The sequence below is a fragment of the Vanellus vanellus genome, assembly GCF_965231255.1.
Source record: "Vanellus vanellus genome assembly, chromosome: 1".
Lineage (NCBI taxonomy): Eukaryota > Metazoa > Chordata > Aves > Charadriiformes > Charadriidae > Vanellus > Vanellus vanellus.
In genome coordinates, this window is record NC_138905.1 from 103,040,793 (window position 1) to 103,162,688 (window position 121,896).

Here is a 121,896-nt window from a genome sequence, read left to right on the forward strand (position 1 = left end):
AGTCTGCGTGTTTCTGTTTCCTTCAGCCTGGCTCCTTTCTGGCCCGCCAGACTAAGTGCCTCTTCATTGTTGGAGCGCATTGGGTACACTCTGAGCTTTCCAGTGTAGTTTCATCCAAAAAGAATTAAGTTTGTGTACTCCCAGCCTGCTTTGCAATGTAAACAAAAGCAGTGTTAGTGAGCATGATCTCTAAAGTACCCTCATGAACTTAAGAGGGAAACAATCCCAAAGTTTTAAAACCATGGAGTTGAAACCAGGTAAAAGAATAGCAAAACTTGGCAAGAGGTCTCCAGATGCCAAGGTTCCTCAGGAATAATTCCAGTGAAATACCTAGTAAAAATACAAGTTTGTAGTAAGGCCCAGTCAGAACCGGGAAAGTTTATTCCACAGACAAAGGATATACCCATTAAACAGAGGTTAAGCCGTAACACTTCCAATTTAGAGGAAATGGCATAATGCAAGTTGTGAAAAATAGGTAGTCATGAGTAAAAAGAGTTATTGGCTGTCAGGCTTGCTGTTCCTGGAATCGTCCGTATTTATGGTTACACAGCTTCAAAGATGTTACTCTGGGAAAGCCCTGCAATGCTTTTTTTGACTTAAAATCTCTCTCTGCAAGTAAATCTCTGTATGTTTTAATCTTATCCACCACCATTTATTAGCATAAACTGAACAGGAAAAAAGGTGTCTAAAAATTGATGTAACAAGTAGCAAATGGAATCAATGAACCAGGAAAGGTATGTTATTTTCAGTGATAACAATATTCCAAGATTTTTTTCATCATTATAATATAAAGGGATTACATGGAAACAACTTGGTCCCAATTTAACATCTTTGTCTGTGACACATAGTTTTGTTGGCCGGTAGTTACATTCTTGCTTTAGAGGAGTAAGGGTGGATAAAGGGTTTCTTCTCAAGGGTAAAATGTTTCTGCTGGGAAAGGTGATGCTTTTTCTCTTGTAATACTCCCTCTCCCCCTGCCTTTTGTTAGGAGATCTTTTACATTCTTAAGGTAGTTTTCAAAGGGAAAGTGTTACTCTATTTTGAGGTGCCTAGAGCCCATGTATAATTGTCTGCGGTTTTTTAAGTCCTCTGCTGAGGTTTGAATTAAGAGCAAGTTAATGTTCTAAAAAAATTTTTGGCAGCGGTTTCAAAGCAGGCTGAATTGATCTATAAACTAATCCAATCTAGTGGTTAGAAAGTATTGCTAGGTATTGCAATTAAGGTTTGAGCCTCACTATTTATTTAATTGGTACCATTATAAAATAAGAACAAAAAATTTTATCTTAGAAAACAATTGCAGAATAGCCCCTTTGGTGCTGAGTTATCAATATTATCATATGTACAAACCTTTCGTTTTGTAGCATAATGGTTTCTGGAAAAGAAAGGACACGTATCCAAAAGCAACTAGTTTAGGTTGTAGGATTATTTTTGAGTACCAAATTTCCTTTTCACCCATTTGATAACTGCTAAAGTACTCCATAGTTCTCTGTCTACTCTGGTATGTCACGCAATGGTTCAAGAAAGGATAAAAAACCCCTTTTGTGGGTAATAAGTGCCATACTTTCCTTGAGGTATCTGTTCTGTCATCATGTCATGTCATTTTAATAAATTAGTCCTTGATTTATGCAGGATACAAAATACCTTCATGCTTTCTTCAAGGCTGTAGCGATGCCTAAGTAGTTAAGTGAATGACAAGTTGATCTGATGTTGGCATCATACTGAATAGGAGCACTTCAATCAGTTCCTAATATACAGACAAGTTTACAGCTTTATTCAGGGAATTAATTTAATGAAGAGATAATGCGAACCTTTCTTTTCAGCAGCAGTTCAGCACACCCTGAACAAAATTTGGAAAAACTGCTACACATCTAATATTTATAAACTACAGTAAGTGCATCCTATAAAATGCTATCTTCCATTGTAGGGAATTATTACTCATATTTTATTGGACTAAAGCTGTACATTACATACAGAAAATATTTCTAAAGAACAACAAAAGGTAAAATGAGTTTCAGGCTTATATACCCATTAGCCTCACGTTTCCTTATGATGATGTTTACTTTGCTGAAAAAGCTTTTCTTCTCTGACTTCAATAACAATAAATGCTTGAGTGAGGAAACGTGAATTATTCAGAATTTTTGTTCCTGAGTATTAAGAGAAATCTTCTTTCCTCTACTACAGGTTCTGTTGTGTTTGGCTTAAAAAAAAAAATATTAATAATAATGCAGGGGGGAGGGTGTCAGTTATGCTGTTCCTTATCCAGCTAACTAGGCATAGTCTGATTAACAGTCACTTGCATTCTTACAAACTTGGGTGATATTTCTTTCTCAACCTTTTTCTGTATGCCGTGCATACTGTTCACTGTTACATGAAGCTTATATGCCAAGAGTTAGACTGTTTTTCTGTTTGTTTTGTAATAAGATTGAAGTATTTTCTGCCTGTTTGGAATAACTTATGGATATAATTTGTATACATAAGAAAAGGTCTCTTTTTTTTTTTTTTATTAATTTCTTTCTGGAAGCCTAAGTGAAGTGGAGAGGAAAATAAGTTGTTCCATGAAAACAGATGGGATTTTGCAACAGTTGCAGCCAAAAGCTTTTATGATTGTTTGGCTCAAATCCGGAAGAATTATGCTTGGTAGAGACTGGTGTATTTATGGTAATTTTTGCATACGGAGTATTTTGCAGTGCATTTCTCCGGACGCTAACAATGGTTCTTCTTTGTGGAATATACTAATACATGTGCTTGCTATGAATGTGGTAAGGGTTTACTTTTTTTTTATATACCTATACTAATTTTCAAACATTTTGAATATTGTGTTATAAAGGGCTCAGATCATTGGGTTAACAAGTATTGTGTTGTGAAATCCAGCAGGATAGACAATGGGGTGGAATTGGTGCATGTCTGAGAGTGTTCCAGAATTCAAAACTGCTTAGTAATCTGCAAACTGAAAAATGTACTTTTATGTACATGTGTGGAAATAAGCCTTTAGAATATCAGTAATTTGATTTGATATTTGAAATTGTGTAGATTTGTACAGAAATATGTATATTTGTTTTTTAACTTCAAATCTGATATTCAAAGGATATTCTAGAGGTAAAAGTGTTAAATGAATTACAGCGTACAAGTTGTCGGTTATGTATTTCATGGATTTCCTTTATTTGCATGTAAGACACCTCTTTTTGAAAGCTCTTGCATTCTTCTGGACACTAAATTATTTGTGCTGCTTTTTACCATACATAAAATGTATGTTAGGAGTTGGATGAAATTACCTGACTGAAGCACTTTGTTTAACCATCATTTTTCTTGTAAAGGTGTTGGTGAATAGATAGATTGGCTTAGCAAGGAAGCATAACCCAGAATAGGATGGCTTTACAGAGACGTCATTTTATGAAATGCAGATTTTCTTGACCTACGGTGAGGGTACGGTGTTTTGCAATGATTAGCATTGGTAAGCGCACGAGTGAGTTTCATCTTTGTATTCGCACAAGTGTGATTTATATGAGGTGCTATCAAAAATGTCTTGAAACCCTTCCAGACAAGCTGTGCTAAACAGCTGAAAGTTATCAATTCTTTTGGAATTAACAGAAAAGGATTTTGGTTCTCCTCTACAGTAGTTAGGTGCATACATACCACTGTAGTATGAGGCTTCTGAATGCTTTTTGCTTCATGCTCAGGTGCAGCAAAAATGTATTTTAAAAGAGGTTCTGTAGGTGTCTTGAACACATTTTACTTGGTTCTTTACAATTAGTTTTCCATTTGAGCACTTCTGCTACTGGGTAAATGTAAATGTCACAAATTATAGTGTGGAAAACAAATAGAAGAGGCCTTCTGAAAAGTTGATTTAAAAATCTTAATTACTACACTGAACTTTGGCCATAGGTGGCACAGTGTATAAATCTTACCCAAAATAATAAGGAACACAGTTCCAGCTCTCAGTAACTGCAGTTAACACCGTGAGTCATTTCCAGCTGTCTTCTCCAGACACGACGGCATTTGAACAATAGCAGCTGACCATGTGGCGCTCTCCTAAACCATTTTCAGTAAATCAAATGGAAGAACTGTTTGTTCACAGTAAAAGGATGAGGATTGCTGGAAGCTGTGCAGTGCATGCTTTACAGCAGAAGGTCATAGCTAGACAGAAAATATATCCTAGAAATCCTTGCTAACATGCTTCATCTGTGTAATAACATATCCAAGACCCAAATCTTCAATTCTGTTTTTCGCCTTCATTTTAGAATAAGCATAGATTAGAGATTTTAAAGTCGTCAGTATTTGTTTCAACATCTGGACAACTAACACTGTCAAAAATGGCTAGGAAACATTACATGTGATGACTCTATTATGTGTATTTATTAATTCATGGTTTCATGCAACCTATTAGAAACCTTGCCATAATATATTATATACTGGGAAGGAAAAAGATAGGTAAAGGACTATCCATTATTAAAATACTATTGCTATTTGTGCCACAGGTACCTGTAGACGTGTTCTGTAAGAGCATGGAAAATGGGATTGCCTATTAAGAGAAAGTAGCCAACACAGACAAAATACTTTTGTAGATAAATGCATTAGACATGTATGAAACAGAAAGCTGAACTATGCTTTTGTTTAGCAGTGCTGTACCTCAAAACATAAGACCATTCCTTATTATAGTGGTCCAACAATGCAAACAGTTTGAGATATTTTTTTTCATTTAATAGTGCTAAAATGTGTTTGCAGGGAAAATGTTCAGTTTGGGGGTTTTAAGACTATGTTTCTCCCCCAATTATGACTTTAATGTACCGGAAAAGTTCTAAAACTGCATGTGAGAGGAGGGCTCTTCATAAACCAGTGCGATGGAAACTTGCTTTCCTTTTTAGTATCCAAACAAAACAAAAGCTTTGACTCAAGATTTTAAAGACCCATAAAAGGGAGGAAATTCAGAAAGCACAATTAAAACTTCACCATCTGCTCACTCTAAAGCAGTAAGGAGAAGGGGGAGGTTTCCCATGTGCATAACCATTATAGTCTGAATTGCAGTAGAAAATAAGTGGATAAGGAACAGGCACAGCACCCTCCCCTCTCTTATTTGAGATCCCGATTCAAGTGGAACTCTGTGCAGGACGAACTACGAAAAAAAAAAAAAAAAAAACAGTATTGAGAGTCTCAGCTTGACGTTTTCCTCTTCTGTGCCATTGTTTCCCTCTGCAACTGTGTTTTAATGGTTTCACACTGCCTTGGGCGATGCAATATTACCGCGTATGGGCCACATGTGAGTACTCTAATCTGAGGCGGAAAGGAACCTCCTTCCCCCATCTGTTTTGGCTTGCATGTGTTGGTGCTGCTGTTAGTGCTGACAGCTGTGTTAATATGCAAAGCCACCTGCCACATGGTAAATACTGCATCTTTGGGTAAAAGCCTGACTTTTGTCCCTTTGTTGAAGGTGTAGATGGCTAAAACTGGGCTACTGGTGGCAACTCTGCTGGCAGTTCCCACTTTATTTTTTTAAATGTGTCAAAATTATTTACTCTAAATTGTGTGGTACTCAATTACTCCAGAGTATGCAAAAAGAAAGGGATTATCTAACCTGGGCCACATTAATTTTTTATATTGATATAGTTTTACTACTTTGATTACAATTTACTTATGTGTCTCCGGTAGAACTGCCATGTGGTATATTTCTGTATTTTCTGCTTTTAGATGCAGTGAAGAAAGCAGAAACAGATTTAAGCACAAAATGTTACTGTTTGGGATTAGCATTTCTGATTAGGTTGGCTCCTTGTTCTTGGACGAGCACAGTCCTGGTAATGCTTCATGCTGCACTGTGGTGCCCCTCCGGGTGCCTCGCTGGTAGAGTGTGGACAGATTTTGGATGCAGCTAGGTGTTTTGACTGCCTCTGTCTCTGTGTGCAAACCACTCACCCATATTAGACTTAACTACATCCTGAGGTGGTTATGAGGATTAATTAGTGCTTAAATCCTTTGAAGATACCGGATGCTTTACAAATGCTAATTATGATATTCAGGTTTGCTACAGCTTAGGGATTAGACTTTACTTAAGCAATAGGTAGGGAAGCTGTGAGATGTACGTGGCAAAGAAGAATTAAAAGTAATAAACAGTCACTGAGAGCCTAAGTCTCCCTGCAGCCTGTTTGTGCAGTCTCATTTAATTGCTTTTAATAAATTGCCACTCGTAATTTGGTTTTGGAGCTTTAATCACTTTTATTTTGAATGTCAGAGGGAGTGTCTCCTCTGTAATTTTCCATAGGGGCTGCTGTTACATTTTTTAGTTTTAACCCTGATTGCCATTTCCCTGAGAATGGGCAACTATGTGTAGGTATTCTCAAAATGTGGTTTCTTTTTTTTTTTTCTCTATACTATTCTGGAATGAAACATTTTGTATTTTAGTGCTAGGTCTGGGGTATCTGTATCACTGAGAGAATTGTCTGCTTCTTGTCTGGACACTGAAAACTCAGCAGGACGTGGTTGTGTAGTAAGTGCTGGTCCCCTGAATAAGGTTTGTGACTGGTAATTATACCATGTGAAAGCTACTTTTTGTAACCTGTGAAACAACCAGCTAGTCCCAACTCAGATTGACCCGTGAAGATTTACGTATATGTCCATTATCCACTGGTGTCTCTGAAAATCCATGAGAGCTATATGAGACCAGAACAACATGAGAGGGAACTGACTGTGCACTTCTCAAAAGATTTTGCTGATAGCTGAGGCAGTAAAATATCCAGTAGTTTATTTCCAGGTTTTCTTATTGCTGATGCTTTGCAGATGCACCTAAAATACCAGTTTTGTATCCACCCCAAGTTGCGGCCATGTCAGGGTGATACTACAGCACAGAGTTAAAGAATACAGAGAGGACTTGGTATAGAGGGGGTGAATCGAGGTGAACAAATGGAGAAGGCTCTTACAGAAAAAAAAAAAAGTGAACAGTGCCACAGGTTGCCCAGAAAGACTGCGGAGTCTCTGTCCTTGGAGATACTCAGAAGACATCGCCCTGAGCAACCTGTTCCAGGAGGCCCCGCTTGAGCAGAGAGGTTAGACCAGGTAACCTTCCAAGGTCCCTTATAACCTCAGCCACTCCGTGATTCTGTGAGATGTCACGATGCAAAAAAGAGCTGATAGAAAGGTGTGAGGTGTAGGCAGTTACAAAGAACAGCAGAGATGCTCATCAAGATGAGAAAGTGTAGTTCTGTAGTTAAAACCCTAACATCAATGTTAGGTTTTTTTACCAGTAATTCACAGTCAGTTTATCATTATGGTTTTGCGTATCACTTCTGCCTATAAAACCAGTATAATACTTGTCACTGGGTTGTTGCAATGGCGAGGTTGTCTCTGTTGGTAGGGATAGCTTGGTGTTAACTCAAGGGAGGCCACAGTCCTCAGAGGGGAAAAAAAAAAAAAATGAAGGTTTCAGTATTAAAACAAACCAACCCCCAAACATTCCTCCTTTCTAGGAATAAGTCTTTTCAAAAGGCAGGAGAACGCCCTTTCTCCAAGTCACTTGTCCTCATCAGCAAGGATGGCCTGAACTTACCCCAAAGTGATGGAGGGAGGCGAGTGGTGAAAAAGCAATGCTGCTGCTGTGTACCTTTATTTGATGCAAATGTTTTACTGTGCTGGCATAACAGGCATATACCTTATGTTGCAGCCAGACAGCACCTGGCCCAGGACAGTGTGAAGTGTTACTGACTTTGCCTTGACAAACACGTGTAGTATCTCAAAGTTGGCACAAGTTAAAAAAACAGAGGCTGGCGTTGGTGTTTGCAGTCTGTCAGGAGGAGTGTACATTCTCAAGGCTGTCTGTCCTTTTCCTTACAGAGTTAATTTTCACTTCTGATCTTTCCTCTTTGTTCACGCTAATCATGCCACATTAACTTAAAAAAAAAAAAAAAAAAAAAACAACCACCAAACAAAAAAAACCCCAACAACACTAAGAACCAACCAAACACCCGTCCTCGGGAGGAGGCGGCAGGCTGCCTGCCATGGTCCTTCCCTCCCTGCTGCCATCGCTTTCCTCCCGCCTCCCTGTGCTCTCTCCAGGGCACAAACTGCCTCAACCGGGGGCGCCTGCAGACGGCGGAGCCAGTCCGTGACCCGTCTGCCGAAGGGAAGGACGCTGCCGGAGCGCGGATCGTGGCGAAACACCTTTTCCTGCCCCAGCCTCTTCCCTCTCTGCCACCGCTTCGGCGACCGCGACGCGCCGGAGCCGGCCTCCCGCCTCCCCGGGCGGCAGCCTTCGTCCTTCACGCTCCTCGGAACCGGACTCGAACCCAGAGCCGCCGCCCCGGCCCGCGCTACGGCCGCCCCGCCGGCGGGAAGGGGCGGGAGGCGGTGGAGCCACGGCTCCGCCCTGAGGGCGGCCGCCGCCCGCCCCCTCCGCCGGCGGAGGAGGGAGGTGTTTGCCGCCGCTGCCTCCCGCGGCCCCGGGGACTCGGTGCCGGACGGCTGCTGGCGGCGCCTCCCGTCCCGTCAGTGTCCCGTCCTGGACGGCGGCGGCGATGTCTGGCGGGGGCAGCCGGCGGCGGGCCGGCTCCTCCTGGCACAGCACCTTTTCCCGCTTCTTCGTCAGGAGTACCCCCGGCGAGGGGGCGCCGGCGGGGCGACCGGCGGGCGCGAACAGGTAAGCGGGGGACCGGACTGGCGCGGTCGGGCGCTCGCTGCCGTCCTCTGCCCCGTCTCACCTGCCCCCGGCTGGGGAGCGTCGTGAGCCGCCGGAGCGGGGGGCGTGGGACCGTGCCGGCCGCCCCGGTGGGTGTTGCGACACCAGCGGGTGAGGGAGGGAGAAGAAGCGGGGTGGGTTCATTGCGGAGGGGGGAAGCGGCGGCTGCCCGGACGTCCCGGTGGTGCGGTGCCGCAAGGCGCCTCGGCGGGTGACGGGGCAGGCGCGGGGTCGGCTCCGGCTCCTGTGAGAGCAGCCCCCCGCGGCGGGAGAGCGGCGGCTCCAGCCGGGGCAGCGTCTTGTCACCGGGAGTTTGAAACCGGGGGCGGGCGGGGGCACGAGCCGGTCCGCTGACATCCAGCGAGCTCGTGTTTTCGGTGGCGGCCTTTTTAATTCAACGTAACCGCCGCACGGTGCGGGGCAGGTCCCCTGCGGGCTTGGCGCTCGCGCGCTGGGGACGTTAAGGGGGTTTTGTTGGCCGTTGGGTGAGCGCCGGCGTCGTTCGGCCCAACGACGGAGTCCTGTGGGCAGCGGGCGCGTGCTGTAAACAGCCGGCCCTGGGGCTGCCGCTCGGCGGCGGGGGCTGCCGGCGGCGGGGGCCGCCGCACCGGCTTGTTCGGCAGGTCGCGGCCCCTTCCTTGGAAACCGAAAGCGGGGGCAGAGCGCGGAGCTCTGTGAGGGGTTTGGGGTGGTTGTTTTTTGTTTGTTTGTTTGGGCTTTTTTTTTTTTTCCTTTTCAATTTTCGCAGTTACAGTTGTCTTTTGGACGGGTGTAAATGAGATGTTAAAGCAATATAAATATTAGTGATGTGTTTAAGTCTCGATGCAAAACTTGTGGTTTATGGAAACCTGGCTATTAATAATTAATTTTTAGTGCAGGGAGACTTTACAAGATGAAAAGTTTTGGAAACTTGTCTATTTGTTCCTCTTCCTTTTTTTTTCTTTTCTTTTTTTTCCTGATGCCTGAATTTTATGTGTATGTAGGAAAGAAGTACAGATAAAGTTTCTTTCTCATGCAGCCTTGTTTTTGGTACTAGTTAATTAGGATGTTTTTGTGGTGAAAAGGTGCCAGCTGGCTAGGCCTCATTTCCTCAGGTGTAGTATTTATTTTTTGCTTTTAACATGTTTTAATCTTTGAGTCATTCTTGATGCTGCATAGTTTTGTGTTTAACCCAGCAGGCAAGTACGTATGGTTTAGTCGGGTAGATAGTGGGTATCACGGTAGTTTTTTCAGTTAAAATCTTTAGGATCTTGCTCTACATATTCTCAGCAATCATGAAAAATAGCAGAGCATATTGCTGTCTTATACTCACCATCTTAAGTGGTCTCACAAATGCACCATGAAGACTTTTATCTTTGTGGGGGGGGTTGTTTTACTTGTAAACATTTGAGGCACCAATATATCAGCAAAGATCCACCGGCCTTTCATGAGCATGAAACGTTGCTTTTTATTTCCTAGGGGAAAACAAACAAACAAACAAACAAACAAATTAAACAACCCAGGAGCAAGGCTGGTGAATCAAGGGCATCTTTACAGTTGCAGGAGCAGCGTGGCTATTATGTCTGGCAGTAGTGGTTAAGATATGGGAGAAGCAAAAAGCTTGGATCTGGCTGAGGACCTGGAGAGGCAATAGGAGAGGTTTCATTGGACTCCTCCTTGCCAGCTGCCTACAGCTGTGGTTCGGACTAAACAAAAAAGCATAGCGGTCACCTTGGTAAGGAGGAGGGTGATGCTAGTTCAGTGGTTTGCGCATTAAATAGCCTATCTGTAGGTAGCACTCCTGGTAGACCTGCTCCACTTAACTTGGGGCTGGAGTCTATTATCTTTATCTAAATCGCAGTTTCATTTCCTGCAGCCAAGAGCCATTCCTTTATTAGGAAGCTGGAATAATCCACATAGATATGAAAAGGCTTGGGCCTCTTTGCCTGGTTCTTGAACTCCTTGCACAGTTAGCTGGAGGGTGGTAGCTGTGATTACTCTCTGGAGTGGAAGCGAGCAAAAACCCTCCTGCTCTGAGGAGTCCAATTTGGTATGTTAAGGAGCTTTTTTTGTTGTGCTGGGTTGTGGTGTGTGGTGCGTTAGTCAGGAATGTTGATGTTCTTGTATTTGGTTTCCACTGGTAGCCTTCTTCGCGGATTAGCATAATTGCATACATTAAAGAGCGCTGGGTTAGGATGAGTGCCACAGGTTTGCTCATCATGTTTATTTAGTGAGCTTTGCTATGTAGAAAAATGGATCGCCAAACAAAGCATGTGTGTGGGGAGGGGGAACCAAGACTGCTCTGCTTTGTATATATATTGTTAAGGTGTGGAGTGCATGAGGTGAGGGTAATACTTCTTTTGTGAAGTGTTATGAGAAGTGTATACACCAGGATGGTTAATTTCCCATTCAAATTATCAGTATGATTCAAATTATCAGTATGTATTGGAACCAGATCAAATTTGAAATATATAGAAAGAAACTTTTGTATGGAGATATGTTGCCTAGCATTGGCTTTCAAAAATGCAGAACACCTAAGTAAAGGGGGCAGGAGAGGGAGCAGTATGTTATACAGGTCCAAGTATATCCCCAGTGTATCTGCGTTAACCTCTGGAGACACGCATCATGCTTAGTGCCTGTGCAGAACATAAGGGTTTCCTAAATTTTACAAATGTGCAGAAATGAGCCTGCATGTGTCCAAAAGCAATTTTCCCATCTGCTCTCCCAAGTTAGGGAACAGTGGCTGGATGGAAGCTCCCGGCTTTCCTTCCCCCACCCCCACAGCTGCCCCTCAGTTTGGCAGGGTATGGAGCTCATGTCCTCTCTTGCTCCAGGCACCCTGTTCAGATTTAGCTTTAAAAAAACAAAAAACAACCCGCAAACGTACTATTGCCCTGGTTTAAAATAGGAGGAAGGGGAGGGGGAAATTACACTGTTTGTTAATCAGTGTTTTAGACTCTTCCAAGAACCTCGTTTGACAAAGAGCTTATGTTAATAACTTGCCCTTCCAGCAATTTGTAGCTCAGATGAACATGAGAATTGCTGGAGGCTTGCTTGCTTGTGGAAAAAAATAACCCATGCAGGGTTGCAAGTTTTGTGGTGGCAAATAGCACAGCACATGTGTTAAGGGCTTATTTGGCTTTTACATAAAATGTAGACAAACGTGAGGTAACTCCCACCAAGCACTTGCCTGCGTTTGTGTATTCTACATAGTTGGGGCTGCTTTGAACAAGGGTTTCGGTGCATTTCATCCCAGTTCTTTATCATCAATTTCCATCGAAGGCAGTCATTATGCTCTACTCAGCTATTCACTAGTTTCAATAATACAAAATTGATTATTTGTTACCGCAGTGTTTGTCCTGGAGCAGCCTAAATCCCAGGGTGAAAAAAATCCCATTGAATTTTCACTATTCTAATGGGAGTCTGATTTTTTATTTTTTTTTTTAATACATGTTTCTTTAGTCCATCTGAATGAAGATACAGCTTTTACAGTGTAAGTCAATCCACTGCGGATTCTTTCAGAAATATGCAGCTTCTGTGGCTGAGCGGTTGTTTTGTTGCAAATAAATGTGACCTTTCAGGTCACATTAGAAGCTGCCAAGGAGGTGTGACACTCTTCACTAATCACTTTAACTCAGAGCTACCCCCAAAGTCTAGTTTAAACTATGGATATATTTTATTTGTTATTTTGTATATTGTTCAGCAGGTTCATTTCAGGTTTATCTTTTTCCCTCTTAAGGGCTGTGGGTTGGCCGGTCAAATAACTACCAGTGCAAGTGGGCCTTTGTTGGGTTTGTCCAGATATTTCTTCTGCGTCGCTGAAGTGTACCAGAGACATCAAACAGGGAAGAGCAACCTTTTATTTGGTTTTAGAGGGCTTTTTTTTTTTTTTTTCAGGCTGATATTATTGTTCCATTCATTCATTAATTTCTAACTAAGAGCTTTCAGAGATGGAAGAACTTTGTTTATTCTGCCCGAGGAGAGATTAGAGAGTCTCTTTCTTCCTCTAGGCCTGCCAGTCATTGTTCCTGTTTACAAAGAACATGTATTTTTGTCATTGTAAAAACTCTGCATTTGGGGACTGCTGGGAATTGATTGAAAGGGGAGTAATACATTTTAAACTTATTGCCTGTGAAGCTACTACCTCCTGGCTGGTTCTGATTCAGGTACCATTAGCATCTTTGAAGAAAACCATTGTTTGCTGGAAAAGTCAATCTCTGCTTTCTAATAAAGAAACTTTTTCCTTCAAAAGGCAGAGCAGGATTTTTGTTGTTGTTGTTAAATTTTAATTTATTTGTGAGTGTACATCAGGGGTGACAGTTTGTGGAACCAGCAAGCGGAATACTCCAACCACAGAGAAGAATTCAAATTAGACTTATCTAAGCAAGATGCATTATGAAAACTTTCAGTTCACTTGTGAATTTGCATGAGTTCTTTTGTTTCTTTTTGCTTCCTACATTTTTCTATTAGGACTTTTATTGCAGGATAATTCAAAATAGTAGCAAAGGCCTGGATTCAGCAGGGTACCAAAGTGGTTGTTATAATTAAATAGGTAAATAGTTCTGTGCACTCTAGTGGGACTACTTGTTTGATGAGAATTAGGCGCATACCTAGATGTCTTATGGGGCTCAGACCAGAAGGAGCAAGCCCAGCAGTTGTCCATGTATGTGTGAGACATTTCGTAAAGGAAATGTTACTAGAGTATTAAATATAATAGCAGTGCTTCTTGGAAGAAACAAAGCAACATATTCTTTTTCCCACTAGTTTAAATGTTAACAGCATAGTCACCTTTCCAGTTATTGGCATAAGTGCTAGAGTTAATACAAAAATAATTCCAAAACCAGCTATGAGTCTTTGTTTTTAAGGAACAGTTCTGCTAAGATGAAAACTCCCTGGTCTTGTCCTCTGGTGAGCAAAAGGCTCACAGGTGAAGAAAAAAAAAAAAGGGCAAAATTTAGAAACATGTTACTGTGGGGATTGTATTTCTGATTACTGAAATTTCTTAAAAGGATGGAAACCCAACTACTGCTTTTATTTTAGGATTTCACACAATTCTACAATTCAGTTAGTATAATCTTCCAGACAGTAGCACAGCACGATGTTGTTTAGGCTTTCCGGGGTTTATTCATACATCTGTTTTTCTGGTATTTTAATTTCTAAAATAATTTTTATAGATTCGAACCAAGTTTACAGCATCACTTTTGTGAACTTTTAAGGTCAGAAACGTGGATTTCCGTAGTCATTTCACTTTCTCATGTCGATTTTGCAACTCTTAATTTTGTTGTGTTCATGTGATTTTATGACATGCCTTTTTTGAAATGGAGTCTTGGTTTTCTGAGTGTTTCAGTGTATCTCAAATTGCTAAAATATTTTACTGAAGGCACTATGTTTGCTTCAGCAGTTTGGACGTCTTGGCGCCTAACTGTATGAACACTGTGTGGATCTTCACTTTACCTATGGACAGTGTTGTGTAGGGAAAAAAGTAGGAGGAGGTATTTCTCGTGAGCACACAAAGAGCAAATGCAGAAAGAATTCCTGTGACAACAGACCTTTTTTTACTCATCAGTTACATGCTACAAATTTAGCCATCAAATTTATTTTGGTTGAGTGGAAAATGCATGCTTTCAACACAAAAGAGGGAACTTTGATAGTGACTGGAAAGTATAGGATACTTCCCAATGTATATTCTGTGAGTAAAAAAAAAGGGACTACTGGAGATGTATATTCTGGTGTTGAACTCATACCCTTGTGTGCCTCTACCAAGAGTCTCCTGATCCTGCCTAAGTAGAAGAGCTCGCTGCACTTTACTGGTGACAACAGGCTCTCTTGCTAGTTTTTTCCTGGGTGCTTTTCTTAATGACATCTTTTTGAAAAAAATCTGTTATGCTCTGTTTATCAGGAGGACAGCAGTTTCTGCTGCTTTAAAGCTTTCCTGGATTATTTTTTTTAATATCTCCTATTTTCATACCATTTGTAAGTACCATCGTTGATCCCCAACCCTGCAAACATGCCATTTGAAAACAGTTGTATAATGAGCTTTGTATTCTATTCTCTATTAATTCAATAATTTTAACTCTAATAAATTTAAATAGTTTATAAATCTGTTTCTGATATTATACCAAGTTTATGTGCTAGTGGCCAGTAGCATGTTTATTTCATAAGAATGTTGGAAACTTTAACTGATCAGACTGGCAAATACAGAGCAGATTCTACATTAACGTTGGTTACTATGCTTGACAGATGCCAGAAGAAAAACCTTGATGTAATCGGGTATAATCCTACTGCCCAATATCGAACTAGGCTCTACTCAGAAACATTTATATTTCTTTTTTCTAGCCTTTGTACGGCTGTTCAATTCTCTCACATGTAAAACAGATTAAGTTATTCAGCAAGGGTGATCACAGGCCATCATACTTATTTCACTTAGTCCTAGCCTTTAAACTTAAAGGTACATGTTCAGTGTGAAAACATGGTTTGGTTCTTTACATTTTTCATGTAAATTTTCATTGTAAAATGTGGCATATCTGTGATTTTATAACATCTTTATTTTTCATAATATTTTGAGTTGCATTTTGAAAGAGGATTAAAAAAATCTCTGTGTTTTATACTAACACGCTCCATGTAGCTCACATAGTCAATGTGACACAGCACTGCTAATGCAGAACATGAGGCTGACCCAGCTTTGCTACACAAGCAACGAATAGTATGTAAATAAGCAGCATAAACAGGTCTGAGAGGAAAATTTGTTTCAGTTAAAACAATCTAAATTGCTTAATGCTGTCTGTAATGAAACAAGTTTCGAAGTGGAATAGTTTAATTGAATGTAATACATCTTGTGCTATTCCGACACTTAAATTAATCAGCTGATTGTAACACTTCTCTTGCCTAAGTTCCGGCCTCCTCTTCCTCCTGGTCCGTTTTCTCCTTCCTTACCTTTCTCTGCTTTCTGTTCCTTTTCCTCCACTTCCTTTCTTGTTTTAAATGAAATAGCAGCTTTGCTTTCCTTTGACACTCTAATTTCAAATTCTCTAACTTGTTTTTATAATTCCCATTTATCTTAATGTCTGTACTGCTCCTCCCCTATGTGTGTGGCCTAAGCTTAAGCATGGAAGTAGGAGCCAGAAACTTCACATACAAATTTCTGCACAAACGCTCCCTCTCTCTTTATGACAAGCCCCAACAGCCTTGCCAGAGACTAGGGGAAGACTTTGTCACTGCTGTTACCATTTGATTTCCCAGGAACGGGGTTAGCCTTGGGAATCTTGCTGAGAAGTTGGATAAAATTTTTCATTTTGCAGCTTTTAAAAAAGGAGCAGTATTCTATTTTGAGAGGGAGGGGAACAGAGGAAAGAGCTCTTTATTTCTTACTATTTTTTGTTAAAATGCTAGCATCTTTATTTTCTATTAAAATACTAATGTATTTTAACTGTCATGTGATACAAAAGGCAGTTTTTAAGAATCTTTATTGATTTCCTGACAAATTTAAGACACACATTGTTGCCACTGGGCTTTACAGTAACATTTTCCTTTCAATTCTTTTAACAAATGTTTAGAGTACCCTTGCTCGTGTCATTCAATATACATCCCAACAGTTTGACTTTTGATAAATTGTCTGACTTCTCTTTGTAGATCAGGTTCTGGTAGTTCTGGCTGCACAGCGCACAAATGGCTTCACAAGTGTGATGTTAGTATCAAGTGTTGGTATTACACTTTTAAGTCTATTGTATTTCGTTAGATTAAAGGGGAGGGATTTACAAGTTGATTTACCAAGGCTTCCAGGTGACCTGAGAAGTTAATAAACATAATGTTGATCCTAACATCACTGGAGGATGGAAATTCTCAAACATGGTTTTGTTTATGAGATTACAGCTTCACTTGACAAACTGCTGAAATAGTATCCTAAGACTCTTTGAGGCATCTGACTTGGTGTTGATGCTCCATTTTAAATATTTGCAAGTGTAATGGCAGTGGGCTGAGAACATACAGAGGGATACGGGTGTGAAAAATTTTCTGCTTGATCTATTTGAAGAAAATTAAAAGGACATATTTTTGAATCAATTTCTTTGGTATCTTCACAAATAATTTGTAAGATGACAAAATTGTAGCATGTGAAGTTCGTAGAAAACTTCGGTGAGAAGTATGGGAATCACCATGCAGATGACAACTTTAAAAGCAGACTGAGTTGCCACGGTTGACAATCAGCTGAACGTGAGCTGCCAAAGCAAAGCTTGGCGAGAAAACATGGTTCTGGGATGTATAAATAGCAAAGTACATATATTCTGTGGGTGAACTTTGGTTACTAGAGTACTGAGTCTAGTTGTGGTGTCCACAATTGATTATGAAAAAGACACCGACAAAGTAAAAAGGGCTCTGAGAATAGCTCCAGAACAATTTGGTGTCTGGAAAACCTCCCTCACACAATAAAATTAAGTAGCTTAATAACGTTGAGTTTGTCTAAGGGAAGGTTTTGAACTGACGGGGTTACAGGTTGAGGAATGACTCTGCCTCAAGGTATGTGAGATTTAAGTACTTTGTATCATAGAAGACCTGTGACTTGAAGAGGATATTTGAACCTGAGGCCTTTGTCCCACATAGATGTAGGTTGATCCCGTAGCTGAGAGATGACGCTTGACAAATCAGACTAGTGAGCCTAATTTTAAGTAGTAAATTTAGTAGTAGTTTACATGGGAAAGTCTTTTTTTACCAGTGTGGTAGATTTACCATTGCTTGATAGTTTTTAATCAAAACTCATATCCTTTGATCAGGTGTTAAAGGCTTGACACAGGTCTCCCTTGGTGAAATTTCACAGTTAGGTTATGCAGGAGGCCAACTTCATTAATCATAAGGGTCTGTATGGCAAGTAAGGTAACTGGTATATATAGAAAAATATTACTCAAAAGGTCTGGATTTTTAGCAGTTGTCTTTTTAATTACCACTTGGAAGCCAGAACAGAGAAGAAACCAATACTAGCTAACCTGTGGCTCTTTGCAGATGTATAATAAAAGATTCATAACTCTACTGACCTGTGGATGTGGTTTGAGAAATGTGCTGAAACTTCATGGAGATTTTGGTCTTCAACATCTATATTTGATAGTATTATTGGACTCATGGTTTTCCACTCATTCATATTCTTCAGGGAGGCTCTCACAGAGATGGATTTTAAAGTACTAGGGGATGAGATCCTTCTTAGCAATCTTTCTGTTCCTCGGTTGAAATATCCTTCTGGAAGGTCACCACTGAATGTGTAACTGTGTTAGCACTAAGTAAAATTGGAAAGAAGTCATGACATGAAAACCAAATGAAGTGTTACTTCCCAGAGAAGAGCATTAGTTTTGTTCAGAGAGAGATAAAAGGCATGGCTCAGGGACTGGCATTACACCCCAGACCGCTGAAATAAACTAGCAAGAAAGGAAACCTAAAAATGGCATTAGCCCAAGCGAGAACTCCAGCAGAGAGTGAATTGTATCAACAGTCTCAAAAAAACACATCATCTTGAGGAAAACTGTTTAGAAAATATTGGGAAGGAGATGTCGCAAGTGATGTTGTGAAACCTGGATAGATAGATGTACATATAGATCAGGCTTAGTTTATTAGCATTATGTTACTAAAGCCAGATGTAGAAGCTTTTTGCCTCTTGGCACCCTGGAGTATGTTTTAGGTTAGACATTGCTTATTCTCTTACCATTAAAGATCATCACATTAAATGGCTAAATGTTTTTTGTATTAATCTGAATAGAAGACCAGTTAGAAACAAATAATGGTTAGCCTAATGAGGTAGCAAAGAGGGTTTGACTATTTAGGGAATCATCTGTCCCTGAACAGAGAGAAAGAGAGATGGCAAAATGATAGAGCACTTGCCTATCTGACAATGTCCAGACTGCACGAGGAGTAAATGCTGGAGCTGCTGCATTGGAAGAGACTTTTCTTCTAAGCAGTGGGAGAAGGAGGGGGGGCTCAACATCCAGAAGTGCTCTCGCAGTGCTATCTGAGTTGAGCTTTAGCCAGCTGTCCCTGTTCCCTTAAGAGACTGCCGATTAATTTTCCCCTCCCCAAACAGCAGTCATCAGCCCGTACCTTCTCCTTGTAAAAGGAACCTAAAATGTCACAGTGCTATTTTCAGTTTGGTGAGCTCTGCGTCTGGTCAGTCTCATCAAAACTTGCATGTTTGTGCTTTATTGCACTTGCATGGTGCCTGTAGCTTATTTTTTGTTTTATCTGAAACAACACATTCACAATCTGCTGTGTGCATACCATGGGTGGAGTAGATTAATAAAGGAAGTAGGGGATGGGCTTTTAATTTGCAAGTTCCGAGGGATTGTTATGAAGGACGAAGATGGAGGAAGCAGACTTCTTGCACCATACGGAGATGCCATGAGGGCCTTTTGAAGATGGGATTGTTTGTAATTGTTTTGTTCTGTTTTTAGAGGCAGTTGGAAAAGATCTCACAAACCATGTACTTAAATTTGTTCCATTAAATTGTGTTTTTACTGTAATCCCTCATGAGTATTAACTAAGATGAGTTTGAGTGCTTCTGCTTATATGTGTCTACTTTTTGTGTGAGCAACAATGCAGAATATAAACAATCTCTAACCTCTCTTGCATAAGTGTAATGATTAAAAACTTGGACCACAAATCTGTTTCTGATTCAGACACCACCTGTCCAAGTATTACAGGAAGGTCAAAACAGATTTTCAGCAGCAGAGGAAGAGAAAGCGTTAGAAAATCACATAAAGAAAGGTTTCTGCAGAAGATACAGAATGGGATCTTTTGCAGCTTGAGTTTAATCTTGATTATTTAAAGAATGGGAGTGATGCTAATCAGGTTAGGCATGCTGGCAAGACAGTAGGGAAGAGCAGCAAGACAGTCGAGGAGAAGAGATCCCTCTACTTTTGCTGAAGATTAACCCATCCATGTTGGATCCACTAATATGTAAGAGAAAAGGGAGTGCCTGGCAGAAATAGCAGCAGGAAGGCAGTAAATTACGTATTTGAAAAGTAGTTGAGAGGCTTGATTACTAGTCTTAATTTTGACAGTATCTTTATTACTCCGAGCATTATTTACTATTTCCATGTTAGGTTTTTTTAATCCATAAAATGAAAGTAATATCTGCCCAAATATGTAAACAATGCGACAATTTGTAAATGACTCTCTGTATGGTTAAGAAGTTGATGGAACCAAGTTGGCAGGGCAGAGGTGTTTTCTGTATTCTTGCGGTTGTGCTTTGCTTTTTCACTTAAAAACAAGTACAAAGTAGATTCAAAACTTGGGTTAGTAGAGTCCTATTCCTGAGTATATAATGTAACAATAGTAGTTTGTGAAGCATGGAGTTGAAGACTCGTGAGATTCATCTTCCTACTCTAGCAAGTGCTGAAATGTTCTCTGAGAACTGGCTGATCTAGCAAACTCATGTGGGTGGTTAAGCACAAGCCTCACTTTAAGTGTTTAGGCTGTAGAAGGTAATCTTGACTTTTTGGGAAAAACAAAACGATTTTATCCTAAACAATCCAGGAGGCCTGTTTCCAGCAAAGCGAGCTTTTGTGCTGTAAACTTCATTTGTTCAGCCTGAGCCGTTTGGTTTTAGTCAAAGATCCATCTAAAACTGGGCCCTGGCTAAGAATAGAAGAGGTTCACAAAAAGTAACTTCTTCAGTGGTGAAGTGAGCTGCAGTGGTGCGTGCTTGCTTGTTCCTGCCTGTTGAGTGGCATTCATTGCCCCTTCATTTGTGCTGGTACAAATCACTGCACTGTAAACTGGATCACGGGCTGATTTTTCCAGATGGAAACTTCTGCTCCTCCCTTCATTTTATCCAAGACCACGGCCCTACTGAGAGCCCTGCTCGGCTGAGTTAAGGGTGGGAAGAGATAGATGAGGTTGAGGAGGAAGGCGTGGAAATTTCTAAGCTGGTTCTGCTGACAAAGTCAGCATGTTGAGGAACTACACCCTAAAGCAAAAGGTTCAGGAATGTAGAAACACTAGAATATAAACCATGAAAGGGTGTGGGGAATTGCTTCCAGGTTTAGGTTTATTTTATGCTGGAAAGTAAAGTTTTGATACTTCTTTTTTTTTTTAACTTGTTGATTTTAAGATGCTTATCTGCTGAATTGCATTCTTTCAGTTTTGGTGTATACACTATGGAATTTTATGTCATAGCCTGGCTAGTTAGAAGAAGGTAATACAGGTATATATTTCAAATACAAACAAGAAGTAGAAAAGTGAAAAAAGTTTTGGGAAAAATCATAATGTTGAAGGGAAGAATGTAAGCAAAACAAAGTGATAAAAGAATAGGACGCTGGTGATCTGTGCTGGCGATGCTTAATTAAAGCAGGGATTTCATTTGTGGCCTACAGACCGGTTCCATAAAGAGTGATATCCTGAAGCCAGGAAGAACGTCTGGTGGAGATCAACCTCGTTATTCTGCTTTTAAGTACAGGGAATTCCTGTTCATGTCAAGTGTATCAGCATCAGGAAAAGCTATGCTGATCTGAGAAGGGTGTTCTTTTTAAAAAAAAAACCTAGGAGGGAGAAAATAGGTTACGTACTGAGAAGTGCTTTTATTAGTGTGCAAGACTGCCCAGAAGTGATTGTGACATCTCCTTCATGAAACACATTAACAACAGAAGAAATTAATAGGATAGAATATTAATTCATCTGCTCTGTCTTACAGGGAGGTAAAGAATAGCCAAGACTTTGTCTGATGCTCTCCCTGAAAAAGCATCTTTGTGTTTATGAATGCATTATGAAAGATTACCTGAGGTGATCTGAAAGTACAGGGTTTTCAACTTGAAGAGGATCTATAAAAGAGAGGAAGGAACCTTTCTTTTGATGTATCTTAAGAGATCTGAAAAACTCAATTGTAGGAGAGTTCTGTTTTTTTTGTTCAGGGAGTGTTGTCTCTGAGCAGCTGAGAGGGCAACTAACATTTAGTTGGAATAGCTTTTGTATTTTGTGTGTATATGAATGTATCTTTAACTACAGTACTTAATCCACAATAGGAATAAGACCTTTCTTTTCAGAAATCTTACTGAAACATGCTTACCTGTGGTTAACAGTAGCAGTAGAAGTACCAGTACATGTAAATCCTTTCTCCAAATCCTGGCAGAATTTCACCAAAATGCAAATAATTATTTTGGGGTTTTTTATTTAAACAGCTTTCAATTCATCGCTTCATACAAATTCAGAAATAAGGGCTTGTGCAATTGTCAATAGCAAAGCTAAATTTCTAAAATTGATGAAGAACAGGTTTTGAATTAATTATTGCTTCATTGCAATACTGAGCATTTCTCACATGATATATTGGTACAAAGTTATTTTTCTTCAGCTTATGATATGCAGTGCAGGAAGTGATGTCTCTCATTAACATCCTTTAATGTATTCCTTTATATATTTTTGCTTTTAAGTTGCATGTAGCATAAAGGTTTTGATTAAAATGTTTTCTGCTGGATTGTGCTTAAGGATTGTTTTAAGAATCAGGGAGGTGAGGTTGGGGGGGTGGAGTGGGTGGGATGGTTCCCTTCATTCCAAAGATGGGCTCTGAAGAAAATTTTGACCAAAGTAAACTGGCAATAAGGACATACACGACTTTGGACTTCTGACTTTTAAAATGGAACAGCGGGTGTTGCCTTGGTAATAACATGCCTGTTGTCCCTTTTCTAAAATTTCTTCTGAATTTGCCTGCAAACTCCCATTAGGTATGTTCAGTGAAGGTCTGTTAAATGTGGTAGCTGTGATTTGTGATGATTCCATCTGCCCTGAGTATGCTCCACTTGATCACAGTCCTCAGTATAAGGACTGGGGGTACCTTCTAGCTGCCAGGTGTGCCAGATAGTGCTATGGCAATGAATACTGCTGTAGTAGATGATTGATCAACTATAGTATCATTTTCCCGGGAGAAAATAGTTAATATGCACGGAAAGATTGGGGTTTGTTTTCAGCTGGAAGAGCTGAAGTGCTGTGTGCCATTTCTGAATGCTTGAGTTTTAAAACCTCTTCAGCTTTTTGGGGCATGGCTTTTTCAGTTGCAATATGTGCAGAATATGGGCTATGGTTTGGAAAATACATTCTTTTGGCCTTTTAAGTTAATACTGTCATGTTTAAGTTGAATGATACTGTTGACTCTCAGGTAAACTTGAATAACGTGAGTTCTCAGTGTTACAAAATATCTTTGTTTTTCAGTTCTGAAAACAAAGGGAGTGAAGCCGTAAATTTAAAGAGCAACCAAAAGGAAAGCACAACTCTGCCTGCGCTTTTGAAGGTATGTTTTTTATTTACTAGTATTTAATTGAGCTAAAGCCTGCCACCTCTGCTTGTGACCACTTGATAGTGTTTTGAAGTTGGATATATTCCTGCACTGCAATATAGCACCTGCTTGCCATGTTCTGGATTAGGGTCCATTATGACAGGCTAATATACACTCAGAAGACAGAAAAACTGTCTGTGCTTCACATTCTTAAAACAAAATTCATGTCTTTGCTTACGTTAAAGTCTTTACTTACATTAAAGAAGTGGGAGTCTAGCGCTAATTCTACATGCAGTTAGCCAGTGAAGAAGGAAGCTAGTATTTTTATCAAACAATGGTTTCAGGCATTCCTCTAAAGCACCGTTTCTATATAATTTATGAATATCTAACCACCAAGAGTCTGCCTGCCTGAAGGTCTGCTGGTTGCCAACCAAAGCACTGTAAGATCTTTCTGCTGAAATTCCTATGCATGTTGGCTGTTCTTCATCAGTGTTACCCATGTTAATCATGCTTGTCTTGTCTTGTAAGTGTTTTACTGTTAAAAAAAGAATATACTTCTCTGTGATCAGGGCTTTCTCCTATGTCACTTGACACAAAGTGGTGGTTGCCTATGAAGTTGTGTTTAGATTTAATCAATTATTATGAATAATTATTTACAGGACAGGGCCTGGTGATAACAGCCATCTTTGCTGCTGTCACATCATGCCCTGCACAGAGCCATTTCGGTGATTCATTCTCTAAGCACTTTTGCCTTTTTTTTTTTTTGTTGTTCTTTTTCTTGTAGTTTTAGTTTAATGCAGATAATATTGTGGCTACTTCCCCAAAAGGGCCTTAACTAGTCTGCCAGATATATTTGGGGATGCAGCAGGCTTCTTAACACACTAAATCTGAGATTTCTATGTTGTGTTGCATTTATTGAGCACTAAGGGTGTGTGGAGAAGGATGTGGTCTTCAGTCAGTGGCCTACAGTCTCTGTGTAGTTGCATCTTCATTACCTAGAGACAGTTTGGGCTTTGCCAAAGGTCAAGAGATGTTGCAATTGCCTCTACAAAGACCTGGTTCAGTCCAACAGAGTTATTAGCTCAAGAAAATTCCATGTTGAATGTAGTTTATCCACATCAAGGTGGGAAACAATACGGTGATGTTTGTTCAGAAGCCCTGTGGATTTCAAGCCAACTCTGTCAATTATGAGCTCCTGGAAAATGCCGCTGAATGAATGTCATTCTGTTGCCATAAATCATGGACTACTTATTTTATGCCTTGAAATGCAGGCAGAAAGGATTCTGATAAACCAGAGGGGATTCTACTATAATAAAAGCAAATTTTCTCCACTTTAAAAAAATATCCTTTATTTCTATGTTAGATCAGTGAAAAATTCTGAAGAAGACTTTCCTTCTGAAGAATGTTTTGACTGAGGAAGGGGAATCATTTAGCACAGGACTTCAACACCAGGAATTGCTTAAAGGAAAGTATGAAGAGGGCTAGGTCTCAAGGAACAAGCAGGATGCGTAGGTGGGGCAAAGAGAGCATAGCTGGTTTAAGTTACCTAAGAGTGTTTATTTCTTGCCAAAAACTAAATCTCATTTATTTTTTAATTTTAAAAAGCCCAGATTCAGAATCTTTCCTGCTGAATCTAAATTTGTTGCAATAAAGTCTGCTACTCAGAACTTGTGTTTTTGTAAGACTGTGCTAAAAGTTGGTGCCAATACTAGTGCTGTAGTTTTGTTCCAAATATCTGATCTGTTTTCTTTGTCTTGCCATAACTTTTTATTTAATTATATTGTCTTTGATGTTTAGAAGTCTAAAGTGTTACAGTGTGCATTATGTTATCTTTGAAATAATACCTGATGTTTGTATAGGCTTTCTTATAAAGGTACAGTTTTCATATTACTAGAATGTGCTGGCTGTTCAACTGTACTGAGAGTTTTCTATCTAACTTACTTCCGTCTTTCTTAAGCTAACCAAAAATCTTCTGATACACTTGAACAGTTTCATATACGTAGTAAGGAGTACTTTTAGCACTGTAATTTTATATCTTATGTGCACTGAAATCACAACTAGATAGTAAAAACTGATTTGATTCAGAGGAGGTGGAGAAAGTATTTATTTTCTACTGCTGCCCCTCCCCCCTCTTTTTTTTTGTGAAAAAAATCTTTTTCTTTCTTTTCTCCTACTGCTGCTCCCTTCAACATACACTGGCATTTTGATAACACCACACTGTCCAGTGCCTGACATTGGCCAAATTAAGCTGTCTTCTGCAAATGTCACTAGAATGCAGTTGGAGAGAATGGACACTGTCTCATTTGAAAGAGATAATGTATAGTATTGAAAGACATTTCAGTTTTATTCATTGAGTCATCAAGGTTACTATAGGCTGCAAAAAAATAACATTTTGTTGTTATGGAAAGTGTACTTTGTGTGTCTAAATCTATGGATCTACATGGATCAGGTTTGGGCAGATTTCCATACGTGTCCATGTCTCTGAACCATGGTTCTATCTAGTCATTTCAGGTGGATGGTGACTAAAAGTTGAAACCATCCTGTGTGTCTGTCTGTCACCAAGTTAATGTTTCTGATATACTTACATGTAGACTTACTTACATGCTGTGATTTTGTATATTCACTGGCTGTCTCAGCAGGAGGCCAGGGGCAAAATAGCGGGGGGCCTGTAAGTCTCTGATTTAGCAGCAAAGGTCGGACATCTAAATTATAGCCGACTGGGTGAGTGGAGCTGGGAAACGTGCTGAGCGACCATAGCTCTTTGGCTCTTCTGATCACTTTAGTTACCAGTTTTGTACTTTACCCCTGCTATTTTTTTCTCTGTAATGAAATACATAGCTCAGAGGGACGAAGAGATATTTTAATACATCATGAAAATATGAAGCCTAATCTTTCTGTGCCGAGGTGAATTTATCAATCATCATTTGATCACTTTTGAGAAAATATTACTGAAATATATTTGCGATGTCTACTAATTCATTGCCAGAAAGTACACCACCACCCACCGCTATTTATTTACAGATTTTGTTTTGCTTCTGTTTCTTTGAATTAGAGCTCTAAACAGTGCTCTTTCTGAGTAAATGCTCCATTTCAGGGATCTGATTGTTGAACAGATGGTTGTGTGGATGTAAACAGTTCTTGAACTTCATGTTTAGTGTTCTAAGTACCTGCATTACATAGTGTCCAGTACATGTTAGTATATCATTAACCTCATTTTTAGTGCTACATGGACTTTGTTTTTAAAAGAAATATTGCAACAGTGCTTCCTGCAAAAGTGTGTTTCACATACTTTTGCTTTTGGTAATGCCTTTAAAACAGAGGTTTACAACTGGGATGTAGGTATTAGTTGGATTGTGTGGAACAGCTACCACATAAGCTCACACCGCTACTGTAGCGAGCCACATGCTGGAGAATGTCATGTTAGTATAGTTTTGAAGAAATCACACGATGCTCTTGTTGGATGTGCTTGTGCCACAGGTCTAACCTGGCTCCTTACTCATATTACCATACTGTAGTAGTAGCAGCAGTGGTAAGCGCTTGGAGTAATTTCAGTAGTAGTGAATGGCTTAGGTCCAAGGCTTACCCTGTCTGAGGTTCTCATCCAACTGAAGGCTTTGCTGTGGCAATGTAGGCAAATTCACTTGCCTGCCAGTCATCCCCAGATGTCCTTCCTGAAGCGGTGCAAGGGGTAAATAGCATGCTATCATAGAATGGTAGAATCATATCATAGAAGGTTTGGGATGGAAGGGACCTTTAAAGATCGTCTAGTTCCAACCCTCCTGCCATGGGCAAGAACAGCTTCCACCAGACTAGGTTGCTCAAAGCCTGCTCCAACCTGGCCTTGAACACCTCCAGGGATGGGGCATCCACAACTTCCCTGGGCAACCTGTTCCACTGTCTCACCACCCTCACACTAAAGAATTTCTTCCTGATACCTAATCTGAACCTACCCTCTTTTAGTTTAAAGCTGTTATCCCCTCATTCTATCACTACATGCCCTTGTAAAAAGTCCCTCCCCAGCTTTCATGTAGGCCTCCTGTAGGTACTGGAAGGCTGCTATAAGGTCTCCCTGAGCCTTCTCTTCTCCAGGCTGAACAACCCCAACTCTCTCAGCCTGTCTGAATAGGAGAGGTGCTCCAGCCCTCTGATCATCTTCGTGGCCCTTGCTCCAACAGGTCCATGTCCTTCTTATGTTGGGGGCTCCAGAGCTGGATGCAGTACGCCAGGTGGGTTCTCATGAGAGCAGAGCAGAGGGGCAGAATCACTTCTGTCAACCTGCTGGCCATGCCTCTTTTGATGCAGCCCAGGATGTGGTTGGCTTTCTGGGCTGCAAATGCATGTTGCTGTCTCATGTTGAGCTTCTCATCAGCCAACATCTCCAAGTCTTTCTTCTCAGGGCTGCTCTCAATCCATTCTCTGCCCAGCCTGTATTTGTGCTTGGGATTGCACTGACCCAGGTGCAGGACTTCGCACTTGGCCTTGTTGAACTTCATGAAGTTCACACAAGCCTACCTCTCCAGCCTGTCCAGGTCCCTCTGGATGGCATCCCTTCCCTCCAGTGTGTCGACTGTTCACACAGCTTGCTGTTGTTGGCAAACTTGCTGAGGGTGCACTCAATCCCACTGTCCTTGTTGCCAACAAAGATGTTAAACAGCACCAGACCCAATACAGTCCCCTGAGGAATGCCACTTGTTACTGGTCTCCACTTGGACATCAAACCATTGACCGCAGCTCTTCAAGTGCAGCCATCCAGCCAATTCCTTATCCACCAAGTGCTCCATCCATCAAATCCATGTCTCTCCAATTTAGAAACTAGGATGTTTTGTGGGACAGTGTCAAATGCTTTTCCCAAGTCCAGGTAGATGATGTCAGTTGCTCTTCCCTTATCCACCAATGCTGTAACGCTGTCGTAAAAGGCTACCAAATGTCAGGCACGATTTGCCCTTAGTGAAGCCATGTAGGCTGTCACCAATCACCTCCTTACTTTCCATGTGCCTTAGCAATTTTTCCAGGAGGATCTGCTCCATGATCTTGCCAAGCACAGAGGTCAGACTGGCCTGTAGTTCTCTGGGTTTTCCTTTTTGCCCTTTTTGTAATCAGGGGTTATGTTTCCCCTTTTCTAGTCAGCGGGAAGTTCACTGGACTGCCATGACTTCTCAAATATGATGGATAGTGGCTTAGCAACTTCATCTGCCAGTTCCTTCAGGACCCGCAGATGCATCTCATCAGGTCCCATGGACTTGTCCACCTTCAGGTTCCTTAGATGGTCTCAAACCTGATCTTCTACAGTGGGTGGTTTTTCATTCTCCCAGTCCCTACCTTTGCCTTCTGCGACTTGGGCGGTGTGGCTAGAGCACATGCCGGTGAATATCGAGGCAAAAAAAAGTTGTTGATTACTTCAGCTTTCTCTGTATCCCACGTGACCAGGTCTCCTGTTTCTTTCTGGAGTGCCCACATTTTCTCTAGTCTTCCTTTTATCACTGATGTACCTGTAGAAACCTTTCCTGTTGCCCTTGATGTCCCTGTCCAGATTTAATTCTATCTGGGCTTTAGCTTTCCTAACCTGATTCCTGGCTGCTCCGGCAATTTCTCTGTATTCTCCCCAGGCTACCTGTCCTTGCTTCCACCCTCTGTAGGCTTCTTTCTTGTGTTTGAGTTTGTCCAAGAGCTCCTTGTTCATCATGCAGGCCTCCTGGTGTTTTTGCTTGACTTCCTCTTTGCTGGGATGCATCAATCCTGATTTTGGAGGAGGTGATCCTTGAATATTAACCAGCTTTCTTGGGATCTTGAACTCCGTTCTCCCATAAATGATTAGGAAGGAATTCTTAAGTATCTCAGCACAGGAACTATTATGTGAGCTCTGTCAGTCAAATGCAAAATTTTGAAAAAGTATGTACAAATACAATATACCAAATGTATAACTTAGACTTCAGTATTTCAGTAATATTAAATATTTTATAATTTGACCCATGGGCTCAAGCCTGGGTTCTAGTCACCTAGATTAACCAGAGGCAGTCTCAACCTTCATAGAAAACGCAGGGGCAGAAAGTACTGCAAAGATTATGTAGTCCACTCCTCTGCCTCAAGGTGAGATCTTTGTATCTATGTCATACCTGATAAAAGTTTGTCTAACTTGTTCTCAAAGACCTCCAGGGATGGAGATCTCTAAGATCTCTGCAACTTCACCAGACAACTGTTCTACTGATTTCATAAACCTTATAATTAGAAACTATTTTTCTTAACATCCCATCTAAATCTTTCTTGCTACAAATTAAACCTGTTGCTAATTGTCCTCTGACTAGTATTCCTGTATACTGTGAACATGGAGAAGAGATTATTCTGTAGCCCTGCTTTCTCACATGAATTTCATTTCAAGGTAACATAAAGACGACTGTATTTAAATGGTAGACATGGTATTAAAATTTGGCAAGGACTGCAATTATGTGATAAGATGGAACTAGATTCTTTCTGGAGTTGCAACAAATAGGACAAGTCAACGGGTGCTGGTTAGAATATGGGAAATTCCAGTCACCTATAAGAATATTATTATTTTTTTTTCTTCTTTTCTCCCCTTTACCGTAAGGGTGGTCAGCTACTGGAACAGGTTGCCCAAGGCAGTTGCAGAATCTTTATCCCTGGAAATACTCAAAATGCAGCTGGATGAAGCTCTGCTCTAACTGGAGCTGCTTTGAACAGGAGCTTAGACTACGTGACATCCCCTGCCACATTCCTTGAAAGGCTGAGGCCTAATTTGTTCTGCAATTCTCTGTCACATCATTTTTCATCTGATGTATGAATTCACATAAGTTTTTAAAAAAAGTCCCATGAACTTGCTGAATATATGTAGCTGTTTTTATTGAATGTCTGTAATTCTGAATTTATAATTAGTTTTAAGTTCTACAAACAGCTAGAAATCAGAATTAATCCCTGTGTCTTAGTTAATTGCATACTTTTCCATATATCATGGGTTTTTTCTCATATTGTCATGGTTTTATTTTATATTGTCTTTATTTCATATGTGTGTTATCTAAGTAATGTCTGCTCAGCCTGTGTGTGAATGCCTGCTGAATGTCTGTGTGTTAGACCTAGTAATTAGAAATCAGAGAGAGGGATTGTGTCTTCTGGGAGTCAAAAGAGGGACTGTTGCTGCCAACTATGATTTTTTTAAAAAACCTGAGAGTTACTTAGAAAAACTATTGCTGTTGCTGTCCACAACAACGAATGAAAGACAAAACCAAAATCTTTTTGGAGTTTGCATAATCAAGATTTCTCTTGTGGAAACTGGAAGCAGATCTTTTTCTCTTTGGCAGTGATGTAGACTTTTGTTGAAATGGAATTTTATACGCAAGTATGTGACACCTTCTGGTTTCCCCGGACACTTTGTTAAATTAATTTGTCCTATCTAAAATCCTGGTAAATTCCTTTGTCATACTAAAGATTTTTTTAGAAAGGATGATCATGAAATGTGCTTCCCTCTCTACTTCTTTATGTCTTCAAAGAAGGCATCTTGAGCAGGGAACTTCATTTCAGGATAGGTGGAAAAAAAATGGGCTTAAGCCTCGCTCAGTTTAGCACAGAAAACTGCCAAGGAGACAAGTGAGAAGCAGAAGTGTGGTGCCAGATGCTATAGTCTACAAATAAAATATAAGTACGGGTGAAAATTGCACTATGTCACGCCATTCCCACTGTACTGCCTGCTTGTGCACACCTTCTGCACTGAAAAGGTGAATTTCACCTTTATTTTTAAATTTATTTTCAAATGTCAGGAAATCGTCAAGTAAAAGAGAATAAAATAAAAATTATTACACATTTGTGAAAACATTTTCACTGAAAGACAATGGAAGTGTAATACTGGGAGGTCTTTAATCAGAGCTTTAGAATAATTTCAGGAGAAAATTCAAAAGGGAGAAATTTTGAAGTAGCTCTGCAAATGATGTAAACGGAATTTTTTAAATTATAAAGTTCACTTTTTCTTTCTAGGGACTTTCGCTGAGTTTACAATTCCCTGTAAAGGTGACCTCGCCGAAACTTAATTTCAAATTGTACCTCCTTTTTCTCTACTTTTTAATTTGAAGTGTTCACCCTTACCACCTTGTTTTTTGTTCTTTTCTCAGGGAAAGTGAGTCTAGATACTTCCCTAGATTTTAGGAGAACACTAGAGTTTCAGAGAATGTTTGTTTCCTCTTTTTTTTTTCCCCTCATCTGACAAGTTAAATCTATGTTAAGGACTCCTTGATGTTTCAAGAATTCAAACGGATATACTAATTTTTAAGATTTCGGTGCTGAACTTTCAACAGAGGCAGTTGTCTTTCCAGATGTTAAATAGTCATTGAATTTAAATAGGTTTATTTTTAAAAATGCAAACCTAATACACTTACACTTACACTAAAAGTCCCTTCTTGTTTTTTAACTTTTACTCCTGATTATGAAGATGCTGTGATTTCATTAGGTTTCTGGTTACTCTTGTCTTCCGGGGTTGTCATGACCTGATTTCTTCATGTCAAAACAAGCAGAGAAAGGAGCATGTGGAAGGAAGACTTCGCAGTATAAAAAAGCGAAAGTATTCAGAGGTTCAAAGCATCAGTTATTTGTAGAGATACAAAACTCAGTTTTAGCTTAAATCCCCCCCAAACCCCAAAGCTTTGTTAATCTTTAGGTTTTTGCTTTTTCTAATTATTTAAAAGGTATTATTTAGTTAGGACTAAACAGTTTTTGACAGTGGTGGAAATCCTTTGCGTCATCTCCATCACCACTCTAATTATTGGCGTAAATAAGAAAAATCCACTTTGTGTGTTAAATCCCTTTTTCTCATGAACACTAGCAACAGTGGACTTTCAGGAGTTCTCTGCTTATTGTGTATTTCACTGTCTGATAGTACTTTTTCCAGAATTTTTCTTAATACAAGCTAATATTCTTAAACAAGTCTTGTTCCTAATCTGTGTCTCACTGAGTCTGGTTCTTTTCCATTAGGTTTCCGTATGTATTGCCTACTGTTGGTTGGAGAATGCTTAACTTCTTTTCCTCACAGTAGCTGAAAAAACTAGAGCTTATTTCATGTGTGGTTTTAATGTACCTCAGTGTGTTCCATTCATTGCAAACAAGTGGGAGATAACACCAAAGATGCTTTAGCCTCCCAGAGAAGGGAAATCTGCTGAAAAATGTGCAGTAGTGACTCATTGTGGGGATATACTAGTCTGCCAGCAACTCAAGCTATTTCACTGTGGATTTTTTTTTAGCATATTGCTGTTCAAATTGACCAAGATGCTCTAATTGTTAAATGAAATACAACCATCTTAGCTATGCTGAAAGGTCAAAGCTAAGGCTAGGAACATGGTTTATTTTCCAGTAATAGAGGTGGCAGTGCCTAAACATGCTACTTTGTGCACCAAACACTTTAATCTGAAACTCTTAAACTATTTCTATACGCTATCAAACAGAAATTCTGGAGCAGTGCTGTGACCATTTCTTTGATGAGTAAATTGAGATGTTGGGGTTAAATGGCTTGTTGAAGGTCCCTGGGGTCAGTCAGTGATAATCCTAAAATCCTTATGGCTGGCCGTTTTCTCTCACAACTGCAGGTGAGATGGGGCGGTTAAAGTGCATGAGCGTATCCGTGCAATATGCAGAATGTCTTCCATCAGCAGCTCCCAGTGCAGCAGGACAGATGGTCAGTGAGAGGTCTCCACGTGGCTGTCTGGAGTTTCTGCTTTGTAATGAGCATTTGTTCATTGGGGGTGCAATCCGAAATGTCTGGCTGTTGTGGCTGGAAGCTAATTCTTTGTTCATGGAGATCTGTGTTTTAATGCTGTTAATGTTTTCATTTCATTCACTCGTTAGGGCAATAAAAGAGATTGTATTCTTGGCAGACAGACGTAACCCCTGCTGAATGAGAACCTCTGGCAATTTGAACTTCTGCCACTCAACTGCTGAGAGACTGCGGCTACCAGGGCGGCTGTTCCCAGCTGGTACAAGGCAAACCTGGCAAAGCAATCCCTCTTCAGGGTGCTGTTGCACCGCTGGAGCTGCACTTTGGGGAGGCTGTTCACACTGGTAGGAAACCCTGTGCCTGACTGTGTAGGTGCAATTAGGCTTTGAGCGTGTGTCTGTGCTACAGTCAGGAGTGGATTACAGCCTGGAAAACATACCTAGTCTACCATTGAATAAATTAGCTCAGATAAGAATCACACCTGAGACATAGCATCATGAGCTTGTCTTCTGACTCCTGGCTGCCAAGCTTCTCTGCAGCGGTTGCTCCAGCAAGGTGAGACTGCGCTACCTGACTGTGCAGTAGATACAGCTTCATTTATCGCTGCAGTCTCTTCAGTCACCTGATTTAAGTCGTAATCTTGTTTCACGCTCAGTTGAGCTTCCCCTCTGCACCAGCCTCATTGCATGTAAGGTCACACGACCATAGGATAATTCAGGTTGTAGGGACCCCAGGATGTCATTTAGCCCAACCTCCTCCTTAAAGCACGCTTAGCGATAAGGTCAGACCAGGTTACTGAGGGCATCCCCAGTGAAACTTTGAGTAACGAGCTGCTAAAGGAATAAAAGCTAATTAAAGCTTTATGAAGCATGTCACAAACAGGAAAGCTCATGGAGAGTGGGAAAGGGGAGGCAAGGGGGAGACTGGTGACAGTCCATATACAAAAGGAGCAGATAGACAGCACTACAGCAGGAAAATTTTTTTCCTTGCATCAGCAAGGATCTCAAAGGAGATCTGGCAGGTAGGTTTTCATCCAAAAACTATTGTTTCCGTGGTAAGCCTGAGAAACTGTTCAAACTGCTGTGACACTGGAAGAAGATTTTTATTTTATTTTTTTTAGCTGATGACATGAAGTATAATATGAGAGTCACCAGTATTCTTCCAGTGTTGTGACTATCAAACTGCTCAAGCATAATTGCAACACAGATGCAACTGCTGTCAAGGTCAGCTAAAGGCTCTGACTGTTGAAAACTGGTGGGATATACCAAGGAAGGGATTTCTTTGGGTATGCCCTATGCCCTTGCCTTTTTTCCCTGAGAGTTTGCTGGGAGCTTCTGTCAGAGAGGAGCTCGGAGAGAAGCGTGGGAAATAGTAAGTGAAAGTTATCATGGTGTTGCCTCGTGGAATTGCCATCATACTGCTGTGTTTGTCAGGCGCTTGTGCCTGAAGGAAGGCTCCTGCTGTGTTAAAGGCTTACTGGCTTTACAGATCATGTGCTTTCCTCTGTGTAATTTAAATATGCCATTACCTTAAAATACAAACTTCAAAATGTGTAGCAGGAATGGTTTTGTTTGTATAATGGCTAAACCGTGGTTCAAGCTTTGAATTGAGATTTTATGGGCAAATGATAAAACACCGATAGCTCATGCTGTCTTTTATAGCAAAGGCAAAGAGGAGCAGGAGGAATAATATATGGAGAGTAGGATTGATTATATTGAAGGGAAGAAAGAAGGATTTGCATAGTTTCTCTGTTGGGACTTAATATCCATGTATAACTCGATGTAAGCACAGTGTAAATGTTCTCCAGGGCGTTTTTTATGCAAGACACTACTACGTTATGGTTAAAGGTATGGCAGGGCCCTTTCATATCAAAACTTCCTGTTCTTTTGATTTACCAAAAGTTAAGGAAAGGAAGATTAAAGAGGAAGGATTTAGTCTAAATAGATTACTGTTTCTGGAAACAGAGACTACAAAACATCTTTTCATGCGGGACATGAATTATGCTTACAAAGAAGCAGCGCACAGTCTTTACAAGCGTTATGTCTCAGAGCTGCTAGGGGAGGAATTTCACATGTAGAGATTTAGCCATATATGAAGTATCAGTTCCTAATAGGAAAAAACCCCACTGGTTCCTGAATGCAAATGACTTTTAAAAAAACCAGAAGAACCAACCACAACAAAACAACAAAAACCCATAATACTAAACTGTTGACAAGTTTTGAATGTAATATTTTCTTTTATAGTGTATACATTTAGCTGTTAACTTCATAGCTATTATAGTAATGAATATAAATGGTTATGGCCCATAATGGTTACATCTGCGGAGAAAATAGTAAGTGCATTTCCTGCACTGAGATACTCTTTTAAATCCCACAAATTTGTGTGAATGATGCTAATCACAGAACAAGGGAGAAATGCCTTCCCTCACTTAGATCAAAAACTGGTATTGAAGAATGCTGAGGTATTAATCAAAGTGAAGGAAGAAACTATGACAGTAGAACTTTGAAGTTGACTACAGTGAATCATGTGTATTATCAAATTTTGGAAATTTATTTTTTTCTTATTTCTGTTTTGTATTTCTTTATGCAAAGTACTTAGTTCCTATGAGATTAAGTATTCAAGAGATGCATCCCAGGTTTGCATGTTACTTGCATAGTTTTTCTAGTACTGAAGATAGCAGCCAGCACTATAGTACATATGTACGGTTGTCGTCTTTTCCAGGGGTGGGTTTGGGTAGAGTTGACTTGTAAAGTAGTAAATCCCTGAACAGTGCAGGGGTCACTACTACCCCTTGTGACGCATCAGCTATTGATTAGTGCAGTATGTGGGGAAGCAGGTGGGATTTGTCACAAGTTTACTTAAAAGTTTGATGTGGTTGTTTAAGTGTCTTGCTTGTATGAAGAAAATAGAGATTATATGGATTTCTCAAGGGCAAATTAGTGCCATTCAATTTCTAGCCTTGCATAATTCTGTCTTCAACATACACATCTGATCACTTAATATTAAGCAATTGCATCTACTCTGTGTATGAAAAAGGTGGAAAAATGTTGCTTGAAGATTAAAGACCACTGCTACAATATCACTAAGTATAACTTGCCAGTTTTTAAGAAGTTGCTGTTCCCCAGGGATTAAATTGTGTTTATTAAAACAGTTTTTTCATTATTAACATGATTCTAGATGGGCTATTAACAAATAAGCCTACTTGCTTATTTTAGGTTACTTGAAGCAAATATATCTTCAAGTTGAAATAGGATTTGTGACCTAATGAAGAGAGTAGCTTTTTGCTGAGATTGGATGGGTAGGTGTTACCCAATTTGAAACAATTACTCTTATCCAAAGTTGTTGTTGACACAATTAAGATTAGCATAGGACTTTTTGTTCATGTTTTCCTTTCCTACTCCTGTTAAGCAGAATAGATTTCATCTAAGAAAAGCTGGGGTAACTTTATTCTGTTTTAATACACTGTGTTGAAACACATTAAAATGACAAGGATTGTACTGTAAAGATTCAGCACCAATTGCATATGGCACCCACTATGAAAGGTGAGGATGAGGGGAAGGTGCTCCCCAGAAAATTTTAGTCCAGGGAAAAAGCGTTTGCAGATTGTGAAGCTGAAAATGTGGTTACATGTCGTGTTTGTGAAGCCTACCAGTGAAGCTGCACGATCTTTTTGGGCAGATCGTCTTGGCATAAGCTTGGGCAGCGGTTCTTGGATCTGTAACAGCAGCTAACACCAAGGAAATTCAAGGGCATAAATTGGTGAGGAACAGAGCTTGTTTTGCCCCTGGAGGCAGATGCTCAGCCGAGTTGAAGGGAAAAATGAACAGGTGGTTTAAATGAGGTGAAGCCCTGCCTTAGTACGAATTATTTTCAGTTAGCTGATAGAGCTGACCGGCAGTTCAGAGGGTCATGGATGTGCAGGGGTAGTGGTGTGTAGGACTTTGGTTGTATGGAAGTCTGAAGTTTAAGCATAGTAGACTATGGAGCTGTGTGAGACTACAAATAGATTTGGAAATACAGCTGGGCAGTTAATTGCCTGTGGAGTTGAAGGAAAGCCAGCTAGAGGGTGCAGCTTGGGGTTGCTAAAGATAGCGGGTGGGATTAATCTCTGGCACGTGAGTTGAGTTCGTTTTATCCAAATTCTGTTCTTGATTCTCATGGTTCTTTTACAAGTGCAAATTACCTTATGTTTTAAGGCTGTGGCATTTTTGTGTTTTGCTATAGCGTTCTTGAGTATATTTGCAAGCCAAAAACTGTTCTATCTCACAAGTGCATATAGATTTGTTAGTGAAGCTGTGCTTTTTGAGCAGATTAAAGTCTGAATTGCGAAAAATTGTTCCTTGCTTCTTCCTTGTTTTTTTTTCCTGCCAGTTGAAGCAATTGTTCTCTATCTGTCCTTCTGTATTTTACTTCCACAGCAGCTGCTTTGTGAATCTTCTAGCCTATGTAGTCATTTTGTCTTTTTGTAGAATAGACCTTTTTAGTTCAAAAAGAGAAGAAGAGAGCATAGGGCTTTGATTTTAAGATGAACCTTTAAACAACAGATCTTCTGAAAGGAATACAATGCATAGGAGCAAATTAAAATTAAGGAATTTAGGAATGTGGGAAAATGACAGGAAACATCTTCTTTATGTGCTTCTCCTATTTATCTTAGGTTTGTCAAAATGAAGAGAAGAACCATTCCACAGAAGAGCTTAGCAAGTCTGAAATCCAGGAGGAGCTGAAAAAGGCTAATAGTCTTCCTAGTTTGACTCCTGGAATCAAAACAGCAGATAAAGACAAGCAACCTCGAGAAGGTTTTTTTCATTTTCTTGGAAGCTTTTTTAATATTGCAACAAAATCTTCTTTGGTAGAATCTAAACCCTCCACCTTCCAAGATGAACCCAGCAGATGTGAAAAGGATTTACAGAACACAAATACCCTTCCGGAGGACATGCAGCCAAAGCGTCGGAGAATTGAAGAGCCTCTCTGTTCTACAGCTAGAATAAAAGAGGATTCTGTAAATAAAGATGATGCCATCTTAAATAATATTGGGAAAGATATCTCACAGGATCTGCAAGGAGGCTGGAAACGATCTGCAGATACACAAAAGTAAGTTTTATAATTTAGTAATAAATATCTTAATGTTTGTGTGCATGTGTGTACACAGAATTACCTTGACTAAGTTCTGCTGACTGTATGACAAATGACTGTCATTTCTAAGGATGGTTGGCTAGTCCCTGACTCGACTTCGTGCAAGACTTTAGTAGCAACTACCTGAAATAACTTTAAAGAAGTTTTTCTAGAAGTCTCCTGACTATGGATAGATCCAGTGTAGACTAAGTGTTTATGGGAGGTTAAAGATGTTGTATTTAGAAATACAATTAGTATTGTAGATCTGCTTTAAAGAAAAAAAAAGTGTAAAGAGCTTATTTCCATCCATATTGTGGACTAAATAAAGGTTTGAATGTCCTTTTTATATCTCACTAGTTCAGTGGTTTTACTTCTGCAAGTAATGTTTCCTTGTTTTTAAATTATCTTTCCTGGTTTATTTGACTTGGTGATTTTTGCTTATGTGTTTTGTTTCCCCTTGTTCTTTGGGGTTTTCCTGTAATGTAAAGAAAGTTATATAAAATACTTAATGAGCCTAAAAATGGAACATCCTTAACAATCCTGTAATGTTTCCAAAAAAGATCTCCAAAAAAATGGTGCCAGGGGCACCAATGTGTGTTTGAGAGTAGAGAAGCAAAAACACTGGCTGTGGTCCACACCATATATTATCTTTCTGACTGTGGCATAAACATAAGTAATAGTATTCCAAAAACATTTGTAGCTGTTATGTTGAATATTTGACTATATGTGGGCCAGTACAACATAGTTTTGGAGTTAGATGTGTATGTATGCATGTGGTACCTGTCCAGTTTTTGATAGGTGTGTAGAGCACTGACTTGTCCACTGGCAATGAATCTGTACATAACGTTTACTCAGATTCTCAATACTGCCCAGGATATTTATTTCAAATTTAAGATGAAAGTAATGATTTTGGGTAACCAGTAATTATATTGCAGTGCTCCTGCTTGTATTAGAGTGGGCCGATGGACTGAGAAAAAACACCTTTTTTTTTTCTTCTAAGTTTTAAAACTAATTTGAGTTATGCTCAGTATATTTATCTGTGTCATGTGGAGTGTTTCACCTCCATGTAGGAGGTCAGAGATTCCCAAAGTAGCCACTTAATGAATTTCATCTCCAGCACTCTGTCCTTATTTATTATTCAGTAAACTAATGATTTTAGGTGTCTGTCATTCACCATTATAGTATAAATGTAATTGCTGAACAGGATATGAATAGATTATGTGATACCCGTTCAGGTGAACTTAAGACTGTATTTCCACCACCAAAATACAATACTGTTTGTAACTAATAATAATAATAATGGTTGTATTCTCATGAGTACTCTGGTTTGGTGTGTGATGTGGTCAACTGGTTTTTATTACAGAGTCTTACCATAGTAGCACACATCGACTGACACTTTTTCCAAACTGCACGTTGCAGCCTAGCACCACCACTTTATTTACCATGATAGAGAAGAAAATTTCTCCTCCCCTTAGTTGTTACCTGGAGAGGCCCAGGAGCATTATGTTATTCAGTCTAGTTCCTGAACAAACTGTATTTCTTAAAACCTGTTGGACAGGCTGGCTTGCTCAATCAGTCTCTTGCTGCTATTTCTGTAGTGTGCTCTGCAAACCGGCAGGTAAGTCATATGCCATTGTGCCAGGGGCTATGCAGGGATAGAAGAAAAGCCACTCCTTGCCTCAAAGAGAGCTTAGTCAAAAAAGACAGTAGACATTAATAAATCTTTTTCACTTTTTACTTTGTTTCGTGTAGTTTCTTCCATATTGTATCTCAGCATACTTTCTGCTGTACTTTCTGCAATGTTTGCTCTTTTTCTTGTTCTCTCCACCCACAGCTACTGATTGTATTACTCAGTTTGCAGTAGTAGTCTGTCGTACATGCAGGTTTTTTTTTTCCTTACTCTCTTCCCCAACCAAGTCAGTGCTCTTATATGCTGTACTCCTCTAACTTATCTTGAGTCTCTCCTGTCTATTCAGACAAATATGAATCTTGGAGATTCAACTGAAGGCCCAATATGTGGTGAAATAAACATGGCATTCCGTGCCTGCTGTGAGTGAGAGGCAGCCTTGGGCAGCCCATACAAAGTCAGTCTTTCTCTTTTTTTTCGCTCCAGTCCCGTGGCTGGTGCACATCTTTCCTTCCAGGTAGAAACCTCTGACTGCTGCTGGCTTTTCAAAGTAGGACTTTCCCATTTCATTGATGCCTATGGGCCTGTAAATAGGAGCGGTGGAAGTGACAATGTCTTGGGATTTTCTTTTTTTTGCTGCCCTGCTCATTTTATACTGCTGCATTTGAGTAGGCCTTGAGCAGTAAATGGATAAGGTGCTGGGCAGTCTGTATGCACAATTCAGAGGATCGGATGGTCTCAGTCTTCATTTGCTTCTTGTGAATTCTTCTTCAGAACAACGTGGATTAATATGTTTGGCATTAATAGAAGCTTACAGAGTTTGGAAGGTGTGGGTATTAACTCACTGAAGTGACCTCCTTGCTCTGGGCAAATATTTTAAAGTTATTTTGGATTTCTTGAAATCAGATTTGCAGTTGGCATTTTCACTTCACCATATTTTGACATTGTCCTATATTGTTGGATAACCTATGCAAATGGGTGTAGATTTTTCTCAGTATAGTTTACTTGTCTCATGGTCAGGCAAGCATATAAAGATGTGTGTTGCTAGTTTGGAGGTAGGGGTAAGTTGGTCTATATGCAGAATTAAGTTTTTCCATGGAAAATTACTTTTTTAAATGGAAGAAAATTTGTGGGGTTTTTGTTGTAGGTGCTGTAAAATCAGGCAAACACTAAACCAGTCATTTTCCTTTTGAGCACATTCTCAATAGTACAGTGTACATTCCTCCCTTTTTGGCTCAGGATGCACACAAGTTAGACAATCTCTGTGTAACTTTTGTGTATATTTTTCTCTGCCTGACTACCCAATGTGAACTGTGTTTCTGGAACAATTAGTAAAGAGAAATTGAAATGACAATGCGGAAGCAGAAGTTTGCACTGTTTACCTTTTAAAAAGTTTGAATCTAGGATACCTCTTTTTTCTCTCATGGAAGTAATTATGCCAGGTTGGTTCTCTTTTTGTTTATAAAAGTTTAAAGGATATAGAGCAGTTTTTTTCTCTTGAGTACTAGCTAGCTTCCTTACTAAATATACTAACTGGTATACATTTAGCATAATTAGACTGTAAAAGTGTCCTGATTGCTAAGGATTGGCTAGATAGTTTTGTAGAAAGTACTAAGTAGTTGGAAGTGGATGCTAAAAGCACGTGAATAATGATAGGGAGGGGATGTAACACAAAGGAACAGGAAGGTCTGTGGATACCATGAAGGGAAGGAATGGTGTGAATGTGGTCTTCTGCTAATTTCTTGAAGATTGGGTCCCAAGAGACAGATGAGACATGCTAGTGATCCATATAAATTCAAAGGTACTATTGATCACATTGATTGTTGTGTTGAACTGTAATTTTAGCATTTAATGTACAGGCAAATTGAAGCTGAGGGCTTTACAAATCCTTAAGACCACACTGTTTCCATCGTCATAAGGAACATTTAAATGACTGTTAATTCTAAACTACTGTTAAATATTAAATTAGAGTTTATCTGTGGTTAGGGAGGAGGTTGCAATGATAAGTGAAAGAGGGACAGTTGTTAGATTGCATGATCCCCATTAGAGTTGTTTAAAAAAAAAAAAAAACAAGCAACCTTTCAGAACTAAAATACCTACCAAATAGTCTCAGATGCCTCTACTCAGACAACTCCATTAACCTCATATCCTTAAAGCAATATTTTGGAAAATACAAGGAAATCAGACTGCTCTGACCTGTAGACTGAGGTTAGTTTTGCCCTCAGTGGAAGGCCTGCCACTTGGTAAAGACTCAAGTTTCCAGGCCTTGAGCCAAAAAAAGAGGAATTCATGAGCTCAGTCTGTGGAGTACATGTTTGTGAGGGACAAAATGTGTAGGTCACATTATTCCTCCATCACGCTGACTGGTTAGCTCAGAGGTAATTGTACCTTAAGGATTCCTGCTCCCTTTAATCCAGACAGTGGCCAGTGATAAAAGAGGAGCACAGAGGACAAAACCATGATAAATTTGGCAAAGTCTCTTGACAACAATTACTGTGGACAGTAACATAATAATTGCAGCACTGAAGATGGGTGAGGAGAGTTGAGTTGGCTAAGTCTCCAGTTATTGCATCCCTTTAACTGATTAAATAAACCCTAAAAATAAAACCATGGAACAGTGGTGATGCGCTTCACCTAATTTCTCACTGCTGTAAGTCTACATGAGAGAGATCAAGATTTCATAAAGGAGGTGACAAATATGAAACATGGGTTTGCCCCCATTATCTTTCTTATAATGTAAAATTCTTTAACTTACACATATATTGCCTTTCACTAGCAAGCAACGATTTAGCTTCAAAATTGAAGCTGTTTCTCTGAGACTCCTGAGAATGGACTTCCTGCAGTGCATACCTGCCATCTTCTCCAGAATACCAGTCATGATAATAGGCAATACTCTCTCCAGGTGACTAAGAACGTAACTCTATTTTCCTTCCCCCACACACCCCAGGAAAAAAAAAAATAAATTACCCAGATCTGTTCTATTGGCTGTTTGCCATTTGCCTATCTTCTAGTAGATTTTTTTAAAATTTTTGTAACATCCAATAACAATAAGTGGATGTTGGGTATAGGGATGTGCAAAACAATAGCACTTGTGAAACTGCACAGCTTGTTCTGGAGTTCAGCAAGAAGACTTATTACATTGCTGAACACGGGTGATTAGATGAAATCAAAGTTGTACCCACTGTAAATGTTTTGATTATAAAATCCTGACCACTGGTTAAGATGCTAAGACCCCAATTCAATAAAATATTTAAGGTCCTGACTTTTCCCTACTGTTATGAACCTTGTGGACTTGGAAGTGAGAAAGAGCTTCCAACCCCACAACTGCAAGGATTTTCTAACTGTAGGTAGAAGAGGAGAGGGGGTGATTTCAAAAGCAAGTGCTCAAAACAGTATGCTTTTACACTTTGCACCCTACCAGGAGCCAAATCCACATAATCATTTAGCGAGAGCATTGCAAGCTATTTCATTCAGAAAGGGAGGTAGCCTTGAGGAGAGACAAATTTCAGACTGTTTACGTTGTTGGGTTTTGTGAGGGGTTGTTTTTTTTTCTTTATTTTAAAGTCTACTAAACCTGTTGCTATACATCTAATTTCATAGTATTTCCTATCTTAGTACTGTCAAAAATCCTGTCCTTTTGTTTTGCTCTGTTAGGAATACATCTGATAAAATCCATCAGGTCTACATAATTCTGGTTAACATGTCTGTTTTGGAGCTTGTCATTCATCTTTGTGTTACTATTCAGATGCAGGCTTGTGGTGATACAGAAACATAGCTCTTAATTTGTCTGATGGATTGTGTATTGTGGTTTTGATTCAGTCAGTAGCGGCAGCATTCATCTTTTGCTATAGATGCCTTTGGCAGACAATCAAGAGTAAATGAACAGAAATTAAATTACTTAATTCCAAGCGATGGTCTCGCTAGGTAGTTCCGGAGAAATAATGTAGAAGAATGGGGAATCTGCTGCTGCATTTGCTGAAATCAAATCCACCTTCTGGTCAGAGCTGCATCCTTCTCTGTAATTGCCTACCCAGGACCTATTTTACATATGGGACATGAACATTTAAAACCATAAGCATAAACACAGCATGGCAGTGTCCATCCATCTTTGAAAGCATCTGTTGCATGATGACAGTAAGAGGAAAACAAGAGCACTGTGTTGATTACTTTATTATAATAATACCTGTATATTCCTATTGTACAGACAAATATATATAGTTATATAATAATATACAGCCTGTCAGAGATAGACAGCTGCTTCCCATGTAGTGAGAGGTTGCCTTGATGGTGGATCTGTGGAACACCAGGACAGCTGTGGACCCTGGGTGGTCTTGCCAGCATGCGCCCTGCATGCCTGCAAGCACTGCTGTTCGGACCTAGAGCGGTTATTTTTGGGTTTAATTCAGTGATGCGCTTTGCTACACAGGCACTTGAAGCAGCACAAGGAGGAGCAAGGGGCAGAGGTATGCATCTTGGAGTGGGGAAATGGGGAGGCAGGAGAGGGACATAGTAATTCATCTTCTGATAGCTTTCTGACTTCTGCCTTCAAAAACCGACTGTGGAAATGCATAGTTGTTCAGTTGCAGGTGCTCAGATGGACAGGGAGTCATTGCTGAGAGTGACCTGTAACCACTTGAGGGAGGGATATAAACTATGTGGGTAGCTCCACCTTTCTAGGATAGCCAAATGTGGCCCAAAATTGATGTGGATGGCTGTAGTGGGGAAGGATCAGGATCATCCTGCCCCTGATTCCCTTGGTGAACTGTGGAGGGAGGCCTCCAGCAGTGATGTACGCAAACTCCCATGGAAGGATTTAGTGTTAGGTCACTAAAGAGGAGGGCTTCATTATTCTTAAATCTTTTAGTCCAGACACATCTCTATGCATACCTTGGTTTGAACAAGCTACCATTTAACACTACTCACAGACTTTCAAATTTTAATGAGACTGCAAGCCTCTGTGGGTCACCTGAGACCTTGTCAAGATGGGTGCTATGCTGAAATTTAGTGACCCATTCCGACAGTGGGGTGGGTGAATTGCAGGGCTCCACTGTAGGAGAAAGGCAGGCCCAGACCTGCCTGCCAGAGAAGGGTACCTGCCCAGAGCTGGGACGTGGGCCAAAGGAAAGGTTCTTGTTGGCACCAAAGCAAAGATTTCTGTGTTTCTGAAGGATGAAAGCTTCGTAGTTTAAGAGTAATTCATAACAGATGCATGTTGCAAAATTGAGCCAAATTAATTAAGCTGGAAATTAATTCACTGGGTTGTTTTTTCCACTGAACTTTTTAAATGGGGTTTTTAAACTGTTTTCTTAGAAACAGCATTTTACAGTGTGATTTTTGAACTTAAGGAGCTACTGGGCCTTTACTTGTCAATAACAGCTAAATCCTCACACCTTTATCTCTACTGTTGTTGGGGTGGCAAGTAGCATCAGAGAGAGGGTATCGCTAGGTTCCTGCTTTAAGTAGGCAGGTGGGCTGCTAGAACACCACATAGTCACCTTTGGTTGCCTCTTCAGAGCACACACAGCGCCTGTGTAATGCTCACAGGCAGGTCCCAGTCTAATCTCCTGCTGATATATCTGTTTAACTCCCCCTAGCATCAGTGTTTATGAAAGGGATAGTAATCTCCTTGTTTCTGGCATCCCGAAGTACAACCCTTCTGTTTCCTTAACGCATCTGAAGCTACACTCTTGCTTGAGAGTAGACGGATGTCCTAGCTTTAATTCTTTGTTACATATGAGGAGAGGCCAAGAGGAGTGGCTTTCTTCAGCCTTAAGAAGAGAAGGCTAAGGGGAGACCTTACTGCTGTCCTCAGCTCTCTCCTGGTGGCCTTAGATGAGATGGAGGCAGACTCCCCTCAGAGACATGCGTTGTTGGGATGAGAGACAACAGGAACATGGGATATTGGGAAACATGTCTTCACCTTGAGGGTGGTCATACCCTGGGGCATGTGCATGGGGCTCCTGTCCCAAAGGCCCCTCCTCAGAGGTGCTTGGAAGTGGTAGGACAAGGTCCCAAGCACCTCAATTAGTTGACCCAGCCTGGAGCAGCGGCTGAACTGGACAATCTCCCACAGTCCTTTCCAGCCTATATTACAGCTCTGTGCCTGAAGGGGAGGCAGTCTCTCACAAGATAACTTTATGCGATCCAGCTTCTGAATGCGATTTGCTTTTCATTGGGATTTGCAGCATCTTGTAAACACTCCTTGCACATCAGCATGAGGCAGCACATGCCGAACTGCTGCAGAAGCAGCACAGGCCATGCTTGTCCATGCTGCCTGGAAGAGGCAGGTCAAAGACATTTGAGCACCTGAATATCTTGACTGTGACAGAGGGCAAGGGAGGGGGAGCTGGCTGACCTACGTGGGGTGCAGGGGGTGAGGGTGGCAGGTAGGTGTCCATGGATCCTTCCCACAGGTTCACGGCAGAAAGGTTGGCTGCTGTTGGGTACTGGGGAAGCATGGCAGTGGAGACCTGGGAGTGATCCCAAGCCCTTCATGCTGGTCTTGGTCATGCAGCTGTCGATGTTTTGGGTCAGCCTCGATCTGTGCTTTCTTCCTTCATGCTGAAAGCTTAGGATTGCTTTCCAAGATGTGGAAGATAATCAAGTAGTATCATGAAGGGCAAGGGGAAGGAAAGGCATTCCTTCCAAGGTCACAGAGACTACATTTGGTTTTATTAAAATTGTTAGTGACTCTTAATTGTCCTTATGGAACATTAGCTTTGAAATTTCCTGCAGAATCAACTGCGTGCAGATCACTTAGTTCAACCAAACTTTTGACCTTTTGAAATATACATTGTGAAGTCCCACGACACTAGGTATTTCAAACTTCAGATTAAATCATGAAGCTATCCCCTCTGGCTAAAAAAATCATTTTCTTTCATCTAAGTTGTATATGGCAACTTTTCAGTTAGCCCACAGTGTCTTTTTTTAAGTAAAGCTTTTATTTTTTCCATTTATGAAGATCTGACATGAGTGTAGAAACCAGCTGGCTGGCTAAGTTGGATTCCACCAGAAGGTTTTTCAAAGTGACTTTAAGACTGTTTTTTCCAGACAAAGGACCATAACATAATTTAAAAAAAGATGCCACTTAAGTATACAGTAGGAAAAAAGCTAAGTGGAAAAAATTAAAACAAACAATAGCGTAATTTTATAATAGTCAGGGAGGGGTAGATGGGAACCACAAGAGAGACACTGATTTAGATCAGTGGTTTTCAGCCTGTAGCCTGCAGATCTCTCTGCTCTGGGATCTACTTCTGAAGGGTCTATGAGAGGAGATAAGGGGAAACATGCACATATATGCTTGAAAAAGCAGCAGACTGCTGGGCTGGGGAGAAAATATCTGGAAGAGTGAGGTATGAGGGGAAAAAATGGCCATTGCATGTCTGGGGAGAGCCAAGTGTTGCATGCTGCAGAAACAGGCCAGCCAGCAGTGTGCTTATGCTCCAGTACTGCTGAGCCTGAGCTAGTGAGCCCAGAGCTAAGCAGGGTTGCTGGTTGTAAGGGCTTTCTAGTGCAGATGTCATGCTGTGCAAATGAAGCTGGGCTGCCTGGGGATCTGAGGTGCTGTACCAATGTAGTGGTGTATCAAGCTGTATGATCTTCCTCCATCTTTTTGAAAATAGTCTAGGGTTGTCTGCTTCCTACATTATTGTATGGTACAAATGTGAAGATTGGGGGGGGGGGGGGGGTCACCATCTCAATGACACACACTTGAAAAAGATGCAAACGTCTTTATGGATGCACTGAGATGAGACATTCGAAGCAGTAGGTTTCCTCCTGCTTCAGGGTTTCAAAACCAATAAGATTATTTTATAACTAATGCCACTTTTTGGGGAAGTTACACAAGTCGTCTGTCATATGAGACTCTCCTCCCTTGAACTTTTTATTTCTCTTTCAGAATAGAAAAAATCTCTACAAGCACCTACTTTTGACAAATTTAACGTAACTCATGTTGACATTCTCTCTTGTTGCTGTCAAACGGTCTTTTGTGAAACTGAATTAAGGCTTTATAGGGAGTTGAATAGCTTCCTGTGAAGAAGGGAAAGAAGAAATCTCCCAGTATTTGAAATATATGACAGAATACACACTGGGTTCTGTGTATAATCAGGCTTTCATCTGTATTATCATAGGAGTTAAAAAAAAAAAAGAAATGGCAGAGTTTTTAAGGTAAGTTCTGAACTGACATACTCTTTTGGTGATCAGAAATGAATTGTTACTATAAATGTCTATGAAACAAGTCTCTAGTGACACTTTCAAAAGATTTTCTGTGACACAGCCAGCTCCTAAATGTGTTTCATAAGACTTACAGCTGAATTGCTGCAGCCGCATAGGAACTTGGCTTTTCATTTTTTCAATGTTTTGCTGTTGCATGCGAGCGTTCAGATTGGACACACTGCTATGTGCTCTAAAAGTAAATGCATTAGGAGTAAAAGGTCTGTTGGCAATTTTTTTTAATATGCTGAGCAGCAAATTCTTCATCAAAGGTTAGAGATCTGGAAGTTGCCATGTCTGTGGAGGAGAGGTTGGTTCCCTCTTAAAATAGCATCCACTGCAGAAACTCTTGGTAGAGGCAAGTCTGCAGGAAAGCAGAGCTGTGTGTTATGAGACGCTGGCAGAAGCTAACTACTGGATGAGCTCTACAGCTGAAGCGGTGCTTCAGTTAGTCAGGATTGGGTTTGTGTACAGAGCTGTGTAGGGCAGATTGCTGAGTCTTTCTCAGACTTCATATTGATCAATCAGAGCATAAAATTCCCTCAGAAGACAAATGGAGAGCCCAAAGAATTGGGAGAAATGATAAAGGCACGACATAGCCAAAGCAAAATTTCTGAGTATGTTTGTTTTGCCTGACTGTGTGTTATAAATGGTATAACTTTTTGTTGGGTTCTGTGGCTCAAATCAATATGAATATCGGACCCCGTCATGCTGGGTTCTCCTTGTCATCCCTGTGTAGGCAGTATTCTGTAAAATTACTTTATTCATCCTATTTCTGGATGCTTTGGATTTGGCCACTTCCAGCCACTGGGTTAGCAGACATAGGGTCAGACTGGATAAGAGTTGAAAGGCTTTGTTCTTAGTTTAGGTGGGGGCTGAGGCAGAACGGAATTTAAGCACAATCTGAGCATCTGCTTTGTCCTAAGGTGAATAATGGAAATGACGGGCAGTGACAATATGAATGCGACCGATTTATGTGAGAATTCTTTAACCAACAAAAAAGGGGGAAGGATAGAAGTGTTAGAGAGAAAGGTGAGTATCTGTGATATCTGTTAGTTTGAAGAAGGGAGAAAACCTGCCTTTTCAGGAAATTGAAAGTGACTGCCTCTGAATTTATCCTTAGTATATCAGAAAGAGCAGTGATGGATGAGGATCACAGTTTTTCCATGGTGATTCTTTTGTTAGTTTTTGCATTCACTTTTTTTTTGCTAATAAATTTAAAACTGATGAATGGCTAGATCTACCAAGTCCTTGTCACATTTCTAGGCTTCTCATTTTGGTATTTCTTCCAGCATTCAAGCAGTCTTCATTCTTACCTGATCTCCATTCACTCTCTTTCCTTACTACCCTGTGGTTCAGAAAGCATTTCCTGTTGTATGCTTTCTTTTTTCCACATTTTGCTTCTCCTAGTTCTGTTCCTTAACAATGTATTGAGATCTTGAGTAAAACTTTAAATTTCAATTCAATACTTTAATGAACATTAGTATAGTAATTGTTTTTCAGTTTTAAAGTATACGTCTCCTTCAGTGTATAACATCTTCATAAAAGTATGCTTATTTCTGTCACTGCAAGTGTTGATTTGTACTGGCATTTGTAAATAGTAATTCCATTCTCTAGTAGAAAGCAAATGATAGAAGTTATTTATAGCAACATCTACTTTTTGCTTATAGTTTAAGTTGACTTTTTCAGTAAAAGGTAGTGTATGTATCATTTGTCGCACAAACCCATATTTAGGAAGAGCAGAAAAAGGACAATAGTGTTGCATGCAATCTACAGTTTGTACTAACCTGTGGAGAACAGTACTGTACATCATCTACAGTTTGTGTTAACCTTTATTATCACACGAGCTATTTAGATAGTCATTTTTTGTTCTGATAATGATGATCCTTGTTACAGGCAGAGGCAACGGAAGCCAGAAGCACCTGCAGTCACTTATGCAACATACCGAGGTTCTGCAAGGATTAGGCAGCTACTGAAGAATCAATCAGAAATGGCTGAAAAAGGAGAAGAAAGTACTGAGAACAGAAATGGTTCAATGGTAAAAGAAAATGGACAAATCCAAACAACTGTCTCTCCAAAATCAGGACACTTAATAAAAGAAAATGGAGAAGATGAGGGAAAACATAATGAAAATGATGTCATAGTAAATTCTTCTGCAGTTAAAATGGAAACGAAAAAGTCTGGTGAAGCTCAGCATTGCCTGGGTAGCAGTAAACATGAAATAACTTCAAAGACCACAACTTCCTCTACTGAATCATCTCATGAGATAGACTTAAAACATAAACCTACTCTAGCTGCAACAAAAGTTAAAAGGACGTGTTCACTAGATTCATTACTGTCATCTAGTAGTAGAAACAATGAGATCCTAACCAATTCCACTTCCCGGATTAACAGTTCCTTTCACATGAGTTCTATAAGTGATTTGGTTGGAAAAGAAGTTGGACTGCTGGGAGAAACCCAGTTTCAGGCAGACGAAAATGCCACTTCTAACTTTGATAAAAAAAATCATTGTCATAAAGCAGCTCATAAGGAGTCCTCAAAAGAAATGCAGGACGATTGTTTACATTCACCCAAATCAAAAAATAAGACAGTTACTGAAGAACTACAGGTGAGTAAGGAAGAATATTGCTCTAATCATCAAATGGGTAGTCACTTGGAGCTAACATCGGATGTCCAGATGCTTCATTCCAGTACTGCTACATTTCAGCAGCAAGCAGATCAGCATACAGCTAGTGCAAATAAAGATAGTGATCCAAGAAAAAGTGAAACACAGAAAACTGTGGCAGCTGTAGAAAAAGAGCAAAATCCACAGAACTTTCGTGATACTGCTTCGCTTAGCATGGAGTCCAGAGGAGAAAAATGCATAGCCGGAGGTAATCTAACTGCTTCAGTGTCATCTATTAATAATGATGAAGATATAGTCACGGGCAAGGAGACTTGTAATGAAGAATTGAGTGAGTTAGGGAAAGCAGTGCACATACAAAATGATCACCAGTTAATCCTTGTGGAGAATTCTAAGGATACTGCCACAAAACAGACTGGTTTACCTTGTCTAGAAACTGAGGGTGTGGAAACAATGAAGGTTTTATCTGAGGTTGCAGTGGAAAACCTTGCCAATGTATCTTCATGCATGCATGCATGTGAGAGTGTGAAATCTAACTTCGATGAGCTGACAGCACCTCTCTCTGTTACTGATGAGTCTTCTTTTGAAACTGGAGACTGTTGCTCAGCTTCTGTTCATCCTAGTTGCGAGACCAAAAATAAAACTATAGGGAAAAGAGAAGTCAGTTTAAAAGATGTGCGAGAGACTGTTTCTCATCCTGATCTCGAATGTGAGAAGAGCAAATCCTTCGAGCCTGTAGAGATGAGACTTTCGGAAAGCTCAGTTCCTGTCCACAACTGTGGTCCTGTTTCCTTTGAAACTGTTCAAGACATTCCTGCCAAGGCATTAGTTATACTCACAGAACATAATACAGCAAAGCCTGCACCTTGCCGTTTAACCAGCATTGAGAGGACAGATGATCCTACTCCTGCTGTTTCTGAAATCGACATGGCTGGTATGACTGAGGTTGCTCATGCTCCTTCTGAGCGTAAGGATTGCATCTCTGAACTTCCCTCTCTTATTTCTAAGTCACAAGAAAACATTCTGGAGGCTTCTTATTGTGCATTGAGATATGGAGAAAGACCTTTGACCAACCATTCTGCTTTCATCTGTGAAAAAGATGTTGATGTTGACATAATTTCTGAATCTCCACCTGTTTCTGAAGATAGGTGTGTTAATTTTTCTTCCAAGAAGGGAAACCGTAATAAGTCTAGGATATCACCCACAGTACTTGATTCTTCATCTGACAAACAAGGAAAAATGCCTCCTTCTGCCCCTAACTCTGAAAATGGCCAGGTTGCTAGATGGTCTGCTGCTTCTGAAGAGGACCGCTTTATTTTTCCAGGTTCTGAGTTTAGGAGAATAATCTCTGAGGACAGAATGACCAAGATGCCACTTTGCTTAGAAGACCCAAGAGCTTCATGCTTGTCTGGTTCTCTGGAACCTGTGCTTACTCCAGCTCTACACTCTGGTGCTGAAGTAGATGGGGGGGCTGTTTGCATCCCCAGACCCTCTTCACCTATTCTGAGATCCAGAGAAGCCTCCAACCTTTCCATTTCTGACTTGGAAACATTGGGTGGTGCTCAGGGAAACAGTTACTCCTCCAGACACAGAGCTGGGGCAAAGGAGGCCTCTTCGGCACAACAGGCTGACAGCAGTATCTTGGCAGAGGCAATGCCATCACCCATCTGTCCTTTGAAATCTTTGGAAATGGCATCCGAGTCAGCCTGTATTGAGAGCGTGTGCAGAAATGCTGTGGGACAGGTGAATCTTGGTAACCATGCTTCTGCTATCCCAGAAGCTCCTTCTGTGGCAGGTGATCAAACGGCTGCTGCACCTGCAGAGTCAAATGAGCTCTGTTCTGAGGAAGTATGGGAAGATACTAATGTGAAGGGACTAGAACGTGCTAAATTCCAAGATGCTGCTGTTTTGTTTAAAAAAGCTGAGGAAATAGTGGACTCGGTTTTACACTTGGCTATAGAAGAAATAATAGCAAAACAAGCCATTGGTATCTGCCAGCTTTGTGGGAGCAAGGATGGTTTAATAAATACAGATACTCTAAATGATCAGAAAGCTGGAACCGTACAGCTGAAAGCAGAAGAAATACAGTCAGTTGTGCAGTCATTAAAACATTTTAATGAGAGCAGCAGAGGCAGCTCATCTTCATATACAGAAAATGAAACAGTGGATACAAATAATCAAGATGAAAAGATACTATCTTACATCCCTGATAAAATTGACCTACATAGTGCGCTAGCACTAAAAGCAAAAGAAATAATTGATGAAGTCATTAACTCAGCCAAACAAAAACTGGCATCCAGTCAGTGGCAAGGCAGTGAGAGTAAAAGGCCTTCTGAAAAGGTTGAGCCTGAACCTAAGGCTGAAATCCCAAATGTTTTAAACCTGGGTGTGAAGTTACCTACCAAAACACAGGAACCAACGGAGAAGGCAGAAACTCAGAGTATAGCTGTAAACTGTGAAAAGGCAGATTGCTCAGGTCTTCTGTTACTTCCAAATAGTATGGAAAATGGTATAGATTGGCCCCAAAGGGGTGAAAAGATACCAAATAATGCATTTACATGTCAAACAAATGGGTTTCTACCTACTGGTAGTTCAGCAAGGCCAGAATCAGATCTTATGATGCCAGCCAAAGAAAGAGACAGTAAAAAGGTGTGTGAACATCTGGCTGCAGCAGAGTTGTGTGGCAAAGCTGGAGTATCAGCAAGTAGTGGAAAATCTGATGGGTCTTTACATTTAATACATAGAGATGCTACTGTGACTGAAGACATCCTTCTGTCATTGCAGTTAAAAGGTTCATGCAATAATACAGATATGCCAGCGTGCACATTGCTGCCGACTGTAAATGTTAATTTGTCATCTCTTATGCCTGATGAAGAATGTATCAGCACGCAGAGCGAATCCAAAGACAAAAGCAGTCCTTGGGGTTCTCTGAAAAGCAATGCAGAGGACAGCTCATATGAACACTGCAGAAGAGAGGCTGCAGAGGAAGTACCTGCCCAAGGAAAAGCAACCTTAGAAGACCCAAAGGCAGTGGAGAGTAAAGAGGAACTAGAAGAAGGGGCAAGTGAGATAACAGAAGTTAATACTGGATTAAATACACCGTTCTCTGTACCAGAACTGTCTGTTATTCGAGAGGGCAGTGAAGGGAAAAACTGCTTCAATGCAGTTTTTGCCCAAAATAATGAGAATCCAAAGCAGGTACAAATGAAGGATCACGACATGAAGAGAAATGGTCAGCTTGAAGAAAATGGTCTGGACTGTAGCGATGACATGAAGGAACCAACGGATCTTTTGGCCATTTCTCCACTAATTGAACAGTGGGAAAACAATTCTTTTACTATAATTTATGAAGGTACCCTTCAAACTGAGAACAAAGCGGTCTCAACTGATGATATGCAAACTGGTTCGCTTTCTTCTTCTGTTCTGCCTTTGCATAATGTAGATCATCTAATGTGTGAAACAGCAAAGAATAAACACGAGCCAGCCTGTCTTTATGAGAAGGATAACAAGTTGAATGAAGCAACAGATAGCCATAGCTCCGAGTCATTTCTGAACGTGGAGGCCAAGCGCTGTAGAGTATATCCTTTCTCTTTGTCTCCAATATATGAAGACGACAGCTCCCAAGAAGACTTACTTTCCACGGATGTGTCACCAGAAGGCCATCCTAGTGGAATATCTAAAGATAATACTGACCACGCTTCTGTGCTATCCCTTCTCCAGTCTGTTTCTGAGCGTTTACAGTTTACTACTCAGTTCAGTAAAGAGGATGAGGAGGAGGAAGAACCATCATATGAAGAAAATATGCCTGATGTTGAGAGAGAAGAAGAATGTCTTTCCAGTCAGTGGAGAGGGAATTCAAAAACAACCCTTGAATCAAATGACCAAACTAGACCTTTGTTTCCTGAACAATCACCTCTTCTTTCAAAAGAACAACTTGACTCTGAGGAGCAACCAGAGCTGTTTCCAGATGCAGCTTCTCCCAGTCAAACACCTTGTAAGCCAGTTTCACAGAAAGCTGATGCTCCTCTAAAGCATCCTCCTCCAAGTGTGTACTACCAGTATTTGAAATCTGCCAGCAATTGCTCCTCTGAGAAGGGGACCAGGTTTGGAAGCATTCTCCAGGATATGTTGCAACCAAAGATACATTGGTCTCAAGACAACACCATGCCAAAACTGGGAGAATTGTCAGTGGTAAGATGTTATGTCATGTCATATTAATAATCAAAGTCATTAGCCCAGATTCAAAATTGCTGTCTCCCTATTCTCCTGGCTTCCTTTTTAACATTAGTTCTTTGATCTTAATCAGCCTAATTACTTTCATTTATGATAATAGTTTAAAAAAAAAAGTCTTCTGATAAAATAATTTAAAAACCATAGTATTCTTGGTTCAGCACACAGATGAAACTGACTTAATTGTAAAACAGAAGATGTGAACAGAAAAAATAATAGGAAAATATACATAATAGCAAGTCTGTATAATAGCAAAACACAGACTTGTCCATGTTATGGACACTTCAACCTGAAGATGGTAGAATTACCTCTTGTATGAAAATTGTTCTTTCATTTCTTCTACTTCTGAGATTAGTAGAGTTGTATTGTCCAAAAAATATAAATACCTGCTTACTGGGCTATTTGATTGTTTCATCACAGTATCTTCTACAAATTGTAGCTCAGTTAGCAAGCAAGCAATATAGCTGCTTCTGTAGATTAGCATTTCTTTTTTAGTTTATTTAAAGCAATGGCAGATGAGGGTATGGAAACAGTTCTTCCAATATTTAGAAATCGAAAAGGCCACATAGACCAAATGTGTAACTAAAGAATGAAGTCTTCCATGATGTTGGGAGTATTTCAGTCTGTGTTAGAGGTCTGGTTTGGTTTTGCCACTGTTAAAACATGCACTTTATTGTTTGATGGGAAAGGGTAATACATTTCCAGAGGTTGTAACCTTCATAATAGTTCCTCCTTTCTAGCACTTGCTGCTTTCTGCTGATTGTCTGATTCCCTTAAACTATTTGCACCAACTGCTAGTTGACAGTTGCGTACGTATAAGGAATAGTGGACCCAGAATAATCTGTCTATGCTTTGTGCTACTGTTGTAGATGTTAATGGTTGTTTTCCATGTCCTTTTAATTTCAGAACCTTGTTGACAGGGCAAGTCTCAAATACAACCCAAGACCAGGAAAGGTAAGCAGAATTTGTGTCACAGATCAATATGATACATGGAATATTTGGTTATACCAAAATTTTGAAAGAAAAACATCTGAAGTTGTTAGTCTAGTTTTCTGTATTTTAATGGTGCATGTACTTGCAGATGCTAATAATGAGATAATATTATTAAAAATCCTGCCACTGGTAATTTTACTGTATTTCTGTCAGCAGAACCAGCGTTTAGTTCAGTAGAGTGAAGAAAATGTGTAGCTGTCAGGTGGGTGGGCACAAAATTCCAAGGAAAAAATAAATGTCTACATTGTATGTTGAAATGGGACCTCATTCGTATGTTGTTTCAGATTATTATTTATGATCTTTACGGCAACAAAAGTAAACAAGAAGTTCATTCTGATGTGCTGGATACTACGTCCTGGATCTTTCCCATTGGAGCATTACTTAGGATAATTAGAGGATGGTAAGAAATCCAGGTCATATTTAAATAAAGTCTTTCCAAAAGACTATATATGTGTTTCTCCTCTATTTTCATTTCTTTTATTTATGACACACATCTGATCTGCAAGTGTGTCTTTTTCTTTCTTTATAATTAGACTGATATCAATGAAAAAAAGCTTGAAAAAAGGCTTCAAATGCAGTACAAAAAAAAAATATATTGTTTCTCCTGGGAACTAGCATCAAACAGGAAGTTTCTAATAGAACCACAAGTAAGTTTAGACTCCTTGCCTAAAGTGCTGAGACAGTACAGCCATAATCATCACTAGAAGCTGGTGTATGCCAGAGAATTATTTTTTTTTTATAGTTCAGTTTCATTATACAGTAGCTGTTGCAAAAGGACCGTAGAATGAACAAGCTCAGCTGCTGTTTGTAATGTAACATTTAGAAGAATGGGGATGCAGAAGGATATACAACTACTTTTAAGGTAGATTTTGCAAGTGTTTCTCGGTTTGCTTTGGGAAGCTGGGGCTGGGACCATGTCAGTTGTTGCACTGGAATTTAGGTGGTGGTGCTTACAGTGAATGTTTCTGACTGTTAGCCGTAGTAAAAATGCATGTCACATTTACACGCTTTTGAGGCAGCCTTGTTTGGTTTTGCACACATTTCTTCCATGTCCTAAGAAATACTGAATGCCGTTATTAGTATGTATGTGTTTTATGCCTTGCATAGCATCTGCCTGAATAGGACATGTTTTGATGTGTCAATTAATATATTTGTTCTGGTAAAATAAGGCTTTTTATTTACATTGTGTTTTAGCTGTATTTTTAGACAGTTAATATTTTAAGTTATGTTAGGCTACATCCTGGAGGAGAGCTGTGTATTTTACTTTTAAAGCACAGAAGTACAAGCCCCGTATTTATCTAAAGTGAATGAGATTACTGAGGGACAGTATAAGAAAGGTCTGATAGTTGGCTTGATAAGAAGAGCTCCTTACTGAGCTTTCCAGCAAACGTGCTGTATAAGGACAATCTTACTTAACAGCAGCAACTCAGTTCATTATATCATTATTGCAGTTGGATTTTTTATGAGAAACCAAAGTTCCAGGGTCGGAAATATGTACTAGAAGAAGGAGAGACTGTGCTGGATCACCTTTGGGATCTCCCAGGCATGAAACATCGTCGAAGAAACCTCACAGTTGGTTCAATCAAACATGTAACAAAGGTATAGACTTTGTGAATAATATACTCACATACATAATTAATGTCTGTTGGCAATAGTGCTGTATTACTAGCAGTGGACAATGTGTGTATGCTGTGTTTCTGATTTTATTCAAATTTGCTATGAATCACATTTTTTCACCTTTGAAATAAATTCCAGGGCTTTTGCTGCGCTAAATTTCTCTTTCTTCCTGAAAGTAATGAGCAGATGTATTGTCTGTCTTTGTCACCACGTTTACCTGACACAGTGACTCCCCTCCTTTTAGATGTTTACCTGTCAAGTTAATTGAAATTAAATGGAGTCAATTCATATTTTCTAAAGAAGTGTTTGTCTTAAGCGTAAACTATCTATTGTGTCTGTATGGCTTCTGTTTCAGAAGGTAGTAGTTGGGTTTCCAATCCCGCTTGTACAGCGTAGCCTCCAAAAAGTACTGTCCCTCCCTCTACAGCTTTGTGCTATCTGTAGGGGTTCCATGTGGACAAGGGTTACACCTCAGCATCTGACTCTGCATGCAGCCAGAAGCTAAAAAGGCGTTTTGTTGAAAAGAGTAATCAAATGCCTAAAACTAAATATAATGCATCCATTGTTATGCAGTGAATGAAGAATATATTTACCAGATCGTGTGATTTAAGAAGACTTAGTGCTCTTGTTGTTCAGCATAACATTCCAGTTATTCACAGGGCAATGGCCCTTTACTGGGAGTGAATCATCATTTGTATTGCAATGTGTAAATTTCAGAAAAAGCGGTGTTACTTTGTTCTCTGCTGGTATAGAGGTCATTTTAAAATTGATAAACTTTTTGTCGTCAGTACAGGGACATAATGTCATAACAATTAGAAATACCTTTTCATTGTCTTGTTAAGACTTAACAATAAATAAATAAATTCAAAAGAGGCTGGCTGAGGACATGAATAATGACATTAACGTTTATTTGAGCTAAAGAAATTAAAATCATTTGACCAGTGTGGAATATCAATATTGATCAATAATGTGGAAGGCAGCCAAATAAAGAAATACTACAATAACATGTGGTACTATGGTCTGAAGCCAAGGGAAGCTGGGTGTGTCTTGGGTATCAAAGAAAACCCTTGGATAGGAAAGACACTGTGGTTAGCTTCACGCTTGATAAAAATCTTTTTAATACAGCTAAACAGGTTCGAGCATTGTTCTTGTTCCAGTATGTGGTTCATTTGTATGGAACACAGATGGAAAGCTTTGTTACAGTACACAAGTAATCAGCACTGTTTCTCGTGTAACTTAAACCTCTAGTGGGTGAGGTTGGTTGGGAGGCCTTTTGCTGTTAGCCCATAGCATCATATGGAGCTTGTGTGGGTGTGGAACTAACTAGGCTGGGTTTTGTCCTCTAAACCTTGATCGGTGAAAGCATCCCTTTTTTTTAGGTTGTACTTCAGCTGTTTTGGAACTACTTTTAGAAGATAGTTTGCCAAAGTGCTACTTTTGTGTGTGTGTGTGTGTGTGTGTGTGTGTGTGTGTGTAAAAAATACAGACATTGTTTTTAATTGACAAATAGATGTTTCTTTTTCAGGCAGCTTGTGTGTATGTGATTTGCAGGATCACATGTTTTACTGTCATTCTCTTTTTCATAGGCTGGGTAGCTCAGTGGCTTTTCTCCTGCCTAGTTTGGTCATACTGGCTGTGTGTCCAGGCTGTCTGGCTTGTTTTCTGATTCTTCAACTGGCTTTTTATGGTGCTTGTTTAGTGGCTGCTCAGATGCCTTGAGTTAGCAGATTTGAAAATTGGCTAAATATTTGAGAAGAAAACTGCTTGCCAAGAAGAGAAAAACAGATGTTTACTAAAGAAACTGTAGGAGGTACATTTAATATTATTTTTATTTTTTACTGGCAGATGTTAGTTTGCTGAGAAACAGTCTGCCAGTAGCTTTGTCCTCTGATTTGGCTTCAAGCCGCCACAAAAAGCAAAGGTTCTGTTAGCTTTGTGGTTAGCCTGTGGCTTGACTTACTGTGGATACACATTAGATCTATCCACGTGTGTTTAATTTGAAGGAACTTAGGAGGGGAAAAAAGATCCCAAAGGAACAGATCATGCAACTAGTAAAACTGGTAAAATGAAGACCTATTTGAAGTAATGGGCAGTCTGAATTCCACTAAGGCAAGTCAACATGAGCCTAAGCTAGCAAAATCTGTCTGCACACGCAGATTCAATGCATCTCCCGCAGCACAATCTGTTTAGCCAAATCAGTTCTGTGGTCTACTGCAAATGCATATATTGATATTATTGAATTGGAGAGCTTTTTCTGTTTCTGGAAGCCCCAAAAGTGTGTTAAATGTTACTTTCCCAAAAACAAGAGCTGAGAAGAGTTACTGATGTTCCCATTCTGGAGTAATCCTGTAAACCACTATATTGCAAAGTGACAAGAGATCTGTAACAGCAGTTTATGATCTCTGTCTGCAAGATGGTTAGGCAGGGAATAACTGGATTCTTTGTGGACTCTCCTTAAGCAAAGCTCTTTGTAATGGGAACGTTCACAGTATTACATGAAGGGTGTGTCTCTTTTGTTTGTGTGGTTTGCTAGGTGAAAAGTTACTAATTCAGGCCAGGACTACTTTGTCAGATACCATAGGAGGACACCTAGCAGCTTCAGATAGTCTCATTTGCTAGTTGGTATTTACTGGACAGTAATCATTAATTTCCTTAATGTTATTTTATTTTACTGCCAGCCCTGTTGAGTTCTGTAGTTTGGTTTGGTGATGATGGGTAGTAGCAAGAGTGGTACAGAGCAGCAGAACTGGGAGAAAATTATGAATGGATAAAAAAGGCCAGAGGACCAACAGAGAGTAGGATTTAAAATAAGAAAGGGTGCAGAAGCTGATATGTCCTAAGGACAAATTGCATATCAAAAGTAAGATGTGTGTCTAGACTGTATTAGCAATTGTGTGAATACCAGAACTAATTAGACCTGGTTTTCAAGAGACTCTTCTCTCATCATTGTTTTGGCATTTAGCTTAAGAAGCCAGAGGTAAGTCATTCTTTGTCCTGTTGTTATTATAAAAGGCTGCCTCATTTAGATAGGCTATTTTGATCACTTCAGTCACCACAGCTTACAGCTCCAAGGAGAAAACCTAACAGTGCTGAAATTATTTGGCCCTGCCAGTGCTTTTAGGTCTGTAACCCTAGATCAGAAGAAGGGTAAACAGCTAAGACCACCTTGAGGGGGTTGAAGGCTCTGGAACTCTCACTTACAGTGGAGCTCTTGGTCAGACTAGAAAAATGTCAGAGAACCCACTGAAGAGTAATATTTAATGCTAAGGTCTTGAGGGTCATCTTAACCCTCTTCAGAAGAAGCCTTAACCTTTCTGCTGAGGGGCGTGTTGCTGTTTTGCAAGTGTCTTCTCTGTGAGCTAGCGAGAGTCTTCCCTGTGCTTTTGAAAACATCTCTGCTCCCAAAAGACCATGAGGGAAGAAGCACGGGCACTCCAGGATAACTGTGTGGAGGTAGGAGGAGAGAACTGCAGAGTAAAGGAAGACAGAGTGAGATGCCTGGAGGCTGTGACCTACCTAAGTATTTGCTGGTTGTGTGTTATCATTGGAAATGAATATCATCTGTTTGCTGTGCTTTTTATTCTGTTTTTGCCTGACATGTCAGTAGGATAATGAATATGGCATGAGTCTTGACTGCTTGTGATGGGGCTGGTGGGGCTGGGGTTGTATAGGGAGGAGACTTTCCAGTTTTGGATCTGGCCTGAAACACTGAGGTAATAGTTTTGCATGGTAGTAGTTTTGCATGTGGGTATCTTATTTGAAAATCTTGACGCCTTGCAAATGAAAGGGCTTTGGACTGAAGGATCTAGTTCTCAACCTGAATGCTATCGTAGTTGTGTGGTTTTCATTTTGTTTCTAAAGATGGTGGCTTTATTAGCAATGTTAAAGAAGCCTCTGAAAGTAATGATGCCTATTAAATATGCTCAGGCAAATATGAACATGCTAGGGCAAATATTTACAGCTGAAGTTTACATGCTTAAATTAGAGAAATTAATAGCATAGTACTTGAGTGTACATCTGCAAACACAGTGTTCACCTCATACAATAATACTAAATTTTACCCTTTTCTGCAGTCTGAATTTATATATGTAAATTGAACTCAATATTTAAGTCAAAACCTATATTTGTGATTTTAAATAGAAGTGCTTAGAAAATATAACGTACTTCTTGCTCAAACATGTTGTTACCTTTAAAAGTAGATATTTGATTTGCTGTTGACACAGGCCTCAGTTTACTATGGGACACTTTATGAAAGGACTTTATGAACTTAATCTGGTACACACAAAAATGCCATCGCAATGAGAAGAGGTTTTTTTATGACTGTCAAAATCTGGCTGGAGGGAGATGGTGATAAGTAGGAGAGATTTTATTATGAGTGCTTGTGCTTTACCTGTCCTTTGAGAACTGCTACATTCTTCATCTATTGAGGGTGGAGCCTGCCTCGTGAGCTTCAGAGTCAGGAAAGCAAACTTGAAAAGAGAATACAGACTGGCTTTTTCCAATCTTCAAATGGAAAAAAAAAAAACCACCTCCTACTGAATTAAAATTAAACATACTCCGTCTCATATTCTGTCTGAGCCCACAGGCAAAGATACTTTATTTTGCCATTGTCTGGTCTTGTGAGTACTGTGTTTCAGAATTTATCTGAAATCATTAAGAGTCTAGCATCATTGTTTGTGGAATTCTTATAGGTGCAACTTCTGATTTTCCATATCAAGCTTTATTGTTTGATTCACAGATTTCAGCTTTCTCATGTATCAGGTATTATTAGGAAAAAACCTGAACGTCAAATATTTCTTAATTGTGATTTAATAAGATATATATATATACACATGAAAACTATGGGGAGACTTTTTTTTTAAAACTTGTCTAGCAATAAACTTAAAATTGAGGAAGTGTTCCTTAGCACTTTCCCATAAAGTAGCATTGTACTAAAAGTCTTTTTTCCTAGTTTTTCTGGTTTTGCTCATCTGAAAATAAAAATTCTGATGTTGCAGTCTGAAAACAAATAATGTGTATTGTTTGCAAGGTACAATACAGAGGAAACACAAGTTGCCAAAACAGTATACTGTGTTACTTCAGGTCTCATGGGGAAAGTGAAATAATATCCTGAAGTCCATGTGTTATAATTGCTACATTTATTGCTGAAGGTTAAATAACTATTGAAAGAACTTTGCTAACCAAGAGGGAGGTGTGTTTCTGGGTGGGATGTTACTCTATCGTTTAAAAGCTCCACTCAAAACCTGTATGAAAAGGGAGAACAAGCAGGTGTTATCATGAGATGAGGTGCTGTGACTTTAAGAGCTTTTGTGCCCTGATGCTAGGTTTCTCTGCAAGGTCCTGTGTTTTGCCTTTCGGGTCTGGTAGAAGTCAAAGGCTGTGCAGGATCTCTGTCTTGATGTGACCCTGCCCGGCTCCTCAACAAGTCCAATAATAGTTTGCTTCCATGAGGGCACCCTCAGGGACAGCTTCTCAGCCCTCTTCTGTAGTGCACACACAAGGGGCATCTTCTTACAGTGACGTTTAGGACTTTTGGGGTCTCTTTATGCTGTCCAGACCCTTTGGTCTAATGCAAATGGGCCCGTGGGTCAGGAGGATAAGGGAAAGGGTGCTGTGAAGTTATCACTGAGAACTGAAGGTTTCCAGCTACAGCTGAGCAAACTCTATAAGCACGTGAGCTGCCTTTTACTGTAAGAAGACGACTGTTTTGTAATGCACTGTTGAAGGCAGGGCCTTGTAGAAGATCCTTATTGATTCGTGGCGTGTTCAAATGCTGGAAAAGAAAGTATCGGGAATGCTTTTTATATAAATATTATTTCATTAATGTGGTTCAGTAAAATCCCTGCAAATTCTAGAGAAGATCATGTGTTCAACAAGTTGTTCTTCAGCGTCTATCTATCAATAGAAAAGCTTCAGTAAGGTAACAGAGGTTGTTGCTGCACAGTAACAGAAGAATTGATAAAGTGTTTAATTAACAGAACAAATATTTTCCAGTACTTTTCTTTTTCTTTCTATGTCTAAAATGCTGTAGATTTATTTAACATGACAGAAAATTGAACTCATATGGCTTGAAAATGTGGTTAGATGCATTACAGAACCTAATTATCACTGAGTGGGGGAAGTGGGAATGAAGTACTAGACATTTCTAGAAAGTTGTAGTTAATGCATGCATCGTGTGTGTATGTGTGTTAGGGAAGCACTGGCTTTAAAAAAAAAAGTCAGCAGTATTATATGCATGGTTTGTCTGTCACTAAATACTGTTGGATCGTTTACTTGGAGAGTGTTTAAACAGCTTTTTGAAGGTAGCCCAACAGGCATAAATGCATAGTTGTCTTTTTTTAAAGTTAGCAGGAGTTGGAAATTTACTTCCCTTAGCTTTTCTGAAAATCGCAGTATTCATTTAGAAACCTTCCATCACGCGAAGCCAGGAGTTAGGTTAGAAGGGTGAGAAGACGGGGGGAAAAGAAGGAAACATTACCGGTTCTTCCCCTGCTGTGATGGGACAGACTGCAAGTGTGGATAAGCCTCACCTTTTGATTTGTTTCCACAGGACTGTGGTGTTCCAGAGGTAGAGTTCTGCCTGGCAGCTGGTAGTACAGAGGGACATCCTATCTGCATACAAAGTGCAGTTGCCAATTTAGAAGAACTGGATGTCGAGAAAAACCCTTATATAAGTGTCAAATCAGGAATGTGAGTACTGAACACTTTTAATAGCTTTTTGCCAGCAAGTAGAGGGGTAACATCATGGGGTGAAAGTCAGTGAGCAATAGGAACAATATTTGGGGGTTTTTTGCTACAAATCAGTTATATATAGTAGATATTCCCAGCTCTACGCTTCAGCATTGTGGTATGTGGGCTCCTAGCAGTGGAACCAAATTTTTGAAGACGTTTTTCCTCTAGTTGCTGGCAGAAGTCTCCTATAATTCCATCTTTGAGTAGCTTTATAAATAGAAGCAGCAGCTCAACAATCATTAGCTTTTAGTTCATTGGAGAATAGATAACTGTCTCCCTAGTCATGCATCCTGTTATAGCTGTAACACTGTGTCTGAATACCAGAAAACTAATATTACCTCATCCAAGCATTCTGCAAGCTACAGCCATATCCTGGCTTTCTGGAGAGAGGTAATGCAATATGATACAGGCCCCTCGGTAGCCCAGGATTTTCTTGTATTGAGCAGAATAGTCTTTTTCCTGGGGTAAACGGCCAGCACTTCACAGTGCCTGAACTCTGGGAATTCCATGCCTCTTACAAATCATTACAGAATGACATTAGCTATTCTGTTAGAGTCTTGCGTTTGTCTTTCCATGTGAGCCAAGCCTCCTTTCCTGTGATCTCACAACATGCGCGTGAAGCTTGAAGTGGTGAAGGAATAAAAAAAAAAATGAAGTTTTATCTTAGTTTTGATAGAACTTAATCTAACTTTTAACTGCTTGTAGTCTCTGTATGTAGTTTTAAGAAAGTAATTTTCCATATCGCTTAATGCCTCTTCCTCCATTCCTTATTTGGTGTACTGACCCGGTGTCCAACTTCTACATTCAGCTTTCTTTCTGATGTAAGAGTTTGAAGGAGTCTTAGTATTTTTAATCTTCATGTTAAAATTATGATAACCTGCTTTCCAAAGGAGTGCTGTAAATGAGAATATTTTAATAATTTCCACTGAAAAAAACAAGTGGGATTGATGTTAGAAGCCTTTTAAATTCCTAAGGTAGCAATTGTAGGTAAAAGTGTCTCATTCTCAGTACTGGCATTGGTTTTGTACACCGTAGTGTAACAAACTGGCTTCTTAAGGTAAATGAACAAATGGGTAATTTTCTGCTCTTTCATTCATATTTAGCTTGGATTGAGAAAAAGTATCCGAGATCTTAGCACTGATGTTGCCAGTGCATTTAAATAGAGCATGGTTTTAATGTGCTGGCGGTATCTAAAACACATTATCTAGCTCTGATGAATACAAAAAGAAAAATAATTTTAATAAGATCATTGTATTTGTAATGCATCTGATTATATTAATAACTCTTTTATCCTTATTGTTATAGGTGGCTTGCTTATTCAGACTTTAATTACAAGGGAGAGATGAAGGTTTTGGAAGAATGCGATTCACCATCTGAAATTCCTTCAGCAGATGTAAAGTCTCTGCGTCCCTTAAAAATGGTGAGGACTTCATGATTCCCTAGTAGGTCATGTGTCTTCCTTTTCCTACTGTTGCTCTCCCAAAGGTTTTGATCTAAGTATAACTTAGGTTCTAACATCCTTTCAGAGTTAATCCTTAAACATGTAATACTCCTCTCACACCACGGTGCGTTTGCAGTGTTGTAATGGCACGGCATTCACTTTGCAGGGTTTGCTGGGCTCCTGCATCTGCCCAAGTAAGAACATATAGTCAGAGGGAGTGCCTAATTCACTAGGACATCTTCCTGGGGAACTGCTGTTGTCTAGGGGAGATCAAATAAGACAGAACTGAAAGACTCATAATTGTATTACAAGCAACACCAATTCATTAACTAAAAAGGCTCTTCAGAGGTTGTTGATTTTCTTTTTGTAATAGTACAGCTACAGTCTGCTGTGGATGGAAGACCAGGTGAGGAGTGTATTATTGAAAAATACCCAGTAGTTTTCTGTGACCACACGTTGCAGAAAATTCTTGGGAGGTGCAGCTAATTCTTGTTTTGATAGAGAGCATGTAGGTCCAAATATGAAAGAGAAGTGGAAGGGTATAACACATAGTTCTACTATATACATAGCAAGTCCACAGAAAGAGAGTTTAAGAGCCACAAAGGAATAAGACCTAACAGCTGTCTTTTTAGTTGCTCATGGGAGATAGGTGTCTTATTACTTCACAGAACGTCATTCGCTAACATTTCCACAGAAAATGTGTTTGTTGTTTTTGCTCTTTGACCATAGACATGAATATGTCAGCCTATATTTTCTGTCTCCTGTAGTTTCTTAGTGTTTCATCATTTGTGCTTAAAAAACTTGAAATATATACCACACAGCTTTAAAAGTTACATTTTAAAAATCGGTCAATGTAAATTAGTTAAAAAACACAAAGTAAATATTTGCTTTAGGGTGTTAATAGGCAACGAAGGAATATTTTAAAATTGCTTGCACCCCTACAGGCTTGTCAACGCACTGATTTTGTTTGTAGGTCAGGTTTATAGAGTCCCTGGCCTTTATGAATTCTCAGAGTATTTAAACTAGTTTTTGGTTTGGCCAATGCTGAAAATGGTGAGTATAATTACAAAGACTTCATGCTCTGATAGTACTGTAAAATACATGACAAAGCATAATTTTAAGTTTTACATAAATACCTTTTTTTTTTTCATCTTTTTTTAGGGTGGACTAAAGGTGCAAATGCCGATGAATGTCAAGGTAGGCACTGAGGACACTGAGAATAAAATATGAGCACACTGGAAATATAAAACCTTTATTTAGACTGTTTTCTTTTTGTTGGGTATGTGATGTTTGATTAGGTGTTCAGTGTTTACTGCTGAAGGAAAATTCACTAATACTGTCAAGTCTGCTTTCTTACTACTGTTTCATGAGATGCAAAAGTGGTAGTAGTTTATTTTTTACATATTAGGAGAATGTCAATTTGCTATAGAAAAATTATAAAGCTTTTACAACATAAAATGAGTTTTCCTGACTGACCTATCAGTCACTGCAATGGAAAGGGGTCAGAAGAGATTTTTCCATTTAATGTACCAAGTTTAAGAAAAAAAAAAAGTGGGAGGATGGGTGGGGAGGAAGAGTGCAGGAATAGGACCTTTCCTTCCTATACCTGATCCCAATACAAGAGTCATGAGTGAGACCGTGACTTTTCTATGATTTAAGGAGCAGAAAACTAATCCAGAGTTATTGCTCCTTTCCCCTCCTTTTTCTAGTTCTCCACAAAAATGCTAATGCTTTATACAAATGCATGCAAGATTCAGGATTTTTTCTAATAAATATTGCAATAAATATTAATACTATTGATAGCTGATATGTGTGGTTTGGCAGATGAGGAATCCAGAGGGTGTGTTAACTGCAGTAACTGAAACAACCTCAGCAAAGTACAGAGAAAGACCTCTTGTCTCCTTTTGAGGGGTCAAGTTCAGTGTGTCTAGCTGTGACCAGGTAGGATTCACTGCAGGCTAATATATACTGCCTAGGCATGGGATTACAAGATAAATCACAGTCTCATAGCTCCAGAGTGCATTTATGTATATAGGATTGTGTGAATAAGTATCCTTCCATGGAAGTGCTTGCAAATAGCCTGACAAGCTTATCTAAATCTAAACAGGGTGTCTTCAGCTTTTAGGGCACTCAAGAATCAGAAGGGCTGGGGAATGCAACCCTGAGTTTTCTTCATAGTGGTGGCTTGTTGGAGGGAGAGGACACGGTGTCTTCCATATACTGTAGCAATATATACCCCCAAACTTTCAAATTACTATTCAGGGCATACTCGGGGCATTTTTCCAACATGTTTTCTAGATAATAATATATGAGAAAACTCACTTCCGGGGATGGTCCAAAGAGTTTTCAGAGAACATCGGTTCTGTCCCAGCTCTGTTTGGTAATGAAGAGGAGTTTCAGGAAATTGGATCAATACGTGTAATTGGCGGAGTGTAAGTATGTTTCACTTTTGCATTTATTTACTTTAAAATAGGAAATCATAACTAAATGCCAAGAAGCGCTAAGGGGTGTTTAGAATCTCTCACTAAAATATTTTGAAAATAAAGGAATATTTATTTCTCTTGTCAATTATCAGCCTTGGATAAAACAAGGTCTCCATATGGCTTATTTATCTAAGGGGATATAGGAGGTTAAAACTAAGTGTGTGAGAGGTGTGAAGTTGGTGTTTACCACTTGGATGCCAATAAACCCGGCCACTTAGTTCCTTACTGACAGTATTCACACAGAGCTTTAATGTATATTGCTTTATGCTTCTGATTGTCTCTAGTTAATTTACTGAAATGGCCTTAGTTAGGTATGGTCAGTCTTCAATTTGACATTTTAATGCCTCTGAAATCTTCACAGATTTTATTGTCTTCATGGTTTTCCTTTGCCACCTGTTGCGTGTTATCTGGAATTAAGAATCCACCCTTATTTTCCTTCGTTGAGGCCTCAGATTGATTCTCTGTTGCCCTGCCCCTCTCATATACACACATGCACAAAAAGGGCTGTGTAACACAGTCCTTGGGTGGATTGCTCATGAGGTAGGCTCAGGTCCAGCTATTCTAGAGAGCTACCAACCCCACATATTGTTCTTTTAACCTCTCCCAAGGCCCAGCAGGATAAGGCTGTTTGAAAGCATACAGGGTGGTTGCTTCTGCCAAAGAGCTTAGCAATAAAATAGTTTTCAGAAACATTAATTTTTTTCTTAGGGGATTTCAATGTTAATACTTCAATATAAAGATTCAGTAACATACATCCTTTCAGGCTGTCGTCAGAATCTTACAAGCACTAAATTCAAAATAAACGTAATTGTGAATACTCAAATAATCTATTTATACATTATGTATTAAGCTATCTGGAAAGCCTCAAATTACTAAAAATCATCCTTTCTTCTGTTGTGGCTGCTTTTATTTTTTAATACTGCAGTAACTTAACCAGCTGAAGTAATGTAAACCAAATGATACTGAAAGTAAAGCTACCCCTGCCTGCCAAATTTCAATCTGACAGAATTTATACAGCAATTCTAATACTTACAAGGGAGTTTTAATGAAAGAAATGCTTACAAGAAAGAAAGAAGGAGGGGGAAACACTTTTTCAAACTAGGATTCATTAGAGCTTTCAAAGTTGGTGTGGAAATGCCTTCTTCTAATCAAGCCCTATCTATTTGTTCAAAATACTTTAAAATTGTTATTCCCTTAGTGCTAAAATATATTCCATGTGCAATATACTGTATATATTCAATTCATTTGTCTATTCATATATATGTTTGTAGATTCAAGCAGGAAACAATATAAGCAGGTGAAATTTTGTTCTGCTGAAATCCATTAATTTTGTCACCAGCTGCAGCAAGGGTAGAATCTTATCATTTATTAATACACTGAAGAAATATGCTGCTTGGTATTTCTCGTTGACAATTGGTGGCTTACAGTGTTTTGGCCACTTGATGCGTACTAGCCTCAGTAGTAGCAAATATTGGTATTGGGGATATGACAGACTGAGAGTACATGGAGAAGCATTACACAAAAAAACTGCTGTTGGAGAAGGAATCACATGGTGGTATTTTGATCCACAAAGAACCCTTCAGGGGTGCCTGTTGTGTTTTCAAACGAGCATTGCTTTGCTTTTTAGCTGAGTCTGTGATACTCATCTTAGTGTTCTAAGGATATTCTCTTCCCCTTTTATTTGTTATGGCAAATCATGTGTGCAGTTGTTCTGCTTTTAGTTATTTCTCTTTCTTTTGTTGTGTGGTTGCTGTAGATGGGTTGCCTATGATAAGGAACGCTACAAAGGCCGTCAGTACTTGCTGGAGGAGGGAGATTATGAAGACAGACACTCTTGGGGGGGAACTGACAGTGTCCTCCTGTCTTTTCGGTTCCTTCAGGCTGTAAGTACTTTTATGAATTTCACACAATTTATGCACAGTGCTATACATAAAGAGGAAGGTTATTCTTTGTATATGGTACAGCTGGCTTGTGTTTAGTCATTCCATTTTTGCCCAACTTCACTCTCATTCTTTTCCTACTTGCTGAAATTTAGACTGCACTGTATACATTGTAAAGCAGAAGCAGGTTCTAAAATGCCTTTGTAAAGTTCATGCAAAGAATGTATCATGCAGAATTCCTTGTCTACCTGCCAGATTTTCCAAGTATCTCACTTCAGCACTTCAAGCTGTTTGAATCTCTAGAACAGAATTTTCTTAAGTTTAACATGTGTAAGTGTACAGTGTAGTTCTTTATTAAAATAAAAATAGCTTTTCAACGCAGCAGCTGTTTCAAGCCTTAAAACAGCATTACCCTCTGTCTCTGTGATTTTTGTGCCAGAAAATTTTGGCAGCAAAAATAATCATGGTGGAAAAATCCCTGCTACTAAAATGTGTTTAGTGATGAAATAATAATAAGTAATAATAAAAACTATAGCAGGGAACAGTATTCGAAGCAAAGTTAGACTTTTCAGTGATGGGGAAACATGAGATTAGAACTTCTTTATTGTTTCCTTTGGTTTGGGGTTTATTTGGGGGTTTGAGGACTTTTTGTTTTAATAGGAACTCTGTGAGCTCTAAATACAGCTGCAAAGGCTGGCTTCTTTTGAGAATCAGATTGTTCGCGCTGAGATTACTCAGTCTTATATACTCAGATTACTCATCTCCTCATCTGAGGAGATGTGATATTCCTAAGCCAGAAATTTTGTGAAGTTTGAAGATAGGCATTTCAGGCAAACTCATTGTCTCAACAGTCATTATTTAAAAAAAAAAAAAAAAAAAAAGTTAATGCAAAACCAAAGAGGCCATGCTTAAATTCACAATTTGCGGGTTTGATTTTTAAGAAAGGCACATAGGAAAAGCTGTCTTTATAATCCGAATCTATTGTATAACTTAAAATAAGTATAGGAGAATTGAAGAACTGAAGAAAAATATTAAATGAATAACTTATTTTCAGGTTTCTGAGAGAAACAGGCAGCAATTTCCTTCTAACTCCTCATTTGCAATGTGCAGAATCCTACTCAGTTACTGACTAGTCTTAGTTTTTCTTTCTTTTCAAGCTGTACATAGGATACTTGAGTAACTTCAGTTGATCTTTTTAAGCCTTCCCCTTGGCAAAGGACATAATTACGAGCTTAAAATTGCGCACGTGCCTAGCAGGAATGACCTTCCACGTGTATGCATGTATTTGACTCATGCCTAGAACAGTCAGGGTGCTCAAGACATTAACATTTTAAAAACATGTGTAATTTGCACTCATATATCAACATACAGCATTCAAATTGGCATATAAATATATATCAATATGTAGGTATTGATAATAAAAGTGTAAGTAATACCTTTCCTTAAATTGTAGCATAACTAAAGGCAATGAGCTAGTTGCCAATAAAATGACTAATGGCGCTGGAATTTTGTTCGGCTTGACCAACAGATTGCCTGCCTCTCTGATGTGCAGTACAGAGCTCGGTGTTCAGGCTTGCCATATGCTCCCATCATGACTTTGTATATGATACTTAAGGTCAGGATTTTAAAAACATTCTAGTACAAAACTCTTGTTTTCAAGAGGACCTGGGCAAAAATCCAAAACTAGTTCTGTACGCTTAAGGCCTCTCGCTGCACAGCAAACATACTAGCTCTTCAGCATGATCTCAGAAATTCTGTCAGGAGAAGCGCAGTAAAGGTTGTGATGGTCTCGGACTCTCTGGGTGTGTTCCTGGATATCAGATCTTTGCTGCTCTTCCCTAGAAATTCTGTTTTAGTCAGATGAATTCGAGAGTCTCTGTAGAAGATTTGTGAAATGTAGCTAAGTTGCATTATTCATGGTCAGCTTAGGTAGAGAGTGGGGCCGGGCATTTTATATGTACTCACCGGTGTGGTCTCATATAGGGGCCAATCCAGCTAGACTTCTTTTTTCTCGGGCATGACACCAGGTGACCTTGACTGTGTTGGCTTTAAGGCCAGCCCATACCTGAAAACAATTTATCCTGGCACACACGGCATGAAGTTGAAGCTAATGAACCCTGTGTACCTGAGTCAGCTTCAGGCAGAGTTGGATCAAATGTCTTTGTGCTGTGCTCCCAAAGCAGGGAGGATGGTGTAGAAGCACGTAAATGGCTCTGTCGAGAGCCAGGCTGCGTACGGTGTGCCTCGTTAGCCTGTGTCAGTACCAGCTCTGTCAGTGTGGCTTAGCGCTATGCAAAGCTATTCAGATGCTCCTGCGCCACGACGCTCAACATGACACGTTCCACCAGAGCTTATTAACGCTAGGAAAATCCAGCCCATGTTTCTGTACAGATATCAGTGACTGCAGTTGAGCTGAGGCATGAATTTAATTTCCTGACAAATCAGAAAGGTTAGATGTTGCACACAAAAGAGGGATTGTTGAAAGTCACCACTCCCCACCCCCTGGTGAAGATGTACATGCATAGAGGCATACTGCAAGAGCTTTCAAGTTTTGTCTGTCTTAAATATTTCTGCTGTGAACAGTAACTATCTCTATTGTGGGGATTCGGAGAGTGTTTTGAAAGCAGAGATAGAAAGGACTTGTAGAATTGTATTGTCTCGTGTACTGCCAGCTCTGTTATCCGCACCTATATTTGACACATTTGGAGTCAAATACAGGGCTTGTTCCAGAGGACAGACAGCACTTTGTACTGTATGCTGGTTTGGGGGACATTTGCGTTTGCTTCTTTTCTGCACTGTCAAATGAATCTGTGAAGCTGGGGTTTGCCCATGGCTGTTGTGATTAGGGGATGAGCGAAGCTTCTGAGACTCTGGCAGTGGAGCAGAGTATGTAGCCTTTGGAGCTTTCCCACTAATATTTTCAAGTCCAAAATGATTTGCCTTGGTTTGAAAGCCTGTTAGTAAGTATTTCTCCTATTGCTTATTGTAAGAGAAGCTGTAATGAAAATTTAGGGAGGCAAAAATGATGGCTGAATTTGAAACGTTTTAAATGTATTCACAATTGTGGATGTATTTCAGTATATCAAATTTAATCAAAGAAATTATGTGCAGATTTGATCTAAATGGCTTTTCAGGAACTCTGAGAAAGTTCTTGCTTTAGGACTGTTAAGCTGGTTTTTATTTGCACTAAAACTGTACTGGTATTTTTTTTTTCTCAAAAGTAGTCTGAAGCTGCAGTTGTTCATGTTCATGATGATTTTGCCAAAAGCTTGTTAGCCTTTTCTCTTGTTTGCAAGATTTACTTATTTTCAACTTACCATAACATTGCTGAATGTCTCAGAAACACTGAAATTGACTGAGTTCATGCTTTTTGGTAAACGTTAAAGGAATAAAGTGAATGGATTGTTGTTTCCCATTTTCCCAAGCAGTGACTGAACGGTGTGCTTAAAATTGCTAAGTGGTTAAAAAGTTGGAGATTTGAAACCCAAATTCAGATAATCTGAAGCTGTGCAAGTAATCTGGTCAAGCACCTATGCTAACTGAAAGCATAAAGCAGTGTGTCATGCAGCGGTGTAAGAGAGAACATGACAGTGTCATGCAGGATTGATTTTATAGCTATAGTGATCAGTCATACAATACATGTATCCAAAAACTGCAAAACTCTTGTGCTGGAAAGTTGATCTTGCCCACTCTTTTCCCCTCCGTGATTATTGCCTTGCCACTGGAAAGGAATGAGGAGGGAGAACTTTAAGTAAAAGACTATAGTGGTGGTAGTGCTTCGAGCAGTCGTTTGTGAAGCTGTTGGAAGAACAATGCTAAATCCCCAACCCTTCTCTTTACCACGCAAGCAACTTTGGACTCTCAGTGATCCTTGTAGAGGAAAGGATGGTGCTGAGGGGCAGCAGGTTCCTTTTCCTTTTCAGTGGAAACCACTGAAGGCCACGTCAGATTGTCAGGCCTCCAGCTATAGGCACTTGGACACCAAAATACCATGTAAAGATCCACACAAGGGACCCAAGTCCCTTCATTGCTATATAAAACGCTGTCTTTCAGGCTACAACTTTTTGCAAAATGTTTTATGTTGTGAAGTGTTACTGAGTTGTGACAGCCTGTCTTCTAACTCCTGTGCTGCCTCTTAGGATTTCATAGAGTCCTCAGTGGCACTTTTTCAGTCTGATGATGAAGATGGGAAAGCATTAGACATCATCAATGAAGAAATCCCTGATTTGGAGCAGGCTGGCTTTGGCCCAGAAACGAGGTCGATTCTTGTGAGAAGTGGAGTGTAAGTCTACTGAAATATATGTATATAAGTATTTTTGTGCACAGTTGGGTTCGGGTACATCTTTTGACAAAATATATTTCACATGGTACAGGTGGTAAACAATTGGAGGAGAACAATGTTTCTTTCAGTTTCCTTGGTAAATGGAAGAAAAAAAATCTTAGTTTTCTCTAAATCTCATGCCTACACCTTGATTTGGATCTGGGCATTCTTGTTACTAGAGAAAGCTTGTGATGTTCCTCCAGAGGTCACACAGACTGTAGTTTCATGATGCAGGAGCTTTGGCAGTAGTACAGAAGAGGGATTTTAGGTATGTTAGGAGTTGGGGATACCTTTTGGGACAGATGGAGCCTGTACAGAAAGGATGAGCTGTGCCTTATTCGTAATAAAGTCAGGCTGCTGGCAATGAAAATTACAACTTTTTAGAGAACTATTTAAACGAAAAGCAGGGGTTTAACCCAAAAGGTATGGAAGAGTACCTGGTTCGAGCTGATACAGCCTACAGGGTGGACTTGGCTGTCTTTCGGTGTGCATATGTGAAGTCCAGGAGGAAAATAAACAGCACAATTGCAATAGATAAGGAAGGTAAATTAGACAGTCTGCAGTGTCTGTTGACAGACACATGCAGTGTTAACTGATGGAGCGAGGACAAAACTTAAATGTGTAGAAGCCTAAAAAATAGTGTGGGGGAACTAGAATGCTTGGCATGAAGTAACAGCTCTGATACAGCAGATACTGCAGAGATTCACAGGAAGGATAAGCAGAGGAGCTACCAACTCTGTCGGAATGATAGAGTGGGCTATTATAGGCAAGGGAATGGTACTGTACATGAAGAATGATAACAAGTGCTAAAACATAAAATACGCTATGGGAAAAGAGCGCTATGGAATCATGTGGGTGGAAATTCCAGACTTCGATGGTAATTTTAAAAGTGCAGTATTAACATTGTCATACCTACCCTAATGGTGATGGTGATTAGGGGTCAGCAACAGTTAAGTGAAAATAAAAAAGCTTCAAACTTAGGACATAGCGGGGGATTTGAACTGTGCATGTAGAGACTGGATATTAGTGTCTTGTGAGGATGAGGTACAAGGATGAAAGGCTGGGACTGAATTGGAGAAGAGATGGTTGAGGAGAGGTACGAATGAGATCTGCAAAATCCTGAAGGTGGTAGACAAGCAGCGTTCAGAATCCTGCATGACAACAGTTGGGGGATGCTTTACAGAACTAGCTGAAGATTGCTTTAAAACAGATTTAGAAGTGGGGAGCAAAAAGCCCTTAGACCAGAGGCAGTGAATTTCTGGAACTTGCTGCTGAAGGGGGCTGTGGTAGCAGATGGCACTAGGAGGTTTAAAAAAACATTAGACAAATTAATGACAAACAGATTCATAAATGGGTGCTAAAAGGACTAGGAAAGAATAGAATGCTTGGCATGAAATATCCCTAATATAACAGTCCAGGGTGCTGGGTGCCTAAGGAACGCACCACTAAAAGTGGCTAAGTTAGTGGCACCTCTCTAACTAGCTCCATCTACTTCTGCCACTGCCAAAGAGTGTGTACAGTGCTAGAGGCACCCTCTGTCTCATGCAGTTGGTGATTTCTTTCTTCTTAAATTGCAACAGGCAAAGTAGGGTGGGAGAAGCTTGAGCTGCCAACCATTGCAAGTTTTTGCTTTATCTCATCGAGCCTTCCTCATTTACTTCTCTTTCTTCTTCACCATTTTTCTTAAATCCAACTGGAAAAGTTGGAAGAAAGACCTGTCTGATGGAGGGGTGCTGACCAGGTAAAGATTCCACTGAGAGAGATTCAAAAAGTTGTCAGCTAAGTGTCTTTCCTCTGGGCTTCAAAGCAAGGCATCATTTCATGCTCAATGTGTAGTTGATAGAAAGGCAGAGACCCGAAGTTTTGTGTTTGTCAAAGTAGTGTTTGCAAAGTAAAAGCAGAAAATCAAGCATGTTACAATTACGTGCCTCTCATTGGGTTTAACGTTACGCTGTCTGTCAGATGGACTTACCAAGAAAACTCCAAAGAAAATTGCTCTATTTAACTCGTTAGTATTTACATCAAACTACACAGAAAAACATGATGTTTTCAGTTTATTTCAGTTTAATTTTTGTGTCATCCTCCAGGTGGGTCGCATATCAGCAAAAATATTTCTGTGGAGAACAATATGTATTGGAGAAAGGAAAATACAAATGTTTCTTTGACTGGGGAGGATCTAGTAAAATCATCATGTCAATTCGACCTATTAAGTTGGTGAGTTACCACAACTTGTTAAGGGGAAAACTTAAAAGAAATGAGAGCTTTGGAGGTCAGAGCATACAATAATGTTATAATGGGGGCTGTGTTGTTTAATCAATTTGTCTATTTACTTGGAAACAATTTAAAGACCCTTGTGAATGACATAATGAGTCTGTTCAAAATGGAGACTGAAATGCACGCTCTGGATCTTTCGGTCAGTTGAGAAGGTTGTCAGGGACACCTCATAAGAAGAACTTCCCTTTGGCAGACTGCATTCATGGAAACAATAAACTGGCCTGGAAAGATTGATGTGCCTTGAAACGTAGTAATTTATAATGCCAATTCATAATGGATATAAAAATACTTGAGAATTTATCTGGCCCATATTGTTTTTTTATAATAGAGGTCTGATAATTTTATTTTCTTATTTTTATGCTAAAATATTTGTAATATGTATAGTGAATAAAGATAGGAAATATTTTAATCTGTTATTAAATCCAAGGTAGTGCAACTTGCCCAAATAGACTAGTGCTAGAACTGTCAAAACCCTAATGCAAACCAAAGACGATCCTCAGTAATAAGTATTTAATAAATGATACTACTGCACTGAAAATAGGAAGGGAACATTTAACCTTACTTTGAAGAGCACGTGTTGAAAGAGGTGTCACAGTCTTCTGTTGTTTTTAATTCTGTCTTTTTTCAAGAAATAGACTCGAAAATAAATACAGAGACATTGACATGGGCTCTAATCCACATTATATGAACTAATTAATGCTGATGCAAGTTCTCTGTGTGGAAAGGCACCGAACAGTCAGGCAGGTAGCTGTGAGCTTACAGGCAGTGGATGGCAGAGGCTGGGGAACAGAATTGTGCCAAGAGCCTGGGAAGTGTGTTTTTCTCTGCTTTTGAGTTCATAATTAACAAATTTCAGGAACTTGACATGTCTTCTAGGAAATTAATTGTTATTAATTTTATTTATTTATATGGATGTGTATTATTGCAGGAACCGCTTGGAACGAATGAGCCTCCACATTTGGTATGTTGACATTATATAACAGTCTCTAGTACTAAACTACATTTAATAATTAAATACAGGTAATCTTGAATGTCATGCTTTGTTACTTCAGGTGATATCCCGATATTATCATGTCCATACAGCAGACCATTAATGGAAGAAACTGGTAGATGTATAAAGGTTAAGTTTGCTAATGTTCTGCTCTTTGCTTTATTTCAGATCATACCCTTGAGTATTCTGTCCTCAAAAAAGCAAGCAGTTCAGTAGGTTTTGAGTGACTTTGGGTCTCTATAGCTATTTATTTTCCTCTTCTTCCTGTTTCTGGAAACTTGATATCACATACATTCATCCTTCTCTTTATGGCATATTTTCTTTCTATTGTTTTGCATTGTCTCTGGTTTGTCACTATCTTGTTCACGTATGAGGTGAAGAATAAAGTATAAACTGCAGAAAATTGAACTGCACTCTTCAAGCCTACAGATGCATCAACAGGGGAAGATGGGTTTTTAGTCTAGTCTTTAGTCTTTGTAGTCTGTTTTTCATTGTCTCCCAAGCATATCTAGATCCTCCTTAAGGAGTAGGCACCACTTGCTCTGTGCTTCCCTTTTCCTCACAGTGACATATGACCTTAACTGAGCACATCCTGATTATAATAAATCTATGATAAATCTCTTGTTCTGATGATTCCCTCCAAAGTTGTGTCTAACTTGGTGACAACTTATAAAGAGAAAGCGGTCCCTATAATTTGCTTGTAGTCTTAAGAATGAGTTAGTTTAGGGTTTTACACTTTTGGTCCTTATCTTACAAGTTTATGTTCCCTTAGTGTACCTTTGTGATATCGTTCTGAAACAAAAACCTGTTCTAAGTGTTTGTGCTCATCACCAAGCATGGTCTGTGTCTCCCATAATGTTCTGTCCCAACAGGACTCTCCTCCCTTCCTGCATTAGTTGGTTGACTTCTCTTTTTCTGTCCTGGTATGTGCTGCTAGCATGAGCGATGAGGTTATATTCCTCTCTCTATGACATGCTTTGAATTAAGCAAATTTGGAAAACTTTATTTCAAGAAACATGACATTTTTTCAGACAAAAGAGACTTTAGAGTTCAATGGTTCTGTTTCAGAAAACTTAAGTATTTTGTCATCTGGACACAATCTCGCTTGGATGCGTATAGTAGCTGTAAGCGCGTGGGAAATACATACATTGTGTTACATAGCAGGTTGACCACACCCTTCTTTTTCTCCAAGTATTCTAGTTCTACAGTTTTAGCATTAGCCCAGGAGTACAGGAAATGTTTCCTGTCTGAAGACATAATTGGTGTATTATTTTAGTCTTAAACACTGATTTCCTGCCATACCTATTCATATGGCAGTTTGTGGCCAAATCCAAAGGCTTGTAAGTATGTTCACAGTAAGGCCTTGGTAAATGATACCAGATAAAATAACCAACTCAGAGGAAACTGGTGGGATCCAAACAGTGGAAGATCATTTTCTCTCCATCTTCAACTCTTCTATTTTTTCAGGATCTACCAAAAACTATTCTTTGAGTGCTTTAATCCAGTTTTGCAGACCTTTAAGATCAATTAAAAACTTTGAAGTTTCAATAAATTGTGCTTTACAGTCTTATTTCCAGTAATGTGAGAAAAAACCCTGTGCGTGTATATATGTATAGTCGCCTTTAATTACTGAAATGTACTAGACTGTATTTTGCCTTTTGTGTTCTCTAATAGCAGCCTTAACACTGTTTATAAAAAATACTATCCTGATTTATCACAATCCTGGTTTTCATAGGATTCTGCCCTAAAGCTAGGGAAGGAAGAATATTGCTCATATTGCTACTGTTCTCTTTGGAAGGGAGATATTTTAAGTAAGTTTTTATGGGAAAACATTTAATCACTTAGGATAAGTAAAGGACAGTCTTTTGGATAACTATGAAGAATTTCCCGTTCAGGGTAAAATAAAAGTTTCCATGTATGGAACAGTCTCTTAGTTTGGAACTTCAAAGCATGATGCGTATGAGCTGGCAAATCCTTAAGCATCCTAATGTTTGACCCTTGTATAAGCCATACACAGGTTATTTTGAATGATTATACATTCTCCTACCTTTAATAAACATGTCTGAGCTAAGGGAACTGTTTTCACTGTCTACAAAAGCGTGTCTCTTCTTCATTTCTGTTTTTAATTGCTCATCAGAAATTGAAAAGCAACTAAATTTTCTTAAATCTCTCAGTAACTTCCCTGACCTTTTCCTCCTGCCAGGCTCCCTAATAAACAAAGTACATATAATGTAAGAATGCCTGAAATGACAAACTCTAAAAAGCCATTCACTTTATTTATTAAAAGTAAAACTTGGTTTTGTCCAGCAAGAACAAAGTCTCTTTAAATAGCAGCTGACTTTTACAGATGACTTAGGAAGCAGAGGTAATTGTTGTGATAACTTGTATTTTAACATGCTGTCCATGGATGTATCAGGAAGCGAAACCTCGTGTAGTAATGACAAAATAGAGGTAGCTGCAGTTTGAGACTAATTGCAGATATGCAGTGTTTTTACGGAGGAATCAGTGCTTCACCCCAGCTTTTGTCAAACTAACACCATAATTCATTGTTAGATATATTCTATATAAAAATGAGTAATAGGTCTTTTTTTAAAAGCCTTGCATAACATCTGGACTATGAAAAAAAGACAGTGTATATATATTCCTTATAAAGAACTTTGAGATGTGGGTAGAAAATACTGTGTAATCACAGCTTAAATAGATGTTTTGTGACATAGCAGTGCAATTATATTTACAGAAAAATCAGTTACACTTTATATAGTAACTGATTTGTGTTCTCCAATTTGTAGTTATAGCATGCAAGGCCAGGTTAAGCCTTTCTTGTTCTTTCTAACAGGAAACATACTTATTTCTTTTAAAAACGTAGTCTGAGCTTTTCCATAAAGTCTTTTCTGATACTTGTGTTTGGCCTTCTTGCTCTGTACTGGCAAAAGCATTTGATTTCTTTTCTTTGGCAGGAAGCTAGGCCAATTTGGGGCATGAAGGGGGAAGTAGCTCTTGCAACAGCCATCGTGTTTTTCTTCCATTACAGAATATGAGCTGTTCTTTTGATACAGTTAAATTTTTCATTCTTTTCCAGCCTTTCTTTCAGGCCTTAAAGTGAAATTCACCTCAGTTACACAATGGAGGCCCAAGGGTATAGAATTCTAGGCGACTTTGCTATAGATCATCTATAGATCATAGGCTATATCATACTATTTTTTTCTTTTTTTTTTTTTTTTTCTTTTACTACAACACTTTCAACCTTATTGCTTTTTTAGGGTGAATTGATCACATCTTACTGGTAGGGTATGGTTCAATGTGGCTTGAAGTGCTTCACCATGACACAGAAAAAAAGCTTAGCTGAACTTCAGAAGTTCATGGTGCATCTACCAGGCTGTACCCAGTTCCCCCAGAAATTCTCCTGCTAGTTCTTGGATAAGAAACTACCTGCAATCACTGTGGTCACAGAAGATTCCAAGGCATTTTGTCAGCAGTATCTTTTTGACCAACGCTTCCCTGTCCTGTTTTGAACACTGGATTGCTGAGCTGTAGCAAGAGTTAGCTGCAATTCAGGGGTACTTTGGATGGAGGATAACATCCTTCAGTCCTAGCCATCTCTTTTTCTCTGGGCCTTCTGTTGCTGCAGTGGAACTTATGCTTGATACCACTGCCTTAGCATCACTGGGAAGCATCCTGTACCGGACCCAGAGACAGTAAAGCACTTGATCTTTCTAAAAATAAAGCAGCTGTAGAAAAGTAAAAGATTCCTTAAATGAGAATTCATTATTTTTATTGTATCTGTGTGAATTGAATGGGTACTTCTCTAAGAGCACAGCTATCTCTGTTTACATTAATGATAATGCGTTCATTTTCCTTCTAGTCATTGCTTTTGTTTTGTTTTGTTCTTGTAGCTCAAAGCTTTCAGTAATACACATTTCCAAGGAGCATGTATAGATTTCACAGCAGAAGTTTCTGATTTTACATCATTCATACCATGTTCTTTTAAGGTTCTTCGAGGATGGTAAGTCTGTTGTTTTACATGCCACCATTTTAAGTAATATGAAATTTTTTTTTAAACGCTACTAAATTTCAGACAGCTGAAAGCGCATAACACATGGCCATCATATTCCATCATGTCTTAGCCCCTTTGTCTTGCAGTGCATCTCAGTAACTGTCGTACTGTCATTGGTTTGGGTAGTATGCATTTTGCTTTCCCTGTGGGAAGTTTGCACAGTTACTGCAATTCTTTTTTTAACTCCACTTAGAATTTATTCCAGATTTTGAGAACTTGGTACAGTAGAAGTGTCTGCATTCCACTCGCGTCGTTTGACTCTGGAACTGAGATTTCTGTACCACGCGATTTGATTTTGCTGCTTTGGTTGCTTTGTGGCATAGCCTTTCAAGTCACCTTACCTTTAAGCTTAACAAGAACAAACAAATTTTTTATTCCTTATTTCCTTGGGAAATATTAAATCTTGAAAAAAAACCTTACTGTTAATAAGCAGCTAGAGCAGCTAATCTTTTTTGTTATGTTATTCTTGCAGTTGGCTCCTGTATTACCAAGGGGAAATCACTGACAATCACTGTGTGCTGGAAGAAGGCCTCTACGTTGACCTCAGTTCCTGTGGCTGCCCGACTGCTACGATCAAATCCCTCAAGCCTATTCAATATGTAAGGACTTTATTTTAAAAAAATAATGTTTTGGAACACTTTTCCTAGTCAGATGTCTGAAGCAAGTGCTTGCACTAAACAAACTCCCACTCAGGGAAAACAGTGAACTTTGTTTTCTTGGCTTATGTGATTTTTTGGGTTAGGAACAAGCCAGGCTGCGTGCATGTGTGCATGTGGTCACTTGTAGGCACACAGTCTTGGGTGTTCTGGGCTCAAAGTAGCTCTTTTGTACAAGTTGCATTGGTTTCTGTTTTTCTCACTGGTCTTTATAATACAGCTCAGCAGCTTAGCAGGCAGTGAGACGCTGATTTTGTCATGGTGTCTAACTATGCAGGACTTCTTTTATTAGGCTTACAGCCAGGGTTCAGAGTTAAAGCAAAGTACGCACAGAAGACGTACAAATTGAGATTACAAGGTAGCTACCATATACTTGCCATAATCTGTTTAATTACTATTTTACAGAAATACAAAAATGGTTTTCACCTCCTAATGGCATCTCAAACCATGGGTCAATAAAGTGGTATAATATACCACGCATGTGGCCTGTCTGTATGGCACATCAGATGGTCCAGTCCAAAGCTCGTGTGGCCATCCTTTGTCTTGATGACTTCTGGATGCAGGGCAAGTACTTATTACACATGCATATAGTCTTCACGTGACTTTCAGGTCATGTTGGTTGTACTACCTAAGGACACAACTTGCAGTCAAATGACCTATTGTAGCAGTAAGGTGAGATACGAGGTCCTCTATGGTCAGGAGATTGGACAGGATTGCATTGTACTATCCAGTACAAGATAGTTACAGCTTTTTGGATCCTGTTGTTATCCTGCACACGAGACATATGCCTCTGGAGTCTTGCTTTTTGAGCCATTGTTCCATGTCTTGGTATGTTCTATGTAAGAGCATAAAAGATTAGCTGTTGGTATAAGAAAAGCAAGTGGCTGCTCTGCCCACTCCTCTCTAGCACTGACCAGTTTCTCCAAAACTTCCTCCTTCCCTGATCACAGAACACAAATTCAGTCTACGTGATGCGTGCCCATCAATGTAACTCTTACGAAACCAGACTTCAAAGGTTATTCAATTCATTTTTCTTCAAGTGTTAAAGTTGTCTTTTCTATTTGTGAACAGATTTTTAAAAAACAAAACAAACAAAAAAAACCCAAACACCCAAAGCCATGGGGATGGTGGGAAGAATCTACATCTGGAGTTTGAGAGCTGGTGTTTTCACTAGGTTAGATAGATGCAGTGACTTCAGTGCAGCTATAGCTTCACTGAGAGTGTGGTTTTCAGATTAAAGATCTCCTTTTCATGTCAGGCTTTTGGACTCTGCTCTGCTCAATCAGAGTGAAGTTTTGACTTGAAATGGTAGGTCTCATCTAAATCCCCCAGCCTGTAATCTCATAGGGAAGGAACTATGCAGTTTGGCATAGTAGGAAGCTACTGGCAGCCTTTGATTACCAAGGGCCAAGTCCTGGGAGAAGTGTGCTTGGCAGGCTGTGTGTGGGAAGCTTACACACGTCTTCCTGTACTTTGTAAGGGGCTTGCGCCTCTTAGTTCAGTTCCTCTGTTGCAAATAGGAGCCCTTGTATTTCACAAAATCGAGGCACTAAACAGCATAAAATGCTGTTGAACCACACCTGTTTTACAAATAGAAATGCCCTCATCAGCCCCTAACACATTGTATACTCTAGTCGCACAGGACAGTGCTCAGAGGCATTGTGTGGTACAGACATGATGTTAAGCACGCAGCATAAGTTTGATCAGTGGTCAGAAAAAGCCGTAGTTAATTCTGTGCGTTGTCCGCAATGCACGGTTCTTGGAACAAAGCCCTTTTTATTACAAGATATTTCTGTTAGCTCATTCAAGAGACCAGCAAGCGTATTCCCAAGTGGAATTGTTGTATAGCTTTACTGAATTCAGTTGTGACATTGGGAACCCCTTCCATTGTTCAGCTTTAAATACTAGTGCAATTTCAGACCTAAGGTATCTCGATAACTTATTTGTAAGTGGGAGAATGTTTAAACCCAACGCCAAGCCCTGAATGTGCATTGTCTCCTGCTCTCCTGTAAGTGAGATGTATTTGCTGTAAGTGTAACTGTTGGAAGGACTCTCACGCTGGGGGAGCCATGTATTGCTTCACTGTGTGAGGTTTCTGCATCCCAGATGTTGACTAGAAGTAGAGGGCTGTGTGTGGCGCTGGCAGAGGGGAAAAAAAAATACGCTTTTAGCGGTACAAAGAACTCATAAGGCTAGCTCATTACCAGCCTTTGAACTCAGTTCAAGTCCATTGACTGGTGTAGGTGTGGTCCAGCTATATATTTTAGAAGTAGGTTGTTTCAGCCAGTCCTTTGGGATAGGAGAACAAATCCGCTGGAGGAAATGGGGATGCAGGATCTGGGTATTCCCTTTCTAATTTGCAAGATTTTAATGATTATTAATTATATGTTACATTGATATTTTACAGCTGAGTCAAGTCCCAACTCTGGGCCTTTATCTGCAGGTTGTGAGTAAGAATATAGCTTCTTTGTGTGAGGCTAACTCCAAAGTAGCCGTGAAACATAGCAGTCAGCACAGGCTGCTGACACCTGCGGGGTGTGCAGCTTGGCTGGGCATCCACAGCGATTTCTGCATCTGACCCTGAATTAGGATGCCCTTTCTGTTCCTATCTGTTCCGGTAACTAAAAGGAACATCTAGCAGTGGTTTTGCTATTGCATGTAGCAGTGTAACTTCTTGAGTTTTCACTTAAAATCTCTAACAGTTTTGAGGGGCTTTTTGGATGTTGTCAGCTGCCACAAGATTTCTGGGCTCTCCATTTTGGAAGAAGAATTTGAGGACTGGAGTTAGGTACTTGTAGTGCTCTTTCATGGCATGGGTGTGCTTTGGTGACCTGACGGAACAACACTGTAAGGTGGCAGTAGGATTTTTGTGACTGAGTGAGGACACAGTAACAACTTAATCAGCTAAGAATTTCTGCAAAGTCTTGACTGATATTTTTTTTTAAATAGATCAATCAATTGAAGATAAGGAAAGGATTTGAGGAAATAATTTGTTCTCTGGAAAATGCAGCAAACAAATACAGCAGATGTTCTAAATGAAAAAAAATAAGGAAATTTTTTAGGAAAGTAAACTTTCTAGGTTTTAGTTTGAAAATTTCCAGAAATATGGTTTGCTTGTTTAAAAGCTTAATTACATAACAAAATGAAAAATCTCATTATGAATCACAGACTTGGCCCAATTAAAATAGGAAAAAACCCCAAACTTTCAGAGCAACGCAAAATTAATTTGGATAAGAAAACAGGCTCAGACTAGCAATGGTCTGATTTCTTCACTGTGATGACAGTACTTTAGGTTGACTAGCTTTTGTCCTAACCTTTAGGTCTTGGAGGGATGTTTTATGGGTTCTTTGTTGAAAAGTGAAGTTGTCGTCATTTCACATATGGCATGCTACTCCCACCCTCTCCACATGATTTCTCAAGAAATTCAAATTAATGTAGTTCCACTTTGATTATTTCTCCATTTATTATGCATTGGTGTCATAGAGGAATTAAGCACATCTTTGCAACCAGTTTCCTCTACTGTTTGTTCGGGAAGTAGCAAAGCAGAAGTTAGGTAAGTTCATAAGGAGAGTGGGGAAGGTGTTGCCATATTCCCAGGAACCTCTTTCCCGTCTTGGCTTATTCTCTGACGTGTATAATACTTAAGCTAAATCTTTAGGAGACCCGACCTGTATTTTTTCCATTCTGTTCCCTTTCGCTCAAATTCAGACTGGACTGTTTTGTCCTTCTGGGAGCATTCAGGAAAAGCTATAGGTTAATGAGAGGTTGCAAAGAAGGAACAAAGCACCTTGATAATGAGAAAATAATGTCCTTTGTTTTCGGTATTCTAGGAAGAAAACAAGTGTTGCAATACCCACGTGTTAATCTAGATTGCATATTGAATAGCGATGTGTTAAATGGCCTCTTCCCTTCTGAGAAGGTGAATGCTTCTGAAAGACCAATGAGTCTTTTTTGTTGTTGTTTTAAGTGGGGAAAATATGCTAGAAAGTATATCTCACAGGAACGTATTTCTTTAAGTGAACAGGCAGTTACACACTTTGGAAGCCCACTTAACATTAGAAGGGTACACAGCTATTTAGCAGTAGTGGTTAGAACACTGGAACTAAGGTAACTTGCCTCTCATTGTCTCCTTTCATCTAAAAATCCCAAAGCAGTCTTTAAGAAATGCTCGTGTATGGAATTTGCTGGTGGTGTTGGTGATAGCCACTCTGCAGGCAGAAAAAAGCATAGAACTGGTTAAGGGCCGCTGCATTTCACAGAATCACAGAATCACAGAATTATCAGAGTTGGAAGGGACCTCTAGAGATCATCTAGTCCAACTCTCCTGCTAAAGCAGGATTGCCTAGAGCACATTACTCAGGACTGCATCCAGGCGGGTCTTGAAAATCTCCAGGGAAGGGGACTCCACAACCTCCCTGGGCAGCCTGTGCCAGTGCTCTGTCACCCTCACCGTAAAGAACTGTTTCCGTGTATTTGAACGGAACTTCCTGTGTTCTAACTTGTGCCCATTGCCCCTCGTCCTGTCACTTGGAACCAATGAAAAGAGCCTGGCTCCATCCTTCTTCAACCCACCCTTTAGATACTTGTATGCCATAATAAGGTCTCCCCTCAGCCTTCTCTTCTCCAGGCTAAAGAGTCCCAGCTCTCTCAGCCTTTCCTCATAAGGGAGGTGCTCCAAGCCCTTAATCATCTTAGTTGCCCTTCGCTGGACTCGCTCCAGCAGTTCCCTGTCCCTCTTGAACTGGGGAGCCCAAAACTGGACACAGTATTCCAGTTGTGGCCTCACCAGTGCCGAGTAGAGGGGGAGAATGACCTCCCTCGACCTACTGGCCACACTCTTCCCTATGCAGCCCAGGATTCCATTGGCCTTTTTGGCGACAAGGGCACATTGCTGGGCCATGGATAATTTACTGTCTACCACAACCCCCAGATCCTTCTCCTCCAAGCTATCTCCCAGCAGGTCAGCCCCTAACCTGTACTGGTGCCTAGCATTCTTCCTCCCCAGGTGCAGGACCTTGCACTTGGTTTTGTTGAACCTCATTAGGTTCTTCTCTGCCCAGCTCTCCAGCCTGTCCAGGTCACGCTGGATGGCAGCACGGCCCTCTGGGGTGTCAGCCACCCCACCCAGTTTGGTATCATCAGCAAACTTGCTGAGGATACACTCTGTCCCCTCATCCAGGTCATTAATGAATATATTAAACAAAATAGGACCAAGTATTGACCCCTGGGGGACACCACTGGTTACAGGCCTCCAACTAGACTCTGTGCCGCTGATCACAACCCTCTGAGTCCTGTCCCGCAGCCAACTCTCAATCCACCTCACTGTCACCTCATCTAGCCCATACTTCCTCAGCTTCCTAATGAGGATGTCATGGGAGACAGTGTCAAAAGCCTTGCTAAAGTCAAGGTAGATGACATCCACGACTTTCCCCTCATCCAGCCAACCAGTTATAACATCATAGAAAGCTATCAGATTGGTCAAGCACCATTTACCCTTGGTAAATCCATGTTGACCACTTCCAATAACTTCCTGTTCCTCAACGTGATTGGAGATGACATCCAGAATGAGTCGCTCCAATACCATTTGCTGCAGAGGTGCAGGTTTCCGTGCCTGCATCAGCAAGGACTGGCCTTTTGCATTGCCATGAATTCAGGAAAAGGAAAGCGTGGGCTGCTTGCCTGGTGGCAAGAGAGTGGGTGAAGTCAGCTGGGCTATTTATAGTGCCATGGTTGCTTATTGGGACATTTGCCCAGTGTTTGTTGCTTGAAGAGGTTAATCTTCTGGGATAGAAACCCTTACAAGATGTTCTTACAAAGGGGAGTTCAGCCCCAGTGCTGCCTTTTCTCAGGCATGTTGTTCTGTCAAACTCTATGTATCTGTGACTTCCATGGACAAGAGTATTCAGGATTGTTGCAGTGAGCAATTAGCTTTCCTTCTAAAACGTTAACTTCAGCCCTAAAGTTAAATCAGTCCCATAGTTTCTAAAAACGAGATCTGGGTTGTAGGTTGTGCAACACCTTTTCTTTTTTTTTTTTTTTTTTTTTTTTCTTTTGAGGCATTCCTTATTCTTGCTCGGATTGATAATGATATTTCCTGTATTTCTATATTTGATTATCATTTCTAAGTTAAATATAGGTGTTAACTAATCTTCCCAGCATTGCTGTGAGGCAAATAATGAAATCAGATACAAAAATTAATCGGTCTTTCCCAGGGCCAGGCAATGAGTCATTTTGTGTAGCTGGGACTGGACCGTGGGTGTTACTGTCATCCAGCGCCGTGTTCCTCTCCCTCAGCCAGGCATCCTTCCCGCACTGAAGGGAGTAGCCAGGCAAGCGCAGCTTCAGGAAAGACAGTTGTAAATTATGAGTTAGCCAAGACTGAAGAGTAAAGATTTTTCCAAGGATGTTGTAATACAGCTGTGGAGGCTCCTCCAGTTAAGGCTCTGGCGACTGTTGTTTGCATAGCAACAGGTCAGCAGGGACGCGAAGTGGGGAAGTGGACCAGCCCTTGCCATGAGTGGGTTACAGTCATGCTTTAGTCTGGCCCCGTGGATTTCTTTCTTTGGCTTTATTAGGCTTTCCCATCAAAGTTTGCAAAATCTCAGTTTGCAAAAAAAGGTGCAAGGAAAAATATGTTTGGGGGTGAGCCCTTCTCAAAAGGGCTTTATTAGTCATAATTTTAACATTAATAATGAAAAATTATCCGTATGTTATCCATAGCTAAAATTATACTTGTTTTTATTATGAACATGTGTGCAAGTTCACTTGTGCGGTTGGTTTTCAGCTGTAGCACCTTTTTGTTCGCTACTCTTTGTCTGTAAACTATTGCTTTCCAGTGGGTCAAGCACCCGAGCCTTGCACTGCGAACGAAAGGCATTTGAAAGGAAGCTCATCTTGTACTGATCTTTCTTTGATGTCTAACACTTCAGGCTTGCATTGCATTTTTTCTGAACTGGTAAAGTATAAAATTCTGGTTTGAATTGTGTAGAGTTTGTAGTGTACAGCTTCTCTCTGTTTAAAAAAAGGTGGAAGCTGTTGAAGGGAAAGTCTGAGCTGAGTTGAACTGTGGAAGAGATTTTTAGTATGTTGATTTCCATGGGTTGCCTTTCAGCCCCTGAAATCACACAGTGGGGAGGGAAAAAAGCTGTGTCATTTTCATGCCATCACGTGCTGTATTAGCCATAGACTACCACACCTGTTAAGTAAAGAACGTCACTGTATTTAACAGTTCACAAGGCTGCTTATGTCTTGAAATGCTATGTAAATATAGCCTTCCTTAATCACCGGCCTCTTGAATATCTTAAATCTCTTCAAGTTTCTTCCTGGACACTGGCATTAAAAAACAGGACAAGCAAACCCTCTTGAAACTTTATGGGTGCTGGTTTAAGCAAGGCAATTAGTTCCTTAACTCGCAAAGATCAGGCCAAGTAATTCTTTAGTGCTTTGTCATTCTTGCAATTGGCAAGCTTTCCCCAAATGATGGCATTTCAGGTATTTTCCTTGAAATAACTATGAAAGGAAGCTAAGGTAATCCTGACCTAGATATGGCAATGATTTGCCAATTGTGGGTAAATGTAGATGTCTTTAGCTCACCTTTTGAAATCGGGGACTGGGGTCCACCTAAATCAGCGCCACAGTCTGAGGTTGTCCCCTGTATTCTCTGCCCGGTTGCCCTTCCTCTGGCTCTCAGAGAGCCCCATTCCTCCCTGGCCTGTCAGGATTGGGCCTCGGTGAAAAAAACGGACTTTGTCAGTCTTGCTTATCTATCGGTGATCACTCTTCAGCCTGAAAATGGGTGAAGGTGCACCTCAACCTTCTGCAAGGAAGGGTTGGGAGCAAGATGCCTCTGTAGTAAGTGTAACAGGACAGCCTCAAAACCTTGTTTTTTACTGTTGGTAGTTTCCATGGAGCTATGAAAACAAAATCAGAGAAAAAAGCCAGGCCAAGTCACTGCTGCCAGCTGTTGGCATAAAACAGTATATATAAAGTGAGTAATCAGCTCATTGCTCTATATATGGTTATGGAAATATGTGCGCTTCAGTGCTTGAGACAGCAGCATGTTTTCTTTTTCTGTGCTTCACGTCTGTGCCAAGATCAGTGGAGTCCTGCTGAGGTCTCACTGGAGAGGTGGCATCGGTCCTTGTGATTGGTTGTGTTTGTGTTTCATTGATGCAATGTCTGCTGCGTAGCGACAGGCTGGGACTCTGAGCAACTGGACAGGGCTTTCTCAGGCCCATTAAGCTCAAACAGTCTTAACCACATGAGAGCTAGAGTAATTTTAATTGACTCCACCAATACGCTGTTCTGATTCTTGGCGTATAAATGGATATGTGGAATCAGATGACTTGTCCATCTAGTACAGCATCTCTGTCTCTTAACATACTGAATATTGCAACAGCAGGATAAATTTTAGGCTTTGGTAACAATGTCTAGCAACAAGGATGCCAGATGGTGTTTCTCATGCTTACTAATGCACTTGTGAAAATTTTCCCTGTTGGACCTGCTCTGGACATGGCTTCTGGTCTCCGCTCAGGTGAAAGCCAGTGCCAACGGAGTAGGCTCTTGCAAACTTGAACACAGTGCTACTGCGTTGCTGAGCAAAGCAACCTGAGAAGTAGCTGCCTGCACTAGGTCTGCTGGTCTAGATTTCAAAGTAAGCCTTTAAACACACACTGTAAATTTGACCCACCTCATCCAGCAGAAGGTGGGTGGGAAGAACTGACATTCCAAAATAAAAACGGTATGGTTTTTAATCTCTTTGTGGTTTGTAATGTTAGTTTTTTCGGAGTGCAATGGGCTTTAAAAATCTCTCCATGTGGATGATCCCAGGCTCTTCTTTAAAATGTCTCAGCAAATTCCCTGTCCATGCAGTGTTGCATGACTTATATTGTCCCTGCACTGGTCAGCAGAGGAAAGCAATTTCTCTGAGGCAGGATTTGAACAACCAGCTACATACCAAGTGCGCTGAGTCAGTGACAGTAAATTCGTAAGTCCTGAATCACCACTGAGCTCTTCAGAGACACTTCACTACAATACATGTGCCTCTTCAAACATGAAAGTTAAGTTCTCTTAATTACTCAGTGCCTGTGTCAACTTTAATTCAAGATTTTGTTTCATTCATTCCACCTGAGGCTGTGTCTTTGCTGCAAAAGAAATCCTACCTTTTGCCTGGGCTGGCTATCTCAGGGTAACATCTCCTAAGAACAAGGTGACTTCCCTGGAGAGGCCGCTAATTGAAGCAGTTGTTCAGACGTATTCCCTCTTCCTTTACCAGCTGCATCAAGATATAAATGACAAGTGCTTATGATTTTGGTTACTATATTTCCCTTATGGTTTTAGGTTAAAAATGCTGCAAAATTGTACAAGTGTTCCTTGTACAAAGGCACAGACTTCGCGTATTTAAATCTGCTCCTTCTGTGCTTTTCTGTTGATCTTACAGCTGTACCACATTTTCTGACAAACTGATCCTTTTATTTGCTTTCATGGGCAATCTCTCAACTGTAGAAAAGGACACTAAGTGAAAAATGTTTCAATTCTAAATGACATTGAAGGCGTTCCTAATTATGCTATTTCTTCGAGATTGTGAGAAGAAAAATAGGAATATTTTGAGAACTTCTCAGTTCTGATGTTTTTAAGCTTTTCCAATTTGCATATCCCTAAGATTTTTTTCCAGTCAACCACTGCTAATTAAATTCTGTGGACAATAGACTTGTGATTTGCCTCACTTCTTTAGATGCAATCTGCAGGTCACCATGAAAACTACTGCTGTAACCCGTTCCATCAATAAATAAATAAACTGGATTTATGAAAAGGAATCAAGGCCCTGATGATACAAATCAGAACAAAAGGAATTTTTTCAAATGCAAACAGAGGCCTCTGCATCTCGAAGCGACTCGCTGTGTCTGGCCTGTGTCACTGCGGCACTATACGGTGATGACAAAGCTACTGATAAATCCAGTGTGTTTCAGCTCTGTCTGTTTTGTTGATGGATGTACTTTTTTTTTTTCCTTGCTGTTACATTTGCTGAGGGAGCATGATCTAACCTAAAAGCACGTGGAAATGAAACTGAAGTGGGCAAATGTGTGCATCATGCCTAACAACTGAAGTTAGACCATTCCTGATAAAACTTTGCTTTGTCTTTTTTTGCCTCCTTCCCCCCCCAGGTTTTTGCTGAGCCCTCCATCAGTCTGTTCGCACTGGAATGCTGCAAAGGCAGAGAGCTGCACTTCAGTGAACCCGTCAATTCTGTTTTGAATGAGGACCTTCATTTTTACACTCAGTCTGTATGGGTGAGAAGTGGATTGTAAGTATGGGAGAAATATTCTTGTCAGCTTTGCATTATAGGAGCTAATACTGAGCATGCATTTTCTCCCAATTACTGCTTTTTTTCATAGGATATGTTTTACATTCTAACTTGTATTTTGAGACAATATAAAATACAAAAATGCAGTTGAATGCTGGACACGCTTTTTGTATCAGGACCCCAAAATGAACAAAAGTTCTGGGCAGAGGTTGTATTTCCCCTATAAGAATCATCCTTATAACCCTATACATTAACGAACAATAGAGCCTGTTCAAGCCAGGAACCAAAAGTAAATAATTTGCATTGCTGACTTACAAAGACAGGTAGAGTAAACTCAGACTGCCTTTATTAACTGGCTGTAAAATACCACCTATAAAGTGCAGTGATTTAACATAAACCACTGCAGTGGTTCTGTGAAGCTTGACGTGTTGAACAGCTGCCAAAAAGGCAGCAACTTCTGAGGGAAGCTTCGGGTGGATCTGACAGCTGGAACACTAATTTGCTTCTGTTATTAGTTTAACCCCCCTCCATGAGTGTGAATACACGCTCAAGGTCTTCTGTGAAAACCATTTTACATCTGCAGAAGTGACCTTCTAATCTCTTCTGTGTCTTCCCCTTTCACCTTTTGGAGGAACTCCCAAGTATTCTGTCTTGGGCAGGTTCTTTGCCTCCACATCCACAGCAGCAACAAATAACTTGCAGTCTCCTCCTGCATCTGAGACTGGCTGGAAACTGCTGTTCTAATATGACACACATTTCTAGTGTTTATTTTTAACCTATTCCCCACCTTTTTTACATAGACACGGCTGTAATTTTCTTGAGAGATCTTACAGGATGACACAAAACCATGCAAAATTTGAACTAATTGGGCAAGGAATTAGTGTAGACTGTTCGCGGCTTAGGTATATCTCCGTTGTGATTCTTCTGATCAATTTTTCAAACACATCTAGTCTGTTACCACCTAGAAGTCAAAACACTTCTACAGATGTCTGTGATAACGCTGCTGAGCGCTCCTCTGATTCTTTGCAGTTGGTACAAAGGCTAAGCCTAACATAGCTAATGCTCCAGAGCACCGTGGACTGTTTTCTTGCAGGAATTTCACACAAGTGTTTTCTTGAAAGGCTGGTTAAGGATTGAACCTCCCTTTCTTTAACAGCTGTCAGTGGCGATTGACTTTAGCTGTGGGCCCACAGTGAATACAAGCTCCCCTGCAGAGCTTTGCCAGTTCACTATAAATTCTAGTCTCAAACATCTGTGCCACTTCCATCCTGAGCCCTTGCTGAAAATATATAGAGCGAGCAATCATGTGCTGCTGTTGTCTTGAGGTGCCCCAGGTGAGAGTGGCAAGCAGCTGCTGTTTGAGGCTGAGAACAGCATACACTCGTTGCCCGTGATCTGTGCTAGTGTGGAGGACGAAAGGCCTTCTCTGGGAGGAACATCTGACTTATTTCTGGTGGGAGTGTGTAAATCATCACACCTCTGTGGAGGTGTTACAGTCTGAAGTGTGTTCTGTTGGGGAACATCTCTATGAGCTTTCTCTGCCCTCTCATCAGGGTGTAGAACTGGTAACTAAATCATTTTGCCCATGCGGTTGGCTGTAAAGGAAGGGTGATGGCTTTGGGAGCACATGGTAGAAAAGCACGTGAGAGTGAGGACAACAGTTCAGCCCCTTCCCCTTCTTCCTGTTCATTTCTGGGTATCCCAGCCAGGTTAGCTGGTTCCCCGTCTCTGGGAAGGGTTGGGGCAGAATGGCTGGGCTTTCTCTGAGCTCCTTGTGATGCGAGGAAACAGATCTCCACAGCCTGTCCCCATCCCACACTGCAGATAGGTAGGCTAAAGGCTGAGGGTGGCAGGTGATCATGAGAAGTCTGTGGGATGTCCTAGAGGGTTTGTTTGCCTTGTCTGTGATCAAGAGTTTGGGAAGGCCAATTTAGAGGTTTTTTTGTCTCCTTGCCCCAAAAGCCTACTGTCAGCTTTAGACAAATGACAAAGATTTATGTAAACATACCAATGGCGTCTTGCTGCCAGGCTTAGGTACAAGGATCCTTCCTGAGCCAGGTGACCACCTCAGTCAGAAATGGCACCAGCCTGGACTGTGGCTTGGCAAATGGGGCTGGGGGCTGAGGCACTCCGAGCTGGGGGAAAGATGGCACAGCGGAGGCTGCTGGTCTGCCTGAGAGCTGAGATGTGCTTTATCTGTGTCACTGAATGCTTGAAGCCCAGCCTGGCTTTCACATGGTTATTACCGGGGAGACCTTATAGTGGCCTTCCAGTACCTAAAGGGGGCCTACAGGAGAGCTGGGAAAAGACTTTTTACAAGGGCATGTAGTGATAGGACAAGGGGGAATGGCTTCAAACTGGAAGAGAGTAGATTTAGATTAGATATTAAGAAAAAAAAAATTCACTTTGAGGGTGGCAAGGCACTGGCACAGGTTGCCCAGAGAAGCTGTGGATGCCCCATGCCTGGAGGTGTTCAAGGCCAGGCTGGATGGGGCTTTGAGCAACCTGGTCTAGGGGGAGGTATCCCTGCCCATGAAGGGGGTGAGTTGGAACTCGATGATCTTCAAGGTCCCTTCCAACCTAAACCATTCTATGACTCTGTGATCTTGCTCGGTGTCTCTTTCCTTCGCCCTCAGCAACCCTTGCTAAAACGGCAGCAGCCATCGCAAACCCCATTTATCCACAGGCCGCGCCTGCAGCGGCAGCAGCGCGGTACCCGCTCCCAGTGCCCGGGCCTGCACCGCACCACAACCTAAACCATTCCATGATACTGTAAACGTCTTTCCCCTCTCTGGTTCCTATGCATGTCTGCTTTGAAACTGCATTTCAAATGGGACTCTTCCATGCTCCCAGAACAATGTTCAAAGTGAATTCTGAGTGACTTGACAGAAAAGCATCGCAAGAAAAAAGTCAGGAATGTGTTAGATGTGTAAGGAACACACAGTGGTGGCCAGGCTGCTCTGAATACTTGTTAGTCTGGAGGTATGGGACTTAATTTGAAGAAATAGTGATACAACCTCATTAGAAGGCAGTTCACAGTTGGCACACTTTAGCCTCTGTGGAGTCCTGAGCAAGGCTGGCTGTCAGTTTCTCCAAATTAGGTGTAATGGGGAAAGTAAATTACAGGTGCTGTGAGCACTGTTTGTAGCTGTTTTTAAATTTACTTTGTGCAGCCATCCCTCGTGTTCTTGGCAGCTGACCTGTAAAACAGGTAACGTGGGGAAAACAGTATTTGCTTTGTGTTCAGATGAGTTAATGAGTCAAGTGTTTGGGATTCAGTGTCTGCACAACAATGTCCCATTGATACAAACAAAACCCATCTGTGATCCTGAGGCTGCCTCTGTAAGCAGCAACCCGATATTTACTGAGCAGATGCCCAGATAACAAGGGGTCTGTATGTGCCGGTGCTTTAACACTGAGCTAAAGGATTCAACCATGTACACGGCTCAGATATATTCACTACAGGAAAGGCTGTTACAGCAGTGTATAGGTTTTGGAGTAAATATTTTGTATGCGTTTTCAGACAAGTGGAATAGCTATAAAAAGCTTTAACTGTAACTAAGGAAACCATTGGACAATGTCCTCTCATAGTTAATATGTACAGCCAGCAGAGCTGCAAGTCGTTCAGTCTGGTGTGTGGCTTCTTAGTTTCCTAATGCATGTCCACTGAAACCTGCGTTATTCCCATCCGGGTTCACGCAGATGTTCTTATATTTGTGGGGAAAAAAGGGGGGTGGGAGTGGAGTTTACAAGTTTCAGGTAGACAAACAGAAAACAGGTCTTAATTTAGACAGAAAATAGTTAAAACTCTGAAATGGGTGGCATTTTGTGGCATGGTAATAGAGGTTTGATATTACAACTACTATGCTTGGGGGCTTTCAAGAGCACAGTCCTGAACACAAGCCTGTAGTTTTATTTTGCTATGGTTAACGTGTAGTCTTTCATGTTCTGTTTTGTGTATCCAGGTGGATTGCATACGAAGGATGTAATTTTTTAGGAAAGCAGATTCTGCTGGAGCCCGGTGAGATTTCAGACTGGAATGAACACAGTGGCTGGAAAGTAATTGGCTCTCTTCGTCCTATGAAGCAGGTAGTGTAACAGTGTATGATGACAATTATTTTTTGGACAGGGATTAGTGCACAAGCATCAGCTGTACCACTAAGTATAATGGCATGCATTGTACTCCTTAAATCAGGCCAAATGATGACAGCCAGAAGGACCTACTGGAAGATCAGCGAAGCAGAAAATTCCTCCAGTGGCAGTTATTGAGATCTATATTAAGCTCCTAAAGGGAAACAATTCCTAGTTTCTCGGAGCCAAGTTGTGTTTTTCTGAATGGCTCATTAGCATGTTCTGTAGATGCTCTATTTTTACATTTTTGCCGTATAACAGTAACAATGAGAAAACCATGTTTCATAATTAACATAAATGGAAGCAAGAACAAATTTTATTGTGCCATAGCCTGGATTTCCAAAGGCAGCAAAGTTTATGCGGGTCCCACCGGGTTTTCCCTCTCTGCCTCACCCCAAGTAATGCCAATTCCAATCTCATTTGAAGATTCAGATCTCAAAACCACAAAGTTCTTTGGAGCTCTGTGGAAGGCAGATAGAGAAGCAAGACTGAGATAAATGCCCCTCAGTCAAGGAAAAGCAGGTACAATTCTGCTTCTCTGCCCTTCCAAGATGCATCAGGTAATCAGTGACACACATAAGCTCCAAAGCAAAGCACATGTTGCTGTCGCCCAGCCACGCAGCTGTGGGATGGGTGGGCAGCGTCCGGGCAGATAGGAAAAGGGAAGGGGAGAGTGGCAGGGATCGTGAGCAGGAACCCCACTGGAAAAGAGGTTTTGTTAGCTCTGCTTCTCATAGAATCACTTGTTTCCACTTAGTGACAAATGCAGCGTTATTTTTAAACACTAGATTTAATTGGGGAAACGTTGCAGTGAACAAAAATAATCATCTTTAGCATTAGCTATGCTTTACCTGCACCCCATTCACCCCGCAAAGTAAAGGATTTATTTTTTTCTTTCCCCCCAATGATTTGTTAGTCTAAGAAGTTGACAGCGCCATGGAATTCCTTGGAAGCGGTAACTACCAAAGGATCCCTTTTTGGCCATTTTTGCAAATGATAATGAAAATAATTTGTGCTGATCTTAAAAAACAGAATTCTCTCTTCAGCCAGCAATTTGAAGAGCTTTTGTATTTGGTAGCATCCTTTTTCACACTGCAACAGTGAGCAGTGTTGTAAGGCCTAACTCAGCTACTTTGGGGTTTGTGCAATTTTTTTTTTTTTTTGTTCGGTTTTGGTTTGTTTTAAATCCTGCAAAGTGAGGGCTTCCTTGAGTTTGTGCAGTCAGTCAGCTACCTGTGCTTGACACTCCGTGGGTATATGGTCTTTTTTTGGTTTTTTTGGAGACTGGAGTAATTCTACAAACCTGCACTTTGTATTTCTTCCTTCTGTCTCCATTACAATATTACAAAACCAGGCAAGCCTGCCAGTCTAAGAGGTACTGCAAGAAAAAGCAAAACATTTGCAACTTATGCAAAATGAGACAAAAATTTTGCTCTGTGACTTCATAATATGATCCCTTCCTTGTAAAGAATAGCTATACACTATACTAATACACCTTAGTTTATGGATGTTTGGTGGGATGGAGGCTTTATTGTGTGTACCTTAGGGTTTTTTTTAATATGAAAAAAAAGAGATTCAAAGTTCCTGGCAGAAAAACTATGCTCGAATTGGGGTTCCAGCAGAGCTGCCTTTATAACTTACTGCTCTTTATTTGTGCCGAAATCAGTGAGTAACAGAGCAAAAGCTTGACCCCTGTAGTAGCCCGACAAAATCTCCTTATATTTTGAGTAAACAGGCATGCCAAGTTAGTACTTTGTTTTCCATGTATGTTCAAAAGCAATGGCGTAACTCTCTGCCATACATTCCAGTTAATAGGGGCTGAAGTTGCTGGATATCTGACTCAGTAAGTTTTGTGTACTGGGAATAAAAAGCTTGTGGAGTACAGCCCATTTATGGGCCTTGGAATGAGTGAAACGTGCTGAATTAGAGATATTTGCATATCACAGGAATTGGTTCTGTAGACATAAATACATTTAAAAAAAACCACAACTATCTGCCATTGCTGCTTACAGCTGTCTGTAATTGAAAAACACTTCCTGCTGCTTTACATGCACATTTGTTTCCAATAAAAACATTATTGAACATCCTCGTCTGAAACTGGAAATGGAACATACACTTTAGAAAGCTGATACAAGATGGAGGGGGAGGCATTCTTACGTTGACTTTCTTAATCTCTGTGTTACAACCTTCTTCCTTCACACTGTTGCAGCCAGCAGTGTACCTCAGAGTGAAGAACCGAGCCCAAGGTAAATACCTGACAGTGGCTGGAAGCCTGGCAGATATAAGAGCAACGTCAGTGTGCGCGTCCTCATTCAATGGGAAGAATACCCAGATTTGGCACTACTGTCATGGACTCTTCAAATCCAAGGTGAGTTTCCAGATGCTGGAAGTGGGTGGGTTGTATCACCTGCTGTCCTTTCACCTTCACTTCTTGCTTTTACTGTAGGCTAGCGTTAACACCAGGATGGTTTTTGGCCCCTCCCATGCATCTTAAACCAAAGCTCTTATCACCTACATCCTTCTACCATGTGTAGACAGATTGGATCTGTCTGCTTTGGCAGGTTGGACTGCTTTTCACATCTGTCTAATGAGACTGATGTTCCTGGACGTAGGAACCTGGTTTTGTCTAAAGTTGCAAGTTTAAATTTATTACTTCCAAAGAGTTAAGAATGTCTCTGAAAAGTAATATGTGAAGAAGGGCTGTAAGTGATTTTATATTAAGGCTGCCCTCAGCAGTCTGTTATTAATAATGAAGCAACAAAGACCACCACCTTTGAAGCAGCTGGTCAATTGCTGAATGATCTGTTCCTAGCTTGCTTGCCAGGCTTGTTCCCAGCTAGAGCACGATTACTGCAATATGCTCGGACACAAAATGAATCGGACACAAAACGGAGGCTTTGTGGCCTGGATCTTACTTCTCTTGTTCCTCAGGCCAACAATGCATGCCTGGATGTCATCGGTGGCAGAGATGTGCCTGGGGCCAAGGTTGCACTCTGGGCAGAACATGGGAAGGACAGGCAAAAGTGGAGACTCAATGAGGACGGAACCATCAGCTCATACCTCAGCGACCAACTGGTGCTTGATATTAAAGGTATTTAAAAAAAAAAAAAAAAGACAAAAACCTAACCAACCCTCACGTGTTCTAAGTGCGTGTATTGATTGAGATTAATTGCTGTATTCCAGCTCTCTTTGTACTTCAGATTAAATACTGAATCCTGTCTTTCCTGTGAGGTTTATGGCTCATTGCTTGACAGTGGGACAAGAAAAAACAGGGCAGGGGGAACCTTCCTCTTTTGATCCCAGAGGTCTGTTTTGATCAGATCAACTATTCTACTTGAGGGAGGGAATTCAGTAGTGCTGATGGCAAGAAATGCAAGTTACAGAAGACAAAATGGTGAAGGAAAAGCAACCATGGAATCAGTATGGCTCAAAAAGAGGAAAGTGCTCACTCCTAATGTTTTCATGGGGGTTAGAATTGTCATTGCTCAAGTCCTAGTCCTTCTAATTATCCATCATGGTAGAACTACCTCGATGGAGAATGCCTGTTCCTCACACACAACTTGTTCAAGCCGTGCTGCTGGTGCTGGGGTTTTATCTTTAGGGAGAGGTCGTGGGGCAGTGACTGTGGTGGCTGGCTGTGAGGTTGGGGGCTCTGTGGTGCTGTCTTCTCAGATGAAAGGGCAAAGTAAATTAATTGATAGCTTAACACCCCTGCAGGGCTTACAGACCAGGGTAAGGGCAGGTGCCATGGGTGAAATTGTCAACCTTTTCAATGAATGTCCCTACTGGCCCTTACACATCTGACCTCTGCAGCTCAGACTTACTGATAATGAATGCTCAGCCATGTGATGCTGAACTAATAGAACACTCCTGGCTTCCACAACTAAGGAGTTTAACTACCATTACTAACTCATAAATATTTACTATAAAGCCATTAAATGCAACTGATGATACCGATGGCAACAGAGTATCAGAAAGCTGTGCTGGCTGGGTTACTGCAAAATACAATGCTGAAGGCTGGGGTGGTGAGATACCACTTGATAAATCTTTAGAACACATTTCTTTTAGTGCATTTTTATTTACAGTATAATGATAAAAAATGCACTGTCGTTTCTATGCTACACATATTCAAAGGAGAGAAACTTCATTTCAGGACTTCATAAGTTTGTGGTTGAAATGGATACGCTACACCAAATCATCTCGCGTGTATCTGAACCTGTGCATTTCTACTATAGCGATATGCCTTACAAATCCAGGTATGTAGCAGGAGCTCAGGATCTGTCGAAAGCAAAATCTCTTTAGAGGTGCTGTTTCTGTGCATAGAGATACAGATGAGGACTCTGGTTTGTGGTATACTCTGCTTTTGAATTAATGGAGCTCCTCAGTGCCTAAGCTGACAAGTGACCATTTCAAGGAGGCAGAGAGGCAGACATCCGCCCCCTACCTGGTGGAATATCTATTTTTCAGCTAATTTTGCTACTTAATCACACTTTTTAAAGATTATGCATAGCCTTTTCTTAGCATTTCCTTTTAAAATTTTTCCTTCATGATTTTGTTTTGTTTTTAAGGAGGAAATTATTATGACAAGAATCACATCATTATGAATCAGCCGATAGATGACAAACATTCACAAAAATGGGATATTGAAATATTGTGAGTAAAACCCACCACACAGATGGACCTTCTGTGGGTTATTAACACCTAGAGGGGGAAAACATCCAACTACTGAAGTCATGCACCACTGGAAACTTAAGCAGCAACTCCTCTCTACTTTCCTTCGTACCAAGCACTGACTCCTAAACCAACTGAATTTTGCACAAATCTGGAAGATGGGAGGTTGATCTGATGTGTTTCTGCCGGGAAGCTGATTCTTTAGAGGCCACTCCTATGAAAGTTACTATTACTCTTCAACTGAAGTATTAAAAGTAAATGCAAAAGACTAGACATAAGTTTTGCGGGATATGAACTGCAAGAGCTAATATGGGAAAGGCTCTTTAGAAATGTTGTCTTCACCTTCCTTTCAAACTGATGGAAGCTCACTGAAGAATGAGTGCACTAATGAGCCTGAAAGAGGTTGAGCTGGACTCTTATGCCCTGAGTTAAACTGTGTATGTTCCAAGCGATCTTGAAGCTCAGATCATATCTCTTGCTAAAATGCAATTTATTTTGTTCATAAAGACCACTTAGAACTGGAATTACCAGCTCAGCGTGTGAAATGGGGCAGTAGAGAACGCCTGACTTTCACCCCCGTAATGTTACTGGTAGGCCTTTGTCTTTCTTTGTTTTAAAAATACCAAATTTCCAGATTCAGGAACTGGTTTTGCTGACCCATGGCCTGTTTCCAACCCATGAAACTGAGTTATCGCTGAAGGTCACCTTTAACATGGAGCCATATGTACACGTATCAGAAGAGTATGAAACAGTCCTGGGTCAGGCTCGACTTCTGCAAGGGCTAGCTGCATTTAGAGCAGTAATGATTTTAACTCTAGCTGTATTTTGTTTTGATGTATATAGGTTAATTTAATACAACGTAATTTGGTCTTGAAACCATGTCTTCCTTCAGGAAATAATTCACCATAGTGTGTATTTTCAAAGGTGCTAGCAGCCTGCATTGCAATGCTTGCTCAATGTTAAAAGAACAGCGTTAACTGCATGACAATGTTAACTGTGGCTCATAAACAACTTGTACATCTTACCCCAAAGGATGAGGAGTTGGACTAATGGTCTAGACCTTGGCAGGCCAGTGGTTTCCTCAGTTTCAGCACTATGCAACCAGCCTCAAGCTATCGCTTGAGACAGATAGAGCCAGATACCTTAACTGGCCTGCAGTTGTTCCAGGCTTGAAAAGCATGTGCCCCACTCAACATTGACAAATATAGAAGGAACTGCCGATGTCTGTAGAGCTGCAAACACCTGACGTTGAAGAGAAGTCCCTTAGATCATCAGTAACTTCATTTGATTTCAGCATCACTGAATTAATCTACTTTGTTGAAAATGTAATTTTTTTTTCTTTATTTGTATATTCAGGATATGTGTTTCTATAATTATTTAAAGAGTTTAGGTTAGCTAAAGACAGTTATTTCAGTTTCCAAAAGCTGTAACTATTCCAGTTGTGCATTCAAACAGGATTCAGCCCCAAACAAATGAAAACACATGACCCTAAGTTTGCCACAGAAATAAAATATATGGATGTCTATTTTTGTATGAAATTGAGTTCTATATAGTACTATTTAAAAAAACCTTATCTACTTGCACTTACTATTTTACATTCTAAAATTATCATAAATCTGCTGTTTAAGTAACAGATTTTCAAATGTATGTATATATTTTTCCAACTAAAGCACTTGTTTAGCTTTTTTTATGTAAGTCAGTATATCAAGTGGTCTACATGTGACTTGCTTTCCACAGGAAATTTTAAAAGCCTGTGTAAAAAGTTCCAGTCTTTTAAACCAAGAATGACTAAATCATATTTGGTATGGCAGTGTTACGTAATGAAGTAAAGCAGGCTCTTGTACTTAAGAGATCTCAAATGTAAAATGCTAAGCATGTATATTTTAATTGTATAAAACTTTTTTTAAGAGGACCATTTTGCTTGTTGGTTTCTTTTTAAACAAACTAAACACAACAATAGTTTTTAATGCCTTCCTGTAAAGTACTTCCTTTCAAATGGACAAAAAAGGGATAAGTATATTGAATCCCCTGACTGTGCTGTTACTTTGCATATTAAATATCAATGTTCAAGTATTAAAATAACTGCACTACTCCCATCAAAACCCACTCAAGTGAGTACTGAAGATATAGATTCCAGTTCCAGGTTTGGTTATACTTTCACATTTAAATTGGTGCTGGGGGAGGTAGAGGTTTGTTTATTCCAGAGGTGGCAATATCTGAGAGGAAAGGAGTTTTCTAAGGCAAAGGCTTCCCCCTTTGGGAAACAACCTGCACGGCTTTTACTGAGAAGCTTTCGTTCTCTCAGGGGGAAAAAAAAAAGAGGACAAAGGTGTTTTCTTGCTGGTCAACTTTACACACAAAAACAAGTTACTGGTTTTTGCTCAAGGTCCTGGAGCCTGCTCCATGTTATACCTTTAGATGCCCTCCACATCAAGGCATACATCCAGAGGAAAGGGGATACCACAGCACTGGTGTTACTATGGGTGACTTCATCCACCCACAGACATGGAGCTGTGGCCCACTGGACAATAAGCAGCTTACCTGTTTTCCCCAAAGCTAAGGAAAGAAAAATAACATTTGCCTAAGTATATATATGGCAATGCTTTGTTAGACAGCAATACAAACCAAAGGCTGGATGGATAAAAGAGTAATTTAATAAGAGAACTCAAGAGACTCTTAATGGCCAGAAATAGTACTTACAGGAGCAGCTAATTCACAAAAGCATCAAATAACTTCAATTAAACATTCAGTCCATAGCGACAAGGCAAGGTTTTCTTTCTCTTCATCTGAGGTAAGGTTAAGCTCTTTAACGTAAACAGTGCTGCTACTCCAAATCTGCTTCAGTGCATCCAAGTATGACAAAGGAAACCGCAGCCCATGAGTCTCCTGGGAGGGGGGGGGGGGGGGATTAAAAAAAAAAAAAAAATCCTTCAGCTAAGTGCAATGTCCCTTATTACATAACAGTATATGAGGCTATAGGTACTAAGGTGTGCTCCTCTCACACACCACACTGGGATTTGAGAGCATCCTGCAAAAGATGCTGTATCACCCTGCCAACTTTCTTGATAGACAGCAAGCTGAAATCTCTTCAGATGTTCTAGCACACCTTTAGGTGGTAGGGTGCATGGCTTCCTCATGTGGTTTCCACATGGCAGAATGAAATAACTTGAAATGTACATTATTGCATAACCCTATCTGTTATTTTTGGAAGGTCATATAAGCTTCTTTCTATCTGGCACATAGTTTGACAGAACCCCAGAGGACCTCCATTACCACAGCTGGAGTCTTTAAGGGCAGGAAGGTATATTCTGGGATTTGCACATACTGTACAGGTGGCAGCATACAACTTTGGCACCGATGAGATTTGCCTTAAAAGGCAAGTAACTGCCAGGCAAAAACGCCTTGCTGTAATTACTGACACAAGAACAGGCTGAGTTCTGCTTTGCCTCTATGGCGCGTCTGTGCAGACCTGTATTGGACGTGTTTCAGGTCACAGACCTAAGATAGAGCATCTTACTATCATAAATGGGAACAAAAAAGTTCCAAAGCTCATAGCCACTCCTCAGAAGTATTTATGATTTGAGCAAAAGCACATTGTACATAACCTGAGTAAGAATGGAGATGAACCATCTGCAGCCTTATTAACAGTCTAAAAAGTTCCCTCCTTACATGTTAGTGTTTACTCCCAATGCTGACCCACCCCACCCTACAATGAACACCCTTATCTTGCAGTATGTTCCAGTGGATATAGACTCTAGCGTGGGTTCAACATGGCATACACGTGGCACATAAAGCACAGTGATCCCTGCTACTGCTGAACATATGTTAGCATCTCCAATAGCCTTAATAAAGGATGTTCTAAAGAACACAGACGTAAGAGACGTTTCTAGCCACTCCATTAGCTTCGCTAGCTAGGACATAAGGCATGCACAAGAAATCCTGTCAACATCGCAAACATTTAATTAAGCACGAGATAACACTACTGAGTTCTACTATTAACTTCCTCTGTGTTGCAGCCGCAGCTCATCCAGATACTCGGGGGATAAGCAGAAATGCTTTGGGTGCTGAGGAGTATAGCAGAACCAGGACACTGCTACCTCCTCAGTCAAAGCTCATCTAACACAGCAAAACCCAAGGTGGCAATGCAGCTTTTGGTGTGTGGTTGTGGGAACAAACCTGTGATGTGCCTTCCTCGCTAGCAGTATCAGCTGTCCCCATCATGTGAGTTTCTCTTCTGTTCTTTAAAGAATGATACACATAAACCATCTCTCTGCGAATTTCATCCTAAAAGACAGCAGGAAGAAAGCAATTACATATGATTCACACCCTCAAATTCATCTACTCAGTGCCTTAATTCTGGAGTCCACTGTTACATCAGTGAACTCAATCCACCTTCCTAACGGAATGATCCAACAGCCATCTACCACAGCAATGTGAGTCTCCAAAACATCTTTGAAAAGTTATTTACAACCTGTAATCTTCTGCTTTAGCACTGCCTCTACTAGACTCACAGGGATTGAAGCTGTACAGAAAACATGCCATTTAAGGTGCACCTCCTAGAAGGCCTTAATGAAGGTATGTGCATCAATAAACTTCCACTCTGATACTGAGCTGTCTCTTAAAACTCATATGCCTGTTACCATTCCTTGGTCAAAGATCTGCAAACCAATTCAGAGCTCTGTGGGCAGGTCTCACACTGGATTTGTGGCCAGGTGTCTTGCATGTGTGCTGTCATTCAGCGTTTATCCACATGATATCAGAAGGTGAGGCGGGAAAAAAATTGGGGGGAAAAAAAAGAGTTTCCAAACGCTACACAGTCTCACAGCAACAGGACACAAAATGGAGAAGAAAAATCAGAAGGTTATGGTATGTTTTTCTTGGAGGGTAACATTTTACGCATGCAAATAAAAATGTACAAGATGGTCTGTCCCATTCCCACCTTCACCCTTTTTTTTAAGACAACAAAACCCACTTCTACAATTTCACACTATTAAATCTTAATAGATAGGAAGTAGTCTGAACACAACATAATCCAAGATGCCAGCATCTATTTTGTGGAACAAAGTGCCACTGGCACCCACTTACGTACAAAAAGAACTCAGAAGTGAAGACTAAACGCAACCACAGACAGCAGCAGCTGCAACTAAGGGAATTCCCTCTCTTGAAGGAACATATTTTTGTAACTTATTCATGCTCTCAACTACAAAGACTGAAAAAAAAAAAAAATCCATCATCAATAGCTATAGAGGCCATTTAGCAGCTGCAATGATCTATCCCATCTCACCTAGCATGCAGAAGCACAGACTGAATTTAGTTCTGTAGCTCTCCTCCAGAAGGCAAAAATGTGCCATATTACTGCTCAACAACAACCGCATCATCTCCTAACAAACCCTAATGGGATGCAGAATCCACTAAGTGTAACTGCGTGACTTAGTACATAGTGCATAGACAAGTACAACAGAGCAACAACTCACATACCTTGCACTCCCACCCCAAACTTCATTATACTTACAGAATTCTCTTGATCTGGTTCCACTGTAATGATAGCATGATCTCTAAACTGCAGCCTGATTTTGCTATCTATTTTTGGCAATTTCCCACCTAAGAAAAATAAATTCTCCATTAGAAAGGAAGGAAACCAGACCAGCAGTGCAAATTGAGCCCTCTGTGCACTACCCACTCTCTTGCGGCTACATTTTTTGTTAACCTGTGTTTCAACATCCACATGTTGTCAAACTCAGGGTTGAGGGGAAGGGAGAGAGATTGTTTTTTTAATTCTCTCACCTTTACAGTCTACAAGGAGCTGTAATAGCAAGCTAGAACATAATGACAAATTCTACCAGTTAAACGTTTTCAGTATACAGTTTATTAAAGCTGCCCATTTCAGCCTAGGATAATCTTTATTTCACTCCAAGAGAGATGTGTCATCTCTTCTGCTAGACACAGAATTAACCAACTGATACGTGCATATGCACACATAGAGCCTAGCACAACATGAAGCTGATGCTAGACTATAATCTTTACCTACTATAACACACCTAGGAGGCAGAGTTAGCAACAGCTCTACATCACATCAGTCAGTTTGGTAACTTCAAAATCTACCTGGAGTCAAAAGATCAGAGTCACATCCCAAGCAAGGTGGCAACCGGTTCACAATGAAATCCTTCTTCATGTCAGATGATCTCAGTTCTCTGGTGTTTTCCAGACGGTCTGCAAGCCTTCTCAAAAGGCTACTCAGTTTTTTTGTTGAGTCAGCTATATCCACCTGCTAAATATTCACACAGAGCTGTTCTCACATGAATTCAAGCTAAACAGACTAGCCTAAACAGAAGGAGGTGCAGTAACGTGGTGAAAATCTGGACACTCCTCTTTTACCTTTGCAAAGGGTAACGTTTACTCCCAAAACAACAAACTTCATGTCTTATACACATTCCCCACAAGCTGTTCACACACCAAAGCTGACACTCACTCTCCCTCCCTCTGGGGCTACCTGCAACCCTAAAGGCCTTGCAAGCATGGCTGAAAGAGAAACTTGTTCCTTCAGCATGCTGATGAGAGGTCACAGAACAATTTACCAACTTTTAAAGATTCAAAAGCTTAGCCTGACAGGAACTATGCCTGTCTGACAGCTCCAAAGCAAATACCGTTACTTTGAGAAGGGGACAAGCCATACAAGGACGCTGTGATACGAAAGAAAGGCAGTGCAATGAACTTTGCAATGCTTCAGTTGGAGCAAACGCTCAGATAGAACAGTCATCCTGAAGTCTTCAAAAGAAAGTGGTTGCGCTGCTAGACAAGACAGTGCCATTGCACTGAGCTTTCAAAGCAGATCAACAAGATGCATGCTTGCCTCAGTGCTGAAGTTTCAGCTGGGTGCACTATCATTCCCTTAGTCCCACCTACTTACCATAAGCAGTTGCCTTGGTATGCTTGTCCGCAGTGCCACATCTTCTTTTGCTGTGTCAAACACAAGGCCAGGAATTGCATCCAGTAAGAAATCTCCCCAAGAGCTGGAGGACAGAAAAAAAAAAAAAATTACTAAAATAGTTGCACTGAAATAAAATAGGTATCTTAACTGACGTCAAGGGCTGCAAACATATTGCTCCAATTCGAAATCTGCTTTGTGCCTTTGGCCCCTTCCATTACCTCTCTGTTGTCTCACGCAGTAATGCACTCTCATCTCAACTGTATGTGTGTCCTCACTAGTTTCAGGTCAGTGGCACTCCTACAGAGGGAAGGAACTGGCTTGAGAAAGGTCTGGTTTGTTCCGATTCAGGTGGTTGCCATTTACCAATGGATTCCACTTAAAGCTGACCTCAGTACATGAAGAAATTCCTACCGGGGCCATTATTATCCAATCGCAGGCACATACGGCCTCACTGCACACAATTAAGTGTGTGGGGTTGTGTCATTTAAGGTGCTTTGGAGACACTTATTATTGAAGGAGGAAATATAGCTCGGGTTATCAAATCCAACATGGCATCAGTTTTTAGCTTTGCTACAAACCTAATTATGACCCCAGGAACAGAACCCCTACATATCTCTACAGGGATTTTAATGATACCTAAAGGGCATCTCGTAGGTGTCTTGTCTGTGTTAAATCCCCATTCTCAGCCTACGTACTTAAAAAAAATAATAATAAAAAAACAGGCCTTTGATCTCCGTACTTCTGTTCCCCAATTATAAGAATAAACTAGACGGGAGGGAGAACTACTGCTTGCACCTTCTTTGCCTAGCGTGACTCAACCTCTTCAGAAACAGGCGTACCGCTCACACAAAAGTGCTTTCCAGTCCACATGTGACCTCTCTCCCTGCCACATCCTCAGAGGCTGGTTTAATGGGCAAACAACCAGGGCAAGCACCCAGCACCCAAGGCCGCCAGCAGGCTCCCACCCAACTAGCACAGGCAGCAGAGCAGGGTCTGTCCTCCAACGTACACTTCACCCTCTGCTCTTGCTCTCCCTCAGCACTCCCTGTTTTCAGCACTGATCTCTGGATGCTACTTCAGCTAAAAAAAAGAAAAAATAATAAAGAAAGAAAAAAGTACGACTTGTTATAGTCTCATTTACTTTTATTTTTTTAACTGTCTCCACTCAAGCATACCACTGTCTGCCACACACTGGGAGGGGAGGACTCTGGCTAATAAATAGAATTAAGACATCTACTTCTTACTGCTTCCCTTCTCAAGCCCCCAGTCTCCATCTGCCAGCAACTATCTTCAGCTACTCGCTGCTATTCTGAACTGCCCTTCTTATAATGAACTCACACACACGCACTTCTCTGGCTGCTGGGATCTGGCCCAGAGGAACCATCCTTCAGCACACAGTGGAGTCTCTTTTGTCTTGGTGCCTAAAAGTCCCTGAAAGTGCCATCTCCACCAGCACTTCCTCCCCTCCCAGCTCCTTCTGCATGTGCTGCTTCCAGAGCCGTCACAAGGAGTCCAAACATCCTCCATTATAAGAACAGCTATTTTCAAGGAGTTCTCTTCATTTTCCAAGGAAATGTTTCCAGACCGTACTTCCATCTACAAGCCAAATCAAAATACCAGCCTGTGTCAGGACTGCTGCTTATTTTACCTATGCTTGCTGAAAGCAGGTGCAGAGGTAGGCCGTTACACCTCATTACCAATAACCTTAATGGATGATGATTCCGATTTTAATCCTTAGAAGAACAGCACTCTTCAAGCTTTTCCTTTTTCCTCTCCTCATTCTGACACAAGTGCCCAGGGAACGTGCTCCCCGACAGCATCGCTTCTCAAGTAACCCACTGGACTGGCATTTGGCTTACGCTGTCACAGAGAAACTGCACTGACCACGCAAGCCTGTCAGGTCTCCAGCAACCCTGTTATAAGCAACCGAATTCTTGTCTCCCCAGCACTACTTGTCCAATAACGCCATAGGGATCGAGCTGGGCAAATGCATTCAGGAGGACTCCTGCACACTGGTCTGTAAAACATCACTCCAGCCCAGCCTCCATCAACAAGCCAAACACCCACTTATTCTAGTATCACTCTTCTGTCTCTTCCATCCACTAAACCAGGGATGAGAAGCGCCAGGTCAACACAAGGAAGCAGTGGGACAAAAAAGGCAGGGGAAGGGAGGAGGAGCAGGACATCTCTTTGGAGGCCACTCACTGCTGATCACCCTGAATGTGTCATCAAACTTGACAAAGCAGCTCAGCGCTAATATTGCCTCTTGCATAACAAATGAAGTCAAACACTCTTTGCAAGAGCAGTCAATACTTACAGAAAATAGCTTTTTTTTACCTTCTGAATAGAAGAATAGAACATGAGTGTAAATTCAAATCAGCTGAACCCAACTTTTATGAAGACTCACACCTTTGAGCGGCTTCATCTTAACCCTCTCTCCAACTTGGAGGACCGGCCACATTAAGAGTCAGCCCAGTGCTGACACCCTGGGCTTCCAGAATGGTACAGCCTAGTGGTTAGAGATTCATCTTACAATCATCTAGAATACACCCAAACTTGTTCTGCCCTGTTTTGTGGCTAAAAGAAATCCTTCCCAATTCCTAATTCAGGCCAATGACTCCAAACCCAGCACCTGAGAGGCTGATTAAGGTGGCAGCAGCATTTTCCTGTGTGATGACAATGTTTCAGTGGGCACAAGGATCAGATGTGTGTCGAAGGAAATCTGACTTGCATGCACAGGGTAGGAGATGAAAAACACAGGTAAGTAGAGAATATTTGCGAACGAAGAATTTGCAGTGAGTGTCAGAATAGGTGTGGGTGGCTATCAAATGCAGGAGAAAACATGATGAAAGGAGTAACTCCTTGCTCTATCTGGGTTATGAAACGGACAGTAACTTCAGCCACTTGTGGGAGATTTTTTTAAACACAACAGTGAGTTTGCAGTTGTAACATCTTCCACATTAAAGTCTACCACTGGTAAATAATAAAATAACCAATTAAAAAGCAATCAAGCTTGCTGCATGAAAACCTGGTACGCAGGCTGCTTCAAACAACAATGATCTTGCTCCCCTCCTTCCCCCAAACCACAAATCTTCAATTACTGCTACCTAAACACCAGTTTAGATTCTGTTACTAACAGCAGGCCGCATATATAATTGTGGGGTACCTACATATATTCCATGTCCCACATCTCTGGGGGGATGGTGACATGCCCTATCCCTGCATTACATAAAAACAAACCACACAGGGGCTAACTGGAACAAACACAGAAAAAAGCTAAGCAGAGCTCATTACAAGGTGGTTGGTTTTTTTAAGAAACAGGGCATCACTTCTTTGAAACATTGGTTTCAGGTCTGTAGATTTCACACACATCACCTGGCAGAGGAAAGCCATTTTCAGAAAAGGCATACTAACAAAAAGAGTAAAGAATAATTACTTGTTTTGGTAGGTACTGATGGTCACATGTGTAGAATAGGAGATCCCAAGGGGAGTGTCAGCTTGGTGAATAGTCCCTCTTGGGAAGTAGAGTAAGTCACCTGGCTGCAAGAAAATGAACGAGAATTGATAAATTTAGGGCACCTGGTCAAACCTTATTGTAGTCAAAATAGAGAAAATACTCTCTGAGCAGACAGACTGACAACATACATTTTTTTTTAAATCACAAAATAGAGAGATTCTCCATTACAACCCTTAATAACATAAAATAAAGCACTCTAAGCCAGAAGTCCGACACCTTAAACTTTCCAACTTACTGTCAATATTTACTATATACTTGTCTGAAAACAGGAAGCAAGCTTTAAACATTATAGAACATGCACACTCCAACTCAGCTGCATAAAGGGGACAAAGAAGCAACTGAGATGAACCTGCTGACAATACAGCAGGCTAGCAGAGGAGCAGTGCAATGTGAATTTGTCAGATCATGTCAAAAGAAAAGCCAGTATTCCACAAGAAAAGCCAAATATTCTACACAGATGGTAATCTGCTACAATAATGTTGTCAAAATTTTCAGTTAAAACACTTTAAAAGTACAACCTTCCTCCTCCCTATCTTTCTTCTCATCTATCATCTAAATTAAATCTCCACACTGATAAAAATTTAGATCAGGAAAGTCAAGACAAGAGAGAAGTGCAAAGCATGTGAAATTGCCTCCAAGAAGGAAAAATCAGTTTATATCTGGCTTCTCCTATAAACATCTATATAGTTGGATAGCACAGTCAAAGAGAAAATTCACAGAGCAATGATGATGAAATTTGATTCCATTTTAATTTTACCATTCCTTAAATTTGGTTACATCACCTACTTCTAAGACCCTACTGAACTGCCTAACACAGGTACATTTCAAGTGAATACTACTTGATTTTTCACTGCATTGACAGGCCTCTTTAGATTACGAGGCTTCACAGGATTTGGCAAGATCAAGTCTCTTCCTCCATTTATAACAAGCTGCAATGCATCATAGATCAGCTATGTAAAATTTACTTGTTCTGAAGCAAGCTTCTCTCTGACATTAATAAACTGCGTTACTCACCAGTGTCGGGACTACACTAAGAGTATTTTGAATTCTCTTCATTTGCTACGTCTCACATCCCCAGCAAGAAAACAAACTAGAGTGAGGGATGCACAGGGGAAGGGTAAGAGCCCTGAACACATACCAGAGTGATGACAAACTAGTCTGCAAAAGAAAATATTTCATGCTGTAGCACCCCATGCCTACCACAAAGAAGCCAGAATCATGATTTTTCAAAGCAGTCTTCACTGCAAAATCCAACTCTTATTCATCTTATCTGCTGAGTAGTCTCAACAAAATCATTCATGTGAGCCAGCAAGAATAACACTCTTCAATTAAAATAGTCAGAATCTTCACAGACTTGAGGTGGCAATGCCCAGATTGGGGCAGCACAGAGCATTTGACAAGAGATAATACCGATCTGATCACTTTCCTGCCTTCTTACTTCTGAATTGGAGGAAGGAGAGGCAGATGAGGGAGAAGTACCAGCAAATTAAATGGAACATCATACACAAAGGCAGCTAGATAGCCAGCTACCAAATAAGCTCTGTGCTTGACTTCAGCAGCAAACCAGCCATGGCCACAGCCTGATGCAGTGTCACCAAGACACACTGCAGCTTGAAAATTTATACACAAACCAGCATGCCTTTGCTCTCAGTCAGCTACCAGTTTTTGGTGGGAAGGGAGAACACCACCAATACAGGTGGTGCATTTGTTCTAAACTGCCCAAGGATGGCAGACTGCAGACAGAAATGCAAAGAAGGAGAAAGGAAATATTCTAGAAAGATGTTTAGGGAGGAAGTATGAGTCATCTGACAGCATCCCTGTCAGAGACGGCTCCAGACAGACAACCAAAATCCAACAGTGGCCACCCAGAAGAAACGGGTCACAGGAAGTTGAGAACACAAAACAGAAGAAAAAGAAATAAAAAACTTAGATCATTTTTAAGCCCTTTTCAGAGGCCAGTATTTTCACTCCACAACATCAGTAAAATGGCTTGTGGAATACATCATTATTCCATAAAAATCAAAGGCATTGAAGTCCGGCCCAAAATGTTCCAGAAAGGAATTGTAATTTACTAGACTTTGCATCACCCAACACATCATGACAATTGAATATTACCATATGTCAAACTACATATCTAGTGATGTCAGTATCATAACCATTGCGTCCTACTATTCCTAAACTACCTACACCCAAAAGCAGCTCTGAACACCGGGAAGAGAGACCCTATGACAGGCCACAAGGCGGAGAAACTAATGAGGCCTCCAACACAGAGCAGCACTGTCTGCTGGATAAACAACACGCTTCGAAAGCACAAACATGTAAAACAGAATGGGACAAGTATCAGATGCCCTGCTGTCAAAGGGCCTGCATTCATTAATCTTCATGAAATGTTCTTTTTATTCCAAATAACAAAAAATGGCCAAACACTTGATTTTCAGGTTTAGAAAAAGAAAAACAATACAGCAAGTTAATACAGGGTTTAGTTCATGCTTTTGTTTATCAGCCAAGGATAAATATTTAAATCTATTTCACCAGAACAGTGACAGCCTTCAGTAAAGCAGTAGGTCCTGGTGCATAGAAGGATTAGCCTGATTGTTTACGGGCAGCATGTAAAAGTATAAAAATGTTTCATAACCATATATAAGCCCAATGGCTTTTCTGCACACAACTCCACAAACGTAACCCAGGAGTCAGGGTGCCCAACTTGGAGAATACTGGAGAATTTCCAGAAATAACTGGTTTCTTGGTTCATTATTTAAGTACTAAAGCAAAGAATACCTTTGAAAAAGGATAGGTTAGACAACTATCAACCAAATTTCTCATGATCACAGTGTTTTGTGCACCAATCCTCCCCTCAATTTCACAAGCACGATCATTCAGAATACTGTCTTCAGGAAACTGACCATTTCAAACATGTCCACTTTTCTGGTGGTCAGACCACGTAAAGCAATTCAATTATAATACCTTTAATATGAATTCATGTGTGGGACTCCCAATCCTATCTTCTGATTCAACATTATATTCCCGAGCTAAATGCACTGTTGGTTTATACAGTCGCCAATGTTTCTCACCTTCGAGCTGAAGGATGAACACCTGCAAAAGATCATAAATCCAAATGCATAAGGAAGCCTTGCTGCCCCTCACACATCCAACTGATCAGAAATTTTAAGCTGTCTTCTTACTTGGAAAATCTGTGGAACCATGCCAGAAATCAGGGATAGAAAGCAAACAGAAGTGACACGGGTTGTTTTTCTGACAACAAGAGGAAACGGATTTTACCTTCCCTGCTCTCAGCTATTCCACAGCATGGCAAACAGGATGCCTCTCATTACTTTGTAGATGTCTACAATGCAGAAATTGACATTTGAACTGTTTAGGCTCTACTTAGAGACAAGAGAAGAGTTGTGAAGTGTGATCTGTTTTATCCCAAGGTAAGCATTTGGAAATTCCTGTTTCTCTCCAGTCATTAAATAAGTGCTAGACAGATAACTCAAAAGTAATGCCTGCCACACAGATATTCAAAATATCAGGTGAGAGGTCTTATCACCATTCACTGACAAACAGAGCATCAGGAACATCTAGGGGATGCTGTGAGCTGGGGGTTGATGACATACATCAAAACACGCAGGTTATGGGGCTGCTGAACAAAAAGCATAAGGAAAATGAAACTCCAGATGTATTCAACAGAAATTAAAATAATAAAAAGCAAAAAAGAAAAAAGACATGTAAGGGTTTTTTTGTTGTTTTGGTTTAAGTGGGATAGCCCGACTTTTTTTTTTTTTTTAAACGCAGTACCTATTTGAATGTTTCTTTTTAGAACTTAATTTAAAATGCATTTGGAACACAAGACTTCATCATACCAGTAACTTCTTAAAAACAGTAGGACCAACAAATGGGAACCAGCACAATTAGTCTGCTTTCACTGTCCAGCTGAAGAAAGAGCAAGTATCTAGTGAAGGAAAGGACTTCTGGATTCTTGGTGTCTGAATGAAGTGACAATGAAAAAAAAAATGTTCTAGAAAGCTTCTGCAGCTGGGAAAACAAATTGTCTTTTCATCTAATGGAAACACCAGATCTGGAAAGCACAGTTTACGTGGTATTACCATTAGATATTACCATTAGTACCTTTTTGGTAAAATTATAGAAGAAACAGGACTATAAAGAAACACTTGCAACCAATTACCCTAAGTTTTCAGTGGAAAAAATGTTTTTCTACAATAAGCTATTTTATGAGAGTGGGGGGAAAAGCACACACACAGGTATCCACTGCCACTAGCAAAAGGCCACGCAGTTTCACAGTCAAGGTTGAGCTGACCTACCTCAACGTCATCGTAGTGAGGGGGAAGGCCCTGAGAGCCCTGGGGAGTAATGTAAACATTTGACCCAACCAGAGACCCAAAGTAGCACTCCAGCTTCTCCTGAATCTTCCACAGCTCCTCCTTTAAAAAGAAATGATGCTGTTACTACTGAAGAGCTCAGCCCAGTCCACATCATCCCCATCGCTTGGGAGGTTTTTCTAGAGAATGATCACAGAGAGACAGAGGCTGGGAAGGCAGATGCTCTGTACAAGTGTTCCTTCTGAAAGCAAGCACTGTAGACGCAAAGGAGATCTGCTGTGAAGGTAATCGGTAAGCCAAGAAGGCTGGTGCCCCAACATAGCGTCGATGTTTGTTCTCTTACCTGTACCATTTTTAGGCTGCAAAAGCAGACAAACAAGGTTAGAGAGAGGAAAGTAAACCACCCATCATCCTACGAACAGTAAAACATCTTAAGACAATAAACACATGCAGGACTTGCATTATATGGGCTAGCATCAAAGACAGCATACAAAGGTTGGAGACCTTTTTCCAGTGACTCCAATTTTTTGGGCATATTTGAGAACAAAATTTACTCATCCGCATCTAACGTGCGACAGACAATGCACCAAAGGGATGACTCTCTTATCAGAAGATGCCAACTACCAGACCTGCACAAGTGCAACTTCAACCAGAACTTACATAGGTTCTGCTCAAGCTCTAGATTTCAGCATAAGCCATGCAACACTTCAACTCCACCTGCAGATGCCCCTGCCGCTGGCCATTACAGCTACATTCAAACAGAGATCAGCCAGTAACACTATACTTGGGACTCAGCTGTGTATTTGGGTCCTTACGGACCAATTCACAATTAAATTGTGTTGACACCATGGGACAAAAAAAACCCAAAAAACTTAAATCCAAGTACCTATAAGTATCCGAGTCCTTTACACAACTGTGCAGACACCACCAACTCATTCTCATACACGAAGATTGCAAAGGCATCAAAAAAAACCAAGAGAGAGAAAGGACGCTCAACTAAAATGGGGTGGTACCCTTCCATGGTGCAATTCAAAGTCAATCCACTGGTAAGATCGGCAGTGTCCTAGAAATATTTTACATGGCTTCACACCTTGCCTTCCATTGAAGGAAAGTGGTACAAAGGCCCCAATTTGCACAAGGAAACAGTGGGTCAGAAGGGATAATTTAAGCAGACGCAGATGCATCATCATCAATTTTGTGCATTTATTTTTTTCTAAACTTTTATGTGACAAAGCACATTCTTTTCAAAAGAATACTTAATATTATAGCATGAATCAGATTTTGTACTGCAGAGCACTGAAACATGATGGGTGGTGCAGAAGTATAAACCATCTTTTAATTAATAACAGTTCACGTATAGATTTCAGCAGATCATGGATGTCAGCTACTTCCCCTAGATTTACTGAGGACAGAGATGAAGCTATGTCTAGTATGACTCAAGCAAAGTATACGACATTATAAAGCATGCATTGATTATATTCAATGAAACGATCCAACCTTAAATCTCTGAGGCTGATGAAACTGTATTGTTGCCTTTTTCTGGTCAAAATCCTTCTTCAGCTGCATGTAATTCACTTTGCCTTCTTTATTTAAAACTTTCTTTCTTCCATTCATGCATCTGCAGATATTTATATCTCGCCCATAGTATAGACCCTGGCTGCACAGTTCCTTCAGATCTGACAACTGGAACAGGGACTGGTAGTAGGCAGCCAGCAGGGGATCATTTCTCTGAACAAGCAGTGGCTTTTGCTCCCAGTACTCCCTGAAAAACACCTCTTGTTTGATGGGAGAGATCAAGCTTCTGAAGAGGCTGTCTGGGTTCTCAAAACTCATGATTGTAGGAGAACAAGCTGCTTCCACCTTTGCTCGTTTACACTGTGCCTGCATTTCTTTTCCCATTTCTGCATGCTTCCCTCCTTTCTTGGGCATGTTCCTGTTCAAGAGGAGAGAGAACCCAGTCACTCAACCAGTAACACAACCTCAAGAGCTCACGGGCCCAAAGAAGCACCTCTTGCTTTATCCAGTGGGATAACAGAGTGTGATGTGAACAGCTCTGCTTTCAGATGCTCACTATTTGCTCCAAGCAGCAGAAAAAAAAAAAGCCCACAGCAGGCCTCTAGTTCTCTCTCAAACCTCACCAACCTTCAAAAGGCTCTATTGTGAGCCATTGTCCACAGAAGCTCAAATCCCACAGCTGAGTTTATACTAAAAAACATGCAGTGAAACCCAATGGCCCACAAAACAGACCTTTACCAATGCAGGAATCCACCCACACAAAGAACCTGTCGCAGACTGCTCTTCTGTAGCAAAAGGTGCAAATTATTAAAAAATTAACTCAGCTTTAAGGGATTTAATGGCAACATGCAGAGAGGGGTGGAGAGAGGGGAGACGATCAGAAACTTGTACCCTATTACACTTCCTTGAAATGCATTAACATCTGGGAAAAAAAAGCACAATGAAGACTTCCCAATGACTTTCCAGCCAGAGCACGACGGAGGAGGATGTATGGCATTTCAAGCGCAGAACCCGACCAGTTAAACGCAGTGTGTTAAGGTAAGCTTTCCTTTCAAGGTGGCTTACACATCATAAACCCCGTGTCTACATAGCTGTCCCGTTACCATACTAAAGCTTTAGCAGGACCTACAGAAAAGGCAGCCACTGCAGCGAGGGGACACTGACACCAGTTACAACAGCACGCACTAAGGGCTACGCAAGAACACAGTGAACAGAAAACACAGGGAAATGGGGCACAGAAAGAGTAGATTTCTGTGAGGAAGGAAGGAATATGTAACCAGATTCAGTGGGCGAGGATGATTCAGTTGGCAGGAGGGTTACAGCAGCTTCCAAAGAAACAGAAGAGCAGACTCCCCACCAGGTGGAGCAGGTTTTAGGAACATGAAGTAAGGACACCCACTTGAGGTCTCAGGCCCTGGGAACAATTTTATGCTAAATTATGTGACAGTGCCAGGATTCTAGTGATGCTCACCCCGCAGTGGCCCATATCTCACCCTCTGTCAGGGTCTCCATACTGTATCTTGAATGGCCAGGTTTAGCAAAACTAAGTTTACAGAAAAGAGAGAACATTGTTAGGCCTTTCTTACACCAAAACCTAGAATTATAAGATTCTACTTCCATTTCTGCAAAGCTGTCAAATTTTGTGGTTTACATAGAATAAAAAGAATTCTTCCATCCAAGCACAGACATTTAATTTTAAAGTTGGAATTTATTTACTTTGTTTTTCCAGGTAGATAATATGCTTGGGTATCATTATGTAAAAATAAAAAAAAAGTTAATTCACAAAGGGTTTAGCTGCCAAGTTCTCAGGAAAGTAAAGGCAAAAATCAAGTAACGGTAGGTCTAACACCAGAGTATATGCAGACATACTTGCCCTAACTTTAAGTCTGCATCAGCATTTCATCTCCCAGAGTAGCCCAGAGCACCAGGCAGCTGTAAAAGCCTGCCTGAGAAGCTGAGTTAAGTATCCTGACAATGAGCCAGCACCAAGCCCTCTAGCACCACAGCTTGCCTGCTGGATCTGGCCAACTCAAACTGATTCTGGGCATGTTTGAGCAAGTTTGTGATGCCAACACATGAGGAGTTAGAGCATGCTGATGCTGTCATCTGTAGGTAAAAAAAATGACAGCTTTACTCCCAAAAGTAAATGCTCTCATTTATTAAGATGCTTTTACCTACACAGGTCACTTATCACAAAACTTAAAATCCAGTTCTGCTATTGGCATTCAGTACTAAATTCTCCTATGTGTCAGTATGCAGGACACCCTCACTGCTCCACTAACTCCTGGACAGTGTTTCATCAGTAGGTCCTGTAACAGCTTCAACCTCAACAGTAACCTACAGTCACCTTAGTCTCACAGGAGTCCCACATCAACTCCTTCCTAAGAGGATGGACATGCCCAGGTGCAGCAAAATACAGTTGTCCATGAGGCAAGGGAATGCTTAAAAAAAGACTGAAAATTAGTTCCCAATTGCTAGCAACATCTGAAGATGCTGCCAGCACCAAGATCTACAACTGACATCCTCAAACGCCAGAAACACAAATGCAACCAGGCCTGAATTGCCAGCTTTGAGTCGCAGACCTAAACCCATCATACCAAGCTCTCAGCTCATTCACATTTTTAACAAAGTTAAATTCAGGTATATCCTATTCAAATAATGTAGCTTCATTTACACAATGTGCTCTTCTGTAGTGTTTTGTCAGTTATTACAACTGTAGAATGACATAATAGCTTGAGTTGGAAGGGACATTTAAAGATCATTTAGTGCACCCCCCCTTGCCATGGGCAGGGACACCTTCCACTAAACCAGGTTGCTCAAAGCCCCATGTAGCCTGGCCTTGAACACTTCCAACTTCTCAGGGCAACCTCTTCCAGTGTTTCACCACTCTCATCAGCAAAAAAAATCTTCATGTATCTAAACTAAACCTACCCTCTTACAGCTTAAAACCATCACCCCTTGTCCTGTCACTGCAAGTCCTGGTAAAAAGTGTCTCTCCATCTTTCTTATAAACCCCCCTTGAAGTACTGAAAGGCCACAATAAGGTCTCCCCAGAGCCTTCTCTTCTCCAGGCTGAACAACCCCAACTCTCTCAGCCTGTCCTCATAGGAGATCATTCCTCTGATTGTTTTTTGCGGCCCTCCTCTGGACCTCCAATGGGTTCATGTCCTTTTTATGTTGGGGGCTCCAGAGCTGGAAGCAGTACTCCAAGTGGGGTCTCACCAGAGCAGAGTAGAGGGCAGAATCACCTCCTTTGACCTGCTGGTCACACTGCTTTTGATGCAGTCCTGGATACAGTTTGCTTTCCGGGCTGTGAGCACACATTAAAGACAGGCTGAGAGAGTTGTTCAGTCTGGAAAGAGAAGGCTCCAGGGAGACCTCACAGCAATCTTCCAGTACCTAAAGGGGGCCTACAGGAAAGATGGGGAGGGACTCATTATCAGGCAGTACAGCGGTAAAACAAGGGGTAACAGTTTTAAACTGAAACAGTAGATTTAGATTAGGTATTAGGAAGAAATTCTTTACTGTGAGGGTGGTGAGACACTGGCACAAGTTGCTCAGGGAAGCTGTGGATGCTCCATCCCCGGAAGTGTTCAAGGCCAGGCTGGATGGGGCTTTGAGCAACCTGGTCTAGTGGGAGCTGCCCCTGCCCATGGCAGGGGGGTTGGAACTCGATGATCTTTAAGGTCCCTTCCAACTTTAACCATCCTACGATTGCTGGCTCACGTCCAGCTTTTCATCCACCAGTATCCCAGAGTCCTCTGCAGGGCTAGTGAAAAAGCACAGCAACAGAACTACCCTGTTCCTGCTTCAGACAGGAACAGATGTACCTGTTTATCAGTTCAGGCCTCTAAACTGGCCCAGCGACTGCAAAGACACTCAATTCCCTCCGAAGCAATGGGGAAGAAAGATGGGCACAGCGACTCTTAAGGCCACACAGCCTCCGCTGCTCCCCCGCACCTGTCTGCCACACTGGCCTACCATTAAACTTTTTCCAGAAGGGAAAAACGCAGAATATTGTGCCGCTGTGCCCGCAGCAGGTAGCGGCCAGCCCTCCTTGCCCCCCGCCAGCCTCACCGGCACGGCCGGGCTGCCGGGAGAGGCGCCCAGCGACTGACACCGGCCGTGCTCCGCTCCAGACACGAGGCCGCCGGGCCCGACGCCGCCACAACGCGCCCCGCACCGCCGGACGCTTTTCCCTGCGTCCCAGAGGGGCGCCGAGCACGGCGGGGCGGCGGTCCGCCCCTTCCTCCGGCCGCCATTACCCCCTCCCCCCCGTAATGGCGCCTCTTCCCTCACCGACCCCGTGCGCTCGGAAGCCCCCAACTCCCCGCGCGCGCACTCACCCGGGCGCGCGGGCCGCAGCGGGAGGGGCGGGGCCGGGGGAGGTGCTCGGCATCCGGCAGGAAATGGCGGAGGAGGCGGGTGGGGAGGGGCTCGGGTGGCCCCGGGGGGTTGGGGCGGGTGGCTGGGGGCTCGGTGGCGGGCTGGAGTGGAAGCGGGAGGGTGTCCCTGAGTGTGGCAGGAGGTGTTTCCGTGCACTTGGCCGCATGGCGGGCGGCGGAGGGGTCTGAGTCTCCACTCCCGAGCCGGGAGCCAGCGTCTCCTCGAACGGCTCGGGCCTGTGTCCCAGCGCCCGAGGGTGCTGGCGAGAAGCCGCTAAGCCGGCCGG

At 40.7% G+C, this 121,896-nt stretch overlaps 2 protein-coding genes across 2 annotated transcripts; one reads left to right on the forward strand and one right to left on the reverse strand.

Moving 5' to 3' along the window:
- Positions 1-37,510: 37,510 nt before the first annotated feature.
- Positions 37,511-102,871, forward strand: CRYBG3 (crystallin beta-gamma domain containing 3; the record flags this gene model as incomplete). The annotated part of the gene is made up of 20 exons (XM_082488430.1): positions 37,511-37,668; positions 49,424-54,341; positions 55,287-55,334; positions 55,658-55,773; positions 56,825-56,972; positions 63,541-63,680; positions 65,028-65,142; positions 66,325-66,360; positions 67,462-67,595; positions 69,403-69,529; positions 73,666-73,808; positions 75,935-76,061; positions 77,050-77,082; positions 81,006-81,115; positions 81,639-81,765; positions 91,986-92,125; positions 96,091-96,214; positions 98,466-98,624; positions 99,188-99,347; positions 100,825-102,871. The coding sequence occupies 20 exons, from the start codon at positions 37,511-37,513 to the stop codon at positions 100,911-100,913; spliced, it is 7,152 nt and encodes a 2,383-aa protein (XP_082344556.1). The 3' UTR covers positions 100,914-102,871.
- A 696-nt stretch (positions 102,872-103,567) lies between these two features.
- RIOX2 (ribosomal oxygenase 2) lies at positions 103,568-121,579 on the reverse strand. The gene is made up of 10 exons (XM_082482582.1): positions 121,571-121,579; positions 117,207-117,642; positions 115,692-115,811; positions 114,337-114,465; positions 111,292-111,395; positions 107,835-107,937; positions 107,030-107,195; positions 106,440-106,528; positions 105,104-105,211; positions 103,568-103,813 (listed from the first exon to the last, which is right to left on the reverse strand). The coding sequence occupies exons 2-10, from the start codon at positions 117,636-117,638 to the stop codon at positions 103,652-103,654; spliced, it is 1,413 nt and encodes a 470-aa protein (XP_082338708.1). The 5' UTR covers positions 117,639-117,642; positions 121,571-121,579; the 3' UTR covers positions 103,568-103,651.
- Positions 121,580-121,896: the final 317 nt, after the last annotated feature.

Coding starts and splice junctions, on each gene's coding strand:
- RIOX2 (XM_082482582.1), bottom strand. CDS start 117,638: ATGCCCAAGAAAGGAGGGAAGCATGCAGAAATGGGAAAAGAAATGCAG. Junction 114,466..115,691: donor CTCACTACGATGACGTTGAG/GTAGGTCAGCTC, acceptor GATCTTTTGCAG/GTGTTCATCCTTCAGCTCGA. Junction 106,529..107,029: donor CTCTGATCTTTTGACTCCAG/GTAGATTTTGAA, acceptor TATTTTTCTTAG/GTGGGAAATTGCCAAAAATA.